The sequence below is a fragment of the Capra hircus genome, chromosome 2, assembly GCF_001704415.2.
Source record: "Capra hircus breed San Clemente chromosome 2, ASM170441v1, whole genome shotgun sequence".
Classification (NCBI taxonomy): Eukaryota; Metazoa; Chordata; class Mammalia; order Artiodactyla; family Bovidae; genus Capra; species Capra hircus.
Genome location: NC_030809.1, coordinates 40921379 through 41065557, shown reverse-complemented (window position 1 = coordinate 41065557; position 144179 = coordinate 40921379). Strand labels below are relative to the sequence as shown.

Sequence of the window (144179 nt, the reverse complement as noted above, 5' to 3'; positions counted from 1 at the left end):
GCAACGTGGGAGACCCAGGTTCAATCCCTGGGTTGGGGAGATCCCCTGGAGAAGGAAACGGCAACCCACTCCAGTACTCTGCCTGGAAAATCCCATGGATGGAGGAGCCTGGCAGGCTACAGTCCATGGGGTCGCGGAGTCGGACACAACTGAGCTACTTCACTTCACGTGAATCCAGAGTGATCATTTTGTTCTAATTCAAAGGTTTTAATTTTCTTCTTTGATGACTGTTTTGGGTAAATTTTTTACATAATTGATTCTTTATTTTCTCAGGGTATCTCATTCCAGAAAGTTCTCAAAGTGCAGTATTTTGGAGTATAGAGACTTTTTACTGAGAGGGGGTGGAGCCTGTCTTTTCAACAGGCCAACAAAGGTTAGTAACTTAGAAAGTGTGCTTATTTCTCCTTTTCTTTTTTTTTTAACAGTGGCAATATGCCAAATGTCAGATACTTGTTTTGGAAAGCAGTTTTCTTTCCAATCAGATTAATGTTTAGTTATAAAAGGCTTTATCGTGTTGAAGAGTGAGTCTTGTTTCAGTGAATAACAAGACCACAGCTTCACTGTTTCAAAACTCTGGTGTTTCAGTGCTGGTTGTACCTCCTCTCAGTCCTCCCCTCCAAAAAACAGACAGACAGTCCTTCAATTAAAATATCTTGAAGTTCTCATGTTAGGGTCTTTATCCTGCTGCGAAGAGATAGTGAGTTAGATTAAGATATATTACTTTAGTGATTTAGTAAGATATATTCCTTTAGTAATTACCATTACTCTGACAAAAATTCTGTTTCCCTTTGACATTTTCTCTAGGGGTATAAATAATTTCTTGGATTTTCTTTCTTTCTTTTTTTGGGGGAGGAAAGGAGTGGTCCATTCTCCCAGAGAGAAAGCATTGCTAATATCAATTAGCAAAAAAAAAAAAAAAAAAAAAAAGACCCAAAGTATTTATGGATCTTGTGCATACACACACGCATGCTGCTGCTAAGTCACTCCAGTCGTGTCCGACTCTGTGCGACCCCATAGACGGCCTCCCACCAGGCTTCCCCATCCCTGGGATTCTCCAGGCAAGAACTCTGGAGTGGGTTGCCATTTCCTTCTCCAATGCATGAAAGTGAAAAGTGAAAGTGAAGTCGCTCAGCCGTGTCCGACTCTTAGCGACCCCATGGACTACAGCCTAGCAGGCTCCTCTGTCCATGGGGTTTTCCAGGCAAGAGTACCGAAGTGGGATGCCATCGCCTTCTCCAATATACATGCATATTTGTGTGTATGTATTTCTTTACTTGAGAAGGTCTATTTGTCAATGGCATTTCTTTACTATTCATGTGTACAATGCAACAATCTCTTATTCACAATTCCTTCATTCAAAAGCTCTGAAAATTGGAAATGTTTTATATGAATTTACAGGAAACATAGTGGACAGTAAAACTTGTCCTGAACTGAAAAATTTTATTTAACCCTCATAGTGTAAATATTCATAAATCTTACTGCAGAAATGTTAATGTGTTCAATTCTAGTCTGTATACCAGGCTTTTCTGGGCTCTTTTACAGAACATAGTAAATGCATCATACTTTTCTAAAATTCAGCAATACCAGAATTCTTAAGCTCCTGGGCTTTTAGATCTGGGACTGTAGACCTATATCAGAATCATTCCAAACGAAGTTGCTTAAAGGCAAAAAGACAGGACTGGTGCAAATTAGCAGATGGCATAGACATTCTAACACTGCACATTTCATATTTCTTTTTAAGACACTACATCATAAGTCAAATACAGTCCATTGCTCTGCAAAATATTTAATGCTCTGCAAATTGAGAGAGCAGTGAAATCATGTTAGCTTTTAAAAAGAAAAGAGTGACTGATGTGTATAACTGACAGAATAATTTATTCCCATCCCCGTAATTAAGTGATACTGCCAAGTTAAGGCGGATACTCTGATGCCTGACATCTGTATAAAATCTCAGCAAGGCTGCAGAAAAAGAAAAAGGAATTTTAAAGTGACCTTGCATCATTAAACTCAGTCGCCTTCCTTTCATGGCACTGATCTCAATGCAACAGAAATTTGAAAGCTTCAGAGTGTTTAAAACGGGTGCAGTGAGTAATAATGAATTAATGTGAGCTGCTGGCATTTCTGAATTGCAAAGTACATGGCTAATTTTACCTGCCTTACAGCTCACCAGCTAATTATAAGCATCACGCCTGAGGAAACAACACTGAGTTGTTTGGAAATACTAGGAGCTCTAGTGAATGTATAAGGATCCATCATTAAATTTCTGAGATTACCTGAGAATACAAAGGAAATTATTCCAATAAGCTGGAAACTATATAAAAAATTACCTATATGTCTTCAATTTTAGCAGTTAGTGAATATGGAATTCTGTCTTTTTAAATGACATATTGGAATAATTTTTTAAAAGCCCCTGTGGATTACAGTGGGATGGTTTATATGGACGTATGAAAGAACGGACTTTTTTCCAAATGTTACAGTCAGCGGATGTATATATATATATGCATGAGGATCCCCTGGAGAAGTAAATGGCAACCCACTCCAATATTCTTGCCTGGAGAATTCCATGGGCAAGGAGCCTGGTGGGCTATAGTCCACGGGATTGCAAAGAATCAGACACGACTGAGCAACTAACACGCATGAAAGAACCGACTTTTTCCCAAGTGTTATAGTCAATGGGTATATATATATATGCATGTTTTATGTGTTATTTTCACATTATCTATGGACATCTTTTCTGCTCTCTGGGAGCCTTCTCAGCTGTCATGTTAGCCATCTGATCTGCAACAGTGACCTGTCTCCGGATGGAAGAAGAGCCCTAGGAATGAAATCTAGCAGTGGTTTACGTGGGAGGCCTGATACACAGAGCTATCATGTTCCAGTCTGCCTTTCTCTTTTCTCCTCTCTGCTGATCAGAATATCACAGAAATGAAGACTGTTGATTTGAGTCATTGGATTTTCCCATGGGGAAGCCCCACCCAAGTATCCTGGAAACCTTCCTTGCTTGTTATAGCTGCGTTCCTCCTGGAAGCAGAAGGACGATCAGGTCTTCCTTGGGTGGACTCAGTGGGAGGCAGTTCTTCCTCTCTCAGATACATGGCTCTGAACATTCGGATTGGAATGCCCTGTTTCAGTCTTCACCTGAGTGTAGTGCACATACACAGAAAAATCTTGCCCCTGGTAATGGGAAATGGAAATGTTTCTCGTAAAAAATCAGCTGCCTCAACAACTGATCTGTAATAGAGTTTATTTGGCAATCAAGTTCATAGCATTAGGAGGGTGGATTATTCTAGAAACTTGGCTCTTCCGTCACTCCAGGAATGATTGAGAAATTTCTATAATGTGTGCATATGCCCACATGTTTGCCTAATATGGTTCAGATGGTGCAGTTTTCTTTTTGGTGACATGATAGGCATGGATTTCCAGCAATAATTTTTCCCTAAGTTTATTTGCATTTAGCTGATGGCGTATATCACCTTTAGCTGTGACTGAAGCATTTTTTATCTTTTTGACAGTTTTTATATCTTCTCAGCTGTCTGGATATAAGTCAGCAAATTAGGTACCCGTGAGTCTTATTAGAGATGCATTTTAACTCCATTAGTAAATATGAAAAGTGATCTATTCATCTTGACAGCTTATTTCTATAAAAAGTAACTCTAATGGTAGAGGTCATCTCGGGAGCCCACCACCAGAGAATCAACCCTCCAAGAGATATTACCTCCATTTAAACTATGTTGTTTAGAAGTGTTATTAATAAATGAACAGCGTTTCTCACACAGATGTATCTGTAAGATGCCGTAACAGTAGGTCATGGAGGAATATCTTGTGATAGCTGATTATAGGGTGTGTATATAACCTAATTGGAAGATTGATTTTCTGTGATGAATTGAAATGTTTCCCCTTTACCTTTCTAACCTCTTTCAGCTGTTTGAGCCCACAGAGTGTGGAAATGGATACGTAGAAGCTGGGGAGGAGTGTGACTGTGGCATCCATGTGGTAAGTATAAGAAATCTTTCCTACGTGCAGCACGTCTTCCACCCAGAGCAAACAGCAATAGCATTAGTGAGAAGCCTACCTCATCATCCACTGTGGCCTCACTGCCTTGACTCCTGAACTCTCTCATCAATGCTTAGTCCTAGCTCAGACATGCTAGAATTAAACATGTCCTTATGGCTCTGTCTGAAGAAACTGAACACATTCTTCTACCCAAATTCATACCTCTTAAAAATTCATAGCTCATATTCATCTCAGACAAGTTGTACCAAGTCATGAAAATTCTTTCTGTGTTGTGTAATATTTTTGTCTTTGTCAAGCTAGATTGATTGTTAAAATTATAATAGAGCTAACCGAGGGTAGGATGCCTGCTAAAAAATAAGCTTACTCTTTGGTAGAGAAGTCCTTTCTTAGAAGACCATACTTTGCTGAGAAGTATAGCAGGAAGGAATCTACCACTAAAATGATTAATTCTTTCCTAAAATATTTGCTTACCATTATATACATCTCCTCATGTAAATAATGCATGTCACATGTGGAGAAAATATAGAATGACCAGCGAGTGGGTTTCCTCACTTACTCACATGAAGTGTTTTCTCTAGGAATGTTATGGACTGTGCTGTAAGAAATGCTCTCTCTCCAATGGGGCCCACTGCAGCGATGGGCCTTGCTGCAATAATACCTCGTGTCTTGTGAGTTCTCTGACAGTTTCATCTCTCTTATCGATGACATATTAGCCAAATATTGCAATGTGTACCTTGAGTATTTGTACAGCTTGTGACATTTTTGTTGATAGACACTGTGTATTAGCCCAGCAATTTTATTGAATCAGTAAATCTACCCAAATTCTGTGAGTTACTACAATTATCTTTATTATAATTCACTACCAACAAACCCTTGGACAACAAGGAGATCAAACTAGTCAATCTTAAGGGAAATCAACCCTGAATACTCTTTGAAAGGACTAATACTGAAGCTGAAACTCCAATATTTTGGTCATCTGATATGAACAGCTGACTCATTGGAAATGTCCCTGATGCTGGGAAAGATTGAAGGCAGAAGGAGAAGAGGGTGTCAGAGGATGAGATGGTTGGATGGCATCATTGATGCAATGGACATGAACTTGCGCAAACTTTGGGAGATGGTGAGGGACAGAGAGGCGTGCTGTGCTGCAGTCCATAGGGTGGCAAGTTGTTGGCCACGACTGGGTGACTGAACAACAACCAATAATCCTATTCTCCAGCACCTCCCTAAGAAAATATACCTATAATCCTTCCAAAATAATCATTGGCAATTGCCCTACTAACATGGGTGAAAACCAAGTTAAATGGTTGAATAGAAGAGGGACAATTTCTGTGGTCTTTTTCATAATATGTCCCACTTACAAACTTTTTCTTTAAAACTCATCCTAATTTATTTTAGAGCCTGAGCATAAAACCTAGTCCTCATATTTTCACATTTGATGTTTAAAATCCCTTAGAAAGGCAAATGGGAAGGCAATGGCAACCCACTCCAGTACTCTTGCCTGGAAAATCCCATGGGCGGAGGAGCCTGGTAGGCTGCAGTCCATGGGGTCGCGAAAAGCTGGACACGACTGAGCGGCTTCACTTTCACTTTTCACTTTCATGCATTGGAGAAGGAAATGGCAACCCACTCCAGTGTTCTTGCCTGGAGAATCCCAGGGACGGGGGAGCCTGGTGGGCTGCCGTCTATAGGGTTGCACAGAGTCGGACACGACTGAAGCGACTTAGCAGCAGCAGCAGAAAGGCAAACGAGCCAGATAAGGAAGTAATATATGGATGTAAGTTTATATGTGTATATGCACACTTTTTGTTTGTGTGGAAATATAGTTACTTCTATCTTTGGAAACCTCTGGTTAATTTTTAAAAAGCTATTTTTAAAATCTTTGTTTTTCTCATTCTATAAAATTCCTAATATTTTTTAAAACCAGAAAATAATATGATTTAACTTTATTCAATACCAATGGGGTATTAGGCATGTGATATTCTAGAAGATTCCAGCTTAGATTTTCTTGCCTTAGGTCCCCAAGCAGATTATAAAATGCTTGAAAATGATGGACTCTTTCCTTCATCTTTTACCAACCCCTCTCCTAGACAAAATGCCTTGTATTCAGCAGTCATTCACTGGCATCACTGAAGGGAATTCACATGAATTAATTGAAATCTGATTGTATATATTTAGCTAAAGCAAGACTAGTATCCAAGCTAATAGATAAATTAGTGCAGATTGGGTATGCATATCAGCCTTTAGAGAGGTCCTAAACATTTATATTTATATTTTAGTGTTTAATGCTTTTGTCTTAAGTCACACCAGTGTTTCTTCTTTACATAATTGCTATCACAGTGTTTTTCAAATATAATACTCTGAAATAGCAGATTTTGAAATCTGAACATTTAATGCCATGGTTAATGATTCATATTTACTACAGAGAATGGTTTTTGGGAATTATCTCTATTCTGAAACTACCTTGCTGATTCATAAAGAGTTTGGCAGTGGTTATGAGAGGATGTCATGATTTCTGGTGAATATAAGAATAATAACTCTTTGAAATATTAATACTGGTTCCTAATATTGAGTTTTGATTTGCAGTTTCAGCCACGAGGATATGAATGTCGGGATGCTGTGAATGGGTGTGATATTACCGAATATTGTACTGGAGACTCTGGCCAGGTATGGCAAACTGAGTTTTAGGAAATAGATCTTATTTGCAAATACATATTATAATGCTTTCAATTTGAATTACATGTGTGATTATGATTTGGTTCTTTTGGGGTTTTTGGTTTTGTTTTGTTCTGTTTTCTAGTAGTTTCTAGCTCCCACTATGCTTTTATTTTAGGAATATTTATTGGGCCTAAAAAATCCATTTTCTTCCAAATTTCCCCTTTATAATTAATTTCCTTTATTATTGCTTATATCCAATTAATTGGTATAGTTGTATGTATCAGCAATGTTCTGGTCCCCACATCTAAAACAGTAGGCTCACACTGATAAAGCACTAATGGTACCGTTTTCAAACAATTTTTAACAAAATTTTGGACACAAGCTCAGTGTGGAAATCTGAAAGCGCCGCACTGCTGTAGTTGGAGTGGGATTGTCTGTCGCCAGCTCTCTCCATTCATGTATGAAGCACTGGCTTCATGGCCCAAACACTTGGCATGATCTTCTTCATGTTAAAATTATTGCATTATCATTAAGATTGCCTTTCGGCATTCCTTCTTTGCTTTTTATGTTTTTAAACATTTACATCGTGTTGTTTTAAGTCTTTGTCATTCAAATGGATATTTGTGGAGCCCCTGCTGTGTCTCAAGCACTGCTTTGAATGCCAGGCTTTGGGAGGAATCGAAATAGGCACCTCCTTGCTCTTCCCAGGCTTGCATTCTGCTGGGTTAGAAAGGCTAATAAATTAACGAAACCCAGTGAATACCGAATCATGGCTTCTTCAAGAGATGGAATGGAAGCAGGGATAGCTGGGAAATAGTGGAAATGATTCAGGGAAGAAGTCAGGAGTAGGGGCTTGGTAAGAATTTTCAACTTCATCCTACCTTCAGTATTATTCTGATGTTACCTCAACAGCATTTTCCCATGCTATGATATAGTTTTCATAAATATTCCCTTTACAGTTGCATGAAAGTCAGCCATGTGGATTTACCAGTGACTTCTACATCTAGTGGTGAATATTTAGATTGTTGGCAGCATTTCATTATTATCATTAATATAGCTATAAATCTCTTTGCATTAAAAATTTTTTTTTTCTGGCCCGGCCACATGGCATATGGTCTCTTAGTTCCCTGACCAGGGATCAAACCTGCTCTCCTTCTTGCATTGGAAGGACAGAGTCTTAACCACTGGACCACCGGGGAAGTCCTGCTATGCATTTTAAAGAGTGTTTCTTGTTTGGAGTTAGCAACTTAGGGTAAGTTTCTCAAGAGCAGAATTACCTATTGCCAGGTATTGTGATTTACATGGGGTTCCTGAAAGAGTATAGCTGGAAACTAAAATATCATTTTTGTTATTGCAAAGAGCCAAGTTGAAAGTGATAGCTCAGTGTGAGGGCTGAATGGGCCTCTTTACAAATCCCAGATTTAGGCTATAGTAACAGATTATTGCCATAATTGGGCCTGGAATGACCTGCCCTTGCCAAGGTGGCCCTTGCCTTGTATGCTATGGAGGAGCAGTAGAGAGAGGATGAATTATGTGAGTAGGCAGGAGAAGATGGCAGAACTGAGCCAGAATGCTGTGTTATTCTTCTGAAGTGTATCCATCAACCTGTAAATTGCTCTACCTGCCTGGAGAAGTGAGCACAGGAGCAGAGAGTAACTGGAGTAACACTGAGTTCTCCTCCCTGGAAGGAAACATGAGGATAGGAAAACAAAATTTCCTAATTAATCTTTTGAAAGGTTTTGATGTATATATTCTGAGTCTTGATTCAAATGGATATAGTACAAAGGTTATGGTATAGTGAACTGTATTCAGGTTATCCTTTTGTGATTTTTATGCATATCTGCCATTATATATAGCAGAGACGGCAATGGCACCCCACTCCAGTACTCTTGCCTGGAAAATCCCATGGGTGGAGGAGCCTGGTAGGCTGCAGTCCATGGGGTTGTAAAGAGTTGGGCACGACTGAGCGACTTCACTTCACTTTTCACTTTCATGCATCGGAGAAGGAAATGGCAATCCACTCCAGTGTTCTTGCCTGGAGAATCCCAGGGACGGGGGAGCCTGGTGGGCTGCCGTCTAGGGGTTGCACAGAGTCGGACACGACTGAAGCGACTTAGCAACAGCAGTCCTTATATAAATACATAAATTGATTTCTTTGCAATTTTTAAATAATATAGTGTTAGCATGTAAGAACTGTGGATTCTGTGACTTATGACAAGTATACTGACATTTCTGAACACTGTTTCACTGAATTATATTTTTAGTTTCGTAGAATGAAACAGTTTTTATACCCATCATATATGGGTTTGGTTTTGTGTGTTCAGTTCTTTTAAAAGTATCAGTTCAGTTCAGCGCTCAGTCGTGTCCGAGTCTTTGCGACCCCATGGATTGTAGCATGCCAAGCCTTCTTGTCCATCACCAACTCCTGGAGTTTGCCCAAACTCATGTCCACTGAGTCAGTGATGCCATCTGACTGTTTCATCCTCTGTTGTCCTCTTCTCCTCCCATCTTCAATCTTTCCCATCATCAGGGTCTTTCCAAATGAGTCACTTCTTCACATCAGGTGGCCAAAGTATAAAAGTATAGTTTTTCCATTCCAACCTTTAACTCCTGAATTGTCATAGGCTTGACTGGAAATAAAGTTTTTATAATAAGGGTTCTTGTTCAATCTAATATTTTATTTAAAATTTTAAAATATTCTCTTTATTTCATGTCCCAAGGTGAAAATTGTACTGTTAAATTGGAATAGCATGTTCCTATAGTAACAATTCCCTTCTATGACCAGAAGGAACCTGAACTAGATAAGAGGAAGAGAGAGAGTTAAATACCACCACACCCCTGCCCCCAACACACAGTAATTCTTCTGTTTTGAAAGAAGCAGGAAACTTTGAATTTAATTTATACTAATAATAATTAAAATGGGATGTCTTAGAATCTCTGCATCTCTGAAAATCAGTACTTTTGGTGACATTATGTATTTATTGCTTTTATCTCACAGTATATTTCTGCTTATTTTTTATATTATTATTTACTGATGCTTCTGAGCTGCTCTTTAAATTCATGATTTAAAAGAGAATAAATAAGACATGGAACTGAGAGACATTCTGGGCAAACAATCTGGATGATCTAATGAAGATATTTTTGAAAGATATGGGAAATATGTTTTGTTAAACACTGGGAAATATGTCATCAAAATGGGAGTATAACACAATTTAAAATAAGCACGTTTAAAGGCTGTTGCACTGTGGAAGCTAGCCTCAGTTGGACCTTCCTGCACAGGGTAAAAATGTCATTTATTTATCAGTATTATTTTTTATATGTTTTAAAATTTTTGACTGTGTCTCTAGTTGAGGCATGCAGGCATAGTTGCCCTGTGGCATGTAGGATCTTAGTTCCAAGATCAGGGATTGAACCCATGTCCCCTGCACTGAAAGTCAGATTCTTAACCACTAAACCACCAGGGAAGTCCCTCAGATGGTATTTAGAGACCGAATCCAGAGCTCTGCTCACAAGCAGAATAAAGTACACAGATTTATGGTTGTTCTATTTTAAATGTCTCCAGAGAACAATAGACATTTCATAATTTCTTTTTGTTAAACATTTCAGTGTTAAACAACTGGCTTTTATTAGCCTAAACTGAAAATAGATTAGAAATCTTCTTCCATGTAGTTATGACAGTTTATAATGAGAGCTTTTAAAATTTTATCAAATCCTACTAGTTTTCTCCTGTTGAAGCATCACAAAAGTCAAATATGACAAGTTAAGTTTAGACCCTGATGTGTGTATTCAGCAAACGACATTTCTTTTGCATTTTGGTTCATTGTGGTTGCGTTCACCTTGGAGTAAGTGAGTTAATTACTGTTAGTTGATTAATAAGATAATGTGTTTTGAATGGATTTGGATGAATGAAAGAGACCATAGGGAATCTCTGTTTTTGTGCAGTTGGTCCAGTAAACCAAGTTCTCATGCTGATAATTACATCTTTTGAATAGCTACCATTAGGTTGAATGAAAACTGGTATGAAAATTGGTTTTTCTTTAGAAAGCTGTAGACCCAAAGCCTTTAATCTCAATGTGTTCCTTGATAAGTTACTGCTTCTTAGCAATTCTAAAGTAGTTCTATTATCTTTCTGTTGTGACCTTGATAAACAGCTTGCTACTGCAGAATAAAATAATTGTGCAAGTCATTTATTTATTTTCTCAGTCAGTCACTAGTCATTGAGCACCTTCTCAATAATAATTGAGCCCAGCTTTGTTCTAGGTGCCAGGGAGGGAGCAAGGACAGAAAATCCCTGCCTGCATGGAGCTTGCATTAGGATGGGAGCAGTAAACAAAGTGTTTGCGTGGATCACAACAAACTGTGGAAAATTCTTCAAGAGATGAGAATACTAGATCACCTCACCTGCCTCCTGAGAAATCTGTATGCAGGTCAAGAAGCAACAGTTAGAACTGGACATGGAAAAACAGACTGGTTCCAAATCGGGAAAGGTGTACATCAAGGCCGTATATTGCCACTCTGCTTATTTAACTTCTATGCAGAGTACATCATGAGAAATGCTGGGCTGGATGAAGCACAAGCTGGAATCAAGATTGTCGAGAGACACACATTAACACTGTGGCTGATTCATGTCAATGTATGGCAAAAACCACCACAATATTGTAAAGTAATTAGCGTCCAATTAAAATTAATGAATTAATTAAAAAAAGATTGTTGGGAGAAATATCAATAACCTCAGATATGCAGATACCACCCTTATGGCAGAAAGCGAAGAACTAAAGAGCCTCTTGATAAAAGTGAAAGAGGAGAGTAAAAAAGTTGGCTTAAAACACAGCATTCAGAAAACTAAGATCACGGCATCTGGTCCCATCTATTGATGGCAAATAGATAGGGAAACAATGGAAACAGTGAGAGACTTTATTTTCTTGGGCTCCAAAATGACTGTAGATGGTGACTGCAGCCATGAAATTAAAAGATGCTTGGTCCTTGGAAGAAAAGCTATGACCAACCTAGACAGCATATTAAAAAGCGGAGACATTACTTTACCAACCAACTTCCATCTAATCAAAGCTATGTTTTTTTCGGTAGTCATGTATGGATGTGAGAGTTGAACTATAAAGAAAGCTGAGTGCCAAAGAATTGATGCTTTTGAACTGTGGTATTGGAGAAGACTCTTGAGAGTCCCTTAGATGTCAGGGAAATCAAACCATCAATCCTAAAGGAAATCAGTCCTGAATATTCGTTGGAAGGACTGATGATGAAGTTGAAACTCCAATACTTTGGTTACCTGATACAAAGAACTTACTCATTGGAAAAGACCCTGATGCTGGGAAAGATTGAAGTCAGGAGGAGAAGGGGGTGACAGAGGATGAAATGGTTGGATGGCATCACCAACTTGATGGACATGAGTTTGAGCAAGCCCCAGGAGCTGGTGATGGACAGGGAAGTCTGGTGTGCTGTAGTCCATGGGGTCGTGAAGAGTCAGATACAACTGAACAACTGAACTGACCGAATAGACAAACAGATACGTGAAAGTTTGGTGATAAGTAAAACAGTGAATGGGGAACAGAGGATGCTAAAATGGGGCAGGAGGTTATGGGGTTGGAGGACATGGGTAAAGAAGGCTTCTCTGAGATGCTAATGTTCAGGCAAAGTCCTAAAAAAATTGAGAGAACAAGCTGGGTGGAAATCTGCGGGAAAGCTTGGAGGAAGAGCAAGAACAAAGACCACGGGTTGACAGCGTGGCTGGTGCCCTCACATGAGGTCAGGTAGGGATGAGGGCAGGGTCAGTATAGGAGCAGATCATGAGTTTGGAAGACCAGTGAGTAGACCGGGAAGCCATTAGCAGAAGAGCACCATGATGTGGTTTAGGTTTTTAAAGGGACACTCTGGTCGCTCTGTCACCTATAAGGAGACTAGAGGGGATGAAGGGAAATCAGTTGGAGGTGGCTGCATCATCAGGTGAGAAGATAGTGTTGGGTTCAACCAGCTGTTAGCAGTGGAGATGGAGGAAACTGGTAGGATTGTAATTATATTTGAAGGCATTGCTACCAGGATTTGTCGACGGACTAGAAAGAGAGTGTGAGTAAAAGAGAGGAACACAGGATGACTCCCTGGTTTGGGGCCTGGGCAACTGGGAGAGTGGGACTGTCATTTACTGAGAAGGTGAAAATCAAGGGAGGACCTCACAGGGTATTGTTATGTTTCTTATTCACTTACTGCAACTGTGGTGTTTTTTTTTTCCCCTTTTAGTATTTGTTTTCAATGCTGTAGCAGAGCCTTAGACTTGACTCTTTTTTTTTTTTATAGCTCTCTTAAATGTGATAAATAAGATGAAGAGAGAATAAAAATGTGAATTATCCAGGATAATGTTAGGGAAAATTGAAATGTACTTAAAAAAAAAATTGATAAATAGACCTGGAAAAAGAAAGAACTATCACATTACAGTTGTTTTGACAAGTCTATAGTTTGAGAGGTCAGAAATGTAGTGGAGATACAGCACTTTTATTGAAGGGCTGGGTATTTCTTCTTTTTCAGTAATGTGGAATGGAGGTGGGTGTCACATGCAGATCTGACATTTTCATAGAGCTGAACGAGGTCTTGTAAATTAGTTCCTGAACGTATCCACTCCTGTGTAACAAGCTGATTTGTTCCCTTCATTGTCCATTTTAATCCCTTCTACTTTGAACTTTGTAGGCAAGTGAACGTAAATTATTCTAGTGCATCTCATGGAAAACAAACATAAGAAGCACCCACTGCTTTGACTGACTGATTCCTTTTTACCAATGATTGGAGAATAAATTTGGATTAGCTATTTAAGGAGTTACTCACGTTTTCCTAATTATAAGTTGTATTTTCTTTTACATTTATTTCAAACTTTACTGATATGAATGATGGGTAACACACAATTTACAAATAGTAATAAACTCATCTTTAAATTTTTTTGTATTTTAATATATTGTGCAAATAAGCTGAAAGTACTTCACATATCGAATGTTAACTAAAAATATATTTTTCAGTGCCCACCAAATCTTCATAAGCAAGATGGATATGCATGCAACCAAAATCAGGTATGCTGGGCCATAGGTTTTAACTGGGATTTTATGAAAGGCTCAGTTTTCAGGGTTTTTTTGGATGAATGTAATTTTGATGGCAAATTGCAGCTCAACAACAGGAAATTATTGCATTGGTCTTCTAATGCAGAGTTGTTTCATATCATATAAAATACTAAATATATTTATCTCTGGGTGCAAACTGTCCAGATTGAGAATGTAGGAAAAAAAAGTAATGGCTGAAGAATTAGAGATCTAACTTATGGAGTTGTAACTATCTTTAATCATTTTAGCCTATTATGGGAAAATATGGTAATATATTGTAATGCTTTTTTTTTTTTCCTGAAGCTATGTTATGACCTAACCATTCACATACAAAATAACCTAAAAATCATTTTGGTGTCACTCAAAGAAATGCACCCATTTTTGTTTTCCATAAAATTTTAGATGATTAATTGTACTTGAGCTGTACAGTGAGGTCTGTTCTGTTTTTTAGATTTTAATTTTCATTCTTCTGTGTCTCTTAAGATGTTTGTGAATTTCATTTTCATTGTGAAAATACTAGTACCCCCAAAAAAACCCAACTTTGTGCAGAACAATGATGAGGAGACCTTGCAGTGAGAATCTGCGGGGAAAATGGGACCAACTCCTTGCACCTTATGGCATGTATTCTGTCCTCAGGGCCGCTGCTACAACGGGGAGTGCAAGACCCGGGACAGCCAGTGTCAGTACATCTGGGGAACAAGTAGGTCGCGTTTCCTGCTCGGTGGTCACACTCAGGTTTCTCTTGGGATTCTTTGCTGCCCGTCTTGCTGATTGGGAGTGATTAAAACAAGAGAAAAAAAAAAAAAACCTAGAAAAGGCTGAAGAGAATGGTGAATCATAGTCATAAAGCCACAGCAAACAACTGCTGACGTTGAAGACTTGTCATCAGAACCGAACAGTGCTATTCACTGATTGTGGCCGTGACAGAACGGATGTCACACCCACTTGCTAAGATTGGGTTGAGTGCAGTGGTCATGCTCATTATCCATCCACTTGGGTAATTTTCTTTATACCTTGGATTTAACATTCACCGCTTCAAGTTAGCTTTCCATTCTTTTATCCTAGGAAAGTACCAGGCTTTTTTTTTTTTTTTTAAACTTCTGTAATTGATTATCTCAGTTCGAAATGAAACACAAGTACTTCCTGATATACAGACAGAGATTTGGGTACATGGTCATTTTCTCAGTATGTTCCCTACATGTCAGTACACATATTCTCTTCCTGACATTTTCATTGTCTTGCCAGTGAATTTCAGTTAATGAGGTCCAGACTGGAAGAGAGAAAAATGGTTCTGTCTTGCTGGCCAAGACTGGGTCACCTACCAGGAAAAGAAGGCACCCAAAGGGGAGTAGGACTCATGCACAAGTGATTTAGTGTTTGGGAAATATCATTTAACTTAAAGATTTACTTTCAATCGTTCAGTTTTGACAAGGGAAAGATAATAGAGGTGTATTTGTCTTTCAAAAAAGTTGAAATATCAAAATCCACGTGCCAACAAAATTTCAGCAAGCTCAGATTTTATAATGCTTCCTGATACTAATAGAAAGCAAGGTTACGAATGTTTATTAGTTTTTTTGGTGTCACTTCACTAATTCCTGCTGATGATTAATCCTACCTCCCATCCTCAAACCCACCAACAAGAATTGGGAATAAATTTGTCTCCCAAGTTAAAAAGAATGGTGTGTTTGAGCTGTTCTGTCTTAGCTTGCAAGAGCCATGGGTGAAATTTTCAGGAATTTTAGAAGCCGATTGGCGTCACATTCTTAGTTTAAAATTAGCCATGTATTGCACTGTGGAAATTTACACCATGGAAATGGGTAAGTGCTACAAATTAGGAATTTGTTCCTTTTTCTGGAGCAACAGTTATTAAGATTTACTGGCACAGTACTGGTTATGGAAAACAAAGAGAACTAAAAGTAATTCTCTTTTCTTGCTCATCTCCAATAGAGGCTTCAGGGTCTGACAAATTCTGTTATGAAAAGCTGAATACGGAAGGCACCGAGAAAGGCAACTGTGGAAAGGATGGAGACCGATGGATCCAGTGCAGCAAACAGTGAGTTGGCCGTCCCTGGGAACATAATGGGTAGACTTGGTGCAAGGAGCACAAAATAAGTGTTACTGATTTTTTTAAATAAATTGACTACCAAAATTTTTGAAGTATGAATTTAAAAGACTGTATATCTAGAAGCAAATGACTATGAACTAAACTGTTTCTGTGGCACAGACACACCATTTCTATAAAATTCAGGAAAGCTCTCACATGCTGTATTTTACTTGAAGCTTGTTTGAAAGAGATATTTTGCTAAGGTATTTTAAAGAAGGAAATGGCAACCCACTCCAGTATTCTTGCCTGGAGAATCCCAAGGACGGAGGAGCCTGGTGGGCTTTAGTTCACAGGGTCGCAATGAGTTGGACACGACTGAGCGACTTCTCTCTCTCTCTTCTCTTTGATTTTCTACTTTTGCTTTCAAAAAGCCTATGAATGTACTAGTATAAGGAATTCTGCAAGCAAAAGATGTAGACTGTCTATATTTCAGGAGCCATTTAAAATGAAATAACATACATTTGATTATTTTTCAAATGTAACACAATTTGATTAAATAGCTAATGTCTGTACTAAAGTTTTATTTTCCCTTTTAAAAAGTATCTGAAAGTGAAAGTCGCTCAGTCGTGTCCCACTGTTTGTGACCCCATGGACTATGCAGTTCATGGAATTCTCCAGGCCAGAATACTGGAGTGGGTAGCCTTTCCCTCCTCCAGGGGATCTTCCCAACCCAGGAATCAAACTGGGGTCTCCTGCATTGCAGACTTATTCTTTACCAACTGAACTATGAGGGAAGCCAAAAATTATCTGGTCAGTGTCTACTGAAGACTCTTTACTCAGGAAATGAGACGCCTTCAGAACACATTGGTAATATTTTCCCTTGATTTGTTGAGGAAAGTTAAAATTGCAATTTTGTAGTTTTTTACGGTTAACTCAATGACTTGGATCTCTCGGATCATTATGTGATAGACCAAAGCTCCTCCATTCTCCTTCCATAACAGTGGGGATTCTTCTCCCATTGTGAAGCAGAGCTACCATTTAAGGGAAGTTTTATTTATCTAATTAATGGTCTCTAATGTTGTACTTTTTGAAACTTGGCAGTTGTATGTAATCTTTGGTGGTGGATGAGGTCTTAGGAGGCAAAAAATCTTGGACTTCTTTAAAATTAAACCAAAATAACGGAACAGAGCTTCCCATCTGATGTCTCGTGACTGAGGTATAGAAGTTTTGAGATGTTCAGTCTTTGAGGTTCCAGGGAGGAAGTGGAGTCTAAACTAGTCAGAACCTATGGGGTTGGATGCCTCTGGCTTCATTCATTAAGTCAATGTCACAGACCAATCTGATCGTTTCTCTGTGCCTCCGTGACTTCAGAAGGTTGGGAGACATTGCTTTAGATCATTGTAGAAGACAGCTTCCAATATTTGGCAATAGAATATCCAGCCACAAGTGAGTTAAGGAAAATAAATGTATATTTTTTAAATAAAAAAAATTGAGAAATATAGAAACAGAAAAGTGATTAATATACAAATATACATTTTGCCAAATAAATGCAAAGTGAGCTTTCATGTAACCCCTCTATGAATCAAGAAATAGTGCATCCCAGGATGTATTCTTCACCCTCACTGCTCCTGTCTCTCTCCTGAAGTTACTATTGTCCTCAATTTTATGGCATTTGCTTTCTTAGTTTTCTTTAGAGATATACTGCTCAAGTTTTCAGCCCTAAACAGTTTACTTTGCCTAAAATTTTGGTAGCTTTATATAAAAGGAATCATGTTTCATGTATTATTTTGTATTTTGCATCTTAAGTTCATTATTTTGAGAGTTTTCCATGGTGTGTGTAGCCATAGATTCGTATTTATTATTCTTTTATTTAATTTTCATTCATATTTATAGGTATATACCTTCTCCATTTTGTGTTGACAGACATTTAGATTGTTTCCATGTTTTGGCTATTAGGAATCATGGTACTGTGAACATTCGGATACATGTAACTTAGTTCTCATTTGTACATATTTTTCTAAGGCCATTCCTGGAAGAAAAATTGCTAAGTCATAAGGGATGTATATTCTCAGTGTCACTAGATGGTATGACACTATTTTCTAAAATGGTTGTACTGGTAAATGCTGCTGTTGCTGCTGCTAAGTCGCTTCAGTTGTGTCCGACTCTGTGTCACCCCATGGATCGCAGCCTACAGGCTCCTCTGTCCCTGGGATTCTCCAGGCAAGAACACTGGAGTGGGTTGCCATTTCCTTTTCCAATGCATGAAAGTGAAAAGTGAAAGTGAAGTCGCTCAGTCATGTCCAACTCAGCGACCCCATGGACCACAGCCCACCAGGCTCCTCCACCCATGGGATTTTCCAGGCAAGAGCGGGGTGCCATCACCTTCTCCGCTAGTAAATGCTCCCACTGATAATTTGTATAAGAGAGTTTTGTTGTACTATACTGTATTCTCACCAGCACTTGGTGTCATCAGACATTTTACTTTTGTGTGTTCTGCTGGGTGTGAATTGCTTTATTATTGTGGCTTTACTTTGCATTTATGAATGGAATAGTACATTTTCATGCATTTGCTGGATATGGATTGTATGTGTGTGATATGCCATTTCAATTCTTTGCACATTTTTTAAGGAGTTCATTGTTTACTTAACAATTACGCTGGAGGTAGGTGTCCTCATGGTGAGTGAGTCATTTAACAATGTCACCAAGGACCCAGGTGATCTCTGCCTCTCTTCTCTGTAAAACTCGGACTACCCTGGTGGCTCAGAGGTTAAAGTGTCTGCCTGGAATGCAGGAGACCAGGGTTCAATCCCTGGATTGGGAAGATCCCCTGGAGAAGGAAATGGCAACCCACTCCAGTACTCTAGCCTGGAGAATCCCATGGAGGGAGGAGCCTGGTAGGCTACAGTCCATGGGGTCGCAAAGAGTTGGACACGACTGAGAGACTTCACTCACTTCTCTGTAAAACTTAGGATGTTCACTTTGTATCTTTACATATGAATTCACGATTGCAAGGTGAATGCCAAAGTTCCGCATTCAAATGCAGGAAGCAGGGGTAGCAACAAAAGACCTTTTCCCTGTCAGGCTTTTAGAGCATAAAATTCCAGAGCATAAAATTCTCCCCAGCAACTCCCTATCTGGCTTTTCTTCACACCTCAACATTCCAGGGGCCACTGTGAGCTCTAGGAGGATGGGAAGGAGGCATGGCTAAGTAAGTGGGTGTAGAGAATGGGGGTGCCATGATAGGTTCTGGCACCAGTCATGAGCCATCTCTCAGAGCTGGTTACTTTGCTACCTCGCACAAGCTTTGATCCTTTTAGGAAGGAGGGGGAATTTTCACCAACCAACAGTATCTAAACAAATGTTTTCATTTAGAAGGAAAGGGAATATTTCCTACTTTTAAATATTTGTGGGCCAAATAATTTTGATTTTTTCAGTTTGATTCCTCCTGTCTTGTTCTTTTTGTTTAATATGTTCAGTGATGTGTTCTGTGGATTTTTACTCTGCACCAACCTTACTCGAGCGCCACGTATTGGTCAACTTCAGGGTGAGATCATCCCAACTTCCTTCTATCACCAAGGCCGGGTGATTGACTGCAGGTAACATAGTAAATGTTGACAAGCCTAATGAATCGTGAGAATTACAAATTTAGAAAAAATCAAGGGAAATATTTCTATTTTTCATGAGAGAAATAACAACTTATATTTTATTATCACTTTGTGTATTGAAAGGCATTTAAAAAACAAAGTTATATATCAATTTGCACATTGTATCTGCTTAAAGATTATGCCACTTATTAGTAGGGAGACACTGTTTGTAATTATGATTTTAAAAGTAGAATTTTATGATATTCATTTTGAATATGATTAAAGTTTTGAACATTGAAATATGTCACTGTTTGAACATTGTATGTTTTATTTTTTGTAACAAAAAAAGAATTTAAGCTATACTCCATGTGCTTGCTTTAGAAGATTAACTGAAACCTAATCACATATAGAAAGTATAGTGAAGTGAAAGTGAAAGTCGCTCAGTCGTGTCCGCCTCTTTGCGACCCCACGGACTGTAGCCCACCAGGCTCCTCTGTCCATGTAATTCTCCAGGCAAGAATAGTGGAGTGGGTAACAATTTCCTTCTCCAGGGGATCTTCCCAACTGAGGGATCAAACCCAGGTCTCTCACATTGCATGTGGATTCTTTACCATCTGAGCTACCAGGGAAGCCCATAGAAAGCATATACTAAAATATTTATAACTCTAGTCAGTCATTTTATATCCAATTATCTGTGAGTACGAGGCACAGAAGATACAAGACTTTTTTTTTTTAACACTGGGAGTCATATTTATTTTAAATAATATTGTTCCCATTACAGGAGTTGTAATTCTAAGATGCTATGCTCTCATTCAAATGATAACGTCCATTGCCCAAAACACTTTTGGGATTCCCCCTACAGAATTGCCCTCAGAATATGTAATGTTTATCTTTTAGTTCCGTTCAGTTCAGTTCAGTTGCTCAGTCGTGTCCAACTCTTTGCGACCCCATGAATCGCAGCACGCCAGGCCTCCCTGTCCATCACCAGCTCCCGGACTTCACTCAGACTCACGTCCATCCAGCCATCTCATCCTCTGTCGTCCCCTTCTCCTCCTGCTCCCAATCCCTCCCAGCATCAGAGTCTTTTCCAATGAGTCAACTCTTCGCATGAGGTGGCCAAAGTAGTGGAGTTTCAGCTTTAGCATCATTCCTTCCAAAGAAATCCCAGGGCTGATCTCCTTCAGAATGGACTGGTTGGCTCTCCTTGCAGTCCAAGGGACTCTCAAGAGTCTTCTCCAACACCACACTTCAAAAGCATCCATTCTTTGGTGCTCAGCCTTCTTTACAGTCCAACTCTCACATCTATACATGACCACAGGAAAAACCATAGCCTTGACTAGATGGACCTTAGTCGGCAAAGTAATGTCTCTGCTTTTGAATATGCTATCTAGGTTGGTCATAACTTTTCTTCCAAGGAGTAAGCGTCTTTTAATTTCATGGCTGCACTCACCATCTGCAGTGATTTTGGAGCCCAGAAAAATAAAGTCAGCCACTGTTTCCACTGTTTTCCCATCTATTTCCCATGAAGTGATGGGACCAGATGCCATAATCTTCGTTTTCTGAATGTTGAGCTTTAAGCCAACTTTTTCACTCTCCACTTTCACTTTCATCAAGAGGCTTTTTAGTTCCTCTTCACTTTCTGCCGTAAGGGTGGTGTCATCTGCATATCTGAGGTTATTGATATTTCTCCCGGCAATCTTGATTCCAGCTTGTGTTTCTTCCAGTCCAGCGTTTCTCATGATGTACTCTGCATATAAGTTAAATAAGTAGGGTGACAATATACAGCCTTGACGGACTCCTTTTCCTATTTGGAACCAGTCTGTTGTTCTATGTCCAGTTCTAACTGTTGCTTATCTTTAGTATCCCCCAAATAGCAAAACTTCATCTTATATAGGTGAATGTAAGATTTAGAATCATCCCTAAATAATTTTGAACAAAATTTGGTAAATCAACTGGATAGCCACATTGGATATTGCTTTCTTGGTCAAATGGTTGCTGATTTCATGTCTTTTAAATGGCTCTAAAGATGATTTGAACAGGGTCTTAGACAAGAATATCCTTCCTGGATAAATTTGTGGTATTCAAATGTAGTTACTTTGATGCACAGAAGCTTCCTTTCAGTGTGTAAGTTTTCACAAATCTTTATTGCAACAACCTTGTTAAATTATATTGTTATAGTCTAAACTAGTATATTAAAAAAATTTTAATATTAAAATATTTTATTTTAATATTTTAAAAATATTCAGCAAGGTATCTAGTTAGTAATTATAACACTGATTATTATTCAAATTCTGGTTGTCCTTAGCTTTGAGATTTTAGAAGTGTGTATCAATAGAGAGGAATCAGCTTGTTTTTTTTCAATCATGAATAATCCAGCCCTCTAAAGTAATAATTTTCAAGATGTTTTCAGTTGCTTTCTATGCCCCACATCTGTCTTTTTGTATCAGAATGTCTTAGAGTGCTAATGATAGGATTGCTTCTGTTGTTGTTACGCACACCTCTCCTTTAGTCTTAATGTTGGTCTTGCAAACAAGGAAAGGTTTAGAACACACTTTGTGCAAATGACATATTTTTGTTCTGATGAAGTGCAGAGCAGTAATGCTACTGAAAGGCAGTTTCTTTTATCATACTCTTTTACTAAGGAGAGGTGGAGAAAGGGTGAAAGGAAAAGTAGAGAAATGCTAGGCGAAATCCATGTCCACTGACAGCCTCTTCAGTTTCCTGAATAGCAAACCTCACTCATGTTGGTGGTATATTTCCAAGTGTGGTGCTAATGACTGTATGACTATCTTTTTCTTTTTAGTGGTGCTCATGTGGTTTTAGATGATGATACGGATGTGGGCTATGTCGAAGATGGAACACCATGTGGCCCATCTATGATGTGTTTAGATCGGAAGTGTCTACAGATTCAGGCCCTAAATATGAGCAGCTGCCCCCTCGATTCCAAGGGTAAAGTGTGTTCAGGCCATGGGGTAAGTAGGCATCAGTGTCCAGCTCAAGTCTTCCTTGACTAACATCCTCCAAGTTCTCAGTGGTTGGACTTCTAGTCCAGCCATTTTCCTTCTGTGATTCTAGGTACTGACTGTGATTATTTCCTTATACCCTTATCTTCTAAGAATAACACCTAAATGTGTTGATATGGTTTTAGTTTTTTTTTTTATTACTTTGTATATTTGTGTATTTTTATTCACCACAGTCTCTTGGAATCCAAGGAGTTAGAAGAAAAATGATGTGATTCCTAAAGAAAGTATAGACCCTATGTGACTGCTTTGCACCATTCATAATAATTTATACTTTTCAGTAATTCCCTTTCAGCTCCTCAACTACTCATTGTGCATACTGAGTATCCATGTGTTGAAGATCACACTAGACTAGAGGTTGGATCACTGCTATAATTCACATGTTAAAGTTGGACAGTTATTCTTGGACCATTGCCAGCAAAAAAGAAGGTGTGCTCTCTACACACACCTGCATGTATCTTTAATTCTGTGCACAAAGTTTTGGGGCAGGTACTTCCTGGAAAACCTAGGTTTATTACCTAAAAACACATTTTAGTGATTATTTAAAATTGGATTTAGTAAAAGAAAGATAGTTCAAAATTTATACAGAATTCAAAAATGGTAAAAGACATGAAGAAACTCAGAGTGATCATATCAAAGGAAGATGCTGCAGCAAAGGTAAAAGTAATCCAAGATATAGATAGCTAAATGAGTGATATGTCACACAACAAGATAGAAAGGCATAAGGAGCTTATGCCCAATGACCTAGACTCATGGGTAGGCAGTAGAGACTAATGATCAAGAGCGTGGATTTTGTGGCTAGAAAGGATCCCTAGTTTGAATCCTGACTCTGCTTCTTTTTATCCCAGTTACTTTGGGCAAGTCACTCAGCCTCTGTCAATCATCGGGGCGCTAGTGATTAAATGAGATGTTATGCACAAAGCACTGAGTATAAATACCTAGCATGTAATCAATGTAGTAAATATTCAATAATTGCTATAGTAAATTAAAAGCTTCCCTGGTGGCTCAGTGGTAAAGAATCCACCTGCCAATGCAGGAGATGCAGGTTTGATCCCTGGGCCAGGAAGATCTCCTGGAGAAGGAAATGGCAACCCACTCCAGTATTCCTGCCTGGGAAATCTGATGGACAGAGAAGCCTGGTGGGCTACAGTCCATGGGGTTGCAGAAGAGTTGGATACGACTTAGCTACTAAAAACAACAACAAAAGTGAAAGCACTGGGCAGACCACTCAGCTCCTCAGTTGTTGCTCTGAAAGCATTATATATAAAACTTAATGCATAAAAAGGTCCATGATTCTCCATTACCCCCCACTTCTTCATCCTGTTGAAAAAAAGGTAAAATCCAGTGTGTTAATTATCATCATCACATTATATCATTTCAGATTAAAAAGCTTCTTATATCCATAAGCTTAAATTCAGTTTTATCATCTCTACACAATCTATCTCTGAACGTATTTCACAGGCAGATGAGGATTTAAACTACTCTGTCTCCAGTTTGTGGATGGTTATTCATTTCATCTAAATTACAGGTCCATTCCAGGGGCAGAGAGAGGGGCAGAGATCACTCTCGGAGGGTCTGCAGCCAGGCCGACTGAGAGAGGAGTGGCACTACAGGCAGGCAGGGAAGGTGGTGGTGGGGGGGAGCTTGTTTGGCTGGGAGGATGCCACCGAATGACTTCTGTGTTGAGCACGATGGGGTAATGCAGTGTGTTGGTGATTTATGTCTCCTGGTGTTTCATCTCTGGCAATGCCTTTTAAATCCAACATGTATTAATTTCTTGAATTAAGCATATTGTTTCTAAGGTATGTTTCTAGAAGCAACTACTTCTGAAAAAGCTACATTGTCAGACGTGTATACTTAAATAATATCAACACCAGTAATTAACATTTAATTTGAAAATTTCTTCCTTTTAATCTTTGATTTTTCTAAGATTAACTGAAAAAATATCACCCAAGAATTGGATCTATACATTGTCTAGTATTCAGAACCAGGGGAGAGGCTTCACTGATGGATCAGTGGTAAAGAATCTTCCTGGTCTGGGAAGATCCCACATGCCACAGAACAGCTAAGCCCGTGCGCCACAGCTATTGAGCCGGTGCTCTCGAGCCTCCAACCTGCAGCTACTGAGCCCACGTGCCGCAACTGCTGAAGCTCACGTGCCGTAGAGCTCATGCTCTGTGACAAGAGAAGACAGTGCGATGAGAAGCTCATGAGTGCAACTAGAGAGTAGCTGCCACTCACTGCAATTAGAGACAAAGCCTGTGCAACAGCCAAGACCCAGCACAATCAAAAATAAAAAAGAAAAACAAAAAACCCCCAAAAACAAAACCAGGGGAGACTTAAACATTTCAAATGGTTTTAAAGCTTCTACCCTGTCCCGTGTGTCTTTTACATTTACCATCATTATTCTGCCAAGCACGGTGAGAATGCCCCATCTCTGTTCTTTGTTCTTCACAGGTGTGTAGTAATGAAGCCACCTGCATCTGCGATTTCACCTGGGCAGGGACAGACTGCAGTATCCGGGATCCAGTTAGGAACCTGCACCCCCCCAAAGACGAAGGACCCAAGGGTTTGTGTGATTTCAGTTTCAATTCCTTGCATACTGAATTCATTAGTATTCTTCCAATGGTGCCAATATAACAAGTTCATAGGTTTTCTGGAGACACATAAGAATATCCCTTTTTGTCATTAAAATGTCTGATTCATATTCCCGCAAAATTAAGGGTTCTTGGATATGACATTGAAAAAAGTGCTTAAGTTACCCCTTAGTCTAGAACTGGAATTAGGAAGAGGTAAATATACCAATTTCCTTTCTTTCCTTTAAATCTCATTCTTCCATAATCGCAAATATTAATCATTTTATAGTTGCTTGAAGCTAAATCAGTGTTTTAAGTAGATGAACTCTTTTTCACTGACATGAGACTCTGATTATTCCTCAATACTTGAGTTCTTCCAGAGGGAAGTTGTAGTCTCCTATGTTCTGTTTAAGCACACTTTTGATTAGGAAGAAACTGGAATTCTTCACAGAACTTTAACACTGCAAAGAAAATTTGAAAGATCTGGACCTTTGTTTTAATCAACATTAAAAAGAGAAAAATGAGAATTTTAGAATTGGAAGGAGACTCAGTGGCCATCTAGAACCATCCTCATTTTGCAGATGGGAACTCTCAATCCCATCCTGTGATTACTAAGGTAACCAGAGGCAGGGCTGGGACCAGTATCTCAGGTAACTTGAGATCGCAAATGCCCGATCTCAGGCCTTCTGCTACCGTGTTATAATGTAGCCTATGTCATCTAAATGTGGTAGTCACTTTCTCCTTATTCTCCCCATTCTCAACCCCTTTTATGATTTTCAAAGAGCTGGCGAAGTCACAGTAGACTTACTGTACCTGAGAAACCAAAAAATCACTGGAAAGGATATGGTACACCAGAGGGTATTGTATATACATCAGGCTCTTCCTTCTCATGGTGCTGCTAACAATATTTCATAAATAAATTATCCTTTTTTATGCAGGTAGGAAAAATACATATAGAAATAGTGTCATTTTGATCTGCTTAGTTTTGGATGAAAGTGCCTTTAAACTCAAGCTTCAGGATTGTCCATATGGGGAGCTATGATTTCCAAAGTAAAGTTCCCTAGCCCTCAATTCCTAAAGAGATTCAGGCTGATTTGCATGCATGTGTAATGTTCAGTAGGAGTGGGTGGTAAAACACTTCATGCATTTGCTTATTATGCCACGATGTTAACATTCTATAAGAATCACAAGCACACCCTCACAGTCTATTTCTGTTCTCCTTCTAGTTATAAAAAGGAACCGTTATAAAATAGGAACCAATTCCACTTTCACATTTAGTCTTTTATTGCTTTAAAATTAGTATGAAAAATTCTCGGATCCACCTTCAGAACTTCGATTTAGAGAATATTTAGCCTCTGACAAGGAGAGATTCATTCTTTCCAAATTTTCTCTCCATGTCTGTGGTTCTCTTAAAGATCTAAATGCTGTTTCTTAAGTGATGTGTATGCCTGAACAGATGAGCACAGCTGAAGTGGCTTAGACTTGGTTCTTTTTCATAAGGAATTATTAATTTGTTCTCTCTCTTCTCCATTCCTTCACTCACCCATGCCTAAAAAAACCTATTTGAAGGCATAAAGTAAATAAATACATTCTAGAGAAGAGAAGATCCCTAGCTGCCTTTTGTTTTGTTCTGCTTTTTTCCCATTTAATGTGATGCTGGTCTTTGTTGTCTTTTAAAGATAACCTTTTTGATCATTCAAGTAATACATGTTTATTGTAGAAAATTTTGAAAATACAGGAAAGGTTAAAAAGAACGTAAAAATCCCTCTTAATCTAGTAACTCGGAGGTAATCAATATTAGCATTCTGGTTTATTTCTTTCCTGTTACATATTTTCTTTTTTACTTAATTCTTAATGAAGACAGTGGAATCATTTGAATAAACCTACCCATGGGTTCTAAAATTGTTAAAATCTTCATGAGTCTTTAATAATCTTGATTCATTTGAAAAAAGGTATTAATTGATATAAATAAAGGGCAATTACTATTGTAAATTACCAGATTTCCAGAAAAAGTCAAGCAGTTTTAGAACAACTAATAATGGCTCTATCTGTACTGGCCATTTATATCTTTTCAGCCTCTATGGAAAATTCCATTAATATGGTAGGAAAACGGAAAACAACTGAAATGAAAATTTAAACCCTTTACTGTAGATTTTATAGTTTTAATTTTGATATTCTGATGAAAGAAGATGGTAAGAGAGAAGCTAGATACTTTTCTATCTTTTTAATCCAGATAGCAAATGTTTATTGATTCTATACTATTTAAAAGTCAGCACATCCTTGCACATGGTAGGCACTCTATAAATACCATATCCCTTCTATTTGGGAATATGTAAAAGAAGTGAAATGGTGCGTGTTAACACTGATTTTCAGTTTATCAGAATCCATTTGTTGTATTGCCTTGATGAAGAGTAACAGGTAACAAACTGAAGTACTGAAACCATCAGTACTTCCCTGACTGAAGGTTCAACACTAGTGTGAGGTGCCAAGGTTTTTCTCTATAACTTCGTGTTCTACATTTTCTCATGATTGGATTGGTTTGGTTGGCACTTGACTTACTGAGCGCAGTCTTTGGACCCTCCCTAAATACTTGCCATAAACAATGAGCAACATCCACAATGACCTAACTTTTCATATTTGTAGATAAGGGCTTTTCTATAAAGATACAGTGAGTGGGTATTAAAAATACTTATTTTATTTAATTTCAATGTACTTCCTTATTAAGAAGAAAAAAATTTAAGAAACAGAATGAAAATATTTCTTTTTAAATCATGAGATTTTATCATAAAAGATGACTTGTACCCAACTACATCTCTTTGGATCAAGATTAAATTAGTAAAAACTAAGGTGAATTCTGTGACTCTTTGATTCGAGGAAATGAGAAATGAACCAGTGTGTTTTCGATATTTCTTTCATTGTAACTACAGGTTACTAAAAGAATAAAAATTCAACTTCATCTGGGTAGGGATGAATAACACACAGGAAAGTATTGCCATTGAAGTCACTCTGCACGGGCTCAAGTTGTCCATTGTTGACCCACTGTTTAAAGCATGGAAGATAATTTGCTCCAGCTCTCAAATTAAAATTATTAAAAGACAAGAAATAGGCCTTTAAAGCAAAAGTCGTGTGAGCAAGAGTTTTTTAAAAAGATTTTTCTATTACATATTACATGACTCATGTTTTCTACACTGTTCTTTTTACATGCAAAGACGCTTCTGTCCCTCTTCTCCCAACCTGTTTCCACTAAACTCCCTGCAAGAAATTATTTTGGCCTGTTCTATGAGTGAAGAATATGTTTGAATTCTGTTTAAAAGACCTAGACTTTCCATCTGTTATAGGGAGAGCCATGTCAAGGACTGGTAATTTTTGTGTTGTGTAGGCATCTTTGCACAGTGCTGTCAGATACGAGGGAGTGACTTCATTTTATTATAGGATACAATGCAACTTTTCTCATTGGATGGTTTGCAACACCTTGTAGGAGGGAAGAGAAGAAACTGGAACATATCAAATATTTTCCCTGATATATATATAAAGTCAAAGAATGGTCCTGGGACGCTTTGGTCAGATGCTGTCATTATGACAGTAGTAATCAGATCAGAGATAGAAGGGCCTTAGGGGCATTGGAGAAGGAAATGGCAACCCACTCCAGTGTTCTTGCCTGGAGAATCCCAGGGATGGGGGAGCCTGGTGGGCTGCCGCCTACGGGGTCGCACAGAGTCGGACACGACTGAAGTGACTTAGCAGCAGCAGCAGCAGGGGCAATTCAGTTCAGTCCCACTTTTCTAAAAATGAGAAAACTAGCTAATTAATAAGGTTAACAGCTACTTAGGTGTAGAGCCAAATATAAAACCTGCATCACCTGATCTTCAACCCAGTGTGTTTTTTTCTGTTATTGCACACAGCCTGAGTTAAAACTGGGTGTTAAGTTATTCTGCTAGTTTGTATAACAGTACTAAGTAGAAAAGGTTGAAAAAATAAGTAATGATTAAGCTTATTAACTGATACATTACTTGTCAAAGGAAGTATTACATTGTTAGCAGTTAGTATTTTGAAAACAGTAATTTCTAAGTCTATGTTGAAGATTATTATTTAGTGTTTACTTTTGCATGTGTTATTTGATGACTTTCTTTGTGAGTGCAGAAATCCTTGATTTTGTAATTCAGATGATTACATATGAGAAGTTATGATTGTCATATATAATTATGCTCTATATAATTATGTACCATCTCAGTATTTTTCTCATTACCTCCTCATACCTCCTCATCAATAACATAGGGATTTACTAAGTTTAGAATTTTTGTGATAATTCTGAGTTTACTTTGTTCAGAAAAACTCCATGATATTTTCATTGAGAGCATAAACAAATAATATTCTTATTAAAATAATTTATTTTTTTATCCTTTCAGACATTTATCCCAATGTGTCAAAAAAAATGACTCAATTTTTAAAGATTTTATGTAGAAGAGTAAGCAGATCTGGTTATACATCTAAATACTGAATTGCAGAGCTTGATAAAACATCTATTATGCTAATATTATACTCTAAAATATAAAGAATGTATTTTGTATTTATTTCTAATCTTAAATTTTAACAAAATACTAAATCTCTGCAGAAAGAACTTTGGTCCATAGAGTACAAATGATGTCTTTGATGCCTCCAGCCTTTAAAGTATTTAAGGGTGCAGGATTGTAGCCCCTTTTGGTTCATTGGAGTCATATAGATGAAATACTGCAGTCTTTTGTTTCAGAAAGTCTCTAAAAGTAAGAAAAGAAAAAAAAAATCAACCACTCAGTTTCAAAAACAGTTTCAAAAACAGTTTCAAAGTGTCTGAAGCATGACTTGTCTGTGAAAGAATTGTACGTACAAAATAGAAATTCCTGAGAAAAGGAGAAAATCCTTAGTTCTTATTGATATTACACACTTCTCAAAAATTCTACCTTTTACATGTACACCTGTGGCTGATGCATGTCAATGGATGACAAAACCTACCACAATATTGTAAAGTAATTAGTCTCCAATTAAATTAATTTAAAAAATTCTACCTTTTAGCACATATGATAGCTAGGAGCAAGATTAAAAATAATAATTAACCAACAAATAACAGAAATAAGAAAACAAAAGTGAAAATATACTGCTAAGTAACAAACAGTTTCCATAAACAACTTAAATGAAAAGTAAGTACGGTGAAGAGTTGGAGAGCAAAATTAAGTTCCTAATATGATTGTGTTGTTAGCTAGAATCTGCAAGCCTTCTAGGTTTGGTAGGATGAAGAGAAAAATAAGGTGTATCACCAGCATGGTTCCTGGAACAACAACAAAACCTTTTCATAGATACTGAACGAATGAATGAGTGAATGAAAGAGCAAATACAGTTACATAATAAATAAATTAGTAGGGAAGTAAAACTAGATTATAGGTCCCCGAAGGTCCGAGAAAATTTTTTCAATGAGAAGATAAATTCTTTTTAGCTGGGAAGAGCAGCTGAGACTTTAGTTTTTAAATATCCCCTGTACACATCCATTGGAGAAGGCACTGGCACCCCACTCCAGTGTTCTTAACTGGAGAATCCCATGGATGGAGGAGCCTGGAAGGCTGTAGTCCATGAGGTCGCTAAGAGTCGGACATGACTGAGCGATTTCACTTTCACTTTTCACTTTCACGCATTGGAGAAGGAAATGGCAACCCACTCCAGTGTTCTTGCCTGGGGAATCCCAGGGCGGGGGAGCCTGGTTGGCTGCCGTCTATGGGGTCGCACTGAGTCGGACACGACTAAAGCGACGTAGCAGCAGCAGCAGCAGTACACATCCATCCACCTGTGAGCCACTCAGTAAGTTCATGTCCATTTGAAAACAGGTTGAGTTGCTACCTTCTGGAAGAGATAAACCCGTTAAGTGTCATGATAAAGAATCAAATGAATTTTGCGTATATTTTTAGTTAAAAAGTAGTGGAAAGGCAGGAGAGCAAAGAGGGGAAAGGATATTTTTGAAAAAGCTGTTTTTCCACTTACTTTTATCTTGTTTTGTTGTTGAGTACCCATCAGTTAAGAATTGGAGATAACTGCTCTTGCCCAGGGGAGATTACAGATTATATGTTTATCTTGAATACATATTTGAAGCGTCTGTAGAATCGTGTTCATCTGGTTGTTTCTAACTCCTGTGTGATCAGTTTCCTAATTCTCTGGATTCTGTGGTGAGAAATTACATCCAGAGCAAATACAAAAAGCCTTTTAAAATAGATGTTGTTATTTATCACTCACATAATGATTATAAAAATAACAAATATTCATTCAGCATTATGTTTTAAAGGGATTCTTTACCATCTGAAAGGGATATGTTAGTCTCCTATAATTTAGCACATACAGCTTTTATAAAATATTAAAGAGGTAATCGGACTCTCATATATTTTGGGTCTGAGGGTCAATGCCTAACAAAAAGTATATATATAACATGATGTGTCCTAGTTAATTCTGAAAGCAATGATTTTCTATGGCCTCAAAAAAAAAAAAATGAGGCAGTCTATCTGGAATACATTTCATCTCAGTATTTACCTCCATAATTTGGAAGTCTGAGCTCTTATTTAGGTTATATTGAATTATAATGGATTGTCATATTTGAAAAACATTGCTCAGTTCTCAGCTGTGTCCCATTCTTTGCAACCCTTTGAACTGTAGCCCACCAGGCTACTCTGTCTGTGGGATTTTTCAAGCGAGAATACCGGATTGGGTTGTCATTTCCTCCTCCCAGGGCTCTTTCAGACCCAAAGATCAAACCTGAGTCTCCTGAGTCTCCTGCATTGCAGGCTGAGTCTTTACCACTGAGCCATGGGGAACCCTTGAAGACCGTTACCATCACCTTATATGTTGGTCTTCTTTTCTTCCCCTCAATGCTCTCCAGAGGCTTTCTCTGTTTTTTGTTGTGTTCCCTATCATTTTTTTGTTGTTGTTGTCATTTGAAGAATAACTCAGGTTGGTTTTAGTTAATGATAAAGCTAGACTATCTGACTCATACTATTTACTCTGTGATAAAATAAATAATTGTACCATTGCTCATCAGGTTTATACATTCAAGGTCCTCTCTCTTCTTTGGGAGAATATTTAGCTAAAAAGGTCAACGAGCCCAATATTAAGCCTTAAAAAATTGTGACTTTGAGTCGTGGTTCTTTGTGTGTTTCCTTGTGTCTCAGAGCACACAATTTATGTGAATACAGCCTTGTGGAAACTAACTTTTTGTTTTCATTGTTAAAGTGAAGGGAACCGGTATTTTTGGTTCATATAGAAATGTGAGTTAAAGTGCATTTTTGTCCAGAGGTTTGCATGCATAGTCACAAACACAGACTCACAACACTCTCAACCATAAATAACCTGCCTTCCTCCAAGACTAAATTCCCTCTTGCCTAATTAGGGAGCACTAGGGACCTGTGCTCATTCCAGGCCCATTTTGCAATATTCAAAATCTATTCACAGAAGCTTTGATGTATGGGGATGGAGTGTCTCCACTGAGTCAAACACAGCTGGGTCGTCTGAAGCAATTACTACAGCATCATTGAGACCCTAACTTTCTCTCAGCGCATAGTTTATACACTGGAGACTATAAAAAAAAAATAAAAGTGTTCCAGTACTATGTATGTCCCAAACACTGCAGGTTATTTGAAATATACTTTTCCAGATAAAATAATTTTCTGGCTGAAAATGCGGTTCATTTTAAAGATAACTCTATTTTAAATTTGTAAGTATGTTCACAAAATTTGAATGATAAGTTCTGAGTTTTAAAAAAGATATAGCTTTTTAGGCGTATTTTGCAGTTTGAGAAGTTTATAAAAATTATACTAATGGTTTACTGCTTTTATAACAAAAACACAGATTTGCTGCTATGCAATTAAAATCATACTTTAATTTTATCTCACTCCATGTAGGACTACAACTCAAATTGGATTATTTATTATACATGTTTAAAGTATAAGACTATGTTTTAAGTAGGGTTTGTGGAATTTGAAGGTACATTCAGAATTATTCTCAAATATTTGCAATGTGTATGTAGATCTTAATTTCAAATCTTTAGGCAAAGATCTCAATATTTGACTTTTACAGCATTTCCTGAACAGGTTATGTTGTATGTTAGTGATATCAGTGTGTAATTAATTTCCTTTGTTAAAAACTTTCCGTTTTCCCTCCACACAGTGAACATGGCCACAAGCAGGCTAATAGGTGCCGTGGCTGGCACCATTCTGGCCCTTGGGGTGATTTTTGGAGGCACAGGGTGGGGAATAGAGTAAGCATCTTTCTGAGTTTCAGAGTGTTTCTGTTTGATCCCTGGTGTGTGAGCTGATCCTTGGCACCTGACTCCCCATGTGTTGTCTTGTTGCTGTGTACCCCTTGTGGTGTGATTTGAATGTGTTTGTGTCCTGTGGTTTTCTTGTGCAGTGGAAAACCTTCTCCTGTCTGGAACAATGTGGGGCATAAAATAATATCGGGGTGCTTATGATGTCTTCACAATTAAGGCAATGGTCTCAAAGCTTCCATTGCTTCTCCATTTATAAAAGTAACTTTAGGATACAAATCTTTTTTTTGACAAACCATTAACACAAATGCTTTTCTAGGAGGGTTTTGTTAGGATTCTTATAACAAATTTAATCTTCACAGTCAAACGGTCTAATTGCTAAGTCATGTCCAACTCTTGTTACTCAATGGACTGTAACCCACCAGCCTCCTCTGTTTGTGGAATTTCCCAAGCAAGACTACTGGAGTGGGTTGCCATTTCCTTCTCTATCACTAGTCAAATAGATCCGCATATACAGCTGGAAATTATCAATAGTTGTCGCTCCTTTTAAAGAAAATCCAAACATTTGCTCCATTTATGTAGAGTGACATAGGAAGCTTCAGCTTAATTTTCTTTTTTTAAAGAAGCTATTTAGTTTACTGTTTTTTTTAAAGACATTTATGATACTGTCCTTATTTTCTTCTTTTAGAATAGCATTCAAATCCAAAGTTTACATAAATATTTGGAAACAAAGAGCATCAAGAAAAAAAAGATGTTTAGTGCAAACCTGCAAAACCTTAGGTGAACAGTTGCAAATAATCTGGTGTGTTTGTCTTAAAGAATAACCAGTGTATAAATAAATCTGCTGTGTGCCACTTGCCCTACACAGAAATACAGCTCTCCTTGTTGGTGCTTTTATTTACGTTGCTTTGTACTTGATCCACATCCTCACAACAGCTGTCAGTTCTCCATGGGATATTGCTCTTATGAGATTGCTGATCTGTAGATTAGAAGATTATCCTGATATTTTTTCCCCTCTAATTACAGAGAGAGCATATACAAATAATGGAAATACTCCCAATACATGTCGTCTTTTCTATTGAGTGTAATGGTCATAACATTTCCCAGTGGCTGGAAAATGAATTCCTAGTATTTTAAGAAATCACAGATAGCCTCTATTCAACAACCTCCCCAAACCCTGGGCATGTTGCTAACATCACTCATGTTTCCCCTTAGTCCCATTAGTGGCCATACATGGTACAGTACGGGCCTGGGAGACTTAGGCACTGAATTAGCATTAACAGAGGAACAAGTCCAGAGGTCACACTTTCCACTATAGATTTACTAAACGTTCTCTCCCCTGCATCAAAGGGCTTTGTCTAGACTGAGATCTTTCAATCTAGATGGGATCTTCACATCCCATCTCTATGGACTGTGAGGCTAATTAACCCCAGGAAGCTAGAAATATTGGAAAAGATATTTTATTTCTCTTCACTTGTTAGAAAATAAATATTTTATTTCTCCTTACTTAGATATGACAGAGCTAAAATACTTAGAGAAAGCAAGAACTTTGTCCTGTAAAATTTCACGTTGGGTGTGTTTATTGGATTATATACAGAAGCAACATTTCTTTTCCAAGAGAAATTCTTTATATACATTTATGTGAAATTCTTCCTTGAAAAAAGGTAGTTTTCAAAAAAGTCATCCCAGTTCCTTTTTTTATATTATTTATTGGCCGTAACTGCAATGTACTAGTGAAATGGATACATTTTAACAAATCCCCCTTGGAGTCTTAGAGCTGGGCAAAATTGCAGGCAGTTGCTGTAAAGCATAGTCTTTGTTACCAACCTTTGTTTTATCTACTCTTCCACTGTTGTAAGTTTGTGGCTATTTTTGGGTGTGACAGGTAAGTCCACATAAGTACTACTATATTTAAACTATGCAACCAATAGGACCTACTGTATAGCCCAGAGAACTCTACTCAATATTCTGTAACCTAAATGGGAAAAGATTTTGGGAAAAAAAAATGGATACATGTAAATATATAACTGAATCACTTTGTTGTATACCTGAAACGAACACAACACTGTTAATCAACTGTATTTAAAAAAAAAAAGAGCAGAAAAAGAAATGTGGGAAGGAGATACAGCTAAGTGGGATAATGTTTAGCAACCTTTGTATGAAGACAGAAAGTTGCTTTGCCTTTCCAGGGTGTCTGTCATAGCCTTGTGTTCAGCCTCTGCTGTCTCTGCCTGAGCTCAGCCATAAACAGTAGGTAAACCAGTGATCGTGGCCATGTTCCTATAAAATTTCTTTGCCAAAAAATTCATCAGGGACAAATTTGGCCTGTGGGCCATAGTTGGCTGCCCCTCAATCTGTAGCATAAACTTGAGAGTCAGACAAATCTGTTCAGATTTTGCCTCTGTTGCTTATTAACGTCTAGAAGCCCCTGTTTCTTCATCTATTAAAGAGGGATAAAAATAGTTTCTATCTCATAGGGATTTTATGAGGATCAAATGAAATATTAATACTTGTCAAGTACTTAGAACTGCATCTGGTAAATAGTAAGTGCTCAATATACAGTAGGTAATCTGTTTTTCTTGCTCTCCCAGTTATTTATTATTGTCAGTGGGACTCTATGGGCCACTGAGATTTGTGTTCTGTAGAACCTCAGTGGTGCATCTTAAGAGCGTGTCCCTGTCCAGGAGCTGGTGAAGACGACATTCCTGACTCTCCCATTGCGCTATACTCTATCCCACTCATGCGCACAGCACTGGATGATCTTAGTAAAGACATATAATTCACATAGGTTTAGTGCGGTGGCATCCATTTATATACACAGCTGAGGGCACTAATGTGAGCAGGAAAGAGAATTTTTTTACACCAAAATGAATGTATGCACAAATTCAGGATTTTAGGAGAACTATCAAAATTGGTTTCATGACTTCTGGAACAGAGATAAATAGAACTGGAGTTAGTTTGCTATCAGGAGCACTGTGCCTGGATATTAGCCCCCTGGAGGATGTGATACTTAGAATAATCCATGTACTGAAGTTAATGTTGCTTAACATTTAAAAATAGTGTGCTAAGGTGTTTTCCATGTGAATGGAGAGGATTTACTATATGTTTCAACTGTTACTAAAACAATTGACAAAAAAATTCCACTTTGGATTTTCATTCTTGCTGTCTTTATTTCTCACTTCTTTTTTTTTTTTCAAATGTCTCCAAGCCTCAAATTTCTCTTAGTAATACCTGGAAACTTGAAGATCGAGTCAGTCGAACTTGAGGAATCTTTATCCTATTTCCCCAAAATTACTCAAATAAATTTTATGCTTCCTTTGTATCTTGTCTTTGGAATTCCATGTTGCTGTATAAACACTGTATGGGTCTCTGCAATGAACAAGCATCTTTGAGCGCCGCCCAGTTAGATCTTTGTTGGTACCTTCCTTCTTCCTTCTGAATTTTAACTGTCTTCAATGAGGGATAAAAAAATTTAGCATGTAGACAACTTTATCTGCTGCTTGCAAGAGCACTTTAGTGGAATAGTTTTCCTTCTTTTCATGCCTTCATTTGCCAGCCAGAGGGTACGAATTCGAATGCTGTCATGTTTGTTCCATCTTTTACTTGTTCGCTTCCCGATCCTGGGGTAGGGGAGGAGAAAAAAGATGGGTAACGGCAGCAAGTGGGCATCTGTAACTTTCTTCAGATTCTGCAGAAGGTGAATGGAATGGAACTTATTCTGTCAGTGGTGCAGAAACTTTAGATTTATAGGCAGATGGATCTAAGCAATAGCTGTCTATAAACAAAGGCGATATTTAAGTGTTTAGTGATCTTTTTCAGAGGGATTTACTTCCTGTAACTGCTTATCTGCCTGTCGCTGGTGGTAATGAAAGTGGTCAGCTCATCTGACTTTCTTCCCATGATCCTTTGCCACAGGTCCTAGTGCCACCAATCTCATAATAGGCTCCATCGCTGGGGCCATCCTGGTAGCAGCTATTGTCCTGGGGGGCACAGGATGGGGATTTAAGTAAGCAATGCCGCATGTCTTCTTCTCAGTGGCTCTGGCACTTCTCTATTCTGCTTACATAACCAAGTTTTGAGTTCCTGCTACCAGATTTTGAGTTTTACCAGTAAAACCACTAAAAATAGATATTTGTGTTCAGAAATGGGTCAGAAGAAACATGGAACCTCAAATATTATCTTCAGGCAGATGGGAAAACACAAAATGTAGAAAGCACTTACATGCGGAACTTAAAGGAGAAGTTCTTTGATAAAAGTAGTTTTAGGAGCAAGCATCCTGAGAAACATTTATTTATATGCAGATAATCCAGGAAACTGTTGTTGGATATAAGTGCATCTCCTCATACAAGTTCTTTGTGTCTGTTTAAAACTGCTTTATATGCCACTGACATTTTGAAATTTTCACAACCTTATTTTTCACCTGCATAGCTTTGTGATTTGAAAAGCTTTATTATTTTATAAAAACATTAAAAATAGTTTCATTAATTCCCTAACCTACTAAATCGGTGTCTCACTGGAATTTGAAGTCTGTGGCTTTGTGTCACTTAATATTTTTTAATGAACTGTTGCTATTGACATGACTGGTAGACTAGGTGTGTTTTCATATGACCTTTCAGTTTGGATGGTACCTTGATCACTGAAGTAAGTTTCTTTAAATAGACACACCAGATAATCATAAACAAACCTTGATTGTGGTCCACATTTTTGAACCTATTTTGTCCAGTTTGGTGTTTCCATACCTTGAATTCATTGGGTAATTGCTTCCTATATCTTTTTGTGCTGTGATGACCTGTTTATTGTGGTTTGTAGATAAGACCTAATACTCCCTGTGCCAAATACTCCCTGTGATAAATTCAGTTTCAGTTAGATCTAAGGAAACAAATTTAAGTGGGAAATAAGAATATTACCCAAGTTCAAAACCCACTTTGCCTCCATTTGGTTACCTAATAGAGAAAGTTTTTGACCTGAATTATCTGAGTAATTACCTCAATTATGAACTTTTTTATGTTTTATATTTAAAATTCTCAATTCAATACATTTAAACCAGGTAAAAAGTTATTATTAGAAATTTATTATGAAAGAAAAACAAGCCATAAGATGATTTAAACAAATTAAACTTTTTCTGCTAATTTTGTTATTATATTAAGATTTAATGAATAAGCCTACAAATTTTTGAGTGGCTTCAGCTTGGAAGGGTATTATCAGATGGTACCTCTTTTCTTCAGAGATATTTATAAATTTGAACCTGTTTGGTGAAACAGTAATTTTGACATCAGCACACTTTCAAAGACACACAAACACATTTAACTTTCTCATCATGATATTAATAAGATTTTGCCCAGTTAATGAGTCACTCATGTGGTACCTAATTCTAGCAAAAACTTTTCTTAGTGTCTCATTACTGTAAAATCATTATACATTTCAGTAGTTCCATGATCTGTTACTCTAGAATGCTCCTTTGAACTTTTTCGTAAGTATGCCTCAAGGAAAATAAACTTGGCTCATGCTAGGCTTATGCCTCCTTGGTGTTAGGAGTCTTCAGCTTCAAAGGCCTGGAAAAGAGCCCGCTGGGCATCTTAGCCATCCAGCCGCAAGCAGTGACAAATGTGCCACTTCAGCATTTGGAGATGAGAGCACTGTTCTGTAGCAGGACCTCAAAACACTGGCCTGGCCTAGCTCACAGCTTGAATTGCATGTTTCTTTGGGGAAAAGCAAAAAAGCATTTATCACTGTATAAGTAGTTTAGGCCTGTACAGTGTATTTATATCTGAGAAAGATATCTAGTTATCAGAACAGAAAACAAAGGGGAAGAGATGGACATTTAGTGAGGTGAGAAATAGCCTTTGGGGGGATGCTGTGCAGACCTGTGTGGCTGGGTTCTGTCAATGCCCTTTCCCTTCCCTATGACGCTTATAGGAAAACATTGTAGAAGGCACACAGTAGTATAAAGTAAGGGAAAGGAAAAAATGAAGACAGAATTCTTGAACATGTCATGTTAGCAGTTTAAATTTGTAGGAGCTACTGCTGTTTGTGCTATTTGTTGCTCCATGGGAATCTTTCATTTAGATTTTTAGATGTTAGATCTTTAGATTTTAATAGTAGCGATGTGGTTTGTATGGAGCTTTAAATAACTACTTCAACCTTGCAATAAAAGCCTTTGGGTGCTGAATGATGAAGCTTCACTGTTCCCACCCTTCACACAGTTTTAGAGATGATTAATCTAGAGATGATTTGGAAGTATAATTATTTGCAGTTTGAATTGAAACTTTGAAGTCTTTCATTGAGTTCAATGTAGATACAAAAGAGGTTTCTTTAGAATCAAAAGTTGAAAATAGTTTGTAAAAAGAATTGCTCTAAATATCTTTATTGGAAAGCCCTCCTGAAACTGGGTTTTTATTACTGGATGAGAAATTAGCAAGATAGCCTAAAGAATCTGAAGGTACATATACTTAGCCATCCAGGAAAATATAGTAACTGCTCAGGGGAAGTATTGGTTTTTTCTAATGTTGAATTTCTTTAGCTATAACATTCTGAATAATGTAGTTGTGGAAGAAGTTTCATACCCAGCATAACCTGTTCAAGTATGAATGAGAGACACAGCTGTGCTCTGACTCCTGACACTGGCATTATGGTTCTGTTTTTTTAACCATGTTTACCCTTTAATAGCTGGTTAAAGCATAAGCTTATGTGAGTGTATATGCGTGTGTGAATGTGTGCAAATTTGTGTGTGTAAAGTGATGATGAAGCTTTATCAAGATTGTGTGGTCAAAACAATAGTATGAATTTAGATTACTTCTTTTTAGCAGAATAGTAGAATCTGAAAACTTTGGTTAATGCAAGCAAGACTTCCCTAAGCAAGATGGTGAAACTCTTAAAAAGAAAAAAATGTTTTATTGGGTAGGTTATTTTTAAAAAATATTCTGATATATTGGGTAATGTGGTAGGCATACCTAAGTAATTTCAATAGTTCTGTATTCCAGAAGTGTGAAGATGCTAAGGGATAGTTTAGTCTATGGAGTCCCAGTCTTTAAGGTGTTAGGATTTTTCTCTGAGAAATCTTGTGAAAACTGAACATAGGCCCTTGTCATACCAGTTTGGTCAACTTTCTCCCACATCTGCATTTATTTGCTCTCGCCCTCTGCTGTTTTTTTTTTTTTTTCCTCTCTATCCCTGCACACACTCAATAAAGCTATGAACTGTGGTGCAAAAGATTGCAAACGTGGTAGCCAAGGAGGCTCATGGCTATCATTCAGCATTGAATAATAATGTTGCTCCACTAGGTCATTAGAGTTGTTGCCTTTCCTGGACATTGAAAAAAATCAAGAGACTGAAGTACATTTTAGTAGCATCTTTCTCTAAAGCTTAGGACAAGTGACAAGTATATAAAAAGATAATTTCATCTCTTCATTTAACAATGAACAGAATTGCTGTTATTAACTTGGATGCAGCTTTTTATCTGAATTCTCTAAATCTGAAGACAGGAGTTTTAATGTGAGCAATATGGTCATCTCTATGCCCATAGAGTATATCCACACCATAGGTGATGGTGGTAGAAAAGAGATTCTAGGTGATGATAGGAAAAGAACTTGAAGGTTAATAGTGCCATAGTTTGCTGACAGTTCATATCACAAGATTTGAGGACAAATGTTGAGTTCTTTCAAACGTGTTATAATTGCAGGCTATGGAAGACTATTGCCATGTCCCATTATTCCACCACCTGCTCTCTCCATGGGATTCAGCAGCAGGAATTGCCATGTTGGCCTGGCAGAGCTGCCCCTGACATTAACAGTGTTAATTTAATAAACCTATATTATTAAATATGTGGTTTCCTGTCTATGAGAAGTCAGATTCAGTCCCTACTGAACCTAATTTGGACGCTAGGAGATTGTTTGGCTTGTGTTCCTTGTCGTTGGAGGTGCTAAAGAAAGGACTGTTTAGGTATTTGCAATAAACAAAATTGAAAGGGTCATATCTGGATTATCACAAGGAAAGTTAACTGAATTGTTTGAATGGCATACTGAATGAAATTTGAAATGAATCTAATATTGCTAATTACATTTTCTCAAAAAATCAAATGTCTTTTTTCTGCTTTTGTTTTTTGGGGAGTTTAGAATTGAAATCAATTTTAGCTAGTCTTTCCATGAGGAGGATAACCAGATTGCTCCTTATCTAAATTCCATGACCATATCCCAATGTAAAATAAGGGACCTGGTTTCCCCAGTATCCCTCTGACACTTGGGTTAGGCACTTTCTTACTCAGACCTAGCAGGTGGTGGTGGTGCCAGGTTAGCCAGAAGGAGCCAGTTCAGCTCCCTGACTCAACCACCCAGGGAACTGAACTCAGTCTATGGTGACCAAGGGGGCAGAGCTGGGCAAAGGGTTCTTGGTGGGCGAGTGATGACTCATCATGGAAAAAGAAGAGACTCATCATGGAAAAAGAGATCTTAGTGGTGGATAAATATGCCCTTAAAAGAATATCTAAGACTTTATAATTCCCAAAACATTATTGTTACCTGAAGAGCCTTTAAAAAATCTTTTGTAGATGTATATATAGTATAACATGGGAGAAGGCAACGGCACCCCACTCCAGTACTCTTGCCCGGAAAATCCCATGGACGGAGGAGCCTGGTGGGCTGCAGTCCATGGGGTCACTAAGAGTTGGACACGACTGAGTGACTTCACTTTCACTTTTCACTTTCATGCATTGGAGAAGGAAATGGCAACCCACTCCAGTGTTCTTGCTTGGAGAATCCCAGGGACCGGGGAACCTGGTGGGCTGCCGTCTATGGGGTTGCACAGAGTCGGACACGACTGAAGTGACTTAGCAGCAGCAGCATATAGTATAACATATAGTAGACAAAAGTACAGGTTTTTCAGAAGTAGTAAAAATGGATGAAAACTGAGTCAATGCAGGGTTTATGGATTGCACTGATATTCTATAATGATTCAGAAATACCTTGCAGGTTATGATGAAAAAGTGAGCGGCCTTCAGAATCCAGTGAACAAAGGATTTCAGAGAAAACACTTGTGGAAGGAAAGCAGCAAGCATCTATGGATGAGAGATGTGCTTTCACATTAAAATAGAACAAAATAACTTGATAGGCAGTTCTCAACGTATAGTAGCCAGTAGTGGTTTTACAGTTGACCCGTGAGGAGCCCTGAAAGTCAGCCAACTGCAGGAATGGCCCTCACTGTCCTCATCACAGGGCTCCACCTTCTCTCTGCTGGGACGCCAGTGGTGCAAGCATTGTCCTGGACTCCTCATTAGGATTTAGAGTCCATTTTCCCATAGACAGGAGGGTGGATTGGCCTCCTGATCTGCCCTGGGAGGCCAGTCATACTGTAGGACATTGTTTTTATAAAAAATGCAATCTAAGCTTCAAAACTGACAACTTATGGACACTAGAGGTTGCCTATATGTCAGGCTGAAATGGAATTTCATATCTCCAAGTGAACCAGGGAATTCACTGGCAGTCCAGTGGTTAGGACTCAGGGCTTTCACTTCTAAGGATCCAGGTTTGATCCCTGTTTGGGAAACTCAGATCCTGCAAGCTGTGCGGCTTGGCCAACAACAACAACAACAAAAAGACCAGATTGCTATTACGACCTTAAATGTGGCTATTTATGTGACATTCCCTGAGTTTGAATAAAGGGATTTATATAAGGGCAATAGAGTCATTTTGGGCTTCCCTTGTGGCTCAGCTGGTACAGAATCTGCTTGCAATGTGGGAGACCTGGGTTCGATCTCTGGGTTGGGAAGATCTGCTGGAGAAGGGAAAGGCTACCCACTCCAGTATTCTGGCCTTTGAGAATTCGATGAACTGTATAGTCCATGGGGTCGCAAAGAGTCGGAGACGGCTGTGCGACTTTCACTTTCAGTATAGTTATTTACATGTGTACCATGAGCCCACTTGATTTTTCCTCCACACAGTTTTAATTGGGGAGACAAAAGTTTAATGGTTCCTTGCATTCTGGCAACACACATCTAAACAGGTTGGGGCGCCTAGTCCTTCAAGGTCATTCCACAAGGTCAAAGAGTCGCTGTTTCCCCCCACCTGACTCACAGGAAGTGTGGTTCCTAATGCATCTACCTTCAAGGGCAGTGGCCATGTGGAGACACAGGCCCTGTGCTCTGAAGGAAACTGACTTAGTAACAGATACATCGTGGGAGACTTCCCGTTTGTTCTCACCTCTCTTTCCTGGGCAGCATCAGCAATGATTGCTTTTAGGGATACTGACCCAAAAGAGGCTGGAGAGGGAGGAAGGGGAATGGTGAAAAGAAAAAAGTAGCAGTGCTACAAACCGTGTTTGTACTATGTGTTGGCCAGTGATCCACATGCTTAAGCCATTAGTGAAGATGCCGTAATGAAAACTTAGAAAAGGGGAGATTTTCTTTAAAGCGTTTTATATTTGCTATTGAAAAAGAGAAGCATCAAAGCAGTCATCTTGGGGAAAAAAAATAAGAACTTTGCAGGATGTCTTTCTATATATTTTGAGCTTTCGTATTGTTTTTATTTTGAATTACCTGTGGGAACGAGGAATATACTGCAGTCCTCTTGGTACTTAGGGCTGTAAGGGTATCAACTGGCCCCAAGTGAACGGGCAGGGAGGGGGATGAGGGGGCTCCGGTTTTGCATGATGCCATGGTGGCAGCTGTGTTGCGCCCGCCCAGTGTGCAGACTGAATGCATGAACCCCTGCTTGATGCCCCACATGAAGCCAGACCATGGGGAGGTTGCAACCAACTTTTGTTGTTGCCTTGTAGTGTCTTGCTGATTCTCTTCTTTCTCTTTTTAAACATAAGAACCTCTTTTGAGGAGACTGGACACTGTGAGCAAAGCATTTTAACTTGCTTATTTCAACTAAGCCAAGCTGCTCCATTTGCTTAACTAACCTGAGCCTGTGTCCATTCTCCTTGGAGTGTACCATCTGACTGTGCACTCTGGGTTTCTACTTTCTAGGTAACAAAAAACGCTTGTTCCAAAGTGAGGTAAGAGCTCACACCCCAAGGCAGCAAGATAACTGAGTAGAGCAATGTTTTTTTTGTTTTGCTTTGTTTTTGTCACTTTGGCAAAAACCAGTCCACAGATACAGAACTCCTAAGTTCCCAAAGGAAACAGTTCTAAGACTTTCAAAATATTTCTTAGCTTTTCTAATAGCCCCCTAAGTGGAAGAGCCTCCTGGATTAATTTATACCTAGTTAACGTTAGCTATGTCATTTCCTTCTGAAACCTGCTTCCCTGATATCTCAGTTGGTAAAGAATCCACCTGTGATGCGGGAGACCCTGGTTCGATTCCTGGGTTGGGAAGATCCGCTGGAGAAGGGATAGGCTACCCACTCCAGTATTCTTGGGCTTCCCTTGTGGCTCAGCTGGTAAAGAATCTGCCTGCAATGCGGGAGAACTGGGTTTGATCCCTGGGCTGGGAAGATCCCCTGGAGAAGGGAACAGCTACCCACTCCAGTATTCTGGCCAGGAGAATTCCATGGACTGTAAAGTCCATAGGGTCGCAAAGAGTGGGACACAACTGAGTAGCTTTCACACTTCCTTCTGAAATAGACAAATTGGGCTGCTGAGGCTTTCTGTTCCAGTGAACAACTGGAAGCTTCTTTTCGGCCTTCACAAATGGATATGCGCTGGCAGGGAGGTTGTAACAACATCCAAAGTATGAGCTGTTCTCTGTTTCGAGTTATTTTGGACAGTCTGCCTCGGGGTGAGTTGATTACTTTGCTCTGGAACTAGCGTTGCTGTCATTATCATTACCCTTCTCTCATCATGATCTGATTAATATTGTGGATTTTTCCCCTTCTGCTTGCATCTTCTTTTGACGCCCTCTGGAAGAAATGTCAAGAAGAGGAGGTTTGATCCTACTCAGCAAGGCCCCATTTGAATCAGCGGCCCTGGATGAACAGCATCTTGCACTGTGGGATTCTGGGTATGACATACTTGCAGCATCGTTGCCAGAACTGTTAAGTCTGTGAACAAAAACCTTGGGTGGTAATGACTAGAGAACTAACGTTGGGGTAACAGGGATGGAGTCAAAGAAAATTGTCCTTTTTGGAAATAATTTCAAAGAACCCCTCCCACCACCTATCAATAAAAGGGAGCAAAAGACAATATTGTACAAATAACTATTTCAGAATCTTTTTTTTTCTATGAAAGGAAGAAGGAAGAACAACAAAAATTAAGTGCAATAAAAGAACCATTAAAAAATAGCAAATGATCTTTTTCTTTCCTCAGCCTGCTACCACTTAATATCTTCTAAATGATTTAGCATGATTTTTTTTTTCTTTTCTTACCAATGACACACTCCAGCGGCATGAAGATCTAATTTTCGAAAGGGTAAAATCTGCATGGCCTATATACAACAAACAGCTAGCAAGCCAATCCACAGCAAAACCTGCAACTGATTTCCTGAGATGAAAGTGGCAGATGAACCCACGGAAGCTGCCTGCCCCCTGCCCCCTGCTCCCTAGTCTTGACCAGGCCATGAGGAACTCCACACACCCCTGCTCTTGTTGATTCACTTCCTGTTGTCTTTTCTCCTGGACCTCACACCCTTTGGAAATGGAAGCTGGAATTTGAACAATGATGCTATTGTATAGTCCTTTTATAAGTGTAAATATGGAAATAGATTTTGACACATCATTTTCACTTGTCTGTACTGAAGTATTTCTCTTGTAAAGGTTGTCTGTAAATTTGAGTTTATTGTTTGTTCTCCATCATTTTTATTCTTTTTCTCTATTTCTCTTTGTCTCTGTCCTCTCTTATAACATGTTGTACAATGATTCTTGAGTTTGCTTAAAAAAAAAAAAAAAAACAGATATGGCCACAGATTCAAGGAGTTTGGGCACAAAACAGGTGCAATTAAAAAAATGAAATGATTGAATGAGATGAAATGCTTGAAACCAAACATAAACAAAGGGTGGGGGACACAAAGAACAAAATAACCCATAGGAAAAACGTAAAAATTTACATAAAAATGTAAATGCAAATATGTGTGCTCACAAGTCTCTAATTTTTTTATGTCATTATAAACATCTGTATATAATGTAAGAAAGTAGACACCCTCTCAAATTAATCACAAAAGTGCCAAGCTCATGATGTCAGTTTTTGATTTTAACAGTTTTCTTTCCCTGTCTTTAATGTGAAAGGAGGATAAACTTAAAGCCTTAAATTTAAAAAATAATTTTTAAATGTTGAAAGCTTGGGGAAAAAGTTAAGCTTTTCATTTTATTCCATATCTATTATTGTCAGGATTTCATTCATGCCTTCAACTTCCTGCCTCGAAATATATATGGTAGATCCCCACTGTAAAGCTGGTAATGAGAACGGAAACAGCATTTACCTTTTTCTGAGCACTGTTAAGATAGGCTTTAATTCTGTGTGTTGTGTTTTTCAACCAGCCTTGTCTGGCCCACGGTGTATGACTGATCTGTGGAATGTTGTGATGGATTACAATGGGGTTCTACGATATACAAATTCACATTGTTCTTTTCCCTCCAGGCAGATATGCAGATGTAATCTGGGTTCCCAAGCCCCTCTGAATTTAATTCACTGTCACTGATTTTTTTTTCTTCCATTGATGGTCAAGATAGCTTTCGTTCAAGTGTTGAGTATCTATGGTAATAAAGAAATTTAGTTCCACCTTTTTTTTTTTCAATATAAAAGCTTGTACATGATCCCTTTAGTAAGCATCCATCTAGTGATGTTTTACTGTTTTACCCTAAAGAGCCCACACTTCTGTAACATCCTGTTTTTAGAAACAGGACATCCAGTTGTCCCATTCACTTCTTCATTACAACTAAATTAGTTGCTAAAGTGAGCTTTGAGTTCTTTTTCAGCAAGATTCATGATGCTAGTCTCACCAGTTTTGCCTGAACTTTGCAAAGGATTTTTTCCTTAAAATGTGCTGCTTTAAACAGTGGGGTTTCCCCCAAGTTATCCTTTGCTTTGGAAGTGTTGCAGTCGTAGAGCAGAATCCTTAATTTCTAAATGCTACACTAGACCGTAAACTAACATCTTAATCCTGTTATTGCTTTCTGAGTCCTAGGTGCTACACAGGTATGTAGTCTTTCTCTAGAACTAGCTGTATGTCTATGTTGTAATAACAGGGTTACCTGCAAGGTTTATCAGCCTTACCCTTGGTGTCATAAGACATGAGTTGTATCCCTCTACCAAGCAGCATTGGCTCTTAGAGGGAGCCTGGAGGAAACTCAGATTACTCGGGATCTCTTCCTGTCACTCTGTTTGTGTCTCTCTGTTGTTGAGTCCTGTTCACCAGTGGATACTTAGCTGCTGCTGAGTCCACCATACACATTTCACTGCTGTTCTAGACGTACAAAACCATGGTAGTACAAACAAGTTTAAACCTGTTGTTAACTTCTGAGCATTTCACAAACAACATTGTAAATGTGCGATGTTATGTTTTAAATCAGACCACAGTGGTCCCCAAATATTATGTACATATGGCAACTGTCAGTGTAACTTTTTATTACACTGGCACTTTCATAGGTAATGAAACCTATGCTCCAATGTTAAATTATTTGTGTGTATATGTAAAATACACGAGCTTTAAGCTATCTGTGTATGACTATGAAAGATAATGCAACCATACCAGTTGTGAACAGTGGATTATAGTTATGTTTGGTGGTATTAGTTTATGTAAGATCAAGGTCTGTTGTATTTTCTCTTGCACATGCCATTCATTTGCTGATTCTTGTGGTGTGAATATGCCAGTTTATTCATTTGAGCTCAAAGCACAAGCATCTCACCGTTTAATGTTACCCTACAAGAGTTAGTGTAAAGTGATGACAAGTTCCCATTTCACCCGTTAACTTTTGCTTCATTAATTGGTGACACCTGGATGAGGAGATGTGCGCTGACTTCATTGCTCACCCTCGGATACTGCATGAACCCATCGAATTAGAGCTACTCTTCTTAGATAAATGAGCAGTACACATAGGTGCATGTTCTAAAACATGAATCACATAGAGCTGTGGAGTTTGGCCAAGTGGTTTGTGTGTGACTTTAGTTTCTGTTTTTCTTTCTTTCTTTTCTTTTTAACTATGCAGAGATGGGAAATGCACAAACTTCTCAAAGACTAGTGTCTGAAGAACTTTCCAAACAGTAATCGAATCCTTTCTTTAAAGTCATCTCACCATACTTTATAGCCATTGTTGCTTCCACTGTTAATTTTCATTTTTAGATCGTTTCCAGTTCTTTAAGTGCACAGCCTGAAGTTTTGCTGGAAGCTAAATAAATTCATTCGTATCTTGGTTGTCTATAGATGGAGATTCAGTAGTTCATTGTATGCATCTTCAGTCAAGTGTATATTAAAACTTTCGTTAACATTGAATGTTGTAGTTTTATACTTTGGTCATTTCTCTTAAACCCTTTTTCTGTGCTCTCTTGTGTTGATTCAATGGCTGTGCACCAGATATCTTTTAGCGCTGGTCTCTCAATCAAAGGCTTACTGAAAATTTAATCGGTCAATGGAGCAAAATAAAATCCTGATTGATGGTAAATATATTGCTGATTAGTATTCAGCTTCAGTGGATTTATTGGAAATGCTTTGCTTTTTATAAGTCCGGGGTCGGGGGCGGGAACACAGTAGGGTCATGCCATTACCATATTTCTTTCTTTGTTGTCTCTCTTCTGAGTTTAAACAGGGGATGGCTAGTCATGACATCCACACTTTTGAGCCTGGTACCATTAGAATCAAACTAAAAAAAGAAAACAGAAGTGTTTGGTTGTCTACATTGTAATACCAAAAACATTCAAAGGAAGGTATTTCCTCACACCTTACATAGGATTGTTCATCAAATAATAATCCGATTTTATGAATGTCTCTCAATGTCTCCTCTCTCTTCCCACTGCCCTGCTTTGGTTCGGCATCAACAACTGCATGTATCTCACATAAAGGAACTGCAGTAACACAGAGCCTAATCTGACTACGTCATTCCTCTGATAGAGTTTGTAGCAGTTCTTCATTTCCTATCAGATAAAGCCCAAACCTAACAATATGACTTGAAGTGCTAGCTGCCTTTCATGACCTCACCCTCGTTTATTTTTCTAGTCTTCATCAATTCTTATCCCCCCATAATCACCCTGCTTAGAGTTCCCCTCAAGAGCCTTATCTGCCCAAGTCTGAAGAGTCTGATGTAAATTTTATGTCCGATCACCATACTTCATTTGTTTCTATGTCATTTTGTATGATAAAAGAAATATGGAACACTTAAAGTAACACGAAGATTATACTTTAAAGAATATTAGAGTATAATTTATCAGTATATTTGACTTTAAAGGAATTATCTCATTTTTATGTTTTTCTTTCTCATTCCATTTTTGAGGTTGACACTAAATTGAATTCTCTCACGCTCCCTTGGTAACTGACTGTGAAAGGTGACCCAGAAACTTTCTAGAAAATAGGACAGCAGGCCTAGAGTTAAAACTTTGATATAAATAATTAGGTGGGTAATCCATATACTCACAATGAAATTCCTAAGTAACCTTTCAAATTTAATGTAGGCTCCCTTTAGGTTAATTACAAAAGTTAGGAATTTCTACTCATTAGTTTATTCATTTGACAAATGTTTATTAAGCTTCTGTGCCAGGAACTCTACCTGGGACTTGAAGGAGCAGAATAAAACTCTAGGCCCTAAGGTGCTCACAGTTTAGCATGGAAAGACAATGTGTCTAAAACAAAACAAAAAACCCCCTCTGAGCCCAAGGTGGTAAGTAAACTAAATCATGTAGGAAATTAAGATAAGAGGACTGGTGTAGGGAGAGGGATGCAGGAAGGCTTGCTGAAAACGTGTTGACCTGTCTTGAAAAATAAGTTATCTGGTCTTATAAACTGGGAAACACTCAAGGCTTAGGAAGTAGTATGCTTCAAGACTAAAGAAGAGGAGCCCAGACACTCTGGGTAAGTAGTACTAAGTGTCTTTTTCCTTCTATCTGGCCTACATTTCCTTACGTTCTGCTAGCCAGCCATCCACCTCTCCCACTCCCCCACCTCCTTACTTCTTTCCTTCCTGCCTTTCCCAAACTTGATCTATAAAAATCCTGCAGTACTGTGCCAGGTCTCAAGGACACTATGACTCTGAGCTCTCAATCTTCTAGCAAGATGCAACATTTAAATTCAATGTGATAAGTGCCTTAATAGACTTAAGAAATTCAGTGCCTCGGAAGAGAGGAGGGAGATTCTGTCTCTGCCTTTGAGTTCAAAGAGGTAAGAGGAAGTGGCACTTGAGCAAAGAGGCTGTGCCGTTGGACCTAAAGCCATGATCATGTGCTGTTTCGTTTAGCCAGGGCTCGCTTTTGTTGATGGAAAGAAGTCTGTCTACAAATGTCTTGGGAGTAGAATAGTCTGTAATATTCAGACTTAAATTTCTGCTCCAGATATCTGGATTTCTTTTTGCTGGAGTGACGATTATTATTATTATAAGGTTCTCCATCAAAACCTAATATTTTTAGATATTTTCCCACCAATGAGCGTATCATAGATCAATCCTCAGTGTTTGGGGCTGTCAGTAATGACAAAGAGGGCTTCTTGATCTGACCTGTAAACCCTATTTTCTTACTGTAAAAGTCCCCAGCTAATCTCAGTCCATAGTGAGGGGATGGATAAGAACCATAAATGCTTTTAAAGCATTATTTAGTAAGTCTTTCAATTCATGAAGGATCAAAATCATCTGCCAAGTGTAATTTCACTTCCAGTCCACCAAAGTTACTATTTATCTCTTTTTTTGTGTGCCTTACAAGGTTATACTTCTGCTGTCTTTTCAAAAACCTATTAGCTGCTCTGGCTCCTTGACTAGAACAAGTTACTGGTCACATACTTGGTTTCTGGTGAGAAAGGAAATACACGATCCCACATCACCTGGAAATAGTTATCCTGCTGGAATCTTCCGAGGTCCCCTTTGCCAGTCCATCGTCTGAGGACACACCCTTGTCCTGGTGTGGCTGAAAGGCTGCACTTGTGACGCCACAGTGTTCACCCATGAGAACATTTATCTGACTGTGATGATCACCGAAAGCCAGATTGACCCAGGAAATTGAATGGTCCCTCAAAAGCAGGGTAAAACAGAAAAATCTTCATCCTGAATGATCAGGAGGGTATCAAGAGTTCTTCAGATCTATTTTGAGCTTTAAATAGCTTCCAGCCTCAGGAGGTAAATGAGCTGACAGTAGAGCTCCCTGCTTCTTCAGACCCAGGTCTCAGACTGAAAGAAGGAAGACAGTAACTTATAAATGACATCAGGGTGGCCTCTGCCCTGCAGCAAGACAGTGCCGCTGAGCCAGACTCACTCCCATAGAGATAGTGAATGGACTGTACGCAGTACGTTTAAACTGCTTTTCCTATCAATACTTAGGTGAAATGGTATGAAGCAAGGGTGCCCATTATCCATATGAACAGAATAGCTGTCTAGGAGACAAAAGAGCCAAGGAGACCGAGCTGAGCTGGACAGCACACGCCTGGTCTCTGTTCCACTCCAGTCAGTGGTCACCCGCGGAAAACTGGACCCTTCACTGCATCGCGTGCATGCTAAGTCCCTTCAGTTGTGTCCAACCCTTTGTGACCCCAGGGACTGTAGCCCGCCAGGCTCCTCTGTCGATGGGATTCTCCAGGCAAGAATACTGGAGTGGGTTGCCATGCCCTCCTCCAGGGCATCTTCCCAATCCAGGGATCAAACCCACATCTCTTGTATCTCCTGCGTTGTCAGGAAGGTTCTTTACCACTAGCATCACCTTCATTGCCTCTCCCACTCATTTTTCTAGAGAAGCCATCAGTCCAGATTCATATATAGGATTACCTTTTTAAAAAAAAAATCTTGCAGCAATTCATATTTTAAAAACACCATGTGGATAAAGGCAGTGCAAACAGAAACTGTCTTTGCACAGAACTGAGCCTATGGCCCCTTGGATGTAAGTTCGACATAAAATAATGAGACGTTTTCACATGCAGCCCCTGAAATCTGCTCGATCGTTTCAGCGAGTGTGCAGATGCAATCTTGACCTCCGTCAGGGTTGCACGTGGCCATGTGAAGAGTCATGCAGGCATTTTCATGAGCTGCCACTTACATGTCAACCTACTGCTGTTTCTTGGGGACGTGAAAGCCACAGGGGGTCAAAGGAAGCCTGCCTGAAGCTACTTCCTTTTGGTGGTGCTTCGAGTGCTAAGCTTATTCAGATGTGCTCATTTGTGGGAGATGGACTGGTCTAGTGTTGACAAATAGACATTATCTCAAAGCTTACTATAGCTGCGTAGTGGCTGCCTGGCTCCTTTGCCATATCTACCACTGGTTTGATAGAGTGCTGAGGTTGATTATGCATGTCTGCTACCTGGCAACAGGAAGTACAGGACTAGGTCCAACAAAATCTTAAGGACAGAATTTATTTCAGTCTGACTCTCCAGGCCAGTTAGATACAGGGATGAATCAGCCAATGTGGCAAGTCTAAAGATCCTTGTATAACTTTTTGGATCCAAGGAAATAAAGGATTCTTGAGAAAAGAAATTCAGAAACTGAAAAATCTATCAGGAAAGAGTGATGAAAAATTTACGTGTTTATTGAAGAAAATGTGGAAAACAAAAAAATTCAAGAAAATTAAAATCACTGTAATCTAGTCATCAGCATATACACTCCATTAATACTTTGGTAATTTCTTGAACCTTTATTTTGCTTTTTCCTGTCAGCACAGAATCAGGTCACAAAGGTAGGCAGCCAGTGGGTCTCTCTGGGGATCTGTGGTTCTACATCCCTGGTCATTTGTGTGTGTGTGTGTGTGTGTGTGTGTGTGTAAGTGTGTGTATGTATGTGTGTGTGTGTGCATGCCCTCCTGGCTCCCGAAAAGGATGGGACAGTTGAATCATTAGAGAAAAGATATGCTTTCTAGTCTCTCAGCCGTGGCTCAGACTGTTTCCTTCACTGGGAAGAATTCCCCTTCCTCCCACAGCTTTAGTCACATTCCTGTGCATCCCCAAGCAATGCACAGGAATCCAAAATGACCTCCTTCACAAAGTTTTTCCCGATTCTTCCACAGCTTTCTAGATCATACAGAGTGTGAGAGCTCCACTTAGTGATGGAGTGAGAATGAACCTCCAGGTCTTTTAGGCTCCAGAGCCCATATTCCAACTACATCACTGTATTGCCCCTCTTATATTTTCATTTTGTAGCTGAAACCTCGAAGCTGAAAAAGTTTAACGCTTTCATTGTGATCATCATTCTCGTAAGTGGTAGGACCAATGTCAGGACACAGACAGCCAAATTCCTAATCCTTGTCTGAATCCAAGACCACATGTGATGCACACATGCAGTGAGCATGAGGATGTAATCAGAAAATCCTAGGAGAGAATCACTTCCTGCCTATGTTTGTGGGCCGATTCTACTCGAAGCTACTATAGAAACCACTGCCACTAGGAGGTAGTGGGAGTGTCCCCAGTTACAGAACTTGTAATGATGTCACTGCTTAAATGTACGTTCTGGCCATTTGTTAGAACTAGACAGAGAGGATAGGGCGTCTCAGGTGACACTAGTGGTAAAGAATGTACCTGCCACTGCAGGAGATGCAAGAGATGCAGGTTTGACCCCTGGGTCAGGAAGATCCTTTGGAGGAGGGCAAGGCAACCTACTTCAGGATTCTTGCCTGCAAAATCCCCTTAGACAGAGGAGCCTGGCAGGCTACAGTCTACAGGGTCACAAAGAGTCAGATGTGACTGAGCACACCACACAGAGAGAGATGACAGCAAGATCAAAGGAAAAGGTTGAACATGTATTCCTACATAATTTATTCCACCTAAGATGAAATGTGTTAATCAGCTTACGAATCTGCAGGATGTTAAGTGAGAGAGGGGATTTTTCTGTTACCTCTGTTGAGTGAAAATTTTGTTACAAAACTGATCAGTAAAAATTGAAAGGAATGCCCCTTTTAATCCCATATTTAAAAAAAAACTTCATTGAGTCAACAAATAATATAAGCGTCTACCAAATGAAAGATCTTTGCTGGATACAGCAGGTCAGAAGCTATGATGGTCAGATGCTGCTCTGCATTCATGCATGCTAAGTCACTCGGTCACGTCTGACTCTTTGTGACACTTTGGACTATAGCCTGCCAGGCTCCTCTGTCCATGGAATTCTGCAGGCAAGAATACTGGAGTGGGTTACCATTCCCTCCTCCAGGGGATCTTCCCAACCCAGTGACAAACTCACATTTCTCACATCTCCTGCACTGGTAGGTGGGTTCTTTACCACTAGCACCACCTGGGAAGCCCAGTGCTGCTTTACAGGATGTTATCACTTAGCACAGGATCTGAGAATAGGGGAAGAATGACCAGTTATTTATTCTTTTCTTTTTTAATCAAACTATAGTTGATTTATAATGTTTTAGCTATATAGCAAAGTGATTCAGTTATACATACATATACATCTATTCTTTCTTTAGATTCTTTTCCGTTATAGGTTATTGAAAGATATTGGGTATAGTTCCCTTGTGCTATACAGTTGATCATGTCAGTCAGTTCAGTAGCTCAGTTGTGTTTGACTCTTTGCGACCCCATGGACTGCAGCATGCCAGGCCTCCCTGTCCGTCACCAATTGCCGGAGTCTACCCAAACCCATGTCCATTGAGTTAGTGATGCCATCCAACCATCTTATCCCCTGTTGTCCCCTTCTCCTCCTGCCCTCAATCTTTCCCAGCATCAGGGTCTTTTCCAGTGAGTCAGTTCTTCGCATCCGGTGGCCAAAGCATTGGAGTTTCAGCTTTAACATCATTCCTTCCAATGAACACGCAGGACAGATCTCCTTTAGGGTGGACTGGTTGGATCTCCTTGCAGTCCAAGGGACTCTCAAGAGTCTTCTCCAACACCACAGTTCAAAAGCATCAATTCTTCAGCACTCAGCTTTCTTTATAGTCCAACTCTCATATCCATACATGACTACTGGAAAAACCATAGCCCTGACTAGATGGACCTTTGTTGGCAAAGTAATGTCTCTGCTTTTGAATATGCTATCTAGGTTGGTCATAAATTTCCTTCCAAGGAGTAAGCGTCTTTAATTTCATGGCTGCAGTCACCATCTGCAGTGATTTTGGAGCCCCCCAAAATAAAGTGAGCCACTGTTTCCACTGTTTCCCCATCTATTTCCCATGAAGTGATGGGATCAGATGCCATGATCTTAGTTTTCTGAATGTTGAGCTTTAAGCCAACTTTTTCACTCTCCTTTTTCACTTTCATCAAGAGGCTCTTTAGTTCTTCACTTTCTGCCATAAAGGTGGTGTCATCTGCATATCTGAGATTATTGATATTTCTCCCAGCAATCTTGATTCCAGCTTGTGCTTCATCCAGCCCAGCATTTCTCATGATGTACTCTGCATATAAGTTAAATAAGCAGAGTGACAATATACAGCCTTGATATACTCCTTTTCCTATTTGGAACCAGTCTGTTGTTTCATATCCAGTTCTAACTGTTGCTTCCTCACCTGCATACAGGTTTCTCAAGAGGCAGGTCAGGTGGTCTGGTATTCCCATCTCTTTCAGAATTTTCCACAGTTTATTGTGATCCACACAGTCAAAGGCTTTGGCATAGTCAATAAAGCAGAAATAGATGTTTTTCTGGAACTCTCTTGCTTTTTCAATGATCCAGCGGATGTTGGCAATTTGATCTCTGGTTACTCTGCCTTTTCTAAAACCAGCTTGAACATCTGGAAGACCATGGTTCACATATCGCTGAAGCCTGGCTTGGAGAATTTTGAGCATTACTTTACTAGCATGTGAGATGAGTGCAATTGTGCCGTAGTTTGAACATTCTTTTGCATTGCCTTTCTTTGGGATTGGAATGAAAACTGACCTTTTCCAGTCCTGTGGCCACAGCTGAGTTTTCAAATTTACTGGCATATTGAGTGCAGCATTTTCACAGCATCATCTTTCAGGATTTGAAATAGCTCCACTGGAATTCCATCACCTCCACTAGCTTTGTTTGTAGTGATTCTTCCTAAGGCCCACTTGACTTCACATTCCAGGATGTCTGGCTCTAGGTGAGTGTGAGTGGTCACACCATTGATCCTGTAGTTTACCTATTTTATATATAGTAGTGAATATATGTTAATCCCCAACTTCTAATTCATCCTTTCCCACTTTTTCCCTTTGGTAACTATTAAGTTTGTTTTCTATGTCTGTGAATCAATTTCAGTTTTGTAAATAAGTTTATTTGCACCATTAAAAAAATTCCATTTATAAGTGATATTATATATTTATATTGGTCTTACTTCACTTCGGAGAAGGCGATGGCACCCCACTCCAGTACTCTTGCCTGTAAAATCCCATGGACGGAGGAGCCTGGTAGGCTGCAGTCCATGGGTCGCTAAGAGTCAGGCACGACTGAGCGACTTCATTTTTGCTTTTCACTTTCATGCATTGGAGAAGGAAATGGCAACCCACTCCAGTGTTCTTGCCTGGAGAATCCCATGGAGGGAGGAGCCTGGTGGGCTGCCGTCTATGGGGTCACACAGAGTCGGACACGACTGAGGTGACTTAGCAGCAGTAGCAGTACTACACTTGGTGTGATAATCTCTAGGTCTGTCAATGTTACTACAAATGGTCTTATTTCAAGAATGACTATGATAAAAGTGTCATGCTAGGTAAAAGTGTCATGCTAGATAAACTACCATGGAAGGTCAGCAGAGGAGAATACTACTTCCTCCTTTGGGGTGTAGGAAGATCAACAAGATTCTCCAGATAAGGAAACATTTAAACTGGTGTCTGAACAATCAGTGAACTATGGCCAGGGGAGCCTGGCAGGCCCTAGTCCATAAGTTGCACACAGATGGACATGACTGAAGCGACTTAGCATGCACCAGGGACATGGAAATGGGAAGAAAACTGTTGCAACTTGAGCTAGGTAGATGAACAAGTTCAACTGAAATAACGAAGACCAGAAGACCAGTAGTTTAAAAAAGAAGCTTTTCCCTCTTGAAGGAGCCACCCGGAGCTAATAGGTGGCTCCACACACCCTCCATCTTCTCACTGTGAAATCCTTAAGACTCAGCTTCTGTCTCATGAAACAAATTCTCTGCTTCAGCCCGCATCAGCCTGTCTAACTTCCAGGAAGTAAGAGGAAAGGAGGAGACTTGGAGGGCCCATCAGTTCTTTTGAATGCAAATCTAGCAGTGCCATGTATCAGTTTCCATCAGAGGCGTTGGTTGGAACTGTGTGGTGTCTAGTGGCAAAGGAGACTAGAAATTTAACAGGAATGAGGGCATGTTATTAGCAAAGAAAAAGTTTAGAAATGGGCGCAAAAGACAGATCTCAGTTTGCCACTGAGCTTATAGAAAAGTGCCTCTGGTAGGGTGTGATGTACCCCTTGGACCTACTTTGAGAAATAAAGGGATTATGTAAAGCAGGAGTCCCCACTGTCCGGGATCTAATGCCTGGTGATCTGAGGTGGAGCTGATGTAATAGTAATAATAGAAATCAAGTGCACAATAAATGTGTGCTCGGATCATCCCGAATCCACCCCCACTCCCAAGGTCATGGAAACACTGTCTGCCAGAAAAGCAGTCCCTGGTGCCAAAAAGGCTGTGAACTGCTGATAAAGGGTTTATTCCTCTATGTGCTGGGAGGGCTGCCAGAAGATGGCAGCGGCTGTTGGCCCTTTTGGAGGCCTCCCCTAATGAAGAAAACTGCCCTGCACAAAGAGGCTATATCCAAAGATGGAGCAGTGCAGGGTTCTCAAGGTCCACCCCTCTCAACCCAACTCAGGATTCAAATGGGCTCCAAGAGCGCCTCCTTTTCAGGGGCCTGCATGAGATCTCAGCTTCCTCGGCCCAGTCCTATTTCCATCACTCCCCTGCCACAGCTACAGAAAAGCGCTTCCTAATGAAATTCCGCTCTAACCTCTGCCTTGGAGTTTGCTGCCCAGTGAGCCCCATCTGGGACAGTCATCGAGAGGCTGATTTTATTGGAGTATAAAGTATATAGAAGGCTTCACTGGTGGCTTAGCAGTAAAGAATCTGCCTGCAATGCAGGAGACGCTGGTTCGCCCCCTGGACTGGGAAGAAACCTGGAGGAGGGCATGGCAACCCACTCCAGTGTTCTTGCCTGGAGAATCAATGGACAGAGGAGCCTGGTGGGCTACAGTCCATAATGTCGCAAAGAGCATGACATGACTGAAGCGACTGACCTCATACGCACACAGTGTATAAAGTGGAAAGGAGGAACCGAGGAATGACCCGCAACTCTGGGTAAAGTTGTAGAGATCTTGAACTGTCATGCATGGACTTGGCCATGGCAAGCAGACCCCTGAGTCTTGGAAGAGTGGAAACTGTCTGGTAACAGTATTTAAGATGGACTGTGACTAGGAGAGGCAGGAGGTGGACAAGCCAGATAGGATACCAGGACCACACCACAGATCCAGAGTAATAAAGAGCTGAAGCAGGGTTTCTGCAATGCAGAAAGGAGTGGGATAGATCACATGGGTAGAATCAACAGAATTGGGCAGCTGATTGCGGGAAGTATGAGAGACAGAAGAGTTTGACACCTGGTGACTGGAAGGATGGGGATAATCTGGGAGAGATACTGATCTAGGGTGCGAAGATATCTTCCACCTGGGATCTGTTGGATTTGAGAAGCTTGAAGGAAACCTGGGTGAGGATGCCCAGCAAAGATATTGAAATGAGGGTACAGGACTCCTTAGAGGGGTTAGGGTGGAAATATTTACCTGAGAACCATCTACAAATATAATTTAAGCTGTAAAATTGGAGGCAATTTCTCAAGGAGTTATCATCAAAAGGGAAAAGAAGAGAGTAGGGGAGGGAAAGGGCTGAAAATTGGGAGAAAATATGGAATAAATGCAGTAGGGGAAGAAGATTCCTTTCGTGAGACTGACACTTTGTGCTCAAAGGTTACTGATAGCAGGACTGAATTCTTGGTCACCAGAATTGAACAAAAAAGGGTAAATCTGATCTTCCTGCTATAGCCATGATTCCAACTGATATGAAATCAACAACTACTTTCCATAAAGGGCAACAAACAACCACCCCCAAAATTGTGAGCTTCAGTAGGATATCTGAAAAAAATTTTGAGGAAAATAGGGATGTCTACACTTAAATAAACTTCTGATGATATTTACATGTTGCAAAAGAATTAATTAAAATGAATGAATTAAAAAACTCTTACTTCCATGAATATAACCATAATTATACAATTTTGGTCTGAAACTGAAAGTATAAGCACTCAGTATTCCAGAAACAAGAAATCAGAATGTCACTCCTCTCCTCTGTTGTTTAGTCACCCAGTCATGTCTGACTCTTTGTGACCCAGCAGACTGCAGCACGCCAGGCCTCCCTGTGCCTCACCATCTCCCGAAGTTTGCCCAAGTTCATGTCCATTGCACTGATGATGCCATCCAGCCATCTCATCCCCTGATGCCCTCTTCTCCTTCTGCCCTCAATCTTTCCCAGCATCAGGGACTTTTCCAATAAGTTGACTATTCTCATCAGATGACCAGAATATTGGAGCTTCAGCTTCAGCATCAGTCCTTCTGAGAATTCAGGGTTGATTTCCCTCAAGATCAAGACTGGCTTGATCTTCTCACTGTCCACGGGACTCTCAGGAGTATTCTCCAGCACCACAGTTCGAAGGCACCAATTTTTTGGCGCTCTGCCTTCTTTACAGTCAGTCCAGCTCTCAAAACCATACATGACCACTGGAAGACCATAACTTTGACTATATGGACTTTCATTGAGTTACGTAAGCCCCTTCACCACGACAAAGCAGTGATCCATGAAGGGGACTCCTCTACTTATTAGGAGCCAAATACTGATTTATCAACAGAGCGCTGGGTTTCCCTAATGGCTCAGACCGCAAATAATCTGTCTGCAATGCAGGAGACACGAGTTTGATCTCTGAGTCGGGAAGATCCACGGGAGGATTCTGGCCTGGAGAATCCCATTCTGGCCTGGAGAATCTTCTGGACAGAGGATCCTGGAGGACTATAGTCCATGGGGTCACAAAGAGTTAGACATGACTGAGTGCTCATGCTCGTGTACACACACACACACACACACACAGTTGTTTATTAATCACTTCATGGTAACTCTCCACAGAAAAATGTCTTTCCTGGGCCACTATGACATAAGTGCAGACAGTTGGCATAAGGTGAAACAAAAGAAAGCTGGTAATTGCTCATGAGTCTCAAAACTACATTTTCAATGCCACACAAAGAAAGATGATGCTTAAGGCTTGTTTTTTTTTTTTTTTTAAAATCAGGCATTTGGTAGTTTGAGAAACTGAGTTGAACTTAAGAAATATAAGGAGCCAATCCAAGTAGAAACTCATGGTTACAAGTAATCACAATGGCTCTGTACTTCACTGAGTGCTCAGAAAGTTGTGTAACCTCTATTTTCATGGTGACGTGTTGCTTGGAGTCACATTTCATTACTTATCATTACAAAGAAATATTTTTTTCTTTATTAAAGTTAAAAAAACTCCCAGAAAGCCTTGCACTCAAATATTTATATGAGACCAAACTCTCAGATGAAAGGAGGGAAATGAAGTCAATTCAGTCCATTTTTGCTTTGTTCTCAGGATCTATACCAAGTAGGTAGCTGCTCACATAAAATAAAAAGACTCTGGCTTTTTACGGATGAATGAATTACAGATGGATGACCATGGAAGAAATCTTCTGACTAGTAAAGTCTGAGTGAGCAATTTACAGAATTATTTGCCAGAAGGTAAACAATTTGTATATCCACAGATCACATACCACTGATATTAGCAGACTATTATAAATATTTTATGACAAAAAAATCATCTCTGTTTGGGTAGGTTCCTGCAATAATTTGACAGTTAGCTAAATAGCTTTGCAGTTAGTTTAGTTTAAAAGCTTTATGTATATTTACTTTTATTATAGGGAAAGAGAAGTTTAAAATTTGAATTCCTTGAACAAAAGAGTGATTGACATCTAAAACTGAACTTCTTGCACAAAAAGTGAAAGTGAAAGTGTGAGTCACTCGGTTGTGTCCAACTCTTTGTGACCCCCTGGATTGTAGCTCACCAGGCTCCTCTGTCCATGGAATCCTCCAGGCAAGAATACTGGAGTGGGTAGCCATTCCCATCTCTAGGATATCTTCCTCACCCAGGGATTAAACTCCTGCATTGTAGGCAGATACTGTACCATCTGAGCTACCAGTAATTGACAGCTAAAAATGATATTGACATCTTGCTTTTGAAACAAGAGGGGTTTTTTCCCCTACCGTAGAAAAATGAAACCCTGAAGGCATCTCTGGCAAAATAATCCCAGCCTTTCATAATACTACTCTTCTTCCTTTCTAGATTTTACAAAGGCCTGAGTATGTGTGAATGTTTCTATTTACTGTGAGACAGACTATTTTTTATAATGTGTTAAATGTATTACTTGTTCTGGGAATCAGTTTTGAGAAAGGGAGAAGCATGGTTTCAGAAAACTACTGGGATCCTGGTTCTGAACATCGGTTCAACCATGGTGATTTAGAAGTAAACTGGGTCATATTTGTAAATACGACTTTTCAGAAATGGTGAGAGACAGAGTTTGGGTCTATCAGCAGATGAGCATAGCTTTAATTTTGTTGTGTTTGCTCTGATTTTCTCCCCTGGTCTAAGGTTTTATGTCTGAAACGTTTATACCTGAAGAAGGTAATGAAGAGGGTCAACAGTATTTACAACCAGCAGCGCACTAGAGCGTGTCCAAAACTGCTGCGCATTCAGTACACTGTTTAATACAAAAGCTCCAGGTGTGTGAGTTGTTGCTTAAACCTTCTGGTCTTAAAGCGGATGGACACAGTGGTTGTACAATAGATCTTTTGCACAATTCTCTCACTTATGTCTGCTGCCTAATGAGGAAGAGGTATTGAACTGAAAACTCAAGAAATTTGCAGCAAAATCAAATTTCTTTTTCTGCTGGTGATGACAAGCTATGTTGGGTATCAAGTGCAGATGTCATGATTGAGAGCAGAGGGGATCAGATTTCTGATAGCAGTTCTGGAAAAATCATGAACTTATATATGATAAACCGTGAACTTATATATAATAATTTGTAAACTTCTCACTAAGATTTAATCAATGCCCTTTGCTGATGTCACTATTTTCTTGCATGATTATCAGTTCTAGGCCATGTGTGAATGTATGTCCCAAGAGTGTGTTAGGTATGAAACTTCATCTAGATATAGGATCCCAGGATAGGATGGATATACATACATATATATACATATGTTTGTATGTATATATATATATATATATATATACACATGTATATCCATGTATCCATATATATCGATTTGAATATGTAACATGATCTTCTAAATCTATGCTAGTAAAATTGTGTATAAATTTAAATTCTCTTAGGCTATTTCCTTCAGATATGTCAGAAGCATGGGACCTGTTAAAAGAAATTTATTCTTCTGAAGATTTTTTAAGGAAGAGGTGAGGGGAAGGTTCCAAAGGACCTTGATTGCAAAGTGGCTGAATGGTGAAATGGTGTATGCTCTCCACTTATTTTGGTAGGTTTCAATTGTTTCAGATGTGTGTGCCTAATGGCACTTGAATTTGGTTGATACAAGTCATTTTTATAAGCATAAGGGTCTGCAATTTTGTTCTAATGAGTTCTGATGCAATCTCAAAGCTTGCATGAATTGAAGATTTTAAGAAGTTAGAGGACTGAAGTCATTTGTGCTTTAAAGTAAAATTTTCCCCTCAGTCTCTATTATAATACATGATTTTATTTCCTCCATTTCACTTTTGCTCTTTTAAATTATCTTGTTTATTTGTTTACTTAAATATTGTCAGTCTTTTCCAGTAGAATCTAAGTTCAAAAGAGCAAAGACTTTGCTTATTTTGTTCACTGATATATATCCCTGTGCCTATAGTAGTAAATGGCATGTGGTGTGTGTGTGTGTGAGTGTGTGTAGTATATAGCAAATGAATTGTTCTGGTTTGGGCATATGTGTCATCAATGCTTTGTTCTTTGCCTGTCTTCATCTACTGTGTTCCTCATTATTTGGGGATTCATCATGGTTTAAAGCGTACCTTGATAGTCTTTCATTTCACCCAATAGAGGAGATGCTTTGAAACACCAAGTATCTGGTCATTTCAGTAATCTCCTTTCTGCTCAGGCAGATGGTGTGGATGGACTCTCATGTCTCACTGTCCTCACCTCACTCCAGAGAAGGAGCGCAAGGGCGAGACTGGTGGTCAGAACAGAACAGGGACTCTCGGCATCTCCGGAGGGACCGGAGTTCAGGGTAGGGCATGGTATATTTGTGATTTCACTCCTAGTTTTATCAGCACCACGTAAATAACTAGGTGATCTAATAGGAGGCACTCTAAACAACCAAAAAATTATACTATTTTTAGTGAGCAAATTTTTGCATCATTTGTTTTATATGAAAAATGAAGAACATTAGCTTAAGGTATTATTTTTATTTTTTGCTTATTTGTTTTGTCATCATTTATTTATTCTCTGACATATTCCTTTTTTTTAGGTGAATCTGAGTTTCTGAAATATATAATTTTTCTTCTTTTAAAAATTTTTTATTGGAGGATAATTGCTTTACGATGTTGTGTTGGTTTCTGCCATACAGCAGCTTGAATCAGCCATAAGTATGTACATGTCCCTTCTTTTTTGAGTCTCCCTCCCACCCCCTCAGCCTCCATCCCTCCCTCCTAGATCATCACAGAGCACCAAGTTGAGCTTCCTATGCTCTACAGCAGCTTCCCACTGGATATTTATTTTAGATGTAGTCTTGTATGTACATCAGTGCTGCTCTCTCAGTTTGTCCCACGCTTTCCTATCATTAGTCCATCAGTCTTTTGTATGCAAGTATATATTTATTTTTCACCTACTTCTTTATTTAAAATTCTATGAAATATTTATGAACCTACTACTAAGTGTGATAATAAGAACATTGATGGTAGCTAACAAAGGTCCATTTGGTCAAGGCTATGGTTTTTTCCAGTGGTCATGTATGGATGCGAGAGTTGGACTATGAAGAAAGCTGAGCACCGAAGAATTGATGCTTTTGAACCGTGGTGTTGGAGAAGACTCTTGAGAGTCCCTTGGACTGCAAGGAGATCCAACCAGTCCATTCTAAAGGAGATCAGCCCTGGGATTTCTTTGGAAGGAATGATGCTAAAGCTGAAACTCCTGTACTCTGGCCACTTCATTCGAAGAGTTGACCTATTGGAAAAGACTCTGATGCTGGGAGGGATTGGGGGCAGGAGGAGAAGGGGACGACAGAGGATGAGATGGCTGGATGGCATCACTGACTCGATGGATGTGAGTTTGAGTGAACTCCGGGAGTTGTTGATGGACAGGGAGGCCTGGCGTGCTGCGATTCATGGGGTCGCAAAGAGTCGGACACGGCTGAGCGACTGAACTGAGCTGAACTGAGCATTATCTATGTGAAACTTTTCCTTCTCATCCATTTTTTGGACTCCTCCTTGCTAATGTAATTATTACTTGACTCATAATAATCATTTATTGCCATTTGAAACATACATAGTTATATATTTTTACATTTTCCTAATAAATGTGTTGCTGTGTGTATGCGCTTGGTCATGTCCAACTTTTTGTGACTACTTGAACTATAGCCTACCAGGCTCCTCTGTCCATGGAATTTTCCAAGCAAGAATACTGAAGTGGGCTGCCATTACCTACTCCAGGGGGTCTTCCCAACTAAGGGATAGAACCCAAGTCTCTTGCATCTCCTGCATTGGCAAGAGTGTTCTCCGCCACTGTGCCACTTAAGAAGCCCAGATGTGTTGTTTTAGCTATTTTAAGTTTACAAAAAGGGCCTGAAATTTTGAATATAATCTTTGGAGACTTATGTTTTTCTTCTCAATAATATTTATAAAACCAGAAAACCATGGTGTTCCAACTAGCTATACTCCCTTTTAACTGCTGCAAAATAGTCTATTGGGTAAACATACTACATCTTATTCATTTATTCCCTATTTTTTGGTATTTGAGTTGTTTCTGGTATTTTCTATATTAGTGTCTCTGTAAACACTCTTACATATATTTATCACTGTAAAGTATAAGAATTTCTCTGGTGTTTATATTGAAGGACATAATTGCTTACTCATTGGATGTATCAATGTTTAACTCTTTTCTACAGTGACTGTACCACTTCTAATTCTTAATTTCAGTTATTTGCTAAACTCTCAGATTTCTAGACATTTATTCAATTAATAAGTTATTACTGCAAATCATAAGATAATAAATTGCTAAAGCAGAAAACAATTTTGAGATTATCCAATTGGACCCATTTAATTTGTTGAGAACATTAATACACAGGAGAGATGAAATAAATTGCTCAAAGTCCTAGAAACAAGGGGCTTTCAGGTTTATCACCAAGTAGTTTAGCAACCATCATTGCATTCTTATCAGCATTTTCTGTTTCTCAAATATGCAGTGTTTGGTGAATAATATTAAAACTTCTATTATTTGGTTAAGAAGTTAAGACTTAAGAAAATAAAAAAGTAAACAGCAATGAATTTATCTTAATTTAGCATTAAAATTGAATTTATTCAATGCACAGTTTTCCATCAGCTCATATTGCTTTATGGGGTTAACTTTGCTGATTGTTCCCCCCAAAACCATTCCTAGCTCTCTAGCAAAACCACTTTAATATCTTATACTGGAGCTGTTTCCCCCAGGCTTTGCTTGTATCCATAAATGACCAAGTGACCTTGTTGTAGTCAATGAATTAAGTTTTATTCCACTGATGAAAGTTATAGAAATGCTTTCACTTTTTTGATTAAAAATTAACAGAGGTGACTGGGCTGAAACAATCCTTCCACCTACTTTCTGCCTTGAATGTAGATGTGATGTCTGGAACTGTGACAACTAACCTGTGAGTCCAAAGAAAGGGTAAATGAACCATAGAAATGTGAGTTTGATGTCCTTGAGCCACTGAACTGCCATCAGCAACCACATGTCTCCAGATTTATAAGTAAGAAAAATAAACCCTGTTCCAGTAAGCTACATGGTCAGATTTTCTTTTACTGGTAGTTTAATGGATTCCTAGTTAATATAACATGTTACAAAAATGATCTCAAACTACATTTAGGATGTTTCTCTTTTTCCAGTGACTGATCATGAAAGTCTTGTCATTGGATGAGAAAATTATTCCTCCCCCCTCAGGGAAAATGATATTTACATTTATACTTAGTATCTACTTCTAGATTATAGTCTCTTTTTAATCAAGAACCCCACTTCAGAAGATGTGTCCATAATCACATCAAAAGAATATTTCCATTCAGCAAAAATATGATTTGAAAAAAAACTAGGCACTGAATAAAGGATAAAAAACCCTAAATTGACTGATGGACATTTTGATTTCTTTTTCTAGATACGAGGAAGAAATTTTATCAATGCAAAGTTGACTAATGATACTCACCATTCCAGTCTTTGGTTCAAAATGAGACTACTATTCTCACAAGTAAATTCAACCAACATTAATTAAGAAATTATCATATGTGTGTTGGACCCTAAAGTTAGGAATGATCAGACACGATTCCCAGTCTGAAGGAGCTCTCTGCTGGTTAGGGTGGGAGGGGGATAATGAGGAGGGACAGATAAGCATGTATAACAAATAGAATAAGAATCTGCCTGCAATGCAGGAGACCCAGGTTCAATCCCTGGGTCAGGAAGACCTCCTGGAGAAGGGAATGGCTACACACTCCAGTATTCTTGCCTAGAGAATTCCATGGACAGAGAGACCTGGCGGGCTACAGTCTGTGGGGTCTCAAAGAGTTGGACATGACTGAGAGACTAACACATAATGGAAGTATGAACATAATTGTATAGAGATTCAGAACAAAGTAGAGTTAAATCCCTTAGATATGCATAAGTCAAAGGAAAGTTCCTTATCCCAGGAGCCCTGCTCATACTGTCAGATGTTTTATGCCTTCAACATATAGGTCTATGTCCTTATTTGTCATTTTATGGATATTTTCTTCTTGGCAGAAGTCCTTAATTGTCAGTAAACCTCTGGCTTTCTGAGCTATGCAACCCTTTGGTCCCCCTATTGTGCTGAAGTAAAGATTTTATGTTGTTTTTTGACACTCCATCATAATTGAAGTCTTAGGGGAAGAATTTACTATTGCTGAAAGCTTAGACCTTGTTCTTATTGCCTTTGTATGTAAAGCAAATTGAAAACAAGTCACTTGTAGCGTAGTCTCCTTTGGAATTGAGTAGCCCAAGAGACAGGACAATTCTGTAAACTAGTACTTACAGTGGTCATTTTAAAGTGCTGGGATTATTGCAAAGACATAAAATCAACATTTGACAAAGCCACAAGAATCCATATGGGACTTGCAACCTCCTGGAAAAAAATGGGGGAAAGATGAATGCACCTTGGGAAGTACCCTGGAAAGAATTCACAACTAAACCTGTTATTATAACCAGAGTATTTTCACCCGTATGAATAAGAAAAAAATATGAATGAGCCATTCTTGTATCCCTGAGTAACTTTCCTTTTCTGCACATTTTAGAATCAACGTCCAGTATCATCTGACTACTTTACTTCAACTTGACCTTAGGAATTTGATGATACTTAAAAACTGACTCATCCACTTACCCCAGTGGGCATTCCAGGAAATTGTTCTTGTTTATTGCCACCTTCAAATGATAGAAAAGCATAAAAAAGTGAGAGAAAGTAATTATTTTTACTATCTGACCCTAAATGTTAAAGAAACATCCTATTCTTAAAGGCTAGCCCCATCATTTGCAAATTAATGCACTGCTGACGATGCAAACTATCTATATAACTGCTCTCAAATTTCATTAAAATTAATCGGAAGTCCTTTTTAATGTCTGAGAATTGCTTCAAGTGGCAAAAGTCAGAAAATCTGCCCATGGGGCATATTCAGCTAATTGCAATTTACTTTTCCACTAGTCATTCTCTCGCCCTGGGCTGCAACTGCACAAAACTGAAACAACTCTCTGGATAACAAATGCCAGTCAAACCAGTTATTTAGCATCCTGTAATTTTAAATGACACATTGGTTTCCCGAATATTTTTTAATAAGTCAGAATGGTGATGTAATGGATTGATTCCAGATATGACTTGTGAAAATTATTCTCTCTGTAAGTTGTAACTGCCATATGCTTGTTTTGAGGGAGCCACGAGGGAATAAGGATAGACCACTGTGAAGAGAATAGGGAGTGACCGTCAATGTACGTGTTTGTGTAAGCATGCTGTTTAGGATAGGTAAATGACAGCGAATAAAGCTAAGCTTTGGAAACAGGACCATGTTCTAATTCTTACCAACTAACTGACTCAAGGAAAATCCCTTAACAGCAAACTGGAGGAAAAGAGAGTAAATGTGAGACCATGTGTAATGAAAATAATGTTCTATAAAACAGAGATGCTGATCAAATGTGTGTCATCTTTAGAGAGCATCTAGTCTGTGGAAATGAAACCACAGGGATAAAATATTAAACTAAGCATCCGTATATGTTTACCAGTATTAGTTTCATTCAAATGATTTGATGGTGGCTTTCTTATAATTGAAGTATAAGAATTAGTGTGACACTTTCTTCTTGCAATTGTTAGTAAGTTTTAGATTGAAAATACGTATTTCTTTCCGAAGAATCTCTCTAAATTGCCCTAACCAAGGAAGTTTTAAATGTATGTATACAACAGAGTATATAGTTATTAGGATCTTCTAAATAAAACTGTTCATAAGATGACTACTTAAATTTCAGATGTAAGTTGGTGAACTGTATTTAAGAGAAATGTTTCATCAAAGAATTATTTTCCATTCTGGCACTATAAAAAATTTTACTGAAGGTCAAAACTTCCAGTTCCAAGTAATTATATTGAAAATGAAAAAGTATACAAGCAGACAATAACTAGGCTTTTAGAAATATTTATTTTTAAAGTCTTAGCTCCCATTGGCAAGAGTTGTCCTAGCCGCCTTTCTGGTTGTGATGCAATGTCACTCGCCCTCAGCGGCTATAAAGCTGGAGTAACCATTTCAATTCATTATCTTATAATACTTATTATTATTATAGTACAGGTTGGTCGCTCAGTTGGTAAAGAATCTGCCTGCAATTCAGGAGACCCGGGTTTAATTCGTGGATCAGGAAGATCCCCTGGAGAAGGGATAGGCCACCCACTCCAGTATTCTTGGGCTTCCCTGGTGGCTCAGATGGTAAAGAATCTGCTGATGTCGAAGACCTGGGTTCAATCCCTGGGTTGGGAAGATGCCCTGGAGAAGGGAACACTATCCACTCCAGTATTCTGGCCGGGAGAATTCCACGGATAGAGAAGCCTGGCAGGCTACAGTCCTTGGAGCTGCAAAGAGTTGGACGTGACTGAGCGACTTTCACTTCACTTTCATAGTATAGGTGGGGCCCAACTACGGTGGTCTTTGCCTTCACTCCACCTCAGCAACTCATTTCAGAGGTTGTGCTCAGAATACAGAGCTGCTCTCCTCTAAAATCTGAAGCCTTAACCTCCCTCTTCCCGACTAGCACCTTTCAGTACCCTCTCTTTTACTCATCTTACACTTTTTTTTCCCCCTTCAACAAGGCTTCAGTTTTCATTTCCAATGAGTCTGTTATCTCTCTACCCCTTTCCTCTTCTCTTTTTCTAACCTATGTATACCCTTGATTCCTTCACCTCCCTCTCCTTCATCAGCATTTACCCAATAAAGCACTAACATTATCAATTTAACCATGACAGTTCTCTTCTCCTACGTTCAGTCAGATGAGTATTTCAGGAGGAAAACAATAACTAGCATTTACTGAGCACTAGCTACCTGTGGCGGAGAAGGCAATGGCACCCCACTCCAGTACTATTGCCTGGAAAATCCCATGGATGGAGGAGCCTGGTAAGCTGCAGTCCATGGGGTCGCTAAGAGTCGGACACAACTGAGCGACTTCACTTTCACTTTTCACTTTGATGCATTGGAGAAGGAAATGGCAACCCACTCCAGTGTTCTTGCCTGGAGAATCCCATGGATGGGGGAGCCTGGTGGGCTGCCGTCTATGGGGTTGCACAGAGTCGGACACGACTGAAGTGACTTAGTAGTAGTAGCTATCTGTGGCACCATTCTAAGTGCTTCTTATGTATGAACTCATTTTATCCTCACTAGCCATAGGAATATTCTTGCCCATTTTACAGGCAAAAAACCTGTCTCACAAAGGTTGATTTGTGCAAAGTTATTATATCAAATCAAAGACACTCTCAATTGTAGACATCTCATTATTTTAATAAAGCAGAGGAAAATGTTGCAATTCTGATTGTAAGGTGCCATCACTTGATAGATACAACCTGATTTCAACAGATATTTTGTTAAATGTGAACATTTGTATCTAAGAATCAATAAAATATGACACATATGGGAAACAAAGAGCAAAGGCAGGCAGTTTGGATCTTCATCTGTGTGCTATTCTGCCTCATAAAAACCACACAAGTGCAAAAACGGTCTGTTATAAATTCATGGTCTCAAACTCTGTCTGGGCATTTAGTACTTTCTTTAGTTTCTGTCTCTCTTTCTCTTATCTCCCCTCTCTCTTCTTTTCAAAGATTATTCCAAAGCCTTTCCCCTCTCCTCAATTTCCTTACTTAATATGTCCTCCTGTTAATTTTTTTATAATGATTATGGACCTTACTTCATTAAGAAAATTGAGACCACTCACCATGATCTCGCTCAACCCCTGTTCCCCCATCCAAATATTAATCACAAATGTATCCATAACCAGAGGGAGCCTTTCTTTCTCCTTGTTCAGAAAGCAAGCTATCCTTTCTGTAAACTGCTGGCTCCTTATTCTCTTATCCTATTGCTTCTGTATCTCCTGAGATTGTTAGTTGTTCACCTTTGAATTTCAACTGCTCCTTTTCTGCGGGCTTTTCTCCATCAGCCTGTAAACTTGACTAAGACCCAACACTAACCTCCTGTTCCAATTCTTTTTCCTCTTCTATTCTAAACTTCATAGAAAGTGCTTCCCAGGGGCAGTCTGCATTTCCTTGCTTTTCTTTTTTGCCTCAGCTCACTACGTCTCCCCTCAACCTCAGTCAGAATGTTTCTCAATGAGCAATTTGGTGATCTTCTATTTTCCAATGGAAAATGCTTTGTCTTCATTTGATTGACCCCTTTTTCTGATTCTGTGTGCTGTGGTTTGTTCCTTCACTGTTCGTGAAAATCTTAATCTCATTGGTTTCCAAGGCACCACTTTCCCCTGTTTCTCCTAACTCTTTTTCTTAATCACTTAAATACTGGCATTTTCCAGGTCCTATCCTTAGGCTACTATTGCACCCACTTTAGTACAATTAAGCTTATGAGGTTTTTAATTATTGCCCATAGGTTGACAAAATCCCAAATCCAGACATTTTTTTTCCCCTGAGTGCTAGATAAGTATACATCTTCAGTCCCTTCTTCTTCCTTGCCTGTTCAGCCTATCCATTTGGATGTCACTCATCTCAAACTGCTGAAAAGCAAATTATTTTTTGTAATTGAAGTCTATTAATTTTCAATGTAAAATATGGTGATTCGAAATTTTCATAGATTATAGTCCATTTAAAGTAACTATAAAATATTGGCTCCATTTCCTGTGCTGTAAATATACCCCTGTACAAAGGTAAATTCTTGAGCTCTCTTCCCCAAACCTGTTCCTCAAACCATTTTTTCTGTCTTAACTTATGGTTCCAATCTTCCATTTGCTTAGTGCCCAAAACGTGAAGTCATCTTGAAGTCATTTCTTGCTCACCACGTCCAATCTACCAATAAATCCTGTCCTTTCTATCATCAAAATATATTCAGAGTCTGATCACTTTCACCAATTGCACTGCTACCATCCTTATGTACCCTGGAGGAGGGCATGGCAACCCACTCCAGTATTCTTGCCTGGAGAATCCCATGGACAGAGGAGCCTGGAGGGCTCCAGTCCATAGGGTCTCAAAGAGTTTGCCACAACTGAAGCAACTTAGCATGCACACACGCATCCTTACCTAAGCTGCTGTCACATCTCGTCTGGATTATTCCAGTAACTCCTACGCAGACTCTCTGCTTCTGTCGTTGCTCCCCTCTAGTCTCTTCTGTGTTGAGCAACAAGAGTGGATTCCTGGCCACCTTTCTGACCTTATCTCCTATCACTGTATCCAGAAAACACTTTAATGACGCCACATACGTTCCAAGGCCATCATGCTTCCCTTATGTTCCTCCTGGGGCGTTCTGTCACATGTATATGCATGACTCTCTCATGTTAATAAATCTTTATGTAACTATCTATCAGGAAGGACTTCTTAGTATATTATATAAAATAACTCTTCCCCATCATCCTTTCCTAGTCCCACTTTGCATTTCCTTGGTGACTGTTTGTTTTTTCTTACCATCACTGACATATTACACCTATGCTTTTTCCTTGGGTTTTAAAATACTAAACTCTTATTATTGACTCATGGCATATTTGTTTATTTAATTACCCAGTTGTCTGTTTGTTTTTGATGCATAGCTATAAGCTCATCACTTAATATAGAAACTAGAAACACGGATCATTATATATTTAATTTTAAAATTAAGATGTAAGTTTTCCTCTCACACCACCACTACAGTGGAAGTTCTATGAGTATAAGGATTTGTTTTGTTCCTTCCGTGTACGCAGCATCTAGAATAGTACCTGACACACGGGCACTGGAAAATGAAGTAAGCACTGCCTATTTATGACATACCAATATTTTCAAGGGTAATGTGAATTTCAAGATGCCTAAAACCAGAATTAACCTTCCACATCCATACCTAGGTTCTTGTTTCTCTTTCCACACTCCTTCCCTTGACTCTGCTCCCCAGAAGCACAGAATTTCTTTGAGCACTCCCTCCATGCCTTTGCTCACGCTAACTTCTCTGCCTGGAGGAGACCATCTCCCACCGCAAAGGCCCCAGGACACCTGTATAACTCCTCTCCAAGAAGCTCACCAGTCACTCCCTCAAAGATGCCATCTCTGCCCCTTCCTCTCCCCTTTCCTCTCTCAGGGTTCTCCCATGCCAGTCGCTGTCCCTTAGGCTCACACACTATACTTCTCTAACTATTTTCTCCAAGAGGCCAAGAGCTCCTAGAAGTTCAGGAAGCAAATTGAAGCCTTTACCCATGACCTCTTCCAACTTCCTCAGAAAATAAATAGAAACAGACATTAGTATGCCTGGTTCACAGATTGCAAAATTAATTTCAGAGGAGGAGAAAAAGTCCAGAACCCCTCAGGAATCCTCTCAAGAGCGCTTTATTCCTATCACTTGGGTAGAGGCATCATTCCTCTTGTCTTTGGTAAACTTTGCTATAAGCCTGGGTTCCTCCTTGTGCCCCTCTGGAAGGTAACCATGGATACTGGTTTTGAGCTGGCACAAAAACTTTCAGTTAGTGGAGGCTACAAGTGGTTTTCAGGATGCCTAGAGAGTTTTGGGGTGAAGGGACAAAGCCCGGAAACACTGACAGAGGTAAGACCTTTGCCTTGGGTTCCTGGTCTGGATGTATTTCACTTAGGGTGGGCCCTAAAGCTCAGCAGAGTCCCTAAAAGGTGACAGGTCTGACTAGGATATTAACTAGCTTTCAGTTGAAAACCAAAGAGAATCCCAGACATCTTTTCTTGGAGAGCAGGACCCCCTCTGTGAAATCTGAAGCAGAGTGTTGACACAACCAATACCAGCAGCAATCCTGGGCTCCTGGGGTGATCCAAGACGCAAAGTCTGGAGACAACAGGTCTCCTGTCTCCAGTCAAAGGGAGCTTCCAGCAGCAACTTGTCCACACCCACATTCTTGCTCCAAAAGTGTGTTTCTTTTCGTAGCCCAGGACCATAGGCAGGCAGGAGATATTCACACTCAGGGCGTCTCCCTGAGGCACCTTCATCTCCTCTGAGCCCTTACTGACACCTGGGAGGGGGCCGAAGAGCATTCTCCCTCCTAGGGGTCCTGGGTCTTCCCTGCCATCACTTTATTCTCAAACAAGGCACGTCTGAAGAGTAGAGATCTGGGGGGCCCCACTCGCTGCTAGACGGGCGCGGAACTGGGTCCCAACTTTCCAGTTTCGGCCGACCGAGCTTCGCCTCTCAAGGTAGGACCAGGAAGCCAATCGCACCAACGCTCGATTGAGCAGTGTGGGTGTGGGTCAGAGTCAAAGAAGTGTGTGCCGCTAAGCCTGCTTGTTTCCTGAAGCGAAATCTTAAGGGGAGGGAGAGAAGAAGAGGGTGTGGGAGATGGAATTGGGGGCGAGAGGTGCCGGCCTTTTCCCGGGGCGTTTTGACGTAGACTTGAAGAGGCGCCGAGCACTCCCACTGCTTAAGAAGAGACACCGTAGCCATCAGGACGCCGAAGCTGGGGACTGTCGCTTGCTCGGGGAGCAGTCTGAGAATTTCCTCTCCACGCACTCTGAGGAATCCAGAGAGGGCTGCAAAGGTAAGTGAGAAGGGGCGCCTTCTGCCGCCTGGGAGTAAAGCCGCGGAGTAAGGAGTCTCGTGGGGCACAAAAGACAGCGAGTGTCCCAGGCAGCTCCGCCCTGAGGAGGGAGAGACGGTAGAACCTGGTTCAGGATCAAGACGTGGGGAGCACCCCGCGAGACTTGTAGCAAGACAGACGCAGGACCCCAGGGTTGGGGAACTTCCAGGCTCGGGGAAGACTCGAAAGGGAAGGGAACACGAAGAAGCCGAGGTGAGCGCTGTGGCGCCAGCAGACAGCGAATCCCGGATTCGCCAACTTCAGCACCCTGGACAGTGTCCCGCCCTTGGTCTTCCGATAAACTTAGCATTGACACAGTTTTAACTAAGGAAAAACTAACTTTGCATCTCCTCGACTTTAATATTTTAGTTCAGAAGAGTTTGATTTTGTTCATGTCAATATCCTGTGTAAATAATCTGAAATACAGAGACAATGTTTTTGAATAGCTTTGTATCTCAATATGCCTCTTCAGGAATGTGTCTATTCAAAGACAGTTTCTGAAATATTGATTTAAAGGAGATCCCCCGGAGAAAGAAAGAACCCACTCCAGTATTCTTGCCTCTGGGAAATTCCATGGTCAGAGGAGCATGGTGGGCTACAGTCTATGGGATCATAAAAAGTCGGATAAAATTAAAAAAAAATAAAAAATGAAAATAAAATTGAAAAAAAAAAGAAAAAGAAAAAGGGGTTGTAAAAAAAAAAAGTCAGATACGACTTAGTGACTAAACAACATGTTTTGCTGTTATACAGAAGAGAAAGATTCATCTTATGGTGTTATCATTAAGCATTCTAATATAGACATATCCTCAAGACAATTCCCATGAGCTGTGCCTGGCTTGCCTTCATGATACTAACATCTAGAAGATTTGGAAATATGAGGTAAAAGTGAAAGTGAGCTGTATATAATCTCCTGCTTTTTCTTTAGGGTTAAGTGTGATATAGTCTGTGAAGACTCAGAAAGCCATTTTCAGGGACAAATTATTACATTAAGTACATCATTTCTCACTGGACTTGTCTGAAGTTAAAAGTAATTTCAAAGTGTGTAAGGATGTCTTGGTTTTATTGCAACAGGCTTTGAAAACCAGAAAAGTTGAAGAAGAGACAAATAATTTTTGTTAAAATACTTGAGATTTATAGCAAGAAGAGAAAAATGAGAAAATACCATTTTTGTGAAAATTATGTAAAAATTACAGAATATTTTAGATGTTTGTAAAATTAATTGAACAATATTTGTTTATTAATTCTAATCAGTTGAATATATATAAGTATTATAAGTATATAGATAAGTATATACCCCATACTTTTAACACACTGTCTTGTGTTTATTTTTATTTATAACATTTTACAATTCATATGCCTTTTTTAACAATGAAAGGAACCAGAATAGGAAAGCATTCAGGGTAAAATATGTTCAAATCCTTAATTGTGTGGGAGTCTTGATTTAGGATAGCTAGGCTAAATTATGGTATTATAAAATAATAAAGCCATGTAGCAGGACTGAAAAATTTCACTTAATACTCCTTTAAACTATATTTCTCAGTACTAGGGAAAAACAGCTTTATTTATCTTACAAAGGAGCATTTTTTAGGAATAAATCTTTCTCAATCTAAATATCATTGTTTTAGGCTACCTGGCTTGACAATGCATCATTTTAGATAAAGTGGGGCTTGTGGGAGGTAAGATAAGCCTTTTCCTAGAGATACTGGTATGTTTCCATTGCTGGCACCAAGGTTCTTAAAGGACATAATTATTTTCTTTACTGAGCAGAGCACAAGTAGGGATTCATATGAAATATTTCCATCTTGTGCAGTTTCAAGGTCATGGCCGATCCTGGAAACAGAGGAAAGATCTACCACCCCTTGAATCTCACCTGCTCCCTGCTCATTGTGGGAATGTGCTGTGTGTCTCCTTTCTTCTGTCATAGCCAGACAGATCTGCTGGCTCTTAACCAAGCTGATCCTCAGTGCTGGGAATCTTCTTCAGTGCTCCTCCTGGAAATGTGGAAGCCTCGAATCTCCAACACTGTTTCAGGTTTCTGGGATTTTATGATCTACCTGAAGTCATCTGAAAACTTGCAGCATGGGGCATTGTTTTGGGATCTGGCCCAACTCTTCTGGGACATCTACGTGGACTGTGTTCTCTCCAGAAACCACGGCTTAGGAAGAAGACAATTAACTGGAGAGGAAGTGAAGATCTCAGCAGTGCATCCAAAGCACACAGGGAGAAAAAAAGGTGGTCAACCCCAGGCCCCATGTCTCTTGAAAGGGTCAACCAAGTATGAATGTGCTGAATTGTGAGGAACAGGGAAATGGCTTTAGAGGAATCCATTGCCACACATAGTCTTCTTGGGGGTGAACCCAAAGAACACACAAATGATAGGAAGATACATAACACTTCCTTTGGTAATTTGCAGTAGCTTTTTAAAAATCAACATATTGTCCTCATCTTCATACTTCTGGTAAATAGCAGCAAAGAAGAATCAGATAGACAAGTAAGAAAAGATATGATTCCTAAAACACAATATCAAGGTATAAAGGGATGCCCCAAAATTTACATTTTTTTTCAGTTAGGCTGAACATTGGTAGTCATAACCTGTGTTTACTTGCTATGGAATCAGGAAGATTTGAACATAAGCCTGAGGAACACCTACAGCACACAAGCTCTTACCCCTTTTAAATAAAAAAAATAACCCAAATGTTTTCATATAAATGGGAGGACTTCTTGAGATTTACTTAGTTGATGATATAAATGGTAGAAAAATCATCTGGCTTGCAAATTCACTCTTCCTTGTTTTCTGAACAAATCTCAAATAAGTAATTAACTTCAAGCAAGCTGACTAATTAATTTTTAAAAATCTGGGACTTCCTACAAATTTAGATTTTTCATTGAATAAATATATATTCAGATATGTAATATTTGAATATATATTAGTCTTCAGTCTTATATATATCAGTCTTCTCTGGGGGCACTAGAAAAAAATTTCCTTTATAGAATTAGAATGAGGGTGAATGAAGCACTGTGAGTAAGCTGCGAGGTAACTTAGTCTTATTCATGCTGTTTTTGTTCCTTTTCCTGTGTTGTTTTCAACCAATGAGCTTCTAAAGCTTGCAACAAGGGCTGTTCGAGTGGTAGTACCTGTTTATGAAGTAGTGGAAAACTGAAGAATAAAATAATTTTTTATTTGTACATTTTGTTGTGAGAATTGTTATATAATTGTAAAATGGAAAAATCTATTAAAATAGCAATTAACAGTGATAGTTCTAGATAAATCTTTTCTCAAGATATTGGAGAACCTTTAAATATTTAATTTGTTTTAATCTCACTAACAAAAGATATGATTAACTGACCCATAAAACCAGATAATCCACTGGTATTATTTATACATAAATTTATTGTTTTGGCAAGTGTTATTGTCACTTAGAGGAAATATTGTCACCTAGAGGAAATATTCTTTCACCAGCTTAGTTACTAAAGCAGAAGTACAAAATTAGTGTCTATAAATGTTGGTTGCCAATATTTTAAAAAATATTTTGAACAGAGGCTGCCGAGATAGTGACATTAGTAAGCACTGTATATTTTCTTCATGTGTACTGTAGACTTTTTATCCCATCACTCTTATCCTATGTAGCTGTTGTACTCAAATTACTACCAGTATTTCTTGGTTTTGTATTTTACACTCACTTTGAATTACTTTATCTATAGAAGAAATGAAAATAATAATATTTGTGTTCAACTTAACATGAAAATAATCTATAAATATGTCACATATAATTATATTATAACTACTTATATATTATATACTATAATTCTATATTATAATTATGTATATATACATAGAATCTCAAAAAATGGTTTCAGTTTGCTTGTTTGCAATAGGCTATCAAAATAGCCTGAGACTACGTGTGATTTTCTGAGCACACTTCAACATTTCTATCTTTAAAAAAATCTAATGGATGTGTCTTCAGCATTGGAACTCACTTCCTTCATCTCGCTACAGAGATGCTATTGACCCAGCTGGTCTGAAAACTTTGCAAGCAGTAGGACTAAACATCGTACTTTATTGAAGTTATTTTAATGTTTGACATAAACAATTGTTGCATACCAGGAAGTAAGACTTTCCATTTGTACTGTATAGTCACAGTCAAAGAGGGTCTTGGGTCAAGGAGACACCATGTTTTAAAGCTAAATAGTTGTGGGAACATCGAGATTTTATCTCAAGAGGCCTGATTAAATCTCTAGTGGCTCAACGAGACTCTGGATGTACCTGCACAGATTCTCCACTAATTTTTTCTTTTGTTCCCAGGGAATTAATATTCTATCAGGTTGGGATGGGGTGAGAGTGAAGAAGTGTTTGTCCCCATAGTTCTCAGGAAAATTACATCATCAGAGCAGAAGAGAAGAACTAAAATAAGTGTCTCCATAATACACAAAAAGGTTCTTGCTATTTTGATGGCTTCAAGTTAAATAGTTTAAATACACTTGAATAATGTTGCAATGAATCATGCCTTATTAAAAACACAGAACTCCTATATAACTTTGTATGTTAATTTATTTGTTAATATTGAGTAAGGAAATACAAAAACAAGAGAGATCAAACAGCTATATAAACTTGGGCAAGCTAATTGACTTATTTAACTCTTAGTTTCTTCATCTGAAAAAGAGGGATATGGAAAAATTTAGAAGACCCATAATGTCTCTTAAGGTTCTATGATCTGATGTTCTGTGACCTTATAAAAAATAAATGTATGAAAAGCATGGATTACCTATAGAAAGAATCTGAAAGAGCTTTTTACTCCAAGGATAATTTCCTGAGCTTAGTGATGAGCTAGACACTGTGGTGCTTTATAACCATGATAAGCAAAAACAGAGGTGATCCAGAAATGAGAATTGCCAAAATTCTGAGAACTGAAGCTATCATTGTTTGAGAAAAGACTTAAAAGGGCATCATTAATTTGTCTAGAAAAATACAAGCTAATAACTGAATGTTGAAATATTCAGAAGACTGAAGAGGTTATACCCAGTCTTAAGTACTAAATTATGATGGATTCTGTGTAGGCAGAGAGGCAGAGAGAATGAGAGAGAAAATGATAAATTGATTTAGGAAAAGTGTAAGCTGATAATGTCTCCCAAGTAGAAAATAACAGAGTTGAGGTTAACTTATGGGTTCATAAAGGCTTCAATACAAATGAAAGGATTTTTACGCATATCCTTGTTTGTATCAAAAGTGATGATTTCTTGCTTCAACAAATCTTGCTCTGCCCCTGAGAGGAGCAGAAAAACTTGCCTTCCTGAGCTTGGTAGTTTGGATTCTCTAGAAAAATTGTGAGTCTTTGCTTTCCTCTTTGACATGAAAATTAACATTTAGGTTTATAATTTGATGATGTTTGCAGTTGGTGTCTAGCTGACAAATGTTCATAGTGCTCTTATTTTTTAAACACTAAGCAGAAGACAAAACAATGCCTTAGAAATACAAATTAGATTGACAAATGCTTGATTTTCTACTTTACTCACTATAAGAAATTTTGTAAGTAGCATATTCAGAAATTACTTATCTAGAAATCTTTCTAAAGAAACATTCAGAGCTGTAGTCAACTTTGCAGTACAAGGTTCTTCCTTGCAATATTATTTATAGTAACAGAAAATTGGAAATAATCTAAATGTCCCAAGTTGGGTAATGGTAAATTAAATTATGGCATAAAGTATATATGCATAAAATTATGATTCTCTTTGGAAGATTATACTATGAATGGTTTAAAGTTTTTTAAATTTTATATTATATAACAATTTTAAACTTTTCTAGTCAGAAAAGTATATTTTAATACATCTTAATCCAATAGGAAATATATTTCTTATAATCTACTTAATTCATATTACATAATTAAACCTTATAGGACACAAAATTTTGCATAAATAAAAATTTACACATATACCTCTGCAATAAATTTATACAGAATCTTAATTGCAGAGTGGCAGAAATAGTAGAGTGGCAGAAAACTTTCTTTGTAAAACCAAGTCATTGATGTTTAATCGGCCTGAAAATATTTTGGTGATCTAATGATTAGTTCCTTTTCTCTACTTCCAGGTGCCTATTCTCAACAACCAAGAAACCCTTCCCTAAAGAAGAAAGAGTTGATTGAGGACTTGATAAGCATGCATGTGCATAGGAGCAGATCGAAGTTCATTGGAAAAGTGACCAGTGGCCTGGAAACAAAGAGAAAATAAATCTAACCTCAGAGCTACACACATCTTGGCATTTAAACAAATATATATATTTTTTTCTTGACTATTGATCATTCATTTACTTGAAATGGTGGGAGTGTAAAAAGATAAATATTAAGCCCATTGTCTCAGAGTACTTAGCTTCATTCTTTTAGGCTTCTAGCACGTTCCTTCAAATGGTGACACTGCTGTCAGATCATCCCACTGTCTGAAAGAGAGGACCTGTGCATGCTAATTTGCTTCAGTTTTGTCTGACTCTTTGCGACCCAATGGACTATAGCCCCCAGACTCCTCTGTCCATGGGATTCTCCAGGCAAGAATGCTGGAGGGGTTTGGATGGGGCTACTCAGATTCTTTGTATTCATTTTGGTTACTGTTTTGGGGTGCTTCACATTGTTAATGAACTAGAGTGCTAGACATTTAATTTGAATACACTGCATGGCTTCAAAGACATCAATCACTGAATTGCTTATGCACAGGCATATGAGACTATACTTACTAATTACCTGAATCTTGTTTGAAAGAATATTTTTTAATATTTTGAATTGAGTGATGCAAAAAACAAAATGAAGCAACTGGTAAATAAAGCATTCTACTAACAGAAACAAAATTAATAAAAGCTCTGGACCCCAAGTAATGTTATTGAAGTCTTTATTTCAATATTCAGTGTTACCATTAATGATAATCCAAACTCTAACAAAATAGCAGTAAGTATAAATTTTTTCTTCAATTAGTATATTTTCTATTGGATTAAATATTAAGACTATAATTGATAACACTTTGCTTTGAAAAACAAACTAAAAATAAAAACAGCATTATAAGAAAAGAACCCATAAAAATATTTTTCCTCAAAATGACCAGGCCTGAATAAGGTTCATCACAAAGAAGTCCAATTAGCAAATTTATTTGAGTTCCAGACACAATGCTATTTTTATCTCTAACTATGCTCATCTCACCAGTCATTTCTGACTATTATAACTGATGGCTGAAAACCAGTTTGAATTTCAGCTATGTTAGCAATTCACTTGCTTTCCTAGATCCAAAGAAGTCTCAGTAAGTGTTTTCACTGAAGGTTTAGGGCCTCCTTAAATGATAAATCTTACCCAAAGGGTTAATATTAGAAGATACAGCTGCATCTGAAGATTCACCAAAGTCTGGGGAAGGAAGAGAAAGTGGGAACCAGCCTCAGCTTTAACTTGATTAGAAGAACGAGCACATTAAGAGCTGCCATTCTTTGGCTACCATTTCTACAGAGGGTCATGGATTTGCCTTTGTGCTACTTTCACTAATGAAGCAATCAATTTCTTAAAAAGTATCACATAAACTCATTATCTGTTATACATCGTTGAAGAGATGCCATTCTTGCAAGGCTTGCCCCTTACTCCTCCTACACCTCGGTACTACACGAGAGGGGCTGCCAGGTTTTTCTGATGCTTTGTGAGCCATCTAGTCTCTGGTGCAATTAATCAGTTCTGTCTTTGTAGAATGCAAGCAGCTGTAGACAACATGTAAATACATGAACATGGCAGTGTTTCCATAAAACTTTGCTTGTGGACACTGAAATCTGACTCCAAGTCATTTTCAAGTGTTAGAAAACATTATTCTTCATTTGACCTTTTCCAATTATTATTATTTTTTTAATGTAATAACCTCTCTTCATTCACAGCCAGTACAAAACTGGCAGTAGGCAGATTTGACCCTTGGGCTATAGTTTGCTGACCGGTGCTCTGGGGCATCCTTATCAAACTTGTAAGGAACAAGATGGGAGGAAGTAAGAAAGAGTGAATATGCTGAATAACAAAACCAAAAAAAAAAAAAAAACCCTCATATTAGGCTGAAAAGCAAATTCAAAAAGATTAGGATGAGATTGAACAGGAGTAACATAGTCCTAATCCTACCCAGTTGGACATTATTTCACTTTGGAAACATTACTAGAAGTTATGGATCATATGAAAAAGAGCACACAGTCTCTCTAAATGTAAGACAAACTGCACATCCAGACAATAGGTGAAATAATGGAACCAAAGCAATTTTTATTGAAAGTTGAAAGCAGTGGTTGGAGTACAGGCTCAAGAGCTGGGTTCGAACCTCAACTTCATCAAGTAGTGACCAAACGACTTTGGACAAGTTACTGACCATCTTCGTGCCTTAATTTTCTTATAAAATGAGATATCTATTTACTAGGTTTGTTGTGAGGTTTAAATGAGCTAGTATATATACGGTGTGTAGAAGCTAAACACTCTCCCAGTTAAAAAAATGTTAGCTACTACTTTGAACTTTATTCAGTTAAATACCCTAATCATACACAGAGAGGAGGGAAGCACACAAGTCCTTGGATCAAATTCATTGAATGTGAGATTTTAGTGAGAAACATTTATGTTTTAAAATAAATTTATTCTGAGATAATTGCTGAGACATACACATTGTAAGAGCTAATACAGAGACATCCTATTTACCCTTCATCCAGGTTCCCTCCATAGTAACATCTTGCATGGCTATAGTACAATAACAACCGGAGAATTGACACTGGTAGAATCCGCACAGTTTATTCAGATCTGACCAGTTCTGCATGCACTCGTGTGTGTGTGTTTTGTTCTTTGCCACGCCTGTTCTCCAGCAGAAGCATCTGGACAGAAAATTATGTCATCAATTCAAAAATTTAGATATTAAAGAAGATAGTTGCACAAATTCCTGTAGACCACACACTTGAATACGACTACCAATGTATTCAAAGACAGGCCTGTATTGGAAGCACTGCACAAGTAGATTTTAATTGCTGCTTCTTTCCATTTCCCTCTACCCATCCTCACTCCCAAGGCTTTACTCTGAAGAACTAAGACACAAGAGTAGAGAGATTAAAAAAATAAATTTTCATCATGCTTCATACCAGACTATCAAGAAAGAGGTTTAGTGCAGTCAGTACAGATTTTGACAACACGTTTTGTGATCACCTTAAGGGGCCTTGGTATCTGGGTTCCTTTTCACTTCAGGTTGGTCAAGGTAATCTGATCAATAAGGGCAGAGAAGGCCCTGCACACTCGCTCAGCTCCACAATATAGGTCCAGGTTTACTGAAGATTGCAGGTCTGAAATCAACAAACAGGAAAGTCCTTCAGAGAAAGCACCTGTAGGTCCTTAAACTGATCTTAATAAAGTTCTAGCACAGAGAAGAACTAAAATCCATCTCTCTTCAGTTCCTGGTGGCAATGCTCTTTCTCTAAGCTAGCCTGCAAATGAGATGGGTATCATTTACCATGATCAGTTACCAATCGAGACAAGTTGTGGTTCTTAAAGAGAATTTTCCCATAGGTTCAAGCAAAATTCTGAGTAGCCAGAAAGCCCACTCTTGAGCAGCAGTTTTCAAACTCTGGTGTATGTTGAAATCATCTTTGCTTGTTGTGTTAATTGCTCAGCCATTTCTGACTCTTTATGATCACATGGACTGTAGCCTGCTAGTCTCCCCATCTGTGGAATTCTCCAAACAAGAATACTGGAGTTGGTTGCCATTTCCTTCTCCAGAGGATCTTTCTGACCCAGGGATCGAAGCTGGGTCTCCTGCACTGCAGGCAGATTCTTTACCAACTGAGCCACCAAGGAAAACCTAAAATCACCTGGAGAGTATTAAAACAGATTGCTAAAAAAAAACAAAAACAAAAACAAAAACAGATTGCTAGGTTGCAGGTTCAGAGTTCAGGTTCAGTATATACGAGGGCTAATTTTATGTGTCAATTTGAATAGACGGTGGTGCTTGGATATTTAGTAAAATATTTTTCTGCGTGTATCTGTGCAGGTGTTTCTGGATGAGGTTAAATTTAAATGAGTAGACTGAGCAGAGCAGAGGGCCCTCCCTACTTGAAGGCTTGAAAAGAAAAGGTCTGAGTAAGAGAATTCCTTCTGCCTGATTTTTTTCCAGCAGAGACATCAATTTTCTCCTGCTTTTGGACTCAAAAGGAGACATCAGTTCTGGAGAACTCAGACTGCTATAGCATATCAGGGATGGGACCCAAGAAATTATGTTCCTGATAGGTTCCTGGGTGATACTGATGATGCTTTGAGATCTCTGCTCTAGAGTTACTGATTAATGGTTTGAGTGGTCCCCTATGATCTATTGTAATAGGAATCGTGCTCTAGAAAGATCTTCAGTTTGGCAATTATCAACCAAAAAATGGATATGCATAACTTTTAAGCTAAAAGTTCCACTTCTAGGAATTGATCCTACAAACATATTTACATATGAGTACAAATATATACGCCATAAGGATACTCACCAAAACATTCTTATGCTAATAAAAAATTGAGAACAACTTAATTACACACCAATAAGTAAATTATTGTATATTTATACCCTTGGATATTATGCAGCACTTTAAAAATGACATAGCTCAATGTCTAAGGTATATTGGCAAGTGAAAAGAGCAAAAACAAGTACAATCTAATTTATGTTAAGAAAGTAGAGACACATAAATGCAAAGAAAAAAAGTCTGAAGGAAAATTCACTAAACTGCCAACAGTGTTTACTTCTGAGAAACAGGTGTCAGGTCATGATGGTGAATTCATTTTTAAAAAGTATGTGCACTTGGTCATTTTAATTTTACGATGAGCATGTTGTATAATATTGTTTGTGTAATTAATAAAAATAAGATCGCAGGAAACAAAAACTTGGAAAGGCTTATTTTGTTAGTTATACACTTCAGTTATGTGATTTATTTTGGCTCCATCTGTGCTGTTTTCTGTTGAACATAAGAGGAGAGGGTTCATGCCTTTTTTCTTTTAACTGTTTATTCTCTAACACTGCTCCAGAACTACAAGAACCTTGAATAAATAATATTCTATTGCCCAAATAAAATCTTGTCCAGAGGCAAACTTATTTTAGAATATTTTGTTTCTCAACCCATAGTTATAAAAACTTTAAATACAGTAATAAAGAATAGAGAAACAACACTCCATTTCATACATTTTTTTTAATTTAGTTGTTTTTTTTTTTTAAGTTCCAGTCCCTTGAAACGTTAAAATAGCTGAAGATATGCACCTAGAGCTGACTGTGGCTCACATTATCAACTCCTTATTGCAAATTTCAGGCTTAAAGTGAAGAAAGTATAGAAAATCACTAGGCCAGTTGAGTATGACCTAAACTAAATCCTTTATGTTTATACAGTGGAAGTGACAAATAGATTCAAGGGATTAGATCTGATATACAGAGTGCATAAGGAATTATGGACAGAAGTTCATAACATTGTGCAGAAAGCAGTGACCAAAATCATCCAAAAGAAAAAAATGCAAGAAGGCAAAGTGGTTGTCTAAGGAGGCTTTACACATAGCTAAGGAAAGAAGAGAAGCAAAAGCAAGGGAGAAAGGAAAAGATATACCCAATTGAATGCAGAGTTCCAGGGAATAACAAGCAGGGATAAAAGGCCTTATTAAATGAACAGTACAAAGAAGTAGAGGAAAAAAGTGTTACGGGAAAGACTAGAGACTACTTCAAGGAAATTGGAGATATCAAGGGAATATTTTGTGAAAGGATGAGCACGATAAAGGACAGAAACGGTAAGGACATAACAGAAGCAGAAGATATTAAGGAGAGGTGGCAAGGATATATAGAAAAGCTGTATGAAAAAAGCTTTAATGATTTGGATATCCATGATGGTGTGACCATTCACCTAGAGCCAGACATCCTGGAGTGTGAAGTCAAGTGGGCCTTAGGAAGAAGCATCACTATGAACAAAGCTCGTGGAGGTGATAGAATTCCAGCTGAGCTATTTCAAATCCTAAAAGATGATGCTGTGAAAGTGCTGCCCTCAATACACCAGCAAATTTGAAAAACTCAGCAGTGGCCACAGGACTGGAAAAGGTTCATTCCAACCCCAAAGAAGGTCAGCGCCAAAGAATGTTCAAACTACTGCCCGCCCAGCTGTGCTCATTTCACATGCTAGCAAGGTAATGCTCGAAATCCTTCAAGCTAGGCTTCAACAGTATGTGAACTGAGAACTTCCAGATGTACAAGCTGGACTTAGAAAAGGCCAAGGAACCAGAGATTAAATCACCAATATCTGTTGGGTCATAGAAAAAGCAAAGGAATTCCAGAGAAATATCTACTTCTGCTTCATTGACTATGCTAAAGCCTTCAACTGTGTGGATTACAACAAACTATGTAAAATTCAAGAGATGGGAATATCAGAACACCTTACCTGCCTCTTGAGAAACCTGTGTGCAGGTTAAGAAGCAACAGTTAGAGCCGGTCATGGAACAATGGACTGGTTCCAAATTGGGAAAGGAGCATATTAAGGCTGTTCAGGTATGATCAAAAGGAGAGGCCATGTGTCCTACCACCTCCTAAAATCCTTTTTGTTGGAATCCGTCTTGACTGAGCAATGCATGTGCCACCAGGAAGGACCATGAGTCAGAATGATTGGCTAGAGACAACCCAGAAACTAATCCCATCACCATAAAACCCAAGACTGTAAGCCATATGGCAGAGCAGTTCTCCTGGGTTCCTTTACCCTCCTGCCCTCTGCCCGGGGACCTTTTTCCAATAAAGTCTCTTGCTTTGTCAGCATGTGTGTCTCCTCAGACAATTCACTTCCATGTGTTATACAAGAGCCCACTTTTGGGCCCTGGAAGGGGTCCCCCTTCCTATAACAGGAACATGTGTGAAATCAGTGTGCGTGGGTGCATGCTAAGTTGTTTCAGTTGGGTCCAACTCTTTGCGACCCTATGGACTGTAGCCTGCCAGGCTCGTCTGTCCATGGAACTCTCCAGGCAATTCACCATGGAATAGGTTACCATGCCCTCCTGCAGGTGATCTACCTGACCCAGAGATCGAAACTATATCTCTTACATCTCCTGCATTGGCAGGTGGATTCTTTACCACTTGTGTCACGCAACAGTCCAGAGGAAATTTCAACGGGAAAATAATTCACTTGAATGTAACTGACAGTCTATCTGGGCTGTGAATGAATTAAGGATGTGAGAGAAGGCTATCAAAATAATGGGTACAGAGGTTTAAACATATTAGATTATCTAGTCTGTATTACTATTCTGGCAATGGAAATACTGAGCCCATGCTTTCCTTACTGGAATAATTAATTAGGCGAACCAATATATACTGAATATTTACTCTGGACTAAGACCTCTCTCTTGAGCTCCAGATTGTACATGATGATTGCCTCTGATATTTCCATTTGGTTCTTTCCAAGCAGTTCACATTTAATGTGTTCAAAACAGAACTCCTGATGTGTTGACCTCTGTCTCAGCTTTCCCAGCTTTCCTCATTGCAATAAGTATATAATCTTCCACCCAGGCTAAGCCGCTGTCACTTGCCTAGACTACAATAGGCTCTCATCCAGTCTGTTTACAAACACTCTTGCCGTTCTTCAAGTCATTTTCCACATAATGTCAGTTTTGTAAAAACAGAAATCTACCTGTTTCTAAATGAATGCCCAGTATCCAACACAGCTCTTAGCACATAAAGTTCAATTAGTATTTGTTGAATAAATGAATGATGAACCAACTAGATGCATTTTTTTCTACCCTCATGGAGCTTAATGCTAGAATTCTGTGTACCATTTTCTATCAAGTATTTTCATATATATGCATATATGTGTGTACACGTATATATGTAAGAGAGAAAGAGAGAAAGACTCACCAAGTCTATTTTCTAAATACTTGAGATAAAGATCCAGTGTTGCTTAAGCACTGCTCTTTATTTTTCTACAGTCTGCTGAAGTTCAAGCTTCATTTTCTGATTATTTAAAATAATAGTTTAGATGACAGTTCCAGGTGGGGAAAAAAGGAAACGGAATAATTCTCCCACATCCCCTTTAACCTCGCCTCCTAACCCCATCATCACTCCCTTGCCTTGCCTCTCATCCTTGAAACATGCTGTGGTAAACAAAAGGCAAGGAGAGATGGAAGAGAAGTAGGGGAAAGAATTTCAGAAATTTACATAGGAAATTTCACTCATAAATGAAAAGAAAATAATTTAATGAGAAAGTAAGACTAGAGTATGCTGCCCTTTTTTGGTCACCATAAAAATAAATAGTGTTAGATGCTCTCTCAAATCTAATTTCTTTACTGCAAGTTTGAACAAATCATTTCCCACTGATTTTCAATCCAACATTTGGAATTAAAAGAGGTTTGGGGAGACCCTTCTATACACTTCTTCTTTTCCAGTAAGTTCTCAGAGTCTCCTGAAATTCTGCTATCCTAGATCTTGATACTGAATGATTCTATTCAGTTATGTCAACAACTATGCCCAAGCTGACCGTGAAGCTTGCCATTTTTGTTGCATCTCCTGCATTGGCAGGTGTATTCTTTACACTAGCATTATCCAGGAAGCCCGAGTCATATAGTCATATAAAGTTCATCTTAATTTCCAAAACATGTTGATTTCTTAGCAAAGCTCCAACTCAGAAGGCTAGTCAGCTACTAGGATAATCACAACACTGAGTGAATATATTGATAGTCTGAGTAAATCAGTATGTTACAAACTATACATCGTTCCAGTTTTTCTAACAATTCTCAAATAAAAAATAAAAAATTAAGGCAGTAAAATGATTAGAAACTTCCTGCTATTATCTGATGCATCTGTAACAGAGATAGAAATGAAATAAAAATGACCAATACCTTAATTCAGTTTGTTTGCCTTTCCACATCTTCGTAAGTGTGGTTATCACATTGTGTCTCTGATTACATTTGGTGTGATTTTGGTAGGCATGCATAGATTACGTACACATTACAGGGGGTATTTTTATAATCCATATCAACAATGGCTAAATTGAGTTTACAAATAGGATTATATTCAATATATCACTAAATGAGGATACAAACTTAATAAGAAACATTTGCATAAAGAATGGCAGTGTTAAACAAATTTAAAAAGTAGCCATGGAGATATACATAGATCCTATGCTTTAAAACCTCAAAGAAATTAAATTGATGTAAAAGAAATAAAACAATAAATTTAAACCTTAGAGATAGTACTTGCTGAATTATCACAAAGTATACAATGCAATAAAACAACAAAAAGGGAAAGGTGTACTTTCCTGTTCATATCATAAGCATGTTTTTATAATAATGCATGCTTCCTGCAGAAGCATCTCAATGGTGCTACGGTAAACGGAAACAGGTAAATTTTTTGAGATATATATTTTTTATGTTATCTACGAGACTGGATAATGCTAATCATATCTTTTTACATTATTGCATAATCGGAATTTAAAAATAAACTTTGCCTTTTCATGATTTCCCTTTTAATGATCTAATGATGGGTGTATATATAGATATATCAATATATATGCTGCTGTTTAATCGCTAAGTCATGTCTGACTCTGAGACCCCATGGACTGTAACCTGCCAGGCTCCTCTGTCTATGGGATTTCCCAGGCAAGAATACTGAAGTGGTTTGCCATTTCCTTCTCCAGGGGATCTTCCCTACATCTGCCTCCTGAGTCTCCTGCATTGCAGGCAGATTCTTTACTGCTGAACCACCAGGGAAGCCTCCATTCATATGTATGTGCTTAGCCACTCAGACATTTCCGACTCTTTGTGACACCATGCACTGTAGCCTGCCAGGCTCCATTGTCCATGGGGATTCTCCAGACAAGAATACTGAAATGAGTTGCCATGCCCTCCTCCAGGGGATCTTCTCAACCCAGGGATCAAACCCAGGTCTCACAAATTGCAGGTGGGTTCTTTACCATCTGAACCATAAGGGAAACCCAAGAATACTGGAGTGGGCAGCCTATCCCTTCTCCAGGGGAATTTACTGACCCAGAAAACGAACTGGGATCTCTTACATTGCAGGCAGATTCTTTACCAGCTGAACTATCAGGGAAGCTCCATTTATATGTATAGACCTTGGTAAAGCTACTTAAAATACGCATGGAACTTTTAGATATCAAACTGATTAGTCACTCAGTCATGTTCGAATCTTTGCGACCCTATGGACTGCAGCACACCAGGCGTCCCTGTCCATCACCAACTCCTGGAGTTTACTCAAACTCATGTCCATCGAGTAAGTGCTACCATCCAACCATCTCATCCTCTGTCAGCCCCTTCTCTTCCAGGCTCTAATCTTTCTCAGCATCAGTGTCTTTTCAAATGAGTCAGTTCTTCTCATCAGGTGGCCAAAGTATTGGAGTTTCAGCAGCAGTCCTTCCAATGAACATTCAGGACTGATTTCCTTTAGGATGGACTGGTTGGATCTCCTTGCAGTCCAAGGGACTCTCAAGAGTCTTCTCCAACATCACAGCTCAAGAGCAGCAATTCTTCAGTAATCAGTTTTCATTACAGTCCAAATCTCACATCCATACGTGACTACTGGAAAAACCATAGCTTTGACTAGACCAACTTTGTTGGCAAAGTAATGGCTCTGCTTTTTAATATGCTGTCTAGGTTGGTCAATACTTTTCTTCCAAGGAGCAAGCATCTTCTAATTTTCATGGCTGCAGTCAATATCTGCAGTGACTTTGGAGCCCAAGAAAATAAAGTCTCTCACTGTTTCCATTGCTTCCCCATCTATTTGTCATGAAGGGATGAGACCAGATGCCATGATCTTAGTTTTCTGAATGTTGAGTTTTAAGCGAACTTATTGACTCTCCTCTTTCACTTTCATCAAGGGGCTCTTGAGTTCACCTTAAATTTCTGCCATAAGGGCAGTGTCATCTGCATATCTGACATTATTGATATTTCTTCTGGCAATCTTGATTGCAGCTTGTGCTTCATCCAGCCCAGCATTTCTCATGATGTACTCTGCCTATAAGTTAAATAAGCAGGGTGACAATATACAGCCTTGACGGACTCCTTTCCCAATTTGGAACCAGTCTGTTGTTCCATGTCCAGTTCTAACTGTTGCTTCTTGACCTGCATACAGATTTCTCAGGAGGCAGGTCAGGTTGTCTGGTATTCCCATCTCTTGAAGAATTTCCCACAGTTTGTTGTGATCCACACAGTCAAAGATTTTGGCATAATCAGTAAAACAGAAATAGATGTTTTTCTGGAACTCTCTTGCTTTTTCAGTGATCCAACAAATGCTGGCAATTTGATCTCTTGCTCGTCTGTCTTTTCTAAATCCATCTTGAACATCTGAAAGTTCATGGTTCACCTACTGTTGAAGCCTAGCTTATAGAATTTTGAGCATTACTTTGCTAGCATGTGAGATGAGTGCAGTTGTGTGGTAGTTTGAACATTCTTTGGCATTGCCTTTTTTTGAGATTGGAATGAAAATTGACCTTTTTCAGTCCCGTGGCCACTGCTGAGTTATCCAAGTTTGCTGGCATATTGAGTGCAGCACTTTCATAGCATTACCTTTTAGGATTTGAAATAGCTCAATGTAATTCCACTATATCCACTAGCTTTGTTCATAGTGATGCTTCCTAAGACCCACCTGATTTCAGACTCCAGGATGTCTGGCTCTAGATGAGTGATCACACCATCATGGTTATCTGGGTCATAAAAATCTTTTTTGTATAGTTCTTCTGTGTATTCTCGCCACTTCTTCTTAATATTTTCTGCTTTTGTTAGGCCTATAGCACTTCTGTCCTTTATTGTGCCCACCTTGGCATGAAATTTTTCCTTGGTATCTCTAATTTTTCCTTGAGATCTCTAGTCTTTCCCATTCTATTGTTTTCCTCTGTTTCTTTGCACTGATCACTGAGGAAGACTCTCATCGCTCCGTGCTATTCTTTGCAACTCTGCATTCAAATAGATATATTTTTCTTTTTCTACTTTGCCTTTAGCTTCTCTTTTCTCAGCTATTTGTGAGGCCTCCTCAGACAACCATTTTGCCATTTTACATTTTTTTCCCTTGGGAATGGTCTTCATCACTGCCTCTTGTATAATGTCACGAACCTCCATCCATAGTTCTTCAGGCACTCTGTCTCAGATCTAGTCCCTTGAATCTGTTTATCACTTCCACTGTATAATCATAAGGGATTTGATTTAGGTCATACCTGAGTGGTCTAGTGGTTTTCCCTGCTTTCTTCAACTTAAGTCTGAATTTGGCAATAAGGAGTTCATGATTTGAGCCACAGTCAGCTCCTGGTTTGTTTTTGCTAACTGTATAGAGCTTCTCCCTTTTTGGCTGCAAAGAATATAATCAATCTGATTTCAGTATTGACTATCTGGTAATGTCCATGTGTAGAGTCTTCTCTTGTGTTGTTGGAAGACAATGTTTGTTATGACCAGTGCGTTCTCTTGGCAAAACTCTGTTAGCCTTTGACCTGCTTCGTTTTGTACTCCAAGGCCAAATTTGCCTGTTACTCCCGGTATCTCTTAACTTCCTACTTTTGCATTCCAGTCCCCTATAATGAAAAGACATCTTTTTTGGGTGTTAGTTCTAGAAGGTCCTGTAGGTCTTTATAGAACTGTTCAACTTCAGTTTCTTCAGCATTACTGGTTGGGGCACAGACTTGGATTACTGTGATCTTGAGTGGTTTGCTTGAAAATGAACAGAGATCGTTCTGTCGTTTTTGAGACTGCATCCAAGTACTGCATTTCAGACTCTTTTGTTGACTTTGAGGGCTACTCCATTTCTTCTAAGAGATTCTTGCCCTCAGTAGTAGATATAATGGTCATCTGAGTTAAATTCACTCATTTCAGTCCATTTTAGTTAGTTGATTCGAAATGTCAATGTTCATTCTTGCCATCTCCTGTTTGACCACTTCCAATTAGCCTTGATTCATGGACCTAACATTCAGGGTTCCTATGCAATATTGCTCTTCACAGCATTGGACTTCACTTCCATCACCAGTCACATCCAGAACTGGGTGTTGTTTTTGCTTTGGCTCCGTCTCTTCATTCTTTCTGGAGTTATTTCTCCACTGATCTCCTGTAGCATATTGGGCACCTACCGACCTGGGGAGTTCATCTGTCAGTGTACTATCCTTTCACCTTTTCATGCTGTTCATGGGGTTCTCAAGGTAAGAAAACTTAAGTGGTTTGCCATTCCCTTCCCCAGTGGATACGTTTTGTCAGAACTCTCCACCGTGACCCGTCCGTCTTGGGTGGCCCTACATGGCATGGCTCATAATTTCATTGAGTTAGACAAGGCTGTGATCCGTGTGAGTAGTTTGGTTAGTTTTCTGTGGTGGTTTTCTTTCTGTCTGCCCTCTGATCCATAAGGATAAGAGGCTTATGGAAGCTTCCTGATGAAAGAGACTGACTGAGGGGTAAGCTGGGTCTTATTCTAATGGGCCATGCTCAGTAAATCTTTAATCTAATTTTCTGTGGATGGACGGGCTGGGTTCCCTCCCTGTTGTTTGACCTGAGGCCAAACTATGGTGGAGGTAATGAAGATAATGGCAGTTCAGTTCAGTTCAGTTGCTCAGTCATGTCCGACTCTTTGCGACCCCATGAATCGCAGCATGCCAGGCCTCTCTGCCCATCACCAACTCCCAGAGTTTATTCAGAGTCATGTCCATCGAGTCAGTGATGCCATCCAGCCATCTCATCCTCAGTCGTCCCCTTCACCTCCTGCTCCCAATCCCTCCCAGCATCAGAGTCTTCTCCAATGAGTCAACTCTTCTCATGAGGTGGCCAAGGTACCAGAGTTTCAGCTTTAGCATCATTCCTTCCAAAGAAATCCCCAGGTTGATCTCCTTTAGAATAGACTGGTTGGATCTCCTTGCAGTCCAAGGAACTCTCAAGAGTCTTCTCCAACACCACAGTTCAAAAGCATCAATTCTTCGGTGCTCAGCCTTCTTCACAGTCCAACTCTCACATCCATACATGACTACTGGAAAAACCATAGCCTTGACTAGATGGACCTTAGTCGGCAAAGTAATGTCTCTGCTTTTGAATATACTATCTAGGTTGGTCATAACTTTTCTTCCAAGGAGTAAGCGTCTTTTAATTTCATGGCTGCAGTCACCACCTGCAGTGATTTTGGAGCCCCCCAAAATAAAGTCTGACACTGTTTCCCCATCTATTTCCCATGGAGTGATGGGACCGGATGCCATGATCGTTTTCTGAATGTTGAGCTTTAAGCCAACTTTTTCACTCTCCTCTTTCACTTTCATCAAGAGGCTTTTTAGTTCCTCTTCACTTTCTGCCATAAAGGTGGTGTCATCTGCATATCTGAGGTTATTGATATTTCTCCCAGCAATCTTGATTCCAGCTTGTGTTTCTTTCAGTCCAGCATTTCTCATGATGTATGCATATAAGTTAAATAAGCAGGGTGACAATATACAGCCTTGACGTACACCTTTTCCTATTTGGAACCAGTCTGTTGCTCCATGTCCAGTTCTAACTGTTGCTTCCTGGCCTGCATACAGATTTCTCAAGAGGCAGGTCAGATGGTCTGGTATTCCCATCTCTTTCAGAATTGTCCACAGTTTATTGTGATCCACACAGTCAAAAGCTTTGGCATAGTCAATAAAGCAGAAATAGATGTTTTTCTGGAACTCTCTTGCTTTTTCCATGATCCAGCAACCTCCTTCAAAAGGTCCCATGCAGGCACTGCTACACTCAGTGCCCCCTAACCTGCAGCAGGCCACCATTGACCTCACCTCTGCTGGAGACTCCGGGACACTCAAGGGCAAGTCTGGGTCAGTCTCTTGTGGGTCACTGCTCCTTTCTCCTGGGTCCTGGTGCATACAAGGTTCTGTTTTTCCCTCCAAGAGTCTGTTTCCTGTGTAAGTTCTGGTGGCTCTGTGGTGGGGTCAACGATGACCTCCTCAAAGAGGGCTTATACCATACCCAGGTCTGCTGCACCCAGAGCCCCTGCCCCTGTGGCAGTCCACTGCTGACCTGTACCTTTGCAGGAGACACTCATACACAGTTCTGGCTCAGTCTCTGTGGGGTCTCTGGGCCCTGGTGGGCACAAGGTTTGTTTGAGCCCTCTGAGCATCTCTGGCGGGTAAGGGGTTTGATTCTAAATGTGATTTTGCCCCTCCAACCATCTTGCTGGGGCTTCTCCTTTGCCCTTGGACGTGGGGTATCTTTTTTGGCAAAATCCAACATTCTCCAGTCAACGGTTGCTCAGCTGCGAGAAGATGAGCACAGGTCCTTTTACTCCACCGTCTGACGCCAGTATACAGAGCTGGGATATTGTCTCCCAAATACGTGCAGCAGATGTAGTCTGTTAAGATCTGAAACGAACCACATTTGTGAGGGCTAACCCAATATTTTTAATATTTTAAAAATCAATAGCTTTCATAAATTCAATTGGAGAAACAAAAACAAAAAATAAAAATGGGATGAGTATGTGAAATTCTAGAGGAGTTTCTAAAATAAAAATCACATTTTTATGTGAAATTTTCCTAAAAAGGTCTAGTGGATATTGACTTTATTTTAGAATACTCATCATGACCCCAGTGATGTTTAGATGGAAATTAGTGGGTGGAATCTCGTGTTGGCCTAAGAATCAGGCACAAGGAGTTCTCATCTAGTCTTTGTCTCAGGCAGTCTGAGCATTCTTCTGGCATTTTTGTGATTTTACTTTCTCTAATACCCGATTATAACTCCAGCTCTCTTCACAGTAGATTTTTAGAATTACCCAGTAATTACTTCATTGACTTGGCTCTACCAAGTTCAGTGTATAACTGACATTATCATGTTCCCATCTTACAGCTCACCAATTGCTATCAGGTTTCCCTTCCTAAATTCTTACACTGAAGTCCCGCTTCCACTATCTCCAAGTATGACTATATTTCTATTTAGAGTCTTTAAAGAGTTAGTTAAATTAAATGAAGTTTATGTGGCTGGATCCTAACCCAGTATGAGCAGTGGACTTACACAAAAGAAGAAATTTGGATAGAGACATTTTGTTGTTTTGTCGCTAAGCTGTGTTTGACTCTTTTCGGGATCCCATGGACTGGGACTATAGCTCACCAGGCTCCTCTGTTCATGGAATTTTCCAGGCAAGAACAGTGGAGCAGGTTGCCATTCCGTTCTCCAAGGATATTCCTGACTCAGAGATCAAACCCATGTCTCCTGCATTGGCAGCAGTTTCCTTACTATTGAGCCACCTGGGAAGCCCATTACAGAGAATGCATGGAGGAAATGGTGTGAAAACACAAGGGGAAGACAGTCATTGACAAGCCCAGGAGAGAGGCCTTAGAAGACAACAATGCTGCTAATATCTTGATCTTCAGCTTCTAGCATCCAGAAGTGTGAGGGAAAAAATTTAATTGTTTAATCCACCCGATCTGTGATTCTTCATTACGGCAGTTCTAGTAAGCTAATACATCAACTCAGAAATATTTGGGGAAGGTCTTCTCTGATGCAAAAAATATGAGAATATTAACCTTTGTTTTATTGCTCGTCTGTAGATGACTCATTCCAACATAAAAGATCTTAAAAAGAAAGGGATGGAAATACAGATATAGATATATTAAGAAGACAAAGTCTTCTATAAATAAGACAATGTCACTGCAAAACAGAAGAAATAGCTATAATAAAGAAGTATTAATAAAAAGAACACTTGGATTTAGCAACAAGCACAGCTTATAAGGGTGATGATGATGGTGTTACTTGTAGAAACATTCATCAATTATCCTCCAGAGAAAGACTATCATTCTTATTCTCATTTTAAAAGGGTCACATCAGGCTGCCCAGTTATATATGTTTTAGTACTATTGATAATGACAATTGCCACAACAAAATAATAGCCATTTATTGAATTCTTGGTATGTGCCAGGTGCTATAATAAAATCTCATATGGCTTATCACCTCTAAGGCTCACAATGACACTATCAATTAGGCAATACTAGAAATCAAGTTCAAAGATGTTGTGCGTGTGTTCTCAGTTGCTCAGTCGTATCCAGCTGTTTGCAACCCCATGGACTGGAGCCCATCAGGCTTCTCCACCTGTGGAATTCTCCAGGCAAGCATACAGGAGTGGGTTGCCATTTCTTACTCCATCAAAGAGGCTATTAATGTCCAAAAGACTCACAATTTGGTTACTCACTAGATAAGTTACAGCTGTTGGGCTAATATTATGGACTGAAGTGTTTTAAAAGGCATCCTGACCCCCTGGCCATCACTGTCTCTAGTGATTGTGAGAATCTTACCAGAAGGCACTTCTGGAGTGAAGGCATCTGTGAGTTTTGACAGCAATTCTTGCCGCTCTCCCTCTAGCTCATCCTTCCCCTCCTGGATGTTCATTGCCCCTTTCCTTTCCACTGGTGCCAGAGCAAGACTGGTCATTTCAACAAGAGGAATTTGGGGGATGTCCTGCAGCCGTCCTTAACTGGGCGGGGCGCTAGAGGTCTCCTTTGAGGTCTTCTGTGCTCGGCTTTGTGCTCTGGGGCTTTGCACTGGCCTCAGCTTTGAGGTGGCCTCTGGTAATTCCGAGTTTGGTAGAGCATGTTTTGCAGTTGCTGGACCTCGGTGGCTTCCGTTAACCACAGTGGACCTAGGAAGTGTTTCATGCTGTGAACCATCCTCAGTGGAACCCTTGATCTGGGAAGAATCTCCTCCCCTTTTCTGAAATCTTTCATCACCCTTTCGATGGTCACCCTTGGCAATCACATTTTGCCAGGAAAAAGATGAAGGATGGAGGGGCTGCAACATTGCCTGGGTAAAGAACATTTTATTTATGAAGAAATTAACATTTTTCTTACTTTTTCATTATGTGTTAAATTTCAAAATTTCAATAGGAAATTTTAATGCAATATTTTCTTTTTTGTCTCTACATTATTAGTGATTTTATTTTATGCTACTGATTCAATGTCACCCGAAAACTGTCTACAGTTAGAAAGTTTAGATTCTAGAAAGATCACAGGGAATAATCATAAGGAATTTTGGAAAACTCTAGGTTCTGAAAGTTCAAGTTCTAAAATATCAAAGGAATATCTGAAAATGTCATGATATATTGGATTGATAGATAAAAATATTACAATAAAAAGTTCATAATGATCTACTTAGGTTTCAAAATAAGCCATAGGTATACAATCTAGGGAATGTGCAGCCTATAAAGCGCAGGTCTCTAAGTGTGGTCCACAGACTCCTGGAGGTCCCTGAGACTCTTTCTATAGCATAGGGAACTATATTCAATATCTTGTAATAACCTTTATGGAAAAGAATCTGAAAAGGAATATATGTATTTATGTATAACTGAATCACTTTGTTGTATACTTGAAATGAACACAACATTGTATATCAACTATACTCCAATAAAAAAGAAAAAAAGAATATCCTTGAACGTGTAGCAAAAATTCTTGTTTTTCTCAGTAACATGTCTCCTTAATATTGTATGTGATGAAATGTGATGTATGCATAAAACATTTCTGATGTTTACTGAAATATAAAAATTGTCTCTTATGCAAAAGAATTAGGCTTTGGTATTTGGCACACATCCTTTTCAAAAATGAATGAAGTGGGACTATTACAGTAAGGAAAACAATGCTCTCTGAGGACAGTTTTAAGAGCTGAGCTTTTAAGCAAACATTAGAATTTTGGAAAACTTTCATTCACTAACATGAGCTTGACTCCATTCCAATCCCTAAAGACTTTTCTGACAAGATTCATGATAATATTAATGAATATGATTTTAAAAATCTTTCATAATGAAATGGATGAGCATTAGGAAGTTCAGCATAGCTTGGTAAGTTTCCAACTGACCAATGCATGATGGTACAAAATCATGGCTAGATAGAAGATTCATTCAAAAAGCACAACAGAATATTATGTCTTAATGAAACAGAGTGTAAAAGACATGTGGTTTAAGATTCAATATTGCAACCATTCTCTTATGAAACAATCATTTATTATGTTTTGATCTGGTATCAAGGAAGATCTCCAATTATCTTAAAAGGCTACTAAAATGCTTCTTTCTTTTTCATCTGCAAATCTGTGTGAGGCCAGATTTCTTCACATACTTCAGCCAAAACATCTTGCAACAGACTGAATACTGAAGCAGGAAAAATTCAGCTGTCTTTGTGAAGCCAGACATTAAATAGATTTGTAAAAAAACATAAAACAATGCCAGTCTTCTAATTAAATACATATTTAAGAATATATGGGCTTCCCTGGTGGCTCAGATGGTAATGAATCCACCTGCAATGCAGGAGACCTGGGTTCAATTCCTGGGTTGGGAAGATCCCCTGGAGGAGGGCATGGCTACCCACTCCAGTATTCTTGCCTGGAGAATTCCATGGACAGGGGAGCCTGGTGGACTATAGTCCATGGGGTTGCAAAGAGTCAGACACGACTGAACAACTAACACACACACAAACACAAGAATATATAATTACTGTTTAAAACATTACATTATATAATAGGCTTATTATTTTCATTTTCAAATTAGTTAAACTTATTTTAAAACCATTTTACTTATCAGTCTTAATTCTGATTAGGGTAGATAGCAATAGATATAACCCACAAAAGCTCTCTAGGACCCTCAAAAAATTGTAAAAATCTAAAAGGGGTGCTGAGACTAAAGTTTTAAGAATCAATGCTATAAAGTACCTCTCTGCCCCAAGTCTACTGTTAGTAAATGGTACCCATGCTGTTCTCTCCCAATGGCACCACCTTCAGAAAAGTGGAAGATATCATCTGACTGATGAAAGGGGGAGTTGATTAGGGTATGGAGAAAAGTGGGAAAGGGAGGAGGCTGATCAGAGTGAGGCGCAAGAGCCTCAGGCTGCAGCCCACCCTCAGCCCAAGGATTCTAGGTCAGACCTCCAGACGGTCCAGATGGCTAGTGTCTCCCACATTCTCTACCTGTAGATCCTGTCCCATTAGCTGCCGCTTGGTCCACAGACTGTCCCGATTGATTGTGAGTTCGTAAATCTTTGTATCATACCTGCAACTTTTTTCTTCCTAGTAGGCGTATATGGCTTGCAACTTGTCTTTGTATCGGTTTAACTGCTTTTTAAGGAGCCTGCAAAAAGGACAGGTCTGAGTGACTTGGAAGGGCAAGACCAGTATAGCAAGACGCAATAGCCCTAGGGAAATGTACTCCAGGTCCTCTCTGTGGGAGAAGGAGCTGGAGAAGCCTGGACTTGACTAATAACACCTAACATTCATTAGTCCTGCTTTAACCTGTTCACCCTGTCCAGCTGTTTCTCATGTCTACTGTACACACAATTCTCCCAAGAATTTCAGTGTTTTTAGAGGTGTTTTCAGAAACTCATCATGCTTGTTATGGACTACTTTGACAGCATACCTTCAGCAGCTCCTTAAATGTGAATACTGACTTTATTCATCACCCTTCTGTCCATAAATACTCCATTTGAATGACGGCATGCATGTCATGGCTAAATACCTAACATCTGACTAAGACCACAAGGGAGGGAACAATCATGCAATCATGAATTCTGGGTCTGTCTTGGCTTCTGATGCTAAGCCTAGCCTAGTTGTTCATTGGTTTCAGAATGAATCAAGTAGTCAGAGTAATTCTTTCATAATATGAGGGAGGTCATGTTACTCCCCTGCTCAAAGTCCTCCAAGTGTTTCCCCCTCTTTATTTATAATAAACCGAAGTCCTTACAGAGGCAGACGAAACTTGATAAGATGGCCAGGATTTCCCTTCCTTCCTGACCTCATCTCTAATTTCTCCTGCTCACTGACTGTCCTTCAGTCATACAGAGCTCTTGGCAACTGCTTGACCTCCCCTCAGAGTTGGCTCTTTTGGGCCCCTCTGTCTGGAATCCTCCTTCCCCTAGGTTTTTGCTCATCTCATCATCTTTAAGCCTCCACTCACCATCATACCCTCAGTGAGGCTCTCCCTCACTGCTCTACTTGAAACTGCAAACCAGAACCCCCAACCTCACCTCCATCATCTCCCATCTCCTTCCCCAGTCCTTCCCATCTCCTTGAGTCCGTGGATTTTTGCCACATCTAATTGTTACAGAACATGACACAATCCTAGATTTTGACTTAGTCTCGAGCCTTCAGACTTCTGGATAGTCACTTTTATGACACACTACCTGCTTTACTTGTTACTTCACTCATATTTTGCTTATTCTGTTACTTAATAATTACTTATTGTGTCTTTATTCTGGTAACTTTTTTTTCTATTTCATTTCTTGTCATATCCCCAAACCCAGGCCTAAAACAGTTCCTGTTACACGGTATGTATACAACTAAAATTGGCTTTTTAAAGTACTGTCTTATTCTTTGACCAGTACTGTTCTATTTGTGGAATTTGTGGAAATTGGCTCCCTGGTAGGAAACAAAACAAACATTTTCAATGTTAGAGCCTTTGACATTTTTAATTGCCACGGATATTGGAGAGGTCTTGGAATTTAGCTGGGGTTCATATCCAAAGCAGGCATCTCTAAAAGATGGCTCTCAAACTTCCAGATGGCCACACAGGTGGGACAAGAGTCTGACTTTAAAATTTTTGATTGTAATTAGAATTTCAAGTACATCTTTATGATGGACTTTTCAGAAAAGAGTCAGCTGAGAGATTTTATATAGCAGACAGCAAAGAAACATTCTCCAAAAGCTTCTCTAGACAGTATTTTCCATATGTAGAGTGTTGTGCTTGTTATGACCAGTAATGACATCCGTTTTTTCCTGTATTGCCCATCACTGCCATCCCCTTCCTCCTTTCTGGCCCATCCACCATGTTTGAACAGCTCATAGACACACATTCTCATCTTTGACAATCCAGGTGAAAGCAGGGAAAGCCTGCATTTCTTTTCGGACTCTGTTTTTTTTTTTTTTTTTAAATTGGGCTTCCCTGGTGTCTCAGTGGGTAACGCATCTGCCTCCAATGCAGGAGACCCGGGTTCGATCCCTGAGTTGGGAAGATCCCCTGGAGAAAGAAATGGCAACCCACTCCAGTACTCTTGCCTGGAAAATCCCATGGACTGAGAAGCCTGGTAGGCTACAGTCAGTGGGGTCACAAAGAGTTGGACACGACTGAGCGACTTCACTTCAATGGAGAAATTATCATAGTTTCTGGTGAACATAATTTACCTAGTGCCCATATTTCTGGCCAAATATTCACTGCTAAATGGTTCAGATTATTTGAGAAATAATTCCTTTCAAACGATCTGAAATCAGTCTTTATAAATTAGATCTTTATATGTAGTTCTGCTTTCTGAAGTTAAGGAGCTTGAATCTCCCATGTAGGAGGCCTTCGAACGGAACGCAAATATTCACAAGGCAAATTAATCATGTACAGAGTAGTGATAGTTACTTTCCTTGATCAGCACCTAGTAGAGAGTAACAAATAGATAGCTAGTAATTGAATGATACTCTTTCTTGTAATGTAGCCTGAGACTACATTGCTTTTTAAATAATCAGTGACACAATGTCGGCTGTTATTAAACTTACAGTTGACTCTATTATCTCAGGCCTTTCCACACTATTTACTGTGAACCTGGGCCTATAATTATAGGATTTACATTTAATCTTATAAAATTTAGTCTTTATTAATCGCCCCATTATTCCAGACTGCAGCATCTTAGACATTTAAGACTATTTTGACTTATTATTTATGCCTTTTCTATCATGTCACACACATTTGTGAAGTACGCTCTCTACTATTTTATCCAAATCTTTGATGAACACAGTGGTGTACACAGGAACAAAGATAAAGCCTTCACATAGATTTTACTCATTAGTTAAGTTCACACTTGTATCCTTTGTGTTGATAAATACTTTACTAGGAGACGAAAGGTGTATTTAGTGGGCATGAACTATATAAAATGGAATCATTTAGTTTAAAACAATAGCTTGAGATACTCTTATTGTGTTTCAAAGGACAAATCATTCCTTGCATTTCTGTATCCTGTTGTCATTCTTTAAGACAGAATTCTTGGTTCAGTTATTTTAAGAACTAAATTTCAAAGTTACCTTTTTAGTTCTACATTTTGTGTTTCAAAAACGCCTTTTTATTTCTATACTATTTTCCTTAAGTTTATGTCTAATTTACTTTCTGTATCTTCCAGATGTTAAAGCTGGATTTAGAAAAGGCAGAGGAACCAGAGATCAAATTGCCAACATCCGTTGGATCATTGAAAAAGCAAGAGAGTTCCAGAAAAACATCTACTTCTGCTTTATTGACTATGCCAAAGCCTTTGACTGTGTGGATCACAATAAACTGTGGAAAATTCTTCAAGAGATGGGAATACCAGACCACCTGACCTGCCTCCTGAAAAATCTGTATGCAGGTCAAGAAGCAACAGTTAGAATTGGACATGGAACAACTGATTGGTTCCACATTGGGAAAGGAGTATGTCAAGGCTGCATATTGTCACCCTGCTTATTTAACTTATATACAGAGTACATCATGAGAAATGCCAGGCTGGATAAAGCACAAGCTGGAATCAAGATTGCTGGGAGAAATATCAATAATGTCAGATATGCAGATGACACCACCCTTATGACAGAAAGTGAAGAAGAACTAAAGAGCCTCTTGATGAAAGTGAGAGTGAAAAAGGTAGTTTAAAACTCAACATTCAGAAAACAAAGATCATGGCATCTGGTCCCATCACTTCATGGCAAATAGATGGGGAAGCAATGGAAACAGTGAGAGACTTTATTTTCTTGGGCTCCAGAATCACTGCAGATGGTGACTGCAGCCATGAAATTAAAAGACACTTGCTCCTCGGAAGAAAAGCTGTAACCCACCTAGATAGCATATTAAAAAGCAGAGACATTACTTTGCCAACAAAGGTCCACCTAGTCAAAACTATGGTTTTTCCAGCAGTCATGTATGGATGTGAGAGTTGGACTGTAAAGAAAGCTGAGCACTGAAGAATTTATGCTTTTGAGCTGCAATGTTGGAGAAGACTCTTGAGAGTCCATTGGATTGCAAGGAGATCCAACCAGTCCATCCTAAAGGAAATCAGTTCTCAGTGTTCATTGGAAGGACTGATGCTGAAACTGAAATTCCAATATTTTGGCCACCTGATGAGAAGAACTGATTCATTTGAAAAGACCCTGATGCTGAGAAAAATTGGAGGCAGGAGAAGGGGACAACAGAGGATGAGATGGCATCACTGACTCGATGGACATGAGTTTGAGCAAGCTCTAGGAGTTGGTGATGGACAAGGATGTCTGGCATGCTGCAGTCCATGGGGTCGCAAAGAGTCAGACATGATTGAGCGACTGAACTGAACTGAACTGACATCACGAAAAAGATAAAAAAGATCAACTTTGTTTTTAACATTAAATTATTTTTTAAAGTGTTGTTAAGCTTCTTTTAATGAATTATTATAGAATTTTTAAATGTTCCTTATCTATCATATTTTTATATTATGAAGCATATCTCATTATGTATATATGGGTATATATATGATGAAGCTATATTAAATGCTCAATGGATTTATTGACAGCATTTTATTTTAATACATATTTATTAGCATATATTTATACATCAGTTTACTGAGCATCTACTAGATACTAAGTATTGTGCCTGCAAACAAAGATCTTCCCTCAGGGGTCCTTCCTATTGAGGGCCAGGAATTCTGTCTTCTAAAGGAATGACAACAGGATACAGGGACTCCAAGAATGATCTGCCTTTGAGACACACTAAGATGGTAAACAGTTTCCAACCAACCTAATAAATCTTCGAGAAAGATGCTGCTAGAGAAGGGATACTGATTTCTATAGAAGCAGGTAAGACACACAAGAGACACACAGAATACCTCTCTGAAAATGCTTAAGCAAATTTCAAGGAATAAAAGAAATTAAAACCTAAAACTTAATCTAACTATCCGAGTGGTTTTTGTTATGCTTAACCACTCAAATCTCCCCGTTACTTTCATATGGAATCACAGGATTTCTCCATTTAAGGACTGTTTCCAGATTAGAAGCAATGCACTAAAAACTTTGCAAAATTTTTTTCTATAAAAGCAAAGTGTAATGCTACTGATGTGTCTCTGCTGTTAGTATTTGTCCACATACATGTGATTCCTACCTTCTGTCTCTATGGAGAGCATTAATGGATTTGTGGGTACTCCACAGTTCATTCCTAATGCTGAGTATGGTCTAGAGAAGCAAGAAATAAAGAAAATAAGTCTTTGATTTGAATTTAATCCATATTCCTAAAAATTCATAATAACATGATAATGATATTTCAAAATTTTTCTTTTTCAAAAAGTGGCGAGTGTTTGTATGCTCAAAGCGCAACCACATTATCTCAGTTTTACATGAGGCACTTTTCTTTAAAGATATACAAACATGAGTAAAATTTTTAGGTTTTAAAAATAAGTCACAATAGTCTTTTGCCTGAGTTTCGTTGCTGCCCAGAATATCTTCCCCAAAGGCATCTGCAAAAAGCAGCTGGATTATTTTATTTCTCTTGGCTCAAGAAATCTTTCACTTGTACCTCCTACTGAAAGTTTCTTATCTTTCCATTTCATGTGCACTGAGATTCATCATTTCTCTTTGCATTCACTGAGTCTCTTTGAGTTAATAATCATCGGCTCAGTTCTCATACAGAATTTTCTCACCAAACTAAGTTGCTTCCTGAACTGCACCCTAAGAGCAAGTCCTGACCTGACCCAGCCTGGCCCAGGCCCCTGGGGCACCATGTACCAGTCAACAGGTCTGGATGGGAGATTAGATTTCATTATTCTACATTGATAGGCAGCTATACTCTGTGACCTTCTCTCCTCCCTATAAATAATCTGAAGAGGGACTGGGCACCTGGGGAATGTTCTTCCATAGAACAAGAGAAAGAGGGTGGGGCAGGGGAAAAAAGTGAGCTACAGACTTGAAGTCACATTCTCTGGTTGGGTACTGGCTCTCTGTGGCCCTTCTGAGTGACTCGTGCCTATGTACCTTTTCATTCAAATATTCAAACAATTTCTACATGCCTAGCATAGGTCACAGTGAATCAGTGAAATCTACATAATTAATATCAATGTTATCATATGATGCGTACCGTTCTGCAACTGAGAAGCATTAAAGGTTAGCACATATTGTATGTATCGTGGTATATCCAGAGAACAGGTATCATGACTTATTTCATCATTTGCAATAGAAGGATATTAGGCTGTTTCCAGCTTTCCAGAATTAATAAGCAGTATTGCAGTGAACAAAGCAGTTCATATCTTCTTGTGCATATATGTGCAAGTTCAAGGTTTTAAGTTTTTTTCCCCCAGATTCTAAGTTTAATAGATAATAGCCATTTGTCCCCTTTGGGCACACACACACACATATGAATATTTGAATAGTTGTATGTGTAGTATAAAGTCTGAAAGATATACACCAAATTGATAACCTTTAGAAAACTAGGGACCAGATTTGGGCAGGGAATTATGGCTGAAAAGGACTTTACCCTTATCTGTAATATTTTAACTGTTTTAAAATATAAGGCAAACAGATTCAAGTCTTATTTGTATAATTTTAAATGTTTTCAGGGCAGGAATAGAGGTGCAGATGTAGAGAATGGGATGTGTGGACACAGTCGGGTAGTGGGCGAGATGAATTGGGAGAGTAAGATTGATACATACACACTGAAAAGTGAAAGTGTTAGTGTTCAGTCACGTCAGACTCTCTGCGACCCTATGGACTGTAGTCCACCAGGCTTCTCTGTCCATGGAATTCTCCAGACAAAAATACTGGAGTGGGTTGCCATTCCCTTCTCCAGATATCTACACTACCATGTATAAAACAGATAGCTAGTGAGAAGTGCTGTATAGCACAGAGAGCTCAGCTCAGTGCTCTGAGATGACCTGGAGGGGTAAGATGGGGGCAGGGGTGGGAGGGAGGCTTTAGAGGGAGGAGATTTATGTATACATATAACTGATTTACTCCATTGTACAGCAGAAAGAAACAAAACATTGTAAAGCAATTATGCTCCAATTAAAAAAAGATAAAAATTTATAAAGTGAAACATACTGCTTTGTGAAAATGACTTTTCTTCCTCTTTTATTCAAAGCAGAAAGTGGAGCTCTCTGCAGGCACTCCAGCCAGCCTTGTTGGGTGTGCAGTGAGGTAGTCTGAGGGGCTCGGCTGCCTGAGCTGCTGATGAAAACACGCACAGACCTGAAAGACCATCACCCAGAGGCAGCTGCACAGCCCATTCCTGGGTGGTCACAAGGCTTACTCTCCACTCTCACTTCTACTGCAATATGGGAACTCTAATTTCTCTTTGATTGAAAAACATCAGAGATGATCATATTTTGAAGACCTTCCTTAGGGTCTGACTGTACTGATTACGATGATGAAAGGAACGCCTACAAGTGGAGTTACACATGGGAAGGCAAATCAACAACTGATTGAAAACATGATAAAGTAGTTGCAGAATGTACGCGTAAAAAAAACAGGAAGCATTTCTAATCCCTTTGATGAAAAATATTTCACTGGGATTTTGCTTTTTTAAGTTTCCTCTCTCTTATGTTTCTTTTACTTTCCTTCTCAACTCTTCCCTTTGAAAATTGCTGAACATTTTATGTACAGATGAACTAATTTCCCCCCTTCCCCGACTTTTAAATTATAATACATAGAATCTTAGAATACTGAGTTGTCAAATTAAGGAATTGTGGGCAGAGGAAAGCTTTGTCTGTATGTAAGCTTTATTTTGAAGTTTTGGGAGGAGACTTATTATCTATGGACCATGGAGTAATTTAAAGATATCAAAATTGAATAGGCAGAGTCCTCTCAAAGTTAAACTTTATCTACTAAGGCAGTGAACAAGACAGTTGTACATCAGAGGTAGCATGTGTTGGGGTTGGAACTGCACACTATTTAGGGGGCAACAGGTAAGAGAAAATTCATGTTCCTCAGCTACATGTAAATGAGGATAGGTTTGTATCTCCTTAAGGATGTCACTATGCAGTCTTCTAAAAATGCTGCAAATGGGCAATACAAATTATACTGTAATTAACTGCATGTACCACTGTTGCCATTAATTCATAGTTCTTAATGGATAGAAAAGTTATGATGTACTTGATCCTGTGAACATCAGATTAACCTGATCTGTTATCTTCAGGAAAAGCTATGCAATTAAGTGCATTATATAGGCCAAAGACAGATACGCAATTTTGCATTTTGGGAGCATTACAAGTTTTCCTAACATATTTAGTTTGATCCTTCCGATACAAATGCCACTTCATTCTCTTGGGGTAAAAGCTGAGAATATTTGAGTTGAATTAAAAGAAATTTGAAGATTTAAAAAATGAATGAAATGATAAGTTTAAAATATCTTTCTTAATTAAAATTGAAAATGGTGAAGCAGATAATTTTTTCAAGAAAATTAAATTATCAAAGTTAACTGAAGAAAGCATGAAGAAGTATGAAGAGATTATTAAACTTGAAGAAACAGAAAAATTTATCTAAATATTATAAAGATTCCAAAGTCCTAGGGTTTTGTTGAACTGTGTCTGTTTAATTCTTGAACTGTGAACTGAAAATTTTATCTAATTATAAAGGTTCTCATGTCCTAAGCTTTTATTCTTGAACCTGGTCTAAAGAAATAAATGGTCCTTATGTTAGATAAATTGTTAAGATGAATAATAACTAGTTGCTTATGTGTAGCTACCAAGTCTCAAATGCTCAAAACCAACAAAAATCATAGTGAGAGAGAAAGAGAGACTATTCTGATTCATAAATAATGCAATTCTAAATAAAAAATGAGCAAATAAAATCTAAAGTTTAGTTAGAGAATAACTCACTATAAACAAGTTTAGCTTTTAGTCCCCACAATCCCAGGAATATTTACTATCAGGGATGTTATTAGTGCAATGCTTCCAAGAAGAGAAAACATGGGATATAAAACAAATAAATTCAAAATCAATTCTGACTGCATACCCCCAAAAAGCTTCTTAAAAAAGAAAAAGAAAGTGACTTTCCCCATACCAGAAAGCATCTCAAACAGACAACTAACACCATAGTATTTAATGAAGAAATACGAGAAAAATGCCCAATTAAAGCTGACCCAATTTAAGATACAAGCCTCATCATCTCTTGCATTACTCAATTTTGTTGTAAAAGATCTAGAGCCTCTCAGGAATGAAGACATGAAAGAGAAATGAGAGGTTTAGATACTAGAAAGAAAGAGACTGAAACAAACCTTTTGATTGCCTACCTAGAATCAAGAGGTTCAAGCTAAACCAATATTTGAAATTACCAAACGTTTAGAAAGGCTTTTCTTTACAAGATAACGATTCAGAAATCCATAACCATCATCAATCTAATTACAAAAAAGGTAAAATTAGAAAAAACCTTTATTCACAATAGCAACAAATATGTGATACCCAGGGTGTCCCCAGTGAGAAACACAGAATGATAAGAAGTAAGCTACATATAACCTTTTACTGAGGAGCTAGAAAAAGAGCTGAAAAAAGTAGAGACCTAAACACCACAAAGATGACAGATATTCCCAAAACAATATATAGGTTTAATGCAAATCTAAATGAAATACTAACAGACTAATTTGGCAACTTACAAATGATTTTAAAGTTTTCCTAAAAGAATAATTGTAAATAACAGTCCTGACTCAATGGACATGAGTTTGAGCAGGCTCCGAGAGATGGTGAAGGACGGGGAAGCCTGGCGTGCTGCAGTCCACGGGGTTGGAAAGAGTCAGATACGACTGAGCGACTGAACAACAGCCACACTTTTAAAATAAGAGCGATGCTATCAAGATGGTGGGAAAGGAAGCCCTGGATTTCCTTCCCACCAAGATACAATGATTGAACAACAATACAAGAACAATTCAGCTTCTGCCTGGAGAAGAAACGAAAGGTCTGGACCACAGTCCACTATTCTGATTTTTTCTGTCTAACACAGTGGCTTCTGTCTAACCTGTCTCATCACACTCTAGATGCTTTCAGTTCAGTCGTTCAGTCCTGTCTGACTCTTTGCAACCCCATGGACTGCAGCATGCCAGGCCTCCCTGTCCATCACCAACTCCCAGAGTTTACTCAAACACATGTCCACCGAATTAGTGATACCATCCAACCACCTCATCCTCTGTCGTCCCCTTATCCTCCCATCTTCAATCTTTTCCAGCATCAGGGTCTTTTCCAGTGAGTCAGTTCTTCTCAGCAGGTGGTCAAAGCACTGGAGTTTCCGCTTTAGCATCAGTCCTTCCAGTGGGTATTCAGGACTGATTTCCTTTAGGATGGACTGGTTGGATCTCTTGCAGTCCAAGGGACTCTCAATAGTCTTCTCCAACACCACAGTTCAAAAGCATCAATTCTTCAGTGCTCAGCTTTCTTTGTTACAGTCCACCTCTCAGATCCATATATGACTACTGGAAAAACCATAGCTTTACTAAATTGACCTTTGTTGACAAAGTAATGTTTCTGCTTTTTAATAAGCTGTCTAGGTTGTTCATAATTTTCCTTCCAAGGAGTGAAAGTGAAAGTGAAGTCGCTCAGTCGTGTCCGATTCTTTGTGACCCTGTGGACTGTGGCCCACCAGGCTCCTCTGTCCATGGGATTCTCCGGGTAAGAATACTGGAGTGGGTTGCCATTTCCTTTTCCAGAGGATCTTCCTGACCCAGGGATCGAACCCAGGTCTCCCACATTGCAGGCAGACGCTTTAACCTCTGAGCCACCAGGGAAGCAGAGCATCTTTAATTTCATGGCTGCAGTTACCATCTGCAGTGATTTTGGAGCCCCAAAAGATAAAGTCAGCCACTGTTTCCACTGTTTCCCCATCTATTTGCCATGAAGTGATGGGACCAGGTGCCATGATCTTCATTTTCTGAATGTTGAGTTTTAAGCCACCTTTTTCACTCTCCTCTTTCACTTTCATCAAGGGGCTCTTGAGTTTGCCTTCACTTTCTGCCATAAGGGTGGTATCATCTGCACATCTGAGATTTTTGATATTTCTCCCGGCAATCTTCAATTCAGCTTGTGCTTCATCCAGTTCAGCATTTCTCTTGATGTACTCTGCATATAAGTTAAATAAGCAGGGCGACAATATACAGCCTTGACTTACTCCTTTCCCAATTTGGAACCAGTCTGTTGTTCCATGTCCAGTTCTAACTGTTGCTTCTTGACCTGCATACAGATTTCTCAGGAGGCAGGTCAGGTGGTCTGGTATTCCCATCTCTTTCAGAATTTTCCACAGTTTGTTGTGATCCACACAGTCAAAGATTTTGGCATAGTCAATAAAGCAGAAGTAGATGTTTTTCTGGAACTCTCTTGCTTTTTCAGTGATCCAGCGGATGTTGGCAATTTGATCTTTGGTTCCTCTGCCTTTTCTAAATCCAGCTTGAACATCTGAAAGTTCATGGTTCACCTACCGTTGAAGCCTGGTTTGTAGAATTTTGAGCATTACTTTACTGGCATGTGAGATGAGTGCAATTGTGTAGTAGTTTGAGCATTCTTTGGCTTTGCCTTTCTTTGGGATTGGAATGAAAACTGATCTTTTCCAGTCCTGTGGCCACTGCTGAATTTTCCAAGTTTGCTGGCATATTGAGTGCAGCACTTTCACAGCATCATCTTTTAGGATTTGAAATAGCTCAACTGGAATGCCATCACCTCCACTAGCTTTGTTCATAGTGATGCTTCCTAAGACCCACTTGACTTTGCATGCTAGAATGTCTGGCTCTAGGTGAGTGATCACACCATCATAATTATCTGGGTTGTGAAGATTTTTGTACAGTTCTTCTGTTTGTTCTTGCCACCTCTTCTTAATATCTTCTCCTTCTGTTAGATCCATACCACTTCTGTCCTTTATTGTGTCCATCTTTGTATGAAATGTTCTCTTGGTATCTCTCATTTTCTTGAAGAGATCTCTAGTCTTTCTCATTCTATTGTTTTCCTCTATTTCTTTGCATTGATCACTGAGGAAGGCTTTCCTATCTCTCCTTGTTATTCTTTGGAACTCTGCATTAAAATGGGTATATCTCTCCTTTTCTCCTTTGCCTCTCACTTCCCTTCTTTTCATAGCTGTTTGTCAGGCCTCCTCAGACAACCATTTTGCCTTTTTGCGTTTCTTTTTCTTGGGGATGGTCATGATCCCTGCCTCCTATACAATGTCATGAACCTCCATCCATAGTTCTTCAGGCACTCTGTCTATCAGATCTAATCCCTTGAATCTATTTGTCACTTCCACTGTATAATCATCAGGGATTTGATTTAGGTCATACCTGAATGGTCTAGTGGTTTTCTCCACTTTGTTCAATTTAATTCTGAATTTGGCAATAAGGTGTTCATGAGCCACAGTCAGCTCCCAGTCTTGTTTCTGATGACTGTATAGAGCTTCTCCATCTTTGGCTTCAAAGAATTATAATCAAAATTATTTCAGTATTGACCATCTGGTGATGTCCATGCGTAGAGTCTTCTCTTGTGTTGTTGAAAGAGGGTGTTTGCTATGACCAGTGCGTTCTCTTTGCAAAACTCTGTTAGCCTTTGCCCTGCTTCATTTTGTACTCCAAGGCCAAATTTGTCCATTACTCCAGGTATTTCTTGACTTCCTAGTTTTTCATTCTAGATGCCTCAGGACCACTGAAAACAAAGACAGCAGTTTGAACTAACACAAAGGTCAAAAGAAAAATGTCAACAGACACACAGACATACAGATAGACAGACACACACACATGACCTATAGCTCACTAACAAAAACTACAAATAATGTAATTTTAAAAATGAACAGAATTTCTACGAATAGACAGTTTTCCAAAGAAGACATACAAATGGCCAACAGGAACATGAGAAGACACTCATCAGGAACTTGCAAATTAAAACCACAATGAGATATCACTTCATCCCTATTAGAACATCTACTATCAAAAACACAAGAAGTAACAAGTGTTGGTGAGGATGTGGAGAAAAGGAAACCATTGTTCACTATTGATGGGAATGTAGATTGATGCAGCCACTATGGAAAACAGTTTGGAGATTTCTCAAAAAAATCAGAGATAGAACTATCATATGATCCATAAAGTCCATTTCTGTATATTTATCCGAAGGAAACAAGAACAGTAACTCGAAAAGACATTCTCACACCCAGGCTCACTGCAGCATTGTTTACAATAGCCAAGACATGGAAGCAACCTAAATGTCCACTGATGGATGAACAGATAAGGAAAATGTGATATATCTATATCTATCTGTGTATATATGAAATATATAAATGAACCATATGAAGGAGGACATTTTGCCACTTGCAAAATTAATTAGCTCTGATACCGCATGGTGAGTATGGTTAGTAATATAGTTAGTTGTATATTCAAAAGTTGCTAAGGGAGTTGATCTTAAATATTCTTATTGAAAGAAAAACTGCTTGTAACTATGTGTGGTGGAGGACATTGACTAGACTAATGGTGAGCATTTCACAGTTGTACATATGTTGAATTATTATGTTGTACATCTGCAACTAATGTAATGTTATTTATCAATTTTATCTCAATAGGTAAAACAAGCAAACAAAAATGGAAACTATCAACTTTGGGTTACTTTGTGAATTATCCCATGTGAGTTAAATTGATGGTATGAAAGATCATAATGAATACATTTTGAATTGAAGAAAAAGAAAAACTTGTTCCATAATATGCTAATGGTATCATAAAGCTAGAATGATTAAAAAATATTCTTGTGTTAAAAATAAAATTAAAGGCAGCTGAGCCAAATAGATGGCAATAAAACACATTCTTTAAAATGGTGAAAATTATAATATATACTAAAGAAACCACTACATAGAATTTTAAAAAGGAAAAGATTCATTTGAAGTCAGAGAAAACTGGCTATTTAAATGCAAAGTAAGAGTAAGGGAATACCCTCACTTTTTAACATGTATCAAAATAACAGCCAGGTATATTTAAACTTTAAATGTTAAAAAACAATCAAATAGTGTTAAAGCAAATACAACTAAAAAGTCATTTGATTTCTTAATGGTAAAAACTTTCCTAGTATAAAGCTGTGTAAAAAGTCAGGAATGTTAAGACTGAGAGCGCTTTCATAAGAATTGAAAATGTCTATATAACAAGTCACATATAGTCAAAGAAAAAAACTATAAAGAAAGGTTTTGCACAGTTAAATGTAACATTTAAAAAGTTAAAATCCATTAATAAATCAAGTTGATACATCAGTACAAATGAGCAGCAGACACCAACAGAAAGGAAATATAACTACCTTCTAAACTATGTGGGGATAAGGAAGTTTCATTTCACCCTTAATCAGAGAAATGGAAATTATGGCAAATAAACTATATCGTCCTCATAAAATTAACAAAATTTAAAATGTTAATAGTCAATTGGAGAAGGCAATGGCACCCCACTCCAGTACTCTTGCCTGGAAAATCTCATGGATCGAGGAGCCTGGTAGGCTGCAGTCCGTGGGGTCGCTAAGAGTTGGACATGACTGAGCGACTTCACTTTCACTTTTCACTTTCATGCATTGGAGAAGGAAATGGCAACCCACTCCAGTGTTCTTGCCTGGAGAATCCCAGGGATGGGGGAGCCTGGTGAGCTGTGGTCTATGGGGTCGCACAGAGTCGGACACGACTGAAGCGACTTAGCAGCAGCAGCAGCAGCAGCAGCAAAGATTCAGAGAGTTACTTGAACTCACTAGGAGTGTAATTTGGTATATCCTTTCTCAATAGCAATTTTGTATGAAGAATCTTTAAAATGTTCCCACTTCTGGGTTAGATGAATACTGAATTTTTACATTTAAGTATAAAATATACAGCCATTAAGGTGTTCTTGAAGAATTGTAACAGCAATGGGGAAACGCCCACAATATGACTCACAGTTAAGAACTTCATAGTCAATACATTTTGCAATGTGATGTCAACTTTATCTGAAATATTTGCAGAGAAAATAACAAACCAAAAATATTAACGATAGTTAGAGATTGAGTGCAATTTTAATTTTGCTCTTTGCTTGTCTCTGAATTTTCCAAACTTTACAATAAATATGTAGCACTTTATGACTGGAAATAAGCTATTTTAAGAAATATGTTCTGTAGGGATGTGAGAGTTGGACTGTGAAGAAAGCTAAGCGCCGAAGAATTGATGCTTTTGAACTGTGGTGTTGGAGAAGACTCTTGAGAGTCCCTTGGACTGCAAGGAGATCCAACCAGTCCATTCTAAAGGAGATCAGTCCTGGGGGTTCATTGGAAGGACTGATGCTAAAGCTGAAACTCCAATACTTTGGCCACCTGGTGCAAAGAGTTGACTCATTGGAAAAGACCCTGATGCTGGGAGGGATTGGGGGCAGGAGGAGAAGGGGACAACAGAGGATGAGATGGCTGGATGGCATCACTGACTCGATGGATGTGCGTCTGAGTGAACTCTGGGAGTTGGTGATGGACAGGGAGGCCTGGTGTGCTGCAATTCATGGGGTCACAAAGAGTCAGACACGACTGAGCGACTGAACTGAACTGAACTGAATGGTGGATTAGAAGAAGGAAAATCTACTGACCTAGTTCTTAGCCGTGTTGATAATTCTGAAGCTCAAATGACAATAAAAACAGCTTGTAATGAGCTTCGAAAAAGAAAGACGCACCTAGATTTTTCATTGATCATATCAGCAGCTTGAAAACATTCCCCAAATTAAGGAATGGCCCGTGGCAATTCACCACACCAATGCCAGTCCAGATTAATTGTGCTTTGGTTGTTCTTTTCCTCTTTGGTCTCACCTGGTGATGTGGGTTGCTGCCATTGGTTTGCTGAGCTTGAGATGGTCGTTGAGGCATTTGTTTGAAGATCTCTGTAGTTGCTGTTTCTACCGGTTCAGTTGTACACTCATACATTGGTACTTCAGATCTATTACACTGAATGGAGAGCCCGTTATAAGAGTAGAATTTTATGAGAGGTTGTAATAAGTTTTAATGATCAGGTGTGACACTGAGAAGAATCTTGTTAGAAAGTGTTAAGTCAGTTATTCAATCTAATATATATATAAAAAAATAACAAAGTAGTTCAGCTTTTTCTCTGTACTCTCTCTCTCTCTTTCAACTACTTAGTTGATATAGAGCTAATTAACCAACAAGAGGAACAAAACGTCCATTCCCTTCCCTCCTGATAATCTAGAAATGAGAATGTAAAGAAGTTCAGGGATGACTACAGAAAATCTCCCAGGTCATCCTGTCCAGGTCAGATACTAGGGGTAAGTGCAGATAAAAGAGCATAGAGTAGACTAGTTAAAGGTCAGGCATATTTCATTCTATACAACTGCATTTAATTTCTTTCCCTTATTCAAAAACTATTTAAAGCATCTTACCATCTTGAGTTATTGCAGACAAAAAAGACTTAGAAAAAAACAACAATAGAGAACTCCCTGCTCACAGAGAATTTACATCTAATGAAGAGACAAATACAATCATTTCTGACATATTGCACTTATTTTTACAGAATGCAATGAGAGTATAAGAAAATAAGTGATTACTCTGTGGTGCACTTCACTTTTGTGTTTAAGGGGCCAGCATTTTCTGGTGAACAGAATATAACACATTGACATTTTAAGAACCCTTAGCTCTGCATATTGCTGTTTAGTCGCTCTGTCATGTCTGACTCTGAAACCCCATGGACTGCAACACGCCAGGCTTCCCTGCCCTTCACCAGCTCCCAGAGCTTGCTCAAATTCATGTCCATCGAGTCACTGATGCCATCCAACCATCTTGCCCTCTATCATCCCCTTTCTCCTCCTTCCTCCAATCTTTCCCAGCATCAGGGTCTTTTCTAACGAACCAGCTCTTTGCATCAGGTGGCCAAAGTATTGCAACTTCAGCTTCAGCAGCAATCCTTCCAATGAACACCCAGGACTGATCTCCTTTAGCATGGACTGGTTGGATCTCCTTGCAGTCCAAGGGACCCTCAAGAGTCTTTTCCAACACCACAGCTCAAAAGCATCAATTCCTCGGCATTCAACTTTCTTCATGGTCCAACTCTCACATCCATACATGACTACTGGAAAAACCATAGCTTTGACTAGATGGACATTTTTTTAGCAAAGTAATGTCTCCACTTCTAATATTCCGTCTAGGTTTGTCATAGTTTCCCCCCCGCCCCCAAGAAGCAAGTGTCTTTTAACTTCATAGCTGCAGTCACCATCTGCAGTGATTTCAGAGCCCAAGGAAATAAAATCTGTCACTGTTTCCATTGTTTCCCCATCTATTTGCCATGACGTGATGAGATTGGATGCTATGATCTTGATTTTTTGAATGCTGAGTTTTAAGTCAGCTTTTTCACTCTGCTTTTTCACATTTATCAAGAGGGTCTTCAGTTCCTCTTCACCTTCTGCCATAAGGATGGTTTCATCTTCATATCTGAGGTTATTGATATTTCTTTGGGCAATCTTGATTCCAGCTTGTGCTTCATCAATCTGGCATTTCTCATGATGTACTCTGCATATAAGTTAAATAAGCAGGGTAACAATATACAGCCTTGATGTATACAGCTGTATACAAGTCCTAACTGTTGGTTTCTTGATCTGCATACAGGTTTCTCAGGAGGCAGGTAAGGTGGTCTGGGATCCTTATCTCTTTAAGAATTTTCCCCAGTTTTTTTTGTGATCCACATAGTCAACGTCTTTAGCATAGTCAACGAAGCAGAAGTAGATGTTTTTCTGGAATTCTCTTCCTTTTTCTATAATTCAATGGATGTTGGCAAGTCTTAGCTTTGCATAGAACTTGCAAGTCCCTTTCTTCGTCTTATCTCCACAAACACTATTCTGGGAGGAGGAAGAACAAGTTATCTCTATCTTCAGGTGAAAAAAACAAAGTCCCCAAGGCCACTCATGGAGCTGGCTAAGAACAAGATTTCTTCGTCTTTCTGTCCTAGGTTTAAATGTCACTAACATCTTCCAACAGTGGATAATCAATTACTCCTTGTAACACTTCATACTCCATTCTAAGAGACCCATGTTATCAATCCAACCAACCATCAGCTCCTCTATCATGCATCCACCCATTTTATTATTCAGTCCATCAGTTATTCAGCAAACATTTATTGAGCATTTATCATATTGAGATGCTGTTGTAAATTCTGGAAATACAACTGGGAACAATAAAAATTCCCTCCCCCAATGGAGTTTCCATTAAAGCAAAAAAAGAGAAAAGTGAAATACATAGAATGTCAGATGCTGATAAAATACTTTTGAGAAGAAATAAAACAAGGAAGGAGGTTTGGGAATGCCAGAGTGGGAGCAGGGGCTAAAATGGTAAATAGGTAGTCAGGCAGGGCCTTAAGGATGAGATGACATCTGAATAGACCTTTTGCGAGTATTTAAGAGGTAAGGAGTCCAGCCATGCAGAGAGGTGGTCTAAAGATACCAATTCTTTAAAGTAAAGGTTTTAAGTATTGAGATTGAGGGATGCATCTTAGTCCTATGGTGAGGAGGGAGGGACAGAACTGGAGAACAGAGTTGTGGAGGGGAGAATGGCACTGGAGAGGTTCCCAGGGTGACTCAAATATGCAGGGGTTTTCTAAGTCATCTTGAAATGTTCAGTCTTTAGCTTAGAAACAGTGGGAAGCTACTGGAGGAGCTTAAGGCCTACATTAAGTTTGGGGGAAATAAGTGCATGAGAAATACCATCTTATTTTGTGTGTGTGTGTTTTTTAAAAGATCAGCCAGGTTTCTGTGACCAAAAGAAATGCAAATAAGAGCATAGATTTTGGTGTTCTAACTATGAGAATGGAGGGATTTGGAGAAAATTTCAAATATGCAATAAATCCAGCTGACTAATTGTCAGAGTTTAGTGTTACTGTACTAGGGAAAGGTGAAATAAATGGCTTGGAGATGGCAGATGAATTGGTACCTGATATCTTTGCTTTTATTTTTAAATTTAAATTATTTGTGCTATATTAAAAATATACATCAAGAGGATATCCAGCACTTCCCTGATGGCACAGTGGATAAGAATCTGCCTGCCAATACAGGGGACATGGCTTTGATCCCTTGCCCGGGAAGATTCCACATGCTACTGAGCAGCTAAGTCCCTGTGCCACAACTTCTAAGCCGGAGCTCTAGAGCCTGTGTTCCACAGCAAGAGAAGCCACCACAATGAGAACCCCTCGCACCACAACAAAGAGTAGCCCCCACTCACTGCAACTAGAGAAAGCCTGCGCAAAAGCAACAAAGACCAAGTGCAGCAAAAAAAAAAAAAAAAAAAGAGTAAGAATTAGCCAAATTCTCTAACTTTATGAATCCAGTGATAACCACCTGCTAGGTAAGTGTGGTACAGGTATAGGCATGGTATCTAATTTCTAAGTCAATATGCATTTTTCCTTTCAAAGAGCTATAAAAATATATTAAATTACACCAAACTATAGTGACAAAATGACCACAGAAATAGGGTCTAGGATTGAGATGGAAATATGCTGATAGATGTCTGAGAAAAGTTTAGAGAATTACAGAAGAAATTAACAAATGACTATCAATTTGATTAAAGTGATCTATTCTTACACTTCTGGTAGATCAAATAAAAGTGCATGGATTATTCTGGCTGTTTTCCACCCAAAAGTTTGATGATAAGCCCCTGGAAACAGTGCTTCTTTCTTTCTCTTCTGGAGTTTTAAATTATAAAGAAATAGTGACTTCAAACTTTAAGGTCATAATGATTTTTAAAAGGTCATCTTTAGGCTGGTACTCAGGTGTGTGATGGATGATCTCAGTTACCAGGGCGATGGGTGTCCTTTGAGTAACCCTTTGGAACACAGATTGGCAGTCTGAATTTTGAGGATTAACAAAACTCACAACTTTTGATGCAGTTGTTTTACTTGGGTGAATTTACCTTAATGAAGTATTAAACATATAGGAAAATGCACGTATAAGGATGTTGACAGAATTTTAGTGAGGGGCGAAATTTGAATAGAATCAAAATGTTAAGGGATTACTTCTAAATTATGGCACTTCTTTATAAGGATGAGAGTGAGGTCATTGAAATGATATTTTGGAAGCTACATGCTAAGTTGCTTCAGTTTTGTATGACTCTGCGACCCTATGGACTATAGCCCAGCAGTCTCCTCTGTCCATGGGGGTCTCTAGGCAAGAATACTGGAGTGGGTTGTCATTTCCTACTTCTGGGGATCTTCCTGACCCAGGGATTGAACCCATCTCTTCTGTCTCCTGCATTGGCCGGCGGGTTCTTTACCACCAGCGCCACTAATGGCAGGACAAATGCTCTCCATTTAAAAAAGAATGAAAATCTGTATCTACAGCATAATTCTTGATTTGGTAATACTGAAATGTGAACAGCATATGGCTGTGAGTGATGGAATGTGTCATTTCCTTTTTTAAAATAAAATATTAATTCTGAATTAGGCTTCCAAAGTAAACCAGTGAAAAAGAAAGATGTTGGAGAAAGTTATTCAAATCCTCTAATATCAAAAATCTTCTGCGTCTGTCTGAGGTCTTTAGTTGGGATAACTAAATGATGGGACGGGCCACTTAAAGGTAGTTTTGTCTCTTGTTCTACTTAAAGGTTGTTTCTAGAGGCGAACAGCATCTTACCCCTTCCCCTGCTGCGGATGCCCTGGGCTGGCTGCATAAACCCAGTACCAGGCTTCAGGTTGTCACCCTGCAGGAATCCACTCACCTGGCCTGGGCATGATTAGCCATATCCTTTGGATTCACCTTGTCCAGGAGCCATTGCCTTCTCGCAGCTTCTTTCCTCCTACAGCGCCCTTGGAGCAGATTGTTTCTGAGGGTCCTGAGGATGAGTTTTGTATTGTCCTTTGCTGATCTCTGCTGGAATGGCCAACAGTACAAAGGGTATCAGATCAGCCTTAACGTGGTCTTCTTTCCTTACTTGGGTGGACTGGCTGCCATGAACGTTTCTGAAATTATTTCACTAACTTTTATGTCCACAGAAAAATCATCTTACTTCCATCTTATCTGAACGTCTTCACATTCTCTCTCTATTCACATACATATAATATCCATTTCCAAATTAAATACCCCCTAACTTCCACAATAACTCCTCTTCTGGAATGTGGAATTTGAAAGCTAAAAGAGGATGTGAAAGAGAGCTAAGTCTATGGATGCTAATTGGAGGGATTCTTTGGAAATTTATTTCCAGAAAAATGTCCATAATTTTAATTTTCCATAAAAGTTCAGTGGATTCACAGGCCACCTGAAGTGCATCCATGGACCCCACGTGTAAGCCAAAAGGAAACAAAGTAATGAGAAGTTTTAAAATGTTCCACTCTTAAAATCTAAAGTGTAATAACAAGATGACCACATGGTGTCAGTCTAACATCGATAAGACCTATTTTTCCCCAGGCGGGAAGATCATACACTAATAAACCTGAGAATCCAAGTTAATAAAGTGTAGTAAAGCAATATCCTCTGAAAAATTATTTGGCAAGATTGAGGCACTTGACTTTTGTGGACCGTTCATGGTAAAGAGATCATGAGGGAAAATTGTCCACAGTAAAGGTAATTAGTCAACAGCTTTTACTATTTGAAATTTGAGAGCAAGGCCAGCTGCATGGAGAAACTGATTTCTACTAAGTGATTTCTGGAAAATCTTAAATGCTGTCTGCCTTAAAAGTATCCTATTTCTCTTTGTTATTTTCATGAGCTGAGTTCTCTTCCTGCATATTTATAGTTGTCTTTAAAATTTTTTTGAAAGTCAGCTATAAAGCCTAGTTTTATACTGGCTCCAGTCAAAACTGCGATAGTAATCTTTCTCTTTTGTTTTTACTAAGGGAAACATACTTGAATTTTAGTGCTGGGGAAAAGACATGTTAAAAAAGAAAACTTCTCCTGAAATGCAATAGCAACTAGAGGCCTCATTGCATCATTTTTTTTTTTTTAACCAAACGAGAGTTTTTAAAATTTTAATCTGTATCCATTTTCAATGCCTCTCCCTCTTTCTTACTCCTCAGATATTTTCTAGCACATAGTACCCGGTCAGTGGCTTCAGATCAGACTCTGGTCTATTGTCTCCAAAAGGTTTTATTAAAATCTACAGTGTAAAGTATGTGTATATTGAGAGATATTTAATGTTGAGCTTGCCATTTCTTTAGTCTTAAATATTGTAATGTATGAAAGGAGTAGAATCTGTGGTCTTCCTGATGGGAATGTTTTTTTCATTGCTGTAGCTCTCACAGATAAGACTTATGAATAGTTTGGTACATTGCATTAGATGTTACCTGGATGCAGTTCTCAACCACGGGATGAGACTTCTGGTGGGACTCGCCCTGAAGACTAGATAAGAAACACACTTGGCAGATGTCAAAGTTGAGACACTTCAGACAGCGGTATCTGCCAATTAAAGTGGAAGTGTGACTTATATCACTATTAATAGGTGAGCAAAGAAAATATTACTCAGCAGGAGAAGCATCCTAAGATAAATAAGGTATCTGAGCTATTGAGTGAGTATACAGTTAGATCTTCTTTTTATTTTATCATTTTTATAATATGACATTAAATAAATATAATTTTGTCAACAAACTATAGTAAAGAGGCCTGATTTATCTTCTCTCCCACCAAAAAATACCAAGTGCCTTTTATATGCATGGGACTGTGTACAACAACACTTAGGGTACACTGTGAAGTTTGTGGCCACATTTTGGGTAGCTGCACAAAGTGTTTGAGTAATTTCAATGCGGTTGCCAACAAAGAAACCTGGGAGGTTTCCAAAAACTTAGAATTCTAAATTCTCTTGAGAATTTGCGAGATGTGATGATATTGGACCTGCATTCCTATGTAGTATTAGGGAAAATAAAATCATATGTAAAAGAATCTAAAATAAATGTGTCATTTTTTAGAAATTTGTACATAGGAAGGAATACAGTGAAGAGCGGGAGTTCCTCATCAGCCAAGATCGAAGTCCAAGTGAAGCCGCTCAGTAGTGTCCAACTCTTTGCGACCCCATGGACTCTAGCCTATCAGGCTCCTCCGTCCATGGAATTTTCCAGGCAAAGGTACTGGAGTGGGTTGCCATTTCCTTCTCTAACAGCCAAGATTGAGTGACAAACACAGCCAAGTTTGTTAACACATCAGTACTGCAGACTCTCTATTACGAACAGTTACAACCTTAAATCGCCTGTCAGAGGAGAGGAGATCTTGAGACATTCTGCCAAGGAAGGGTGTCTCTAGGCACTTAGGGAGAATGCTGTGCTTTTGCGGGGGGGTTTGCTGGTGAGACCACACGGTCAAGAACTAGTAACTTTCAAGGATGAATAGGATCCTACCGTTTGTAAAATATCAGGGATCTATACTTTTTCCAAAAAAACTTTTTATTTTGTATTAGGGTATAGATGATTAACAATGTTGTGATTGTTTCAGGTGGACAGCATAAGGAGTCAGACATACACATACATGTATCCATTCTCTCCCCAATCTCCCCTCCCATCAGACTGCCACATAACACTGGGCAGAGTTCCCTGTGTTATACAGTAGGACCTTGTTGGTTATCCATTTTATATACAGCAGTGTGTACATGTATCTCCCAAAAGTGAAAGTCGCTCAGTTGTGTCCGACTCTTTGTGACCCCATGGACTGTAGACAGCCTGCCAGGATCCTCTGTCCATGGAATTCTCATTTGTATCATTTCTTTTTAGATTCTGCATGTAAGGGATGTCATACAATATTTCTCCTCTATCTGACTTACTTCACTCAGTATGACAATTTCTAGGTACATCCATGTTGTTGCAAATGGCATAATTTCATTCTTTTTAATGGCTGAGTAATATTCCATTATATATGGAATATATAGATAATATTTCATTATATATAATATTCCATTATATAAACAATATTCCATTATAGTGTGTATATATATATATATATATATGTATATATCACACAAAACATCTTTATCCATTCCTCTGTGAATGGATGTTTAGGTTGCTTCCATGTCTTGGTTATTGTAAACAGTGTTGCAAAGAATACTGGGGTGTGTGTATCCTTTTGGACGATGTTTTTCTCCAGATATATGTTCAGAACTGGGATTGCAGGGTCATATGGTAGCTCTATTTTTAGTTTTTTACAAAACCTCCACACTGTTCTCTATAATGGTTATATCAATTTACATTCCCACCTACAGTGTAGGAGGGTTCCCTTCTTTATCTATACCTTTTCACCTGATATTCAACTACCGTTTCTGTGACATAAAATCATGTCTTCCCCATCAGTGGCAACAATGGATGAGAGCAAAGTAGCAGCTTTTCTTTTAGGACAGTTCCTCCCCATCCTCTTCCCCTCATTTATATACTTGTCTTGCCCCAGAAAGCATTGAAGATTTCAATTCCTGTTTCCAAATTTACAAAAGTAAAACTATGACAAGATTCCTATAGTTTTCAAGTTTTGTATCTTGCTGCAAAGACATGGTAGGGAGACTTGAGGTATACTAGCTAGCAAAATTAAGTACCGTGTGATAAAGTGCAGAGTGAGAGGCATGGAAAATAAATGTAGTAGGAGAGAGGCGAAGACACCTGGGAGTGGGATGATCTGATTATTTTTTATGGAAGAAGTGAGGCTCATGCTGGGTGGGAGATTAAGGTGAAGGAAATCCCACGTAGAAAGAAGAGGAGGTATGAGGTAATGCAGACTAGGGTGAAGAAGGGTTTAGAGCTTGTCAGATCTATCAGACCTACAGATAACTCTGGAGAACAGAGAAATTAAAAGTTGGAATGTTCCTGAGGCCAGATGGCAGAAGGGTTTTTGACCAAAGTCATTGGAAGGCAAAGCAGAATTCAAGTGCCATAAGACCAGCTCTCATGGCCCTTGTTCACTGCTGTCCCTGACACCTAGACTCATAGTGGGGTATTAATAGAGTGTTGAAGGGCTATCATAGTAGCATAGAAAACATTTTTGAGCCCTCACTATGCAGCAGGCAGGGGACATGCATTGACATAGTTAATCCCCATGAAAGATCTTTAAGGGAAGGCATTCTTATTGTTACCCTCATTTGAAGAAACTGAATTCTTTAAATCAGTTCTGAAAATTCATAGAGATCTTAAGCAAACGCACAAAGTTATACAATGACTTGGTAATGGTTTAATTAGGCTTTGAGCCCAGGGATACCATCTGAATGGAGAGCCAGCTATTTTAACCCATGTAATAGACCACCAAGGGGAGACTTCCCCACCAAGGGGAGACTTCCCTGGTGGTCCTGTGGTAAGACCCCACACTCCCCAATGGAGGAGGCCTCGGTTCGATCCCTGGTCGGGGAACTAGATCCGAAGTGCCACAACTACGAGATCACATGCTGCAACTAAAAGATCCTGCGTGCTGAAACTAAGACCTGGTTAAATCAAGTAAGTAAACAATAAACAAATACACATATATATAAGGGCTTCCCTTATAGCTCAGTTGGTACAGAATCTGCCTGTAGGTGCAGGATACCTGGGTTCAATTTCTGGGTTAGGAAGATCCCCTGAATAAGGAAATGGCAACCCATTCCACTCTTCTTGCCTGGAGAATCCCATGGACAGAGGAGACTGGTGGGCTACAGTCCATGGGGTCGCACAGAGTCAGATACAACTTAGCAACTAAATCACCAAACCACCTCCAAATGTATATATAAAATAGAATACAAAGGCAGGGAACTTGAGTTAGAGTCACATGCCACTACTACTAGATGACCTTGAAACAGAAACTTAAGTTCATGGTTTTGAAGATACCTGGTACATGGTAGGTTTTCAATGAACATTTATTGATTGAGTTAAATGAATGACTTTTGTTTCTTCAAGGAGGAAAATGGGGCTAGTAAATCCTGACCACTAGGCCTTGAAAGAGTGTGAAGTCACTCAGTCGTGTCCAACTCTTGGCGACCCCATGGACTGAGGAGCCTACCAGGTCCTCAGTCCATGGAATTTTCTAGGCTAGAGTACTGGAGTGGGTTGCCATTTCCTTCTTCAGGGGATCTTCCTGACCCAGGAATTGAACCCGGGTCTCCCATATTGCAGGCAGACACTTCACCATCTGAGCCACCAGGGAAACCGAGGCCTTTGTAAAGTTTTACAAAACTTTGAAAATTATTCAACATGCATACTCAGGGAGACGTGAAGTGTATAACATGAAGTATTTTTTATTAAGATGATTTGATGAACCATCTGTACTGGCTGCTTTACTTGGCTTTACTGTATGGTTGCAGTTGATTCCTTAGGACAATATGGTGACCCTAACCTTGGCTTAGCTCCTCCATGCTCTGAAACTACCGACAGAGGCATGAGAAAGGGTGCAGTGTGGATAACGAGCTGGTCTGTTGTTGATGCTTTTACTCACAAAGAACCACGTTATTTTCCCCTAATCTCATTTCAAAATTACACGGCTATTCAGGAGTATACGTGTGACACATCCTGCTAAAATTGGACCCTCAGCTTAGGAACAATCTCTGGTCTTTCTCTCTGACTTTAGGAGGCCAAGTCTTGCCCTCTTCTTGCTGCCTCCAGATCTGCAAGCACTTCTGCTCTAAGATGACTTCATGACTCTCACTGAAACTAAAAGCCTTGATGCTATAGCTGTGGTTTTCCGAGAGCCAAAAGCACAGGTTTAAGGTTAGGCCTGTAATGTATTCAAGCACTTTCTAATAAGCTCAGATGGTTACAGCCAAGAGAAGCTTAAGTCATGCTTTGATTCACCCATCCTCTTGCTTACAATGAAACTGTGGTCTAGAGAAGCTCAAGGTCATGCCCAGATGACTCAGCTGTCTGCATGTATGAGAACTATACATTGCCTTAGATTTCTAGGAGGAAAGATGGGTCACACAGAGGCATTTCTAAGAAGCAGCTTAATCTTACTCTTAGTAGGTAGGGACACAACCAAAAACTTACAATATGGCATATTTGGCCCTATGCTTTTGCTATTTTTTCTTGAGTGACCTGAGCAAGTCATTCACATTCTAAGATTCCTTGATAAAATAAAAATAATAATACATGCATTATGTTATACATAATGATTTTGAAAAAAACATGTCAATGTTAAATTTGTATTTTATGTAACTGCAAAAATGAATTCTGTCTCTGGCCCAGTACAGGATACGGTGTAACTGCTTATGTAATACTTGTTTATTGAGTAAATGATTATGATATACTTGTAATATAGAAAATCATATTAATGTTTTCCCACTGCCCAATTAAAAAAAGCATTTACTTTTCATTGTCGTGTAGATATTTCTTTGGTTTAGCTTGCTTGTGTGAAGTCACTCAGTTGTGTCCAACAAGCAAGTTGGGGCCATTGTTATGTTTTATTGTTTCAACTTGTGTTATTTGTGAAGAGTTTCTGTGAGTGAAATTTCACTGTGTCCTCAGAATTCTCGGCAAAATCAATTCACTTTCTCAGCAAAATGAAAACCTGATTTCCAGTGAGCTCAACAGACTTATTTTATATCAGACCTATTTTTGTCACTTCTCCTGCCCCTTCTGCGTACACCCCCTTTTTTAACCAGTTTTGAATTCCCAGGTTGTCCTAGCTCATCAGTTTCACCACATCACTAGCCCCTGTTACACCTGTGTTCACCCACCATGGGGATGGTCACCCACTTGCCTGGCCCCCACTTGCTGGCTTCCTTCTCTCCTCCCCATCTTTAATAATAACTCAAATTTTACTTCCTTATTGTTTTATTTAGAGGAAACCTACAACACCCTTTTCCTAAGATAGGATTTTGACTGTCATCTAAAAGCCATGGAAAGATCTGAATTTCCTGCTTCCAAACCTAGCTTTCAAAGCTGCCTTTTCCTCCAGGAAAAGAGAAGCTCTGGCATGAGCAGCTCCTACAAAGCCTCATTGTTTTTTTGGTTTCAAGGAATGTTCTCAGTTGTCTGCACAAGGAGGCAGCAGAGCATCACGGTTGCAGAGCAGGGCCTCTGGATTCGGTCCACAGCCTCAGCCACTTGCTAACCATGTGAGCCTAAGCTTAGGTTATTTAGCTTCTCTGCTAAATAGTAATAATACCACCATTAGGCATAATAACACCATACGTTTTACACAAACGAACCATGTGAACCACACAACCTAATATTTGTTCAACATTTAACAAACGTTAACAAGGTCCTGTCACACAGGGAATCATAGTCAATATCCTATGATAAACCATAATGGAAAAGAATATGGAAAAGAATGCATGTATGTATAACTGAACCACGTTGCTGTACAGCAGAAATTAACACAACACTGTAAATCAATTATACTTCAAAAATATTTTTAAAGAACAAAAAATGTAAACTGTTGTTACTGTTATGGTTAACTACAAAATATTTAAAAGAGTTTTGGTAACAAAAGACAAAAGAATTTCCCCTTAAGGAATAAAAATATCTACCGGTCTGAGTATGTGTCCCTAGAACTTAATATTCCATTAATCATAGAAGGGAAAATAAAATATAAGCAGGATCACTCATACAGGAAATTATTATTCCCCCCTCCCCCCCCAAATCAGCTGAGTTCTGAAAGTGTGACTAGGACAACCACAAGAATCTGGAGAGAAGAAGCTCCAACTCCAGATCCATTTGGAGAGTGACGGTCTGTGTAACAGTAATGAGTGACTGTACCTCAGTTCTGTGATGGGAAAGTTCCTGCAGATTCTACACCGAACAGGGTGAGTGGCCATTTCAGTGGCTGACAGTCGGTAGCAGGTTGGGATCCATAAGAGGATGGGAGGCTCAGACTGCAGCCAAGACAGGAATTTCTCTTCTTTGATTACTGGGCTCAGCACCTGAAAAGCAGTAGCACAGTCAAATATGTTTCCAAGCATGACTGCAGTCTCTTGTAGAGATGAAAGTGTATTTTCACCTCCTCTTCTGCCTCTGTTTCTGTTGACTCTGCTGAAGTTTATCTCATGCAAAGGTGGGGCAAGTCTACCTCCTGAATTAGGTTGTCTGGGATGCATGTGGAGTAGTAGGTCTGTGATTGAAATGGGTCGGCAGCTGTGTCTGCCCCCAGTTCCCAAGGGCATGTGTGTGGCACTCACCCCTTGGAAACAGCTGCGTGTAGCACTCTCCACAGAGCACAGGGCACGACTTTCCCCAACGACAGCTGGAATCTACAAGAGGCAAGAAACCCTGTGTTAGTGATCAAGAAATGGAGAAGTAGGTGGCCACTAGTCACACCTGAGCAGTGGCGCTTATGGCCAAAGAGTCACATGTACCTGGTGTCTGAGGCTGATGAGCTGTTTCAATGAGGCAAACAAGACACGTGTGGATTTTGTGCAGTGTATCAATAGAGACAAAGAAAGAACAAGTGGGGAGAAGTGGGGCTCGGACGAGAAGAGTAAGAAGTTCTGGCAATGAGGGCAATACAGGGAGGGCTTCCATGTTTCCCTTGTGACCCCAGTTATTTAACTTTTCTTTGCCCTTGGACTGCAAGGAGATCCAACCAGTCCATCCTAAAGGAAATCAATCCTGAATATTCATTGGAAGGACTGATGCTGAAGCTGAATCTCTAATCCTTTGGCTACCTGATGGGAAGGACTGATTCATTGGAAAAGACCCTGATGCTGGGAAAGATTGAAGGCAGGAGGAGAAGGGGATGACAGAGGATGAGATGGTTGGATGGCATCATCGACTCAATGGACATGAGTTTGAGTAAACTCAGGAAGTTGGTGATGGACAGGGAGGCCTGGCATGTTGCAGTCCATGGGGTCTCAAAGAATCGGACACGACTGAGAGACTGAACTGTACTTGCCTTTGTTCCACTACGAATTACATATAACAATGATACCATATTAAAGTTCAGGGCAGTTTTAAGAAAAACCTTTTCAAACACACATCATCTCATTTTAATAAATGCCAATTTTCGAGGCAGGGCAGTTATTATCCTGTTTACAACAAGAAATAAATTGAGATCTGATATTTTGCTCAAGGTAAAACAAACAAACAAAATAGATGCGAATTACTATACAAATGAGATCTCCCTCCAAGACTCTTTACTCTGTTGAGGGGTTCTCCCAAAGCTTTGTAATAACACCTGGACCTGATTTGTATTCCAATGGCTTGATTTAACACTACCTCACTCAGTGATTTCTATCTTTCACTCAGTCACATTAAGGAGTTTAACTAAGGGACTAAGAACACCTTGTGACTGCTGAGATGGCCAGGGACTTGGCCCTGACATTAACTATATGCACAGATACATGTACCTGTCACCTCCATTTATGCCCATTTGGTCACGTGTCCTAATTTCATGTCTGATGCCTTCTACAGCACAGATTGTCAGCAGGCATTGCTCCCAAGCTCAGAAGTAATTTCAAAGACCCCCCTGCTGAGTCCATCAACTCGAATAAACATTCTTCTAATCAGGAAAGTGGCACTTAGAACCACTTTGCTGACAATTAGCCAGGCAGAAGTCAACAAACATTTGTGTAATTGTGACAAGATGGCTTGTACTTTAAATTAATAATAACCCCATCACCAGCTGAACTAAACATGATGTGTTATTTGGCTTTTGTCTGAAAAAATAACTCATTACCCCTACTTTGGCCTGTGAATGCTGATGAACTAACTGAACCACTTATTTGGATGGTATCTTGAGCCCTGGGAAAGGGGTTTAGCCTCATTTGTACAGGATGGAAATTGAATCAGATAGGATCCACTAGCCAGTTCAGGGATTCTGATATCAGTCAAAAGAAAATTCACTTCTGTTGTGGGTTGTAACCTACATTTCTGGCTCTAAAGTGTGTGCACAAAGATTTTGTGCCCATTTGACTAATTTCTTGCAGATAATCTAAGGAAGAATTAAATCTGGCTAGAGGGCCTGCAGTGTAGGCAGAACACCACTTGAAATGATAATTAGGGTTCTCGGGGGAGGGGGTGGGATCACACAGAGGGGCCTGGAGTTCTCTATGGGAACCCATCTCGGTGTTCTTAATGGAAGTCAATGGGATGATAATTTGCTATGCAAATCTCTACCTTCCTAACAGCTTTCTTAGGAGCCTACTGATGCATGAGGGGGAGACAGCGCTGCAGGAGCTGCCATTTCAGCAGCTCGTTGACCTTGGTTGAGCCTGAAACAAGGGCAGATTTTTAGGGCCTCTTGGGTGGAGAGCCAGCCTGGGGCCAGCTGTACTAGCGAGGAAGCGGCATAGGATTTCAGAAGGAAGATGCCCCCTGTCCATCTTCTTTCATCACATCCACTTCACCACTTCAGTCTAACTAGACTGGTTGCATAAATGGATGGGCAGATTTTCCCAGTCTCCCCCCAAAATGCGGGGATCGTTGGGGCAGTAGCTTCTTAAGATATGCCTGAGAGTCAGTAGAAAACTGGTGACAGGATCTGTGTGCTGGGGCAACCACCAGAAGAGCTCTTTGAAAACTACATCTGAGGTCTGAACCTTAGAAATGAAAAAAAGATCATTGCTCCACTTAAGAAATATGAGCATATTAAACGCTGTTTAAAATTTACACAATAAATTAAATACTAATTATTGCAATCAATATGAACATAAACTCTTAACATTAAGACCAAATCAAAGCAAGGGTAACTTTTTTAATTTTTATTTTTTGGGGGAAAAGTAATTATATTTTATTTATTTTATTTTGTTTTTCAGCAGCACTGCATGGCCTGCCGTGCACGCCAGGCATGCAGGATATTCCCAACCAGAGATCAAACCCATCCCCCTTGTAGTGGAAGTGTGGAGTCTTAACCACTGGACCACCAGGGAAGTTCCTGCAAAGACAATCTGGGTAGGTTTTCCTAAATCATATTCCTTGTCTGATAATCTTTCTCCTTACCCACCTCCCACTCTTAGCGCAATAATCCCCAGTTCAGAATCCTTGGTTCTCCAGGGTACCAGAATATGCCACCCCCTAATATTCCTCCTTGGCATATGTATTATTTTGAACTAAAAGTCATTGAGAGCCAATAGAGGCAGAAAAAGCACTAAAAGTAGGTTACAGGTTTTCCTTTTGTAAAGGTAACTTACATTTATACAGTAAATCTGTTTTTACCAATAGTGTCTCCCTCTACCTACCAGGAAGAGGACTCTTAACAATCCTTGTTAGCAGAGAAATCACAGATTTAAATGTGCATAACAAACCCTACTAAACAACCCTTGTTTGCCATCTATTTCCTGATCATCTTCTCATAAACTTGCCTCCCCCACCTAGAAGCCCAGAGTCCCTTTTCCTTTGTTTAGCGTAAAATAGCTTACAAGCCTGAGTTGTATCTACTTCTTTGAGTTACTCATCACTGGGTGTTCCTATGCACCGTACACATGAATAAACTTCGGTTTGTTTTTCTCTTGTTAATTCTTTTACAAGTCTAATTTATAGGGCCCTAGACACAGAACTTAAGATGGGTAAGGGAAAAAGATTTTTTTTCTTCCCTCCAGTCCAGAACCGGGGGGAAATGACAGAAAATTACTATAGTTTCACAGTGCAGAAAACCTAGTTCAAGGGTTTTACAGGAGCTTGAAGAATCCTTAAAGGATGCTTGAGGCATCTTTAAAGCAGAGTTAAAAGATACAGAGACAGTAATCACTTGTACACAAAATAATCCAGAGCCTACATAACTCATTTGCAGAAGATCTTGCTTGATTACATCATTTTTTACAATTAAGAAGCATATTTACATTAAGGAGGTTAGATTCCTTATTAATTGGATGAAAACAATGTCATATTTGCACATTCTTAAAGCATAGGAAATTACGGAAACCAACTATTGAGTATTCAGGGCTGCATTTCATCTATGTTTCATTAAGCACTTGTTAAAGGCCTTAGTAGGCTTCCCTGGTGGCTCATCAGGTAAAGAATCTGCCTGCAATGCAGAAGCTGCAGGAGATGCAGGTTCAGTCCCTGGGTCAGAAAGATCCCTTGGATGAGGGCATGGCAACCCACTCCAATAATCTTGTCTGGAAAATCCCATGGACAGAGCAGCCTGGTGGGCTACTGTCCACTGGATTGCAAAGAGTCAGACATGACGTAGCACATAACGCATGCACACATGAAGACTTTAGTATCAAGCACTTTTCAAGCTATTGGAGACATAAAGATCACTGAGATATAATCGTTGCCCTTGAGAAGCAGCCTAGTGGGAAAACCACATATCTAAGACATGATTGCACTAAAATTTGACAAGTGCTATAACAAAGTTATTTACAAGGAGTTTAAGAAGTTTTCAGTGATGAGGTGACTAATATTTTGAGTAAACTTGAAAGACAAACAGTATTTGTCAAGTAAAGGAGAGGCAGTGGTGTTGTGGATAGATGTACCTGCGCAAGCCAGTAGTGGAACATGTCAGGTACAGTGAGGATTTTGACATGCAGGAGACACAAAACTGGGAGGAGGATAAGGCAAAATCAAAACACTGTAGAATACACAAAGGAAACCACTGGATATCTTTCCATTGGGGATTATCTGAACCTATAGAGATGTGCATCACTCTCTTTGACGAGGCTCCCTTATAATTTTATAGAGATTAATGTCAATTTGTTGACAACTGATCGCAATGCAAATAGTTTCTATTTATGGACATCCAAATGAATTCTCTCCTGGTTGAGCAACAACTCCCACCCCTACCCAAGCCACTCTTGGGTCCACCTGCAAATTCATTACAACATTCTGAATCTATCAGTTTGTCTGATCTTTAGTTATTTCTTTCAACTTGTTGTGACATCTTACTGGAGTCCTCTTATAGTTAATAAATAAAAATTGAATAAAATTTTATATTTGTTTACTTTGAGTTACCCTTATTTGAGTTACAAATATTTATTTGTTTGCATTCATTTTAAATTTGTACAAGTATCATGATTTTACCTCTTTTTGAAAACAGAAGATTGGAGAAAGCTTCGTTTGTGATACTAAGGGGTTTAGGTTTTATTCTATAGATAGAAATAGCCAATGAGGAATTTTAGGCACTTACATTGACATTTGGAAGAGTCACTGGCTGCTGTGTGGAGGAAGAGTTGGAGAAAGGAGAGGCTTGAGTTGGGCAAACCAGTTCGGAAATAATTGCAATAGGTCAGACTATACTCAGATATTACCAATGACAAGAGAGAGATTGCTTGGAGAACTGTATCAAAATAGAATCGACACTATAAAGAATAAGATCCTTTAATAATTAATGTAACTGGAACACATTTAGAACTCTTGAGCATTAGAGATTTACCTCTTGTAGATCTGTTAGCAGGTTTCTCAAAACCCTTCGAGTCATGCGTGCTCCCAAATCATGACCTCCCCCGTTATTTTCTGCATAGAGCTGAAAAAGAGCTAGACATATAAGAGGGAAGAGAAACCTTTAATTGAATACTTGCATATATCTTTGAAGAGTATGTGCTTTGAATCCTAAACACTTAATTTTTGGTTCAAAGGGGGAAAGAAGAGAAAGTTATAGTTCTTGATTGTCCACTTGCTATTTTGAAAGCTTCCCAAACTAAGTAACTTGAAAAGCAGTGAAGAGCCACTCACATTTCTAATTTTTGATCATTGAGCACATCGATGACAAAGACCATGAGTTTGGTGACTAGTGATGGGAGTAGGGACTGCTTTAAGAGAATAAGAACTACTGGTGTCTGAATAATCTCTATACAAATAAATATCAGGGATAAACAAATTATGAATAGTTAGAACACATAGATCAACATTTTGGAAAATTCTGAGTTTTGCTGGTACATGCTGAACCAGAGCCGTGTGGTAGTGGGGATACACGAGTGAGTGAAGAAGGTCACATGTTGGAGAGGTCTGGCGGTCACCACACTTCAGACACTCTAAACCCCTACTTATGTTACCTCTGTATTTTGTAAGAGGACTGTCCCCTGAGAGGGTGATCAAAGCAGCGGCTGCAGGTGCAAGCTTGATAAAACCCGTTCCTGTGCTGCGTGGCAACAACAACAACAAAAACACAACAGAGGCAAGAATGGGAAAGGCAGGGTTATTTTTATAAAAACCATGACTATGAATGAACATTTCTGACATCATGTTACAAGTTCATGCTCTTCATGGTCTGTTTTCCTCTATCTAGAATTTGACAGGACTAAGAATTGAATAGAAATATTTCATCCTTCATGATTTATTGATTCATGTGTTCAACAAATATTTATTCGGTGCTTTCTCAATGCACAGCACTACCCTAGGCACCGGGGACCCAGGTACCGGGGACCCAGGTACTGGGGACCCAGGAATGTGCCCTCTCTTCCTGGACCAGGTGGTCTCATTGTCTTTAGGGTTCACAGGCCCAGAAAACAAACAACAGAGACAAGAACCAAAGGGCAGGCAGAATGAGCAAATCTTTATGTTAAAAAAATCTGCTTCCTCTCAGGTCGCTATCTAGAGCCTCATCACCCTGTGCCCACCAGCTATGCAGTTAGAACAATGTATCAAAGGCAGGTGGGTTGTTAGAGGCAGGCATTGAATATAGAAAGGACAGCCAAAAGCTTAATGCTTAAAGGAGGCTGAAATCAAGAAAAAAAAAATCACTTGAGAACATATTTATATATTATTTGCATGACAAAAAATAAACAATAAACTAGTAAGGAATTTGCCAAATGGTTAAACTGTCTTTGTCTCTAGGATGCAGGCTTTGGGGGTGATATTGCTTCTTCCTTATTCTTTCCTGCACTTTCCAAATGTTTTATATTCATTGTGAGTTTTTAAAAGCCCATTCTACAAGATGAAGCCAACTGGGTCAAGACCACATAAGATAAGCACAGCTGAAGTGGAGCAAAAAAAGTGATAAACTTGAGTTCAGTGAAACACACAGATACACTCACACACACACAGCACCGCTGAAGCCTTTGACAAGGTGGAAATGTTTATGTACCTTCCCTCTCCAAGTCATATGTTGAAATCCTAGTTCCCAGTGAGAGACTATTTAGAGGTAGGATTTGGGGAGACTACTAGGTCACAAAGGTGGAACTCTCATGAACTAGATTACTGTTACTATAAAAGAGACCCCAGAAAGCTCTTTCACTCTCTTCCACCATGTGAAGACACAGCCAGAGAAGATGGATCTCTGAGTGCCTGGAAGTGGTTTCTCACCAGACCCAAGTGTCTGCAGCTGCCTTTGATCTTGGACTTCTAGCCTCCAGAACTGTGCCCTGGTCTATGGTATTTTTGTATAGCAACCCAAACAGACTAAGACAAGAGGTTAGCCATTTATGCACAGGTTATTCAACCTTATCCCACAAACAGAAACTGATAAATGGTCATAAAGAAATAAACAAAGAAATAAATTACCGGGGAATCATGTTGGGAAAGATTGAAGGCAAGAGAAGAAGGGAATGAAAGAGGATGAGATGGTTGGATGGCATCACTGACTCAATGGACATCAGTTCAAGCAAGTTCCAGGAGATAATGAAGGACAGGGAAGCCTGGCATGCTGCAGTTCATGGGGTCGCGAGGTGTCAGGCACGACTTAGCGACTGAACAAGAAAAAGTGTAATTTTCAGTATCTATAGATGCGTAATTGCCCTAGAAAAAGGTGTGCATTCTTCTCTAGAGTGGAAATGAAGTTTGTATGAAAGTGTGGATTTTCCTACTCATTGCTTTGCATGAGTCATTTATGTTAGTGAGGTTGATAAGCATGTACGTCTTTGCTCCCCTTCTGAATGAGTAATACATTTGAGGAAAACAAACAAAGAAGCTTTCTTAGAACTCAAGCCCTGAGCAAATATTAGACATTCTCAATTGGTCAATGACCAGAGGCAACTGCATACCCCCTGTTAGGTCACAGCTTGATCTCTTCATCCTCACCTGTCATACATTGTAGTGAGAAGGCTCAGAGTGAGTTCTGAAGCCCTGGGGTGCACCTGTCCTGGTTTTTCCACTCTGACTTTCTGGAACATCTCCTGCAGAGCCTGAAAAAGCTGCTGCACAGAGAGGGTGCTTTCTCCTGCCTCCCAGAGACTCTGACGTAGTAGGACATGCTGAATCAGAGAACTGCCAATCAAGTCCACTGCAGGAAGCAAAGGAAACACTGCATCATCTGTGATGGGAACAAAAGGCTTCAAAAAAGTAAACATCATCTAGTCTATAAGACTTTTTTTTAATGGCAGCTATTTTTTAAGGGAGTTACATATGACCGCAATTTGGATACAGTGTATTAGTTGCTTAGCTGTGTCCGACTCTTTGTGACCCCGTGGACTAAGCCTGCCACACTCCTCTCTCCATGGGATTCTCCAGGGAAGAATACTGGAATGCGTTTCCTTCTCCAGGGGATCTTCTCGACCCAGGGATTGAACCTGGGTTTCCCACATTACAGGCAGATTCTTCACCATCTGAGCCACCATCTTGTACATAATTCAGGCATTCCTATTCTGAGAGTTGATTTGATTTTGGAAAAGTAAGTTTGTTAGTGAAGGAAAGTTAGTACATTATTCCCAGTATAACCTCTAAGATGTGACTTTAAAGTAGGAAATTAAAAGGTAAAGAAGTGAAAAACTTGAAAGCAGCTTTCTGAGGAAATTAGAATACTGGTGAAAAGTTGGGAAAAACATTTTTTATACTCTTTATTAAGTCGACTGAGAAAATTCACCTTTCATGTTCACATAACTTTTTTCCCTGGTGCATAGCCTAGCTCGAGAAGGAATATTGTATGTTAAAATACAATTGCGTTACTTAAAAAACCCAGTGATCTTTATAAGAGAACAGCTGCTGAATTATCAGACTCTTTAGGTCTCACCCTTGCCTTAGTAATATTTTTTTTTTTTGATCTTGGTCCTGTCAGTATTACTATCCTGGAAGGCACTTAATAAAACCAAAGTTGCTTACAAAAAATAATGGTTTATTTCTTACATATTTTTTTTATCACATTCTCCTAAAAATGTTACAAGGGAATGAAGATAAGGGAGAATGAAATAGAACCAACCCTATGGTTTCTTGCAGATGGAGAATGACAGACAAAATGAGTAAACACCCACTCATGCCATCTGAGAGATGGGGATGTCAGTGGCACCAAGAGCTGCTGGCATTTTAAATGCTTCGCTTGTGCAGTGATAAAACCCCGCGTTTCTGTCTACTTCGTAAATCAACCTCACAGATGAGAAATCTAGCAAATGTAATAATTTTTTTAATTTGTTCTCTGATACCACTTTTAAGGGGAGAGTCTAAGGAAGTGAGGGGGTAGGTTTGGGGATGTGATTTTAATAAAAACCTGGCTGCAGGTGGTGGAGGCTGCAAACTCTTTTATCATTATTCAATCGCAAAACCTATCACCTCGGCCTGCCGTGCTGTACGCAGGATGCTGTGTCTTCTGCTGAGAGTCCTATACTACAGCAAAACAGATAACAGTGGTGTCCATTAATCTCACCACCAGATTTGTGTAGCAATGCTCTCTAGCTCCCCAGATCCTGCTGCCTGGAGCTCACGATATGCTTTATCTTGGTGTCTGGGACTTTCCCTTTTGTTTTCCAATTTTTGTGTGGCTATCTTCTATAGGGAGAAATTTCCAGCTTCTCCCTGTGTGTACTGTTACTATTTCCCATGAGTATTATTTATATTCACTGTTTTTGATGCCAGGTGTAATAAAAAGTTCAAAAAGGTACATCCTCAAATTACATTGCATCAATTACAGGCATTGATGATGGAGGCTCATATAACATTGGCCACTAACTTTCTTTACTAGGAGACATTCTCCAGGAAAACAGCATAATTGAGGGTGAATTTTTTTGAGCATATTCTGTTTTTTGTGAATTTCTGGAATTAGTGATTTGTCTATATCCATGAATAGAAAATTTTTAGGCCAATAAGTGCACATAAGTGCAGTATGAAAGAGAGAGAAAAACAGAATTGTTCTGGTGCAGGAACAACTTTTGGGTTGTTTTTTGGGTTTTCTTGGCTTGCCTGTACTTCTTTTCCTGCTTTGCTGATCCTTTCTTATCCTACTTCATACCCATGTCTACTCTGTGAAGCAATTTGGAAACCACTAGTCTATCTAACAGGCAATGGTACCCCACTCCAGTACTCTTGCTTGGCAAATCCCATGGATGGCGGAGCCTGGCAGGCTGCAGTCCATGGGGCCGCTAGGAGTCGGACACGACTGAGCGACTTCACTTTCACTTTTCACTTTCATGCATTGGAGAAGGAAATGGCAACCCACTCTAGTGTTCTTGCCTGGAGAATCCCAGGGACGGGGGAGCCTGGTGGGCTGCCGTCTATGGGGTCCCAGAGTTGGACACGACTGAAGCGACTTAGCAGCAGCAGCAGTCTGTCTAACCTATTAGGCAGAAAGAAATGTATAAAAAGATTTCAACCTTTATATGTACATGTGTGTATATACATGTAAAAATTTTATTTAGATCTGCTGTAATAAATGCCATAAATCATTTCACATGGAGTGATTTTTAAATGCAATATAAAACTTACTAGAAATCAATAATTTAGATACGCTGAATGCCTATTGTTTTTCATAGTCAGGACCCAAGTCATTTTGTTTTGGAGAATTCTTACAGGATAAACCTTGGACTTCCCTGGTGGCTCAGATGGTAAAGCGTCTGTCTACAAGGTGGGAGACCTGGGTTCGATCCCTGGGTTGGGAAGATCCCCTGGAGAAGGAAATGGCAATCCACTCCAGGACTATTGCCCGGAAAATCCCATGGACAGAGGAGCCTGCTAGTCTACAGCTCATGGGGTCGCAAAGAGTCAGACACGACTGAGCGACTTCACTTCACAGGATAAACATTTTACTATATTTTACCATATTTTGGTAAAATATGGTAGTTAAAAATATGGTAGTTAAGATTTTGGTGGTTATAACTATATAGGAGAAGAAACAGTGGCATTCAATCAGATAAAATTTAATGCAAAAGAGCAGTTCAGAAAATTCTCAAGAAATTTTTAAAATTTATGGCCTGAGGATTATTCATCAAAACTTACTTTTGCAGGTTCAGAAAGAGATAGGGAGAACAGCTTAAAAATGCAAATTTTAAGGGGTAGGGGGAAATTAGAAATGTTTATATTTGAATCTACAAATTAGATTAAACTAACTTATTTTGTGATTTTATTTTTCATCAGTAATGGTATCCTGAAAAATAAACAAACAAACAAAAAATAATAATTCCAGAAACAAAGTAGGAAAAATTTTTTTAAGAATTAAAATTCTCGTCCATAAACAATTAGCAGAGCTGCATGTTGACTGAGTACACAGGAGAATCTTACCCACTTCATCTTCTCTGTTACAAGTCGGGGGTACATGCACAGGTCCAACTTTCTGAATTCAGCAGTCACTCACATGGGGGAGTTTTCGGTTCTCTGTGCATTTTACTTTATGCATTACGGTCAGGTTATTTCAATGTTTCAAGAAAGCCTGTACTTACATTGACACAGGGTTTGCACTGATTGTAATTTGAAGGCTGTTCTATAAGTGGAATTCTCAATACTATTAAGAGCATCTGTAAAGAAAATATGAAATATCACAGATAAAGGACTCTCCCATTAGATAAATCTTGTAAGGAAATCCAAGCAAGCTCGTTATGCTGCTTAGTCACTAAGTCATATCTGACTCTTTGTGGACTGCACCCCCTACCCCCAGGCTCCTCTATTCATGGGATTTCCCAGGCAAGATTATGGGAATGGGTTGCCATTTTCATTTCCAGGGCATCTTTCCTACCCAGGAATTGAACTCATATGTCCTGCCTTGGAAGGCAGATTCTTTACCACTGAGCCACCTGGAAAGCCAAGAGAGCATGTAGCCCTACTTTATTTTGCAGGTGAGGAAAACCTAGTACTAGTACTAAGTCGCTTTAGTTGTGTCTGACTCTTTGCGACCCTGTGGACTGTAGCCCACCAGGCTCCTCTGTCCATGGGATTCTCCAGGTGAGAATACTGGAGTGGGTTGCCATGCCCTCCTCCAGGGGATTTTCCCTACCCAGGGATTGAACCCATGTCTTCTGCAGCTCCTGCATTACAGGCAGATTCTTTAGCACTGAGCCATCAGGGAAGCCCATTGCTCTTTCCTACCTGGGAGCAAATAATAATGTACTACAGTATCCTTGAATTCTCTGGTGGTCCAGTGGTTATGACTGTGTGCTTTCACTGCCGAGGGCCCAGGTTCGATTTCAGGTCAGGGAACTAAGATCCCATAGGTTATGAAAGAAAAGAAAGAAAGTGAAATCGCTTAGTCGTGTCTGACTCTTTGCGACCCCATGGACAGTAGTGCACCAGGCTCCTCTATCCGTGGAATTTTCCAGGCAAGAGTACTGGAGTGGGTTGCCATTTCCTTCTCCAATAAGTTATGAGGTACAGTCACACACACACACACACACAAAAAGTTTCCCAGGTGGTGCTAGCGGTAAAGAACCTTCCTGCCAATGCAAGAGAAATAAGAGACATGGATTCGATTCCTGGGTCAGGAAGATCCCCTGGAAAATGGCATGGCAACCCACTCCAGTATGCTTGCCTGGGAAATCCCAAGGACAGAGGAGCCTGATGGGCTATAGTCCATAGGGTCAACTTAGCGACTTGAACAGCAACACTATCCTAGGCTGCCTGTGGCACTAGAGAGCATCCTCCAAGCCCCCTACACTCACTAAGCAGTCCCCCAACAAGGACTCCTCTATGAAGCTATCGGCTTTTTATATAAAAACAAAATGACCATGTGAAACAAAACAAAAAGGCAAAAAACTATCTGTAGAATATAAATCGTTAACATATTCTACTCATATGTGCACACATATTTATGCATCTATGAAAATGACTGAAAACCTATTCATCCCTTCATTTAGCAGATTTTTATCAAGTTCTTGCTATATGACCCTGGCAGGAGTCCAGGCTCTTGAAATATAGCAGTTAACATAACAGATAAAAATTCTTGCCCCAAGGAGCTTAATTGCTAGTGGCATTCATCAAAACTGTTAACAGTGTATATCTTTGAGTGCTAGAATTCTTGGTTATTTTCTTCCTACTTGTCAATATTACCTAAATTTTTGGTGAAGAGCACATGTTGCTTTTATAGTCAGAAAAGAATTATTAATATACCTTCTTTTTCCACCACCAACATCACTACAATAGTGGCTAGCATTTCTGAGCCCTTACCGGGCACTGAGTATGTAAAAACTCCTTTCACAATGTGGAGAAGAGAAAGTGCTGAAGCCATATCTAGGTCCATTCTTTCCTTTTTCCTTTGGGGAAACTAGTTCATTTTGATTTTCAGTGTATTCATGAGATTAATAGGGATCACATTACACTCCTCCTAGGGTATTTGTATGATTTAAATAAGAAAATAGAGATAATTATCTCTCTTCCTTCTGCTAAGGACCTACAATTTAATTTGTTTCACTGATCTTTCAAGTTGGACTTTTGTTTAAGAGCTATGTAACAATCTCAAAATAGAACTTTTGATTGGTTAAGACTGAAATGATTAGCCTTCATTTATAGAAAAAGGAAAATCTAAAAGAATGCCACTGACCACTGAACTCATATTATCTGGACTTAAAATTCTTAAATTTAGAATAAGTAAATAAATAACCTACATAAACATGAAAAAAAAGTTCTAGTTTAACCACTTAAACTGATTTCATGACCCACAAATGGGTTGCAATTCACACTCTGATGTTACAGGTGTTTGCTATCATTTTAGATGATGCTGGTAGAAATGATGGTGGTGACCCATGAAAGCCTGTGATTACTCTTTCTCTCACTCAGCACTCTCACGCTGCCACGGCTGACCTCTCTCCCAGCCCAAGGCCTTCCTTATCTTGCCTTATGCTCATTTCTCTCTAATGGCCAAACTTTGATGGGATCTTCTTGCTTGAATCATCTGTGTCTTCAAAGGAATAAATGATATATATTTGTTAAGTGAATGTCTGAAGGAATAGTTGTAGAAAAAAAAACACACCACAAATTTAGAAAGTATCTCTCAAGTCTCTACTCTGTGTGAAAGCTTGTTTATAGAGACGTCTGCAGGTAAGTCAACATAAAATAGCTATTCATATTTGTTTATTTATTCATGAATTTGCCCCCTTTCATGTACACAAAACACCGAAGATTTGAGTGCCCATGAGGTTCCTGAGGTACTGAGGGCATTACGGAAAATCAGGAGTTCTCAATGTCAAGAGAGAAACAAAATATGTAGGTCTATAATAGGGCTTTAACAGGGGATGGGAAGAGTGAACATCGACATTTTAGGAATCAGTGAACTAACATGGCCTGGCACGGGTGAATTTAAATCAGATGACCATTATATCTATTACTGTGGGCAGGAATCCCTTAGAAGAAATAGAGTAGCCATTATAGTCAACAGAAGAGTCCAAAATGCAGTACTTGGGTGCACTCTCAAAAATGACAGAATGATCTCTGTTCATTTCCAGGGCAAACCATTCAATATCACAGTAATCCAAGTCTATGCCCTAACTAGTAATGCTGAAGAAGCTGAAGTTAAACAGTTCTATGAAGACCTACACGACCTTCTAGAACTAACACCCAAAAAAGATGTCCTTTTCATTATAGGGGACTGGAATGCAAAAGTAGGAAGTCAAGAAACACGTGGAGTAACAGGCAAATTTGGCCTTGGAGTACAAAATGAAGCAGAACAAAGGCTAACAGAGTTTCGCCAAGAGAATGTACTGGTCATGGAAAACACCCTCTTCCAACAACACAAGAGAAGACTCTAC

The 144179-nt window shown here is 39.1% G+C and overlaps 3 protein-coding genes across 7 annotated transcripts in view; 2 read left to right on the top strand and 1 right to left on the bottom strand.

Annotated features, from left to right (window-relative positions):
* The window catches only part of ADAM23 (ADAM metallopeptidase domain 23), a 190404-nt gene extending 141610 nt beyond the window's left edge, over positions 1 to 48794 (top strand). Inside the window, exons 15-27 of one of the 5 annotated variants that reach the window (XM_018060409.1) lie at positions 274 to 373; positions 3922 to 3993; positions 4593 to 4682; positions 6601 to 6681; positions 13689 to 13739; positions 14403 to 14466; positions 15714 to 15819; positions 19287 to 19406; positions 22198 to 22366; positions 24872 to 24983; positions 37181 to 37271; positions 45105 to 45198; positions 45579 to 48794. In XM_018060409.1, coding sequence (XP_017915898.1) covers positions 274 to 373; positions 3922 to 3993; positions 4593 to 4682; positions 6601 to 6681; positions 13689 to 13739; positions 14403 to 14466; positions 15714 to 15819; positions 19287 to 19406; positions 22198 to 22366; positions 24872 to 24983; positions 37181 to 37271; positions 45105 to 45153 — 1105 coding nt within the window. In that variant the 3' untranslated portion in view covers positions 45154 to 45198; positions 45579 to 48794. Of the gene's footprint in view, positions 1 to 273; positions 374 to 3921; positions 3994 to 4592; positions 4683 to 6600; positions 6682 to 13688; positions 13740 to 14402; positions 14467 to 15713; positions 15820 to 19286; positions 19407 to 22197; positions 22367 to 24871; positions 24984 to 33165; positions 33257 to 37180; positions 37272 to 45104 lie in introns of all 5 variants that reach the window. The other 4 variants (XM_018060423.1, XM_018060433.1, XM_013971302.2 and 1 more) reach the window with 4 other exon arrangements.
* On the top strand, positions 76552 to 80953 carry LOC102183831. Its single transcript, XM_005676423.2, has 2 exons — positions 76552 to 76963; positions 80814 to 80953. The coding sequence occupies exons 1-2, from the start codon at positions 76552 to 76554 to the stop codon at positions 80951 to 80953; spliced, it is 552 nt and encodes a 183-aa protein (XP_005676480.2).
* Positions 83932 to 142663, bottom strand: DYTN (dystrotelin). Its single transcript, XM_018066539.1, is given in 12 exon segments — positions 83932 to 84035; positions 97959 to 98463; positions 100612 to 100771; positions 121290 to 121438; positions 122851 to 122962; positions 129193 to 129356; positions 129612 to 129683; positions 134744 to 134844; positions 135363 to 135448; positions 137326 to 137527; positions 140886 to 140960; positions 142603 to 142663. Coding segments are annotated over 12 exon segments (1791 nt in total).

Excerpts from the sequence above, each read along its gene's own strand:
- LOC102183831 (XM_005676423.2), top strand. The coding sequence starts at position 76,552 with ATGGCCGATCCTGGAAACAGAGGAAAGATCTACCACCCCTTGAATCTC. Across the intron at positions 76,964-80,813 it reads GCACACAGGGAGAAAAAAAG|GTGCCTATTCTCAACAACCA; the intron begins GTGGTCAACCCC and ends CTCTACTTCCAG.